Genomic DNA, 144,179 nt, shown 5'->3' with positions numbered 1-144,179 from the left:
AGTCCACCTCCGGTTATCCGGTTACTTTTGCGGGGAGCGAGTTTCTTGGCAATCTAAGTTGCAAAAGTGTGTTGCCCTCCACACTGTAAGTTTGAGTATATTGCAGCATCGAAAGTGTTGCAAAGAGATGCTATGGATGAAGAGGTTTCTTCGACAAACTAGGGCTAAAGCGAAATAATTTGTAGTTCTATGTGATGTCGAGGGCATCCACTTGAAAGCAAGAATCCGAAGTTTTCATTCTAGATCCAAGCACATACACGCGTCGTTATCATTGATTAGAGAAGTACTCGAGACAAGCATTTGTGTATCGAGAAGATCCATACCGATAAGAACGGGTCGGATATGATGACCAAAGTCTTACCGAAAGGTAAGTTTGATATTTGTTGTCTTACCGCCGAATAGTAGCGCACTCCTCCGCCGATTTGAAATTGCATGGAAGTATCCCCCCAACCGCTCGGAGGGAGATTGTCGAGTTATCCCTCACATGAGGAGAGAAAAACAGAGTCGAGAGAAACGGAGTCGATTCGACGTTGGATATGTCGAGCTACCGCCTTCGTAGGGCGACTGGCGCTTCCGTGACTCCGAAGTGTTCGAGAGCGACGACCAGCCAAAGAAGGCGCCGCATTCAAACTCCAGTGTGTTGGGCGCGACCCGCGCTCAGATGAGACGCACCTGCGCTCATGGCTCCAGTGTTTTGGGCGCGACCCGCACTCACATGGGGCGCACCTGCGCCCAGGTCTAATTTTCGTGGGCTTCGCTACAGTAACCGCGAAATTTGTTTTTTGGTATAAAACCAAGGTTTTGGAAAACCTAACTAAGTCAGAAGACTAAGAACTAGACAAAAAAACAAAGAGAGAAACCCAATCTTGAAAGCTATCAAGATTGAGAGATAACATTTATAGAGATACAACCCTGTAAAGAGATAAGAGTGATCTAGTAAGGTGAGAGACTGAAAGGAGAGATTGTAATCTTCATTCCCACTTTATAAAGAACTAGCTCTTGTGGAAGTAGGCATCATTGGCCGAACCACGGTAAATCTTTGTGTTGTGATTTGTCTTTACTGCTTTACATTATTATTTGTTGTTGATAGTTGTTTAGCGAGTTGGGCATGTTAGTATATGTAGTTTGTGATATTTAGAATTCATCTGGAGTTGAAGTGTGTTCATACAAGTTATCTGTGTAGTGGGGGAATCGATTGGTATTGGTATAAAACCCCAATACTTTTTGGGTAAAGGCTAACTAGAGTACTCACTACAAGTTCAACCGTCGAACTTGTAACCAACAACTTCCTAATTCCTACAAAACACATTATCAGATGCATCATGCTAAGCTACATATCCAATATGTTGAGTTGAAAGCAAAGATTTCATCCGCTCATCGCAATAGATTCAAAATGATCATCAAAGAACTAGATCAACGGCATAATTGATAATTTACTCAATAGTCCAGAGTTTTCATCGATCAAACATCAAACCACCCACAAAAATGAAATCTCCCTATTATAAGAGAACATGTTTGAATTGTAGCCAATAACCTCCTACTCCGATGAAAAACAGTATCAGATGCACCGTGCTAATAAATATACTCACTCCATTTTGGTAAGGCTATATATATGTGGTAAAATAAGAATGTTAGTGGGCGCCCAAGAATTATAGATATAGTCCGATTCAACTCATAGCTAGGAAACTCACGACCCTTACATCTTACCATTATTTTCTTTCAAAGTATTCTAGTGTTACTATCTAGCATTTTAATTTCGTTTACTTGAGCAGGAGTTAGAACATAAAATGGTGATGCCTATACAGAATCCGAAGGCGCTCGAAAAGTTAGAAACCTGAATGACATGGGCATTCCCTAATCCATATCATGAGCAGTCACATAGCTCCTTAGCATACACCATGCTGGCATGCTTGGACTACTTGGTTCTATCTAGTACTGTTATTGTCCAATATCTTTCCACTAGTTAGCAGGCAGCCCTATAAGCTTGAATTCAGTAAGAAAATAAAAGTTCTGCCCATTAAACAATCATCTTTTTGGGTTGAAAATTTTAGAAATTTACAAAGAGGACATGGATAATTTTGTGTTCTTCACAAAGAAAAAAATCAAATTCAAAGTTCGAAAAGGATATCGTATATCATACTAGTAAATGCATCATGCAAGGGGTACAAAGATATTGGTTGGCCATTTTTACTTGTTTGCACAATTAAATCAATTCATGTGCAAAACAAACAATGCCCTTAGAGCATCTCTAGGTGGTAGTATAATATGTATTTTTCTTCATATTGGAAGAAAAAATTCGGAATTTCTCGGAATTCCATCTCTAGGTGGCCTCATTCATGGTCGCATAACCTGTCTGTTCGCAAATTTGGCAATTTGGATGCGGAGCGACAATAATAATGTCGTGCGCCAGTACTAATGTCGCCCCATTTTTTTGACTTTGACCACAACTACGGCGCGCCACTACCACTGTCGCGCGCCACTCCTACTGTCACGTGCTCCAATGGGAAAAAAACGGGCAAAAAACAACCGGATTTCTACCAACTATATCTACACTCATTTCCTTCTTCATTTTACATACACTCTCAACTCAAACATTTTTATCAAACAACTTAACCATTTCACATCAATCCTTAACAAACAACACACACACACACACATTGCCAAAAAATGGATCATGAAGTGTATGAGATGTTTCCCCTTCAATCTTCATCTTCATCTTCATCGTCGTCTTCTTCTTCATCTTCTCCAGCGGAAGACTCGGTAGATAGTCTTGATGAAGAATTTGTTAACGCCATTCCCCTTATGAAGCACCATTTGGCTGTACTTGCACAAGCACAACTACATCCTCCGAAGGCACCACATGGTGGTTCAAAAAAGTCGAAAAGTGAAACATAGAAACTATGCTCTGACTTTGGAAATCTTGAAAACCAACTACTTCGTTGATCGTCCTGTCTTTCCGAAATAGGATTTCAAACGGCGCTTTCATATGAAAAAATATTTATTTCTTCACATCTTCAATGATATTCAGACTCATTTTAAGTACTTTCAGCTTAAATTTAACAATGTTGGTAAACCTGGTATAGATCCTCTGATCAAGGTGGTTGCAGCTTTGCGTATTCTTGGTTATGGTACGGTGGCTAATCAATTGGACGATCAATTATACATTTCCGAGGATACTTGCAACTAGGCGTTAAAGCATTTCTGTGATGCAATTATCAAATTGTACGGTTCAGTCTACTTGCGAAGGCCAAATATTGCGATCTGAACGGCTTGCTTGCACATTCCTCGTCATAATGTGGATGGCCGGGTATGTTGGGAAGCATTGATTGTATGCATTAGGAATGACATAATTGTCCAACTGGATGGCAATGTGCTTACAGTGGTCGTTCTGGAAAACCATTTGTTATTCTCAAAGCTGTTGCAACCGAAGACCCGTGGATATGGCATTCTTTCTTTGGGATGTCAGGGTCACACAATGACATCAACGTGTTGGACAACTCGCCGGTATTTGAGCACGTGATCAATGGTACTTCTCCACCTGTTTATTTTGATGTAAATCAGCATAGCTATAATATAGGTTATTATTTAGCTGATGGTATCTATCCTGACTATGTGGCAGTTATACAAACAATTTCAAACCCTAATGCTCTAAAGACGAAGTGGTTCGCAACGATACAAGAAGCTGCAATGAAAGATATTGAAAGAGCTTTTGGGGTTTTGCAATCTAAATTTGGGATTTTGGCAAAAGCTTGCAAATTATGGCATGTGGAGACAATGAGTAGTGTTATGAGAGCATGTATCATATTGCACAATATGATAATCGGAGCTAAGAATAAAAATTATGAAATGAGGAGGTACATTATTCCTGATCCAGAAAGGCAACCACAGATCCCACCTACTCGGGAACACTACACTGAGGGGACTCTACGAGTTCAATCAAAGACTATGCATGATAGACTTAAAAGCGACCTTGTCGAGCATCTATGGAGCATTAGGGGTGACCGACATTGATTGTTATAATTTAATTTCGTACATGCATATTTTCTTTTTAATCATCAATAAACAATGTTAATCAATTTCTATTTTATTATATATATATATATATATATATATATATATATATATATATATATATATATATATATATATATATATATATTTTTTAATTTAAAATAATATATATTTATATAAAATTAAAGTTTATTCATATTAAAAAAAAGTTACATAGTCATAGAAAATAAAATGATTAATATTAATCACTCACATTACAACACTCTAACTACTCTTAACCTTTTCCATTACAGCACCTAACCACTCATATTTTCCACACACTAAACACTTCAATAGATCAAGACCTTTTTCTTCAAGGTTCGCAAACTTTTTCAGCTCTCTAACACCATCACAACCATTTGGGCATGATATCTGTGCATATGGACAATATCTATACCAATGATCATCCTCGCCACAACACGTGCATATCAACAAGCTAGTTTCTCCATATATATATGTCCTGGTTATATTCCATACCAGGACATATATCATTTGGACATTTCAAAAATTTGACTTCTTCACCATCTTCGTTGAAACTTCTATGTATGAACATATAACCTTGACAATGTGGTGCTTTAGGACACCTTTTGTTCAGATACTTGCATGATAATGCAAGGTGTTTTTTTGAGGTGCAAATTTGGCACCTCTCTTGATCAAGTGTATCAAAATTACAAGATTGTTGAGTTGATTCGGCAACGTCGGTATGTTGGCTAGTTTTTTGTAATGATGAAGAAGAAGCCATAGTTTTGGAGATAGTTTTGGAGTGTTGGGGGTGAGAATGAAGCAATTTCGTAAAAGTTTGAACTTTGTATTTGATAGCACACGCCAGTATCAATGTCGCGCGCCATTGGTACTGTCGCGCAGGGTGGGCCCGTCAAGTGAATTTGCTGGCGAAATTTGCGACCACCTAGAGTTGGTCGAAATTTGCGACCAACTTCTTTAAATTTTTTCTTCAAATATGAAGAGTATGCTACCACCACCTAGAGATGCTCTTATACCCAACATACACTATTACACCCACATGAAATTCAAAAACTTTATCTACTACAGAATCGAAATTAAATTAAAGAACTCAAGAATGAACAATTAAATTAAAATCAAAGAGAAGGCACTCTTAGACTTCAAAATCCAATCCGATCCCTTCACTTGAAAGTTATGTTCAATCTCACAATCATTATTTTTGGTTTTTCAATTTTACAAAAAAATAAATATTGAAGCCCATGTAAAGAAAAAAAAGAAAAAAAAAATTGTATAAAACTATAAATGGTAGGGAAAGTGCTAAAACAGAACTATAAATGTTGCATTTTTGTTAACAGTAAATTAAACTTTTGCAATCAAATTCTTTTGTACAATGAAACGGTCCTAATGAAATTAAGCATTACTATTCGCATTCAGAAACAAATTGTTATACTCAAGATAATGTAAAAAAGATACAAAATATAAAAAAGATGAAATTGATAAGAACCAAAACTTAAAGCCCCCAAATATTACCAATGCACACATTAGACCTTGCTTAAAACTTTAATGGAAGAGGGAGAAAACATTAACCAAAAAAATTATGAAAATCTGAAAGTAGTTGGATGTTTCAATCAAAAGTCATGTGGTATAACAATAATCGTATATCATAATCTTACCAAATAAAGAAAAAGGCTTCGCACTTTTAGTACATATAATCATCAATCCTCTCACTTTGAGTTAGGAGTGCGGATTGATGACTCACCATTAGAAGAAAGAAACCTCCCATTGCATGAAGCTTTAGATATTTCGACTTGAAAACAATTTTTATGAAAAGGAAAAAGAAAATAATCATTGGATGATTAATTTGATTACTAAGGCGCCCGAACAATTATAAAAGTGAGTGCTTCTGAAAAGAGAAGAATCAAATCACATAAAACTAAACAAATTCACACTGTCAAGGAAATTAAAATTAAATCATATAAAACCCAAAAGGAGTATGTGGAAGAAAGAGTTTATGACCTGACTAACTGAGTAAAACCACGCTTCATACGTTTCTGCAACGACTGCATGCAAACAAGAGCAAAAATCCGGAAAGTGCGATAGAGAGATGGTAGTAGATATGACTTTCTCACATCCGTTATATTTCGTTGAGATGGCTTCTTCAATGACCTTAGGAGCAATTATCAGTGGCGTGACTAATTAATCATAACCCCCATATTAATTGTGTGTTTCCTTTTTTGTTTTGGGCCAAAGCAGGTTGGGCGTACCCTTTGATGGCCAGTTGGTCATAATATGGGAGTGAACTTTAAATTGTCATAATGTGGACACCTCAATGGTTGTTGATGCCTAAGATATGCCAAAGAAATTTATTACGCTGAAAGAAATTGATGATGTTTAATGGCCAATTGGTCATAGTATGGGAGTGGGCTTTAAATTGTCATAATGTGGGCACCTCAATGGTTGTTGATGCCTAAGAAATTTATTATGTTGAAAGAAATTGATGATATTTGAGGTGTAGTAACCTATACTTAATAGTCTTTGTTGTTGATGCCTAAGAAATTTATTACGCTGAAAGAAATTGATGATGTTTGAGGTGTATTAACCTATATTTAATAGTCTTTAATTTGTGAAATCAATAATTTAGTTGGTATTGAGAAGACCCTTCAAGGGTGTTCAACTCCATCTCTACTGTACATCACGTGTTAATAAATTGGGATCTTGATTGCTTTTAATTAGGCTCCTAAATTAGTACTTCAGTTGTTATTTTGGCGGTATTTAAACTGGCCTGGATATTATTAATCGGTATTGATTGGGTTGCTGATATATGTAGGATAGAATACATATGTTATAGATGATTCTAGCTAGATAGAATACTATTATTAGTAGTTAAATTATTTTGTTTAATTTGTGTCAAATTAGAATTAGTATTAGTTTATATTTTGTATTACTTAGAGTCTAATAAATCATATCTATAAATATGGATTCTCTAGTATTTTGTGAACCAACCCATTATGATTATTATAATTTGATTATTATTCAAGAATCTCTCAATTGAGTTATCTTTGTTATTATCTATCTTTCTACTCTAAATCTTCATCTTTTTCTTACTTATTGTTTTAATTCGTCTATTTTTCTTATCTTTCTTCTCCACTTCTCTACTAATTGAGATTTTTGTATCTCTTTCTTCTAAAATCTCTTAATTGTTCTACATTAATATATTGGTATTCAGAGCCACACTTTCTCGATTACAATCTAGAAAGCGATCAATCACCACTTTATTTTTATTTGCCCACCATCTCATCACCATCAATTTTTTATTCATTATCAAATCGCTTCCAACCACTTTCACTTTCAACTCACAAAAAAAAAAATCGTCCTCCACCCCTTCACCCAAAAAAAAAAAACGTTGTCTTTGAAAAAGTCTCCAGATTGGAATACTTTGAATTAGATTTCGAGCCATATATCAATATGAAGCTTGTTGAATCTAGTTTCCAAAAATAAAGCGGATACGCGTTTCGATATCGGAGTAAAAAGATATATCAATTTTCGTGTAAAGTGTCAGATTTAGACAGTTTGGAAAGAAAAACAAATACAGATGAGTTCTTCTACCCACTCCTTATTATCACACCTTGATTTATGGTACACTAAGAGTAACATCATGATTTTTAATGCTCTTGTCACTCAATCTCGTCTCCATATAGATCTTGTTCGTGATCATGCAAAATTCAAGGAAAATCAATGCAATGGTCTTTAATTAGCTATGCACAATATAACTATGTTGCTTAATAAACTTTGTTGGTATCAGGTTCAAGACCTCATATTGCACCAACATGAAGGGGCATCACAACTTCCACTGTTGTGCTATTCAACATAGTTAACAAGTTTATGAATAATGAGTTGCCAATGCGGTCATGCAATCTGTTCGTACAATTGCTATCATTGATCTAGAGGAATCAACAAACTATGGAATGTGGAATCAGCAAAAGGAATACAAATGGTGTAAACCATGAAGAAATTTAAACATAATAACTTTGTGGACATGCTACTATTTGCTGTCCACAAGACAATAAGTGTTGATTGATGGAGTTGGTGCCCGAGAATATTGTTTATTCTGCTCGAAAAAAACTATTTATGTGCCCGAAAATGGTTTGGACCAATAAGAAACTCCTGTTTATAATATCACTTTATAATATTACTGTTGTGAATATAACACTGCGGAAACAACGTTAACCACTACAATAGATCAATTCTACACAAGGATCAATCCTTCTTACTAGACAAGACTTCAACACCCTCCAAGCAATATAGCAACACTTCTCAATATCAAATAACAAACATATAAAGTAAAACAATTAATGTAAAAGAAGAACAAACCATAAGACGAGATATATTGTGGTTCGACAATTTGCCTACTTTCACACTGCGAGTTCCAAGCTTTACTAGATGTCCGGAATAACAGATTACAAGTCTCTTAATCCACTCACAAAGAATGAACACTAAACTTAAACTCACAAAGAATTGCTCTCTTATAATCTCTTTCTTTCTTGGTTTTGGAAAAGTTAGGTTTCTACAGAAAAACCTATATTTATACTATTTCTAGAAAACTTCCGAAAAAGGGCAAATTCGTCTTTGAAATAGGGTGGAAGCGGGTATCTCTAGTAAAAAAGTTAAGCTGGTCGCGACCAAGAGCCTCAGAAGTCACGAAAGGTATGAGCGTGGGTCGCACCTTGCCCAAGTGTAAATGGAGCGTAGGTCGCGCCCTTCACACCAGAATGAGAAAACATCTTTTTTCTTTACAATTACTTTATAATGGTAACTACCTGGGAAATAAGGTAAAGAAAGAAAGTGATGGAGTGTTGTTAGTTTTTTTTATCAGTTGGGTTTTATTCTTTTTTCTGCCATTAGAGAAGCTTGAAGGATCGAAATGTTTTTTCTCCCGAAATTTTCACTGGTTTGCTATAGCGATATCTGCCGAATAATCGATATATGTCAGAGCATTCCGCTGGCCACTTTTACATAGCCACATAAGAAAATAATTAGAAAAAAAGAAAAAAAAAATGTGCCACGTATGAATGAAAAAAAGAAAAAAAAAAAAAAAAAAAAAAAAGAAAAAAAAGGACGGAAGTGAAACATAAGCCAAAGTTGGTTAACTTTGTTATTTGCTCAAAAAAAAAAAAAGTTTACACCCCAGTTGTTTGATTTCATGTATAGTTTCTTACCAATTTATGTATTTTTTTCTTTAAACACAAAATTGATAGTACAGTAGCTCTAGTTGGTAGTTCAGACTTCAGAGTTGGGAGTTGGAACGGTAACAAAAAGTAATCACACGTGAAGACGTCAGTTGCTGAAAAGTAAAAACACCACGTCACCATCTCTGACTCTCGACGGTTTTTGCCAATTTTGAGGAACCACGGTTTGATTTAGCACAGAGCGCGGTTTGAGAGCGAGAGCGACAACCATTACACACGACATTTGAAGATATTAATGGAGGTCTTGAAGGAAATATTAATGGAGATGCAACGGCAATATTAATGGAGATCTTGACAGGCAATGCTCCTATATATTACTACACCACACACCTTATATTCTACAGTTCGCAAAGATGATTTCAAAGCAAGCATTTACATTACTTAACTTTTACTTGATCTTCCTACTCTTTAACCACTTGATGTCCCAAACAAAACCTTCGTATGGCCACCTCAGGAAATGAGACTGATCTTCACTCTCTAATCGCCATTAGAGATGGAATTCAAGGCGGCTTAAGCTCCTGGAACCAATCTTTTCATTTCTGTCAGTGGCAAGGCATTACATGCGGCAAGCGTCATCAAAGAGTCATAAGTTTGGATCTTTCCAACCAGAGTTTGGTTGGATCGATATCGCCTCATATTGGAAACCTCACTTTCCTGAGGGTCATCCGCCTTAAGAACAATCAACTCTCCGGTGCGATCCCACAAGAAACTGGTCGGTTGTTTCGTCTTCAAAGACTCAATCTATTCAATAACACTTTCGAAGGAGAAATTCCAGTCAATCTAACCCAATGTACTGAACTCAGGGGCATTAATTTAGGTTGGAACAAATTTATAGGGAATATTCCGGCAGAGTTCGGCTCATTGTCAAAGCTTGAACTCTTGAGTATTGAAAGAACCAATCTGGCAGGAGTGCTACCACCTTCTTTAGGTAATCTTTCGTCGCTTCAAACCTTCTTTATACGAGAAAATGAATTGGTTGGAAGTATTCCAGCCAGCTTTGGTAGACTGTTAAACTTAACATACTTCGGTGTTGGAGAGAATAGACTGTCTGGTGAGGTCCCTTTAACAATTTTCAACATCTCATCCCTGAATGAGTTAGGAATTACCGGTAACCAATTTAGTGGTAGTCTTCCACCAGACATGGGCATCACTCTTCCTAATCTCGTCGGTTTCTATGGTGGTGGAAATCAACTTTCTGGACTACTCCCAGTTTCATTAGCTAATGCTTCTAAACTCCAAGATTTTGATATTCCAAACAACAATTTTGAAGGACAAGTTCCTAAGGATTTTCAATTCCCTCAGACTATTGAACGGCTAAATCTTGCACATAATCATCTAGGGACAGGAGAAGCTCATGATTTGAGTTTTATCTCTTATTTGACCAACTCCAGTAATCTAATGGAATTGGTCTTGGGCCGAAACAATTTCGGAGGTGTTTTACCGAACTCTATTACCAATCTCTCCAACCAAATGAAGGAGTTGTATCTAGGAGGCAATCCAATATCTGGAATTATCCCAGAAGGGATTGGGAACCTGGTCAATTTGTTTTTATTAGGTCTCGGGTTTAATAACTTTTCCGGCAGTATTCCATCTTCTATTGGAAAACTTCATAGTTTACAGGGGTTAGATCTGCAAGCAAACAAATTATCTGGACCAATCCCATCTTCTCTAGCAAACAATACTACATTGAGTCGATTGTTTTTAGGAAGAAACAGACTGGAAGGAAACATTCCTTCAGGTCTTGGTGCTCTTAGCCAATTGCAATTTCTGGGTCTGGAACAAAACAACCTAAATGGTACCCTACCTAACGAGATCTTTAACCTTTCCTCTCTGCTTTATCTTAACTTCTCTATGAACTTCTTAACTGGTTCTCTACCTTTAGAAGTACGAAAGCTAAAAAATCTTGGTACAATGGATGCGTCTGGAAATAAGTTATTTGGTTTATTGCCTAGTACTCTTGGTGAGTGTTTGAGTTTGGAATATCTTAACTTGCGCGAAAATTTGTTTGAAGGAATAGTTCCTCAGTCTTTGAGTTCTTTAAGGAATGTCCAAGGGTTGGATCTATCAAGGAACAACTTGTCTGGTGGAATTCCAAAATATTTGGACGACTTTCCATATCTCCAGCGGTTGAATCTATCCTTCAATAAACTTGAAGGCGAGGTACCAGTGAACGGAATCTTTAGAACTCCAAGCAATTTTTCAGTAGCTGGGAATTTTGATCTTTGTGGGGGTATACGTGAACTGCAATTGCCGCCATGCCGAATTAAGAAATCTGAAAAGCAAGGAAGGTTCGATTTTTCCAAAATAACAATTAGCATCAGTGTGGCCGTGTTCATTCTTTTGGCATTATGTTCTCTACTATTTTATTGGAGAAGAAAAAATAAACTTCAAATGGCTTCTTTACAATCATTCAGTGATCAGCATCTTAAGGTCTCTTATAAAGATCTTTCTCAAGCGACTGGTGGATTTTCTCCAACTAATTTTGTTAGATCAGGTGGTTTTGGCAGTGTGTATAAGGGAATACTCAACCAATATGAAACCGTTGTTGCTGTTAAGGTGTTCAAACTTCAATTGAAAGGAGCTTCAAAGAGTTTCATGGCAGAGTGCAAATCATTGCGTAATATCCGCCATCGAAATCTTGTTAAGATTCTAACTTCTTGCTCTGGTGTGGATTATGAAGGAAATAAATTCAAAGCACTAGTCTTTGAGTTCATGCTAAATGGAAGTTTAGAGAAGTGGCTACATCAAGAGATTAGTGAACAAGATGAAGAGTCGAATTTGAACCTACTTCAAAGACTAAATGTCGCCATTGATGTTGCTTCTGCACTTAGCTATCTTCATCACGAGTGTCACGTTTTGGTTATTCATCGTGATCTAAAGCCAAGCAATGTGCTTCTTGATAATGATATGGTAGCTCATGTCAGTGATTTTGGTTTAGCAAAGCTTCTTTCAAGATCGATAAAGAACTTGCATGACAATCAAAGTACCTCAACAGGAGTAAAGGGATCTATTGGCTATGCCGCTCCAGGTAGGAATTTAAAGATCGACATAAGTTATTTCAGTCCTTTTTCCAATTCATAAATACATGAAATCAATATTTGGTATACTGCATTAGTTATAATATTTATGTGCTGCCATATTTTAGTGACACTCAAATGCTTTTATTTGCAATTTTTTCCCCATGTTAAGTTAGACACCATTAACAACCCAGTTACACGAGCTGATATAGGTACAGGAGGGCCTTGGATAGTTGGATGTTTTCAGCTCCGGAGCTTATAGCATAGTTATTTAGATATCTTAAAAGAGGAAAAAGGAATGTTAAGTTAGTGCAACTAAAGAGCTGTTAGAGATAATAAAACGATTTAGTTGATCTAATTTCTTTTCAATCTATGTTAGTGGAGTTAAAATTCAAAAGATTCAGGATGAAAGAGCTGTGGCTGTGGTGGTAATTAACCTAGTTTGTTTACTTCTATCAGTATCTTAACTGACGATAGTGAGGAGCTTTTCAATCTTTATGTAGTATATTAATAGATATACGTAAAGCATTACGGTATTACTATTATATTCTTTCTTTTTTTTCATTTTCTTTTTGCTGGCCAATGACACTTAATATATATATTTTTGTTACGCTTAAATGGTTTTATGGAAACTAGTGATTGATGTATATATTGCAGAATATGGTATGGGAGCTGATGCATCCACACAAGGTGATGTGTACAGTTATGGAATTTTGGTGTTGGAAATGTCCACGGAAGGAGACCAACCGATGAGATGTTTACAAACGGTTTAAACCTCCATAACTATGCTAGCAATGGTTTGCAAGATCAACTTATAAAGATTGTAGATCCAATACTTCTATTTGAAGGAGATGACACTTTAGGAGATACTAATGCCATGAGAATCAGCAGTCACAGAAGAACAAAACTGCTAGAGTGCATGATTGCAATAATCAGAATTGGGGTTGCATGTTCTGTGGAATCACCGTCAGAGAGAATGGATATTAGAGATGTCAGTAAAGAATTGCAGGCTATCAGAGACACATTTCTTGGTACAAGGGTTCACAGAGAACATAACTGACTCCAACGACGGTTTAATTGAAAGGTAAAATCACATCTTTTACTAATAAATGAATATGAAAGAGAAAGAGAGAACAGAAGAAATCATTGTTTTGCTCTGTAATTTTTCATTCATTTATGTTCTTCTGAGATATTTACAATATAATGCTTGACTTTCGATTTGTAATGAATGGTTTATGAGTTTCAACGTCTGACGGTTATGGTTTTAAAATGACTGAAATTTAGGTTCTTTTTTTCCATCTTTTCATTTCAGAATGGGCACGTTCAGTATATGTTGTCGTGGTATGATGCGGAACTTTGCTATGATTGCTTCACAGACACCTTTCAAGCAAGGTATCAAAGTTTATCCTACATTTTCGTTTTCACAACAGATGATCTCATGTTGTCATTATTCTAATTCAACATCAATTTTAAAGCCTCAAAACATCTAATTGTTTAAAGCTATAAAATGATGGATAGAAAATGACCAAAATGCTAGTACTTGCACTATTGACACTTTTCAGTGTATCCTTAGCTCATTTGAGTGGGTGTACGTACCTTCTGGAACTTATTTTGTTCATTGGATGTTTGCTCTGTTTTCAGGTATCCATCTCATTATTCACGGACACCAGTGATAGAGCAATGCGTGCACTGGGATAGGATAAGAGCACCACCAGTAGACATTCCCCCTCATAATGTTCATGCCTTGGATTGTTTAGACAAATTACATCCGGGGACCATGTTGAGATTCAGTGGAGAGGAAACAAAGAACTTCCTTATGGTGTGTTCACTACGTCTGAATTCTACGCTTTCTTGAAATTTATTGATTCGAAGCTGTACAAGACTACATTAAGTTTCCAATATTTAATCTACTTTCTCGAATTTTCTACCTCAATATTCTATACCAAGTTTATCCTTAAAACTAGAATAAAACAAATTTATTGAGTTAGTTGTTTGTGTTGTAGTAATTGTATGCTTCACAGGGTGGTGGTATGGTGTTGTTGGTCACCTGGAGACTTGCGATGAGATTGGAAGTCTCTGCTGTTGTCATAAGAGCGGTAAGAGAACTTATTTTTCTGATTCGATAAACTGAATTCAATTTCCCCATATGTTAGTGATAAGTTTCCTCTTCAAATGTTACGTGCACATATTTGCTTCTACTGTCTTGCAGTAAGAGTAATATGCCACCCTATAGCTTTTATTGTCTCGTGTGTTCATTTTGAGAACAGTTTCTCAACCAGGGAGGAGAAACCAGAATTCTCCTCCTTAATAATACACAAGGTCACGAGGCACCACTGGTTATAGTGTGTTGCTCATCATCAATAAATTAGGATGCCCAGTTGGGAGGGAACATGGTTGTAATTTTGGGAAAGAATGAGAAGTAAAACTTTTCCATCTCATTTCTCTTGTTTTTTAGTTGTTAGTATAGTTCTTGTTTTACCGAAGGCTTAATTGATTAATTGTTACGTCTCATGCAAAATTATTTCAGTAGATACTTTCATAGTGGTATTCAACCAATATAGCCCTGGTTCACGGTGGAGACAAACAACCCTAAGCAGGAAAGACCACCAGGAAGTGGGCAGTGAAGCAGAGGGATTTTATGGTGGAATCAGGAAACTTCACAAGAAGGAAGAAATCTCTGCCTGAAAGCATCTCTGACAACACCAGGTGCTGGTCTTACTGTTCTAATTGTGATATTAATCATGTGAAGAATCAAATGGTACATAAGAGCTGAGGAAAGCCCTGCGCTTATATGGGATTAAATACTGTATCATATACTTGTAATTGAGTCGTATACAGTATCAAGATTAAATACAGTATCTCTTTTTGAAAAAAAAATAAAAAAAATCTCTCCCCTATTTCTCCTCTCTGAGTTTTCAAACAAGAAGAAGAGATGAACGGCGGACTGTCTGGTTTCCGTACACCCTTCTTAACAAACACCCTTTTCTTTTATTTATTTATTTATTAATTGCTTCTACAATTTTGTTTTAATGGTTCAAATTTTTGTCAGATAATGCTCCAGTTACGAGAGCGTTTGTTATTGCATCTGCTCTTCTTATGATTTTAATTGGAGTTCGAGGTTCTTCTTCCAAACTCGGTTTATAATATCAGGTACTCTATTTGTGTTTAGAGATTTGGGTATTGATTAGATTGGAAATATATATTTTGATTCTTGGTTGTTGTTTATACTGAGTTGTGCATTGTTGTTTACTTAATTTCATGTCGTTTTGCTCCATGTGGCAGTCTGTTTGTGTTTTTGTAAAATAAAACTACACTTAAAGATCTCTTTACCTATGGTCTGATTTTTTGTTTTTTTTTGTTGACAGGACATCTTCGTCTATGGAGGTTATTTGCGTCTGTGTTCGCCTTTTCATCGACACCGGAATGGATGTTTGGACTGTATTTACTCTACTACTTCAGGGTATTTGAGAGGCAAATTGGGTCTAATAAATACTCGGTGAGTTATCTACCCCCACACGGTCCTTTGTTTGTCTCGATTTTTGTGCATGTTCACTTTGTTGAAAATTCATAGAGCCTTTACGCAAATAATGGGTCCCTTGCTGGTCTATATGGTGCCTTTCAGGTTTTTTCTACTGTTGAAATATTAATGATAGAGATTCATATTGATGAGAAGTTTTAGTTTGTTGGACCATAGTGTGTGAAGAGTTCACCAGTCCTTTTTCTGAGCACTTAATTTTTTGATGGATTTCTTTATTAAAAGGATTGTAAAGCAATAAATTAGGGTGAAGTTTTATTTCTTTGATTTTGCAGATCCTTCCTTGAACATGCTGGCATCTGGACCTTATGGTCTTATATTTTCTTCATTTGTACCATTCTACTTTGACATCCCAGTTTCGACTCGACACGGTTTCGCATTTTTGGAATTAACTTCTCTGACAAGTCGTTTGTATATTTGGCAGGTCTTCAGGTAAGTTGGTTCTATAACTACTTCATGGTTTTTCCTTTTTATCTATTTCTAGGTTGGCTCGACGTCAAATAGTTTTGTTCTCAACTAAATTCTAAATGTACTTTTACTTTCACCTCACAGCACCTTTTCTCATCGTGGAAAAGATCTATGCTGCCAGGAATATGTGGTGTTCTTGCCGGTCTTCTCTATAGTTGCAATATTTTCGGCATACGCCGCATCAAGGTTAGTTTATAGTTTTCCAATTGTTCTTAACCTTGTTTAGATAATTTAGCTGGGCAAATTCTGATATGGCAGTAGAAAGATTACTTAGATTTCACTAGTAGGCTAGTCGCTAGCTTACTAGTCATTCAAACTATTTCATACAGAAGATCTATCGGGTATTGTAATTTTTCTAGTTACAACCATAAAAAAAAAAAAAAAAAAAAAAAAAATTCTAGTTATCAGGAATGAAGAACACATGACTCCAGAAAAAAGGTATTATAGATGGTTATAGGTCATCTTATGGAGCTTCTTTTTCTTTTTCTAAATGAGCGATTTTATGTTATACCATAGGTTTTTTGTCGAGTTGCTCTTTTATATTGGGCACACAGATCTCAATAAAATCTTTAGATTGTGAACTGCACCGACTGTCTGATATGAAATTGGAACAACTGTATTTGTAATAGCTAATTGATTATCTGGTTCTTATTGCAAAATCGGTTCCTTTTTCATTTCATTTGAACAAGTAATTCCCAATGACCAAATGTCATACAGCTCCTAGGGTGCCATATGCATGCTATTTGCCATACTTGGAGCAGTGTTGTGGCTTTCTTTGTTACTGCAATATGTGCATGACCTAAACCTTTTACATCATCCTTGACAATGAAATTTGTTTATGGATTGACTTTTGCAGTTCCCAAAGTTTGTCAGTTATTATTTTCACGACTGTCTTGGCCCACTTTGGGAGGTTCATCACCTTCAGCATCAAGCGGGAATGTTATTGGAAATGTACCATCTTATACCGACGTGAAATGGAGGCAAGTACTGCTAGTAAATGATTTTTTTTTGCTGTTTGTCACTTGTGGAGAACTTATGGATTAGCTTTGTTTTATTGCACAGAACTATACTCTTGCATTGTGTATGTTAATATTATTACCATGGGAAGTCCTTATTCAAATTTATGTCTGACATTGGCTCCTCTGTAAATGTTGAAGAATCTTAATTTATCTTTAGGCTCTTGCAGATCTTCATTTGCTGCATTGATGTTTAAATTTTGGTGCTTATATTACTGACTTATAATGAGCTGATGGGAGAAATGTTGCTTTTGTCTTCTGTCTTCTGTTTTTTCTTTCCTTTGTAACTTGTACTATAGGCTCATCCTATTTCTTTATGCTCTGGATATATATATATATATATAAGATAAAAGCAACTATCTGCTTTATATATAAGATAAAACTATACTTTACCAATCAAAAAACACACACACACACACATCACATCTAATGCTCCATCATCCTGCCACAAGAATTTCATTTTCATATGTTCCACTTGCATTTTGATATGGTTCAAATTCCTGGGACACTATGATATTGTGGCCGTCAAGCGTTTTGTTTTGCTTTGTTGGATGTTCCCCACTTTCTTGGACTCTATTTTGCTTGGTCTTGTGCCGTGTTTGTGTTGACCCAAATGATTCTTTTGGGCTTTGTCAATGGCTTTCCGCGGTATAGCTTTATGGACAAGTATTACTAGACTTATAATAAATGGCGGGCACAGTAGTTTTCACTGTTGGATTACCTAAATTATGTAATGGATCCTTGTTTGGTATAATAATAACATTACTAAGAATAGCAATAACAATAACAATGAACACAATAATTGGTTATCGCAATGGTTCCATTCCTTTTGTACTTCCTCATCTCTTATTATGTCCTTCTGACTCACTAACCTATTTTCTTGGTTCAGGGAAATTATCCTTCTGCTGCTCCTCTTGCTTCTACCGTGGAGCCATCTGACAATTGCATCGCAACACTGGTTTCAATGGGCTTTGACAGAAACTCAGCAAGACAGGCACTTGTACAGTTGTACAGGCCAGAAATGACATCAATGAGGCTACAAACATTCTTCTTGAAGCACAATCTCACTAATGCAAACCCTGGTCAGTAGGGGGATAAAAAAGAGAAATGGGTTCTCAAATTCGCAATGCTAACCGAATCCTGTTTGCTGGGATAAGAACCATCAAACAAGCATAGTCATCCACTTTTGAACCACATTGGTCGACTCAGTAACTGTCCAGGGGCTTATGGTATATTGGTATCCTTTTGGTTTGGCTGTTTTGCTGCATATATGCATGGTGCGAGATCATCATTTCACATACACTAATGATTTACAGAGCTTAGGGAGAAACTATGTAATCAGTTTGGTACTTTGGTGGAGTCATTTCTTCATCTGGAAGAGATTTGATTTTGTATAGAGATTTGAACGATGTGGTTCTTTATTGCCATTGTCAATTGGTATTAATTCAATTCATGAACTCCTAATAATATTATATGAGGGAATATTTGTTTATCAGTCTAGATGCTTTCATTTATCATTCTGCCATAACATCCAAATTCGTTTAGCTTACATGAGTAACAGCTTTTGCCACTCGGCAGTGTTGATGCTCTACTTCGAATCCGTAGAAAAGCGTGGTCACAATGTATGCTCCTGTACAACGCCCCAGGACTGCTTCTTGAGATTCAGATTATTATTATTTTGTAATGTTCAAAAATGGAAGTGGAATAGATTCAATAGAAGCAAATGCATTATAAAGAAGAACAATGTAGTATCATTTGTATGTTGTATTTCTGAATGCAAATAAAGTCAGGCGTATTGTACATCCCAATTATCAATTTGTAGTTGCATCATTTTCGTTCTATATGTGTTTATCAGAAAGATGTTCCATTGTTCTTCACGATTCACACAAAATCTCATTCAGCGATTCATAAGTAGTACTAGTAGTTACCTTACCCAGCACTCTTTAGGAAAGCGTGAAATAATTGTATCTCATTATTTTTATTAGTTTTTGATTGTTTTGTGTTGGTAATTAGTTAAATAGATTAATTATCAGGGTCATTGGAATTGGTATAGGTCTTAGACATGGTGGGCACTAACAGAGAAGAATAGAGAGAATGGGTAGGAAGAAGAAAGGGAGTTTTAAGCCCTTTTTGCCCGCTCCCAAGTCGATTAAACTCGCTCTGCTTGTAGATGCTGGATTCATACTAATAGAGTCTAGAGATTAATTGATTACTTTGTGTTGATATAGATGAATTATTGGGGTAATTGGAATTTGGTGTAGGACTTAGGGATCAAGGATAGCATTTTCTAGATTACTGCGACACAGTGGGCACGAGAGTGTGTATGGGGAGAGAGAAGGGAAGAGTTTTTTAGGGGTGGGAAAATATGGGATTTTTTATATGTATCCCCAATTAGAAAAACTTGCTCTACTTGTGGATTATATGGAAAATACTGATTTCCCACTGCTCGAGTCTGGAGGTTTGTGCGAAGGAGTATAAAGGTTTAGCAGTGTGCCAGTGCCACATTTAAAGGATTGGATGCTCACTGGAAATATTCTTGTAGGTTATTAGTTCTTGTTATGTGGAGAGTAATCAGAGTCTAATAGACGTATATTCGTCAGTTATTGTGCCGCTTATATGTCTTTTTTGTTTTTCCCTTAACTGGTTTTAAAATCCAGGGGGGGAGGGATCTGGTTTGGGTGTTCTTCACGAGATGTGTCAAGTTTGCGTATTCTCAATGTTTTTCTTGCTGCGAACAGATCTGGTTGACCATCTTGGTGATCGTTTGAATGTTCTTGACAATTTAGTTTGAAGTTTGAGTGTTCTTTGTTCTGCAAGTTTGATGTTCAATTGTTCGTTTTGCTGTTTGAGCCTTCATGCTTTACTTCCTAGAAAGCTTTGAGTGAAATGGAGAAAGCTTTGAGTGAAATGGAGCGGAAGAAAGAAAGAAGTGTAGTTGAATTTAGTGTAACGTCTTATTTATCATTTAAAGAACTATAACCCTCTTCAGGTGGTAATGTCCATCAGATAAGTGATTATCCTGGCGCTCTGTTGAAGTACAATTATTGCTTGATTTAGCGTTCTCATAGAGTTTTGATGAAACTTGGTAAAGTTAATAATCATCTCTCCAGGACCAGGTTAGCTTATACCATATTGGCATATTGTTACCAACTGAGTAATTAGAAGACTTTAGCTGCTGTAACCAAAGTAGTTAGTGTAAATATTAATTAATTCTTGTTTACTGCTTCGTGGCATTCCAAATTTACAGGCAAACGTTCTCCAATGAGTATCGAAAGCCTGAACATTTTTTATTTTTACAGGCAAACGTTCTCAGAATCAAACCAGCAGATACCAGAGGTAAGAATATATATGTACCAGCAGCTTCAGTGATCAATCTTATGATGTGGGTATTTGATTTTTATGGTTTTAATTGAGAAAATGGATGAACTTGTGTAGGTTTGTGATGTTTATGGAGATTTTGAGTGTGGGGCTTCTTCGTCGTCTAAGTTGTTGATTAAAGGAGGGACTGTTGTGAATGCTCATCGTCAAGAACTTGCTGATGTTTATGTTGAGAATGGAATTATAGTCACTGTGACACTGTACAACCTAACATCAAGGTAATAAGGTTATTTTAGTTAGTGCCCTTTTGACAATGCGTTTAATTTGTTAGATATATCCTTGCATTTGGTAACTTTAGTAATCCTTTGTTGCTTAACTGAAATTGATACGGAAAATACTATGAAGTGAGTACGCGTAGTATGAATTTATGAGACTCTTTAACATGGATCTAAATTAGTTGCAATTTACAGGTTGGTGACGATGTAACTATTCTCGACGCAACTGGGAAGTATGTCATGCCAGGTGAATCTTTTGTCTTTTTGAATATTGAGGTATAGGGGAACCAGTTGATTATTATTAACTTTTATAGCAGAAATTTATGTCTTATTGTTCTGGTTAGAACTTTGCTACAACTATATGCATTATGTATTATGAATAACGGATTTGTCCTCCTCCCTGTGTCTCATGGACGTGAGGTGTCCTAGGAATAATTCCTTACCAGAGAATTGATGTTGTCGTCTTTGCTACACATGGTCCTTCTTATACTTTATACATGTAAGCCAATGTCTTGTACTTTATATATATTATTAAAATGGTTTTAAGTCTCCTTATGGGTCAGCACAATCGATCTACTAATTATGTACTTCAGAATTAAATTTTAACACGATAAAGTTTGGAAATATTTGTTTCTGATGAGACCAGGAGGTATCGACCTGCACACGCACCTGGGGATGGAGTTCATGGGTACCGAGACTATTGATGATTTCTTCAGTGGTCAGGCTGCTGCGTTAGCTGGGGGAACAACAATGCACATCGACTTTGTCATACCAGTAAATGGAAGTTTATCTGCGGGTTTCAAAGCTTATACAAAAAAAGCACAAACATCATGCATGGATTATGGTTTCCATATGGCCATCACAAAGTGGGATGAAGTAGTTGCAAGTGACATGGAGATCATGGTCAGGGAAAAAGGTTAGCATGGTTTGCTGTTAGGTGTATTTTTGACTTTTCCATTTTGTCACCGTTTTTATGTTGAAGTTCTGGTGGTGGATAATCTAGCACTCTTTCTCATGATCACACTTTCTAAAGGTTCTTCTGACTCGTAGGTATCAATTCTTTTATGTTCTTTCTCGCCTACAAAGGGTCCCTTACGATCAGCGATGAACTTCTGCAGCAAGGCTTCAAAAAGTGCAAGATTCTTGGTGCCTTGGCCTTGGTTCATGCAGAGAATGGAGATGCTGTTGCTGAAGGGCAGAGAAGGATGATAGATCTTGGCATCACAGGTCCAGAGGGACATGCACTCTCTAGGCCAACTGTGGTAATCTTTTAGTTTTTTTGTTGCTCTCATAAGCAATCTTGCATGGATCCATGTGACTATTTGCAAGCTGACCCACATAAAATATGTGCCTTACCTAATTAATTCTATGCAAATCAGCTGGAAGGAGAGGCCACATCTAGAGCTATCGTTTGGCAGCTTTTGTTAATACATCTTTATGTAGTCCATGTTATGAGTATTGATGCAATGGAAGAGATAGCCAAGGCTCAAAAGTCTGGTGGGAGTCTCTTTTGTCTTGGATTTTCTGAGTTTGTCTTTTTAATTTGTATTGGTTGTGACTTTGTCGTATTGAGTTAGATGTGAATTATGCACATGTTAACAAATATTAGACCTGAACCGTGGTTTTACAAATAGAAGCATGTTATATCACTTGGAAACGAGTTGAAGGCTAAGCTTTGTAATGTTCTACAGAATGGTGAATATATGGCTTGTAATTATAACTGTAGTCAAGATTTTCACCTTAAACCATTCCCATTTTGCAGAAGTTTTTTAGAGTTGCTTTATCTATTCTGAGAATGTTCTCCCTGAGAAAAATTCGTTCTCGAGAAAAATTCTTCTACTCCGAAATTAATAACAACTCCAGATGGGCTTTATTGATACAAGTTTGGAAGTCGTGTGTGTTCCAAAACTTGGTTGTCTTAGGCGTGCCTTTGGCACTTGTTTATATGCAAATCACTTTACAGACAACTCCATGACTTTGATGTAAGAAATCACTAATATTCTTTAACTTCAAACTGCAGGACAAAGAGTTGTTGGTGAACCAGTAGTGTCTGGACAGGTTCTGGATGATTCTTGGCCTTGGGACAATGATTTCACCACGGCAGCAAACAGCAAAGCAAGAACTCGCATACCTTTCAGTTCATTTTTGTTTCTTAATCAGTATTTGATGCATTGCCAAGTAACCCGTGTTTTTCATTGCTCCAGGTATGTCATTAGTCCTCCAATAAGTAAACTCGGACACGGTAAAGCACTTCAAGCTGCCCTTACAACTGGAACATTGCAGGTTACTTTTTCTTTGGCTGATATTTTTAGATTAAGCGCAGTTGCCTCATATAACTTTTTGTCTTCAAAAGTATCTAGTTTGGGAAAAGGTATTAAGTCTATTATCTCAAGGTGAAAGATATCCCACAAATATTTGATCGCGACAAAACCAAAAATAGAAAATATGTACCCTCCATGAATATTCCGTACTTATAATATGATATCTAGTGTCAATCTGTGTTGTCTGTGAAATTCCATGGGCTGTGAGAAGGAATAGTCTACAGTGTCTAGTTCTCAGATGAGATTGTTCCGCTTTAAAAATAGTAACTGCTTTCCCTGGTATTGTTCTCTACTTCTCTTAGTATGGGTCTATCATGCATTGGACTCTATCAGTTGAAATCGGTACTAGGTTTACCAACACAAATTTGGTGTTATTATTATTATTATTATTATTTTCTTTTGCGTTGAGCTTGTCTTATGATTCATGCAGTATTGCATTTAATATGTAAGCATGTTGCACAAGCTAGGAATTTTTTTATTAGTTTGTCGTTTTCTTTTGTGCAGCTTGTAGGAACTGATCATTGTACATTCAATTCAACACAAAATGCTCTTGGAATAGATGATTTTCGAAAAATTCCTAATGGTGTCAATGGTAATATCCAATTTTTGTCACCTAAAGAGTAACTTGAAAGTTAATTAGGCTGTACAGGGGAACATAAAGAACAACTTTTCTGGACCATCTGGAATTGATAATTGAACTTGACCTTTGGTTATTCAACTTCTTAATTCAATGGACCATCTGGAATTTTCAGAAATTGTTGATTTATTTTTATATAAGATTTTAAGATTGTATGTTGAACTTTATGGTTTATGAGTTAATGGCATGAATGACTTGTTGTTTTAGTTGCTTTGTTTTATTAGTTTTGGATTATTTGTGTTGGCAATTTATGATATAGATGAATTGTTAGGGTCATTGGAATTGGTGTAGGACTTAGGAATCAACGATAGCATTTTCTAGATTACTGCGACACAGTGGGCACGGGAGTGTGTATGTGGAGGGAGAAGGGGGTAGTTTTTGAGGGGTGGGATAAACTTGCCCCACTTGTGGATTATATGGAAAATACTGATTTCCCACTACTAGAGTCTAGAGGTTTGTGCTAAAGGAGTATAAAGGTTTAGCAGTGTGCTAGTGCCACATTTAAATGATCGGATGTTCACTGGAAGTATTCTTGTAGGTTATTAGTTCTTGTTCTGTAGAGAGTATAATAGAGGTATATTCGGCCGTTATTGTGTAGCTTAGGGAGTTGGTGAGAGGAATTGAGATTTATTTGATTACTACGGAACTAAGTAATGGGCAAGGGAGGCTTTTCTTTGTGAGTGGAAATGCTTGCCTTACTCAAGTATTCAAAGTAATTAATGCTTTTGTTGGGATGGTAGATTTTTCTGTTTCTTAACGGTAGCTGTTTAATATCTTAGGTTTATTTGAAACTGAATCACACAGTAACAAATCTTAAGTTTTTTTTTTTTGTTTTTTTGGGAGATGATGTTTAATGGTTTATGTAAATCTGTATTTGTTTTTTTCGATAGTGCGTATTGGGACCGCATAGAATACAGGAACACATCTTTATGTTCGATGTGGGGGTGGGATCTGTGAGATGTGATTGTTGAGGGTATGGTGGGATATTTGGGTGTTGAGGGTATGGAGTTCTAGCTATTATTATCACCCTTTATGGTTTCGTTGTTTCTAGGACAAGATGAAATTGATGCAAAGCTCTTACAAACTTATTAGCATGATTAAGCTGTGAAGTTTAATAGAATTTTGCCATCATTACATTGGTACTGTGGTAGTAGATGTCACGAAACAAACAGACTCTCTGCCATTGACTGTAAAACATTTTTGGGTTAGTTAGTGTTACCCCCACTAGATGAGCCAATTAGGATTTCCCTAATCTTAATTGGCTTATCTAGTGGGGGGTAATACTAGTTAACCCAACATTTTTACACAGGAAATAATTTTCATGAAATATATGCAAGGCAAACTTCCGCATAACAAAATTCTGAACTAAAAGTGGAGTGTGGTTGTCTTGGACTCTTGCCTCTTGGTACCAGAATCTCTTAAAAGAACAAACGAAGAGGCAGCCATACCACGTTGAAAGTTGAAACCATGTGGCTCTACCTGGCATTGCTGGAGTTTGTAAGGCTGAGTTTACGTTTAAAACATTACTTACCCTATTTAACAAAGTTGAACAGTGTCTGCAACTTCATTCAGCCACGCAAAGAAATCAAAGCTCTAGTCACTAGCTTTCAATCTGCGGGAAGATGCATGTATTGTTTTTATGTTATGAACAAAGCAGAAGATGTGGCAGCTTTTCTAATGTCACCCACAACTGGAAGTAATCACAAAAGAGTGCGGAGTTGTTAGAGCTTGCCCTGATGATATATTGATATTAACATGATGAGTATCATCTCAAAGACAATAGTTGACTTTTGTCCGAAAAAAACAATAGTATTTTTGTATGCACAGATGTCGGTGCATATCACTTTTTGGTATACAAAGTATGCACCGACATCTATACATACCAAGCATCACAAAGAAAATGGTATGCAAGTGTCAGTGCAGACCGCCTGCAGATGCACCGACGTTTGTGCATACCAAACACATAAGGGTAAAATTGAAAAAAGTAAAAAAAATAAAAAAGTCAAGTCTGTCTTTATTAATAATTAAAACGTGAAATCTGATTTTTCTAGTAGTTATAAGCCAAAAAATGTCCTTATCAATGGTTTCAAAACCCAACTGTCTTAGACTATGATTAAAATTGGAAATTGGGCCTTTTGACTTATTTCTTGTTTCTTTTTATTGCTCGGTAAGAAAGAATATATTAATGATGAAAATAAAAAGAGAAAAGTAAAATACAATAGCTCTGGACCTCTAAACTCTAGTTGCCTATCCAACTACGAAGACACGTTTGGCTCCGTGGAGACGTAGAAGTTCACTTGATTCTAAAGTTAGTACTATACTGCATGTGGTAGTCCTCCACCCTATAAAGTAGTGGAAAAAATGTCTTGCTTATATATGCACTTATTCGAAGACCTCCTATGTCCCGTCTCTACATTGATAAATAAACCATGCATGAGGATCCAAGATATTCAAAGTAAAAAGAACGTTGATTATGATGATTTCCTCCACAATTCCACAACTATAAGCCAACTGAAAGTCTTTTGAGATTTATTTATTTTGGGGGGCTGTGTAAAGGAAGAGTGGCAAACATTTTGACATTTTGCTCATAGAAACATCGTATGGTTTGAAGATTTTTTAAGTTACCAACTGATAAGAGCTCAAAACTATAGTTTTAACCCCTTAATAGTATTACATTTAGACCAATTATGTTTATAATAAATAAGAGTTAATACTGTTTAGGTGTTTTTGTGTATTTCAGGTCTTGAAATCAATTATGTAAAGAAATACATCACTTTTGCAAGAGAAAAGAGTCAAATTGCTTGCTAGAGAAGTTCTATAGTTAAAACCCAAGTTTCAAGTAAAAAAAGTTTTTTAAAGCTTAGTCAAAACTGGAAAGTCAAAGTCAACTTGGGTAGAAAAAGAATAGAAAAATCAATAGAACTTTCAAAGGCCATATTTTTATACTTAGACCTCGGAATTGGGCCTATTATATGTCAAACTGATCGGCTTGAAAAGAGTTTTCTAATGGTTTAGGCCGTGCCTCAATCAGAGTAGTAAAAGTGGACAAAAAAAATATTACAATAAATTCCAACAAAGAAACCCTTTTTGGACTTAAGTAATTAGGTTTTGGGGTTGATTTAGTGGTGCAAAACACAGCTCTAAATCCCATGCACGAAATTGTAAACTTGATTTTCTCTTGTAAAAAGAGGACTAAGACAAAACTCTAGAATTCGCTCTCCTACCTCCTCCCCATAGTTTAGAATAATTTAGGTTTTATGTTTTCTAGCCTTAAACACCATTAAAACACTTCAAGTTCTTAGTTTAATAGAATTTCTTATTATTACTTTGTCTTCTTCTCATTCTTATTTATATGATACTCTAATGAATCATAGCTAAACCTCGGGGTTTGATTGAAGCTTTGATGAAGACTTGATATATTAGTGTAGAGTAGTTGCTAAAAGAGCTTTAAGCGTAGGTTTATCTATTTACACATAAGTAGAATTAACCTAGGCTAGAAGATAGTTAATCCGCCATGAGAATGAGTTTAAACTTCCACTCATACTAATTATTATATGACTAGAGATACCATAAGTAATTAGGGATCATTAAAGGTCTAATTTTTATGTTTGAATATTGTGTTTGAATATAAAGATTAAGGTTTGCAATAAACTCTATACTAATATGTTAGGTATAAATCAAGGTGGATTCAAATATCTCTAATTCCTTCTTCCTATTCACAAGTTCATATTTAATTGTCTTAGTTTAATTTAGAAAAGATTCAATTTAGTTTTCTCCATATTAATTATATTTAGAAATAATTACTCTCATGCTGTTTAATTGTTTACCATTAGTTGAATTAGTTAAATATCTAAGCAATTAGTAGTTGAACGAATTTTTTACTCTAGTTACATTACATAATTAATTGAGAGTAGAACTTTGATCATAATCAAGAGAATTAGCTTAGTTTACTTCTATCCAGTGTTATTTAGCATTAAGTAGGAATAAACTAACGTTATCTCGATTATCACCAACTTCCAATGATATTGACCCGCTCAATGTAAATAAACGTGAGGATAGAGCAAAATCTTGTTCTGAAATGGTACCTGTAAAATTGTTATCTGAAATGTTCAAAATCTGCAAAATTTGATTTACCTAGCCTAGCTAGAAGCAATGCGTCCAGACTTTAATAAGTAGCATGAGAATCTCGGGTGAACAAGCTCCATGAGTCAGAAAAGTTTCATACACGACAAGACCTTAATAAGTAATCATGCATGAGAATCCAAGACAATCAATTCCACAATTGTAAGACAACAAAGTGACATTCTTGACTCTTAAACTCAATCGAAAGTATTTGAGATTTTTATTTTTTTATTAATAAGTAAAAATTTTATTGATAACGAGTTTTACAAATAATTAGGACAAGCGTGCACAAGCTGCGCCACAAGTCCTTTCTTAATAGCAAATCCTATAATTCTAAATACAAACTCGTTAGAACCAGCTGTCATTACGTTACTGTCTATAATTTTCTGAAGTCTCTTAAGGAGTTCATGTTGGAATCTCCAAGTGTATTTCAAAACACTTGTGTGTTGTTTAGTCCCACATTGGTGAACCACCACTAGGAAGTGAGGTATTTGAGGTGAACCTCTAACATAAGGGCGTGCCCTTAGGGTACAAAAGCTTTTGTGTTAGGAGGGAGGACTCACCCAAAGCCACACACACGCCTACCAAGACCGAAATGAAGTCGCGGTCGTATCGGGTGGTAGTCTAGTGGATTACCAATTGCCTAAACTTGTTTTTCTTTTTTGAACAAGTTTAGGCAATTGTCACGCCTTCCACACCAAATAAAACGTAACTCGTGGATACTCCCTTCTCTCCACCCTACACCTAAAACGATAAGTCTTTAATTGCTTCAATCTTCTTCTTCTCTTTCTCTTGTCACCGCCGAGAGAGTTATATTGTCGTTCTAGAGGGTAGTCCGTTTCTAAAGTGCAAAGTCGATCACTGTTAACCATTGAATCCCCGTGGAGGAAGACGCCACCGCCAGCTTTCGCACGACATTGGAAGGGCTTAAATCTTTCCTGGGACGACCTTAATCCGCCTTGGTTATTACCTGCTATTTTGTCCTTGTCTTCATCGTTTTCTTTTATCCGCATACAACAATCTTAAGGAAAGAATAAGATGTCTACACCGCTGACACCACCACGATCAAAGAAACTAATTCGAGTCATGGAAGTAACTTCGCCTATGAGAGATGCCGCGACCTCACCAATGCTCGCGAATTTACCTAATGTGTCAAAGATTGAATCCTTCAACGGTTCACACTTCAAGAGATGGAGAGAAAGGTCGTTCACAGCCCTAGATGTACTCAACTATGCAAAGTATCTCATCGATACAAAGACCCGGAGGTTCTAATGATTTCGAAAGAAATCAAGCCGCTTGGCTCAACGGGAATAAGGTATGTCGCCATGCTATTTTGAGTACCTTGTCCAATGAGATTTTGATATTTATTGTTCAAATAAGAATGCACATGATATATGAGAGAGTTTGAACAAGAAATACATAATAGAGGATGCCGGGTACTTTTAAATATGCTATCGAATTTTCTTAAGTTCCATATGAGAGAGGATAGAGATGTAACGCCTCAAATCCATGATTTTCATGTGCCGATTAATGATTTGAAAACCGAGGGTATTAATTTACCCAATCCTTTGTTGCCGGATGTTTGATTGAGAAACTCCCCGAAGTCTTGGAAACACTATAAAAATAGTATGAAGCATAAGCAGTAGCGCATTTGACTCTTGAGGATGTGATCATTCACATTCACATGTAGGAAAAGAACAAGACTTCGATGAGGTGTTGTCTAAGGAATTTCATTCTAAAGCCAATATCATCAAGGTAATCCCAAAGAAATCTAACAAAACCTCTAAGAAGGTAAGTCCAACAAAAATAAGAATTTCAAGGTCAAAGGCACTTCTTTTAAAAGAGTGGTACCGCAATGGAAATTGTTATGTTTGTGGTAAACCCGACATAGGGCTTTTCGCGCATACAAGAAAGACACACCGATGATCCTCCCAATGCTAATCTAGTTGAGGGAGATGATATTGTTGGCCGTTGTGTCACAAAGTGTTCATAGCCACCGGGAAGAGGAACTGGGTACTAGATTCCGGTGCCACCCGCCACATCCGGTGGTGATGTTGAAGCCTTCTCGACTACATACCAGTGAAAGATGAAAAGGTCTATATGGGTGACTCTAGGTCCGTTCTCGCTGAGGAACAGTAAAGGTTCTTTCCGGTTAACTTCGGGAAAACTCTTTCACTTAGTAATGTTCTTCATGTTCCCGAGATTCGTCAATCTGATTTCGTCCCTACTTGGGAAAAGCCGGCCAAAGGTGACTTTTGAGAGTGACAAGTTTGTTCCGGACAAAGAATGGGGTTTTGTTGGTAAAGGTTATTGTAATAACAGTGGTCTTTTTCATGTTGAATGTACTTGACAACATTATTATTAATAAGAATGAATCCGCTTCAACTTTACTTGCTTGACTCTTTTAATATATGGCATGGTAGACTAGGACATGTGAATGTTCAAGATATGAAAAGGATGAAAGCATGTGGTTTATTGTCTAATATTTCTGATTTTTCTAATGATAAATGTGAGATATGTAATGAGACTAAAGCCACGAAGAAACCCCCATAGAACCGCGGTCTCGAGATAAAACCGATTACTAACTCTTATTCATAATGGATTTGGGTGAATTCGTATACCATGTCTAGAGGGGGGAAGTTTTATTATATTACATTCATAGATGACTTCTCTAGGTACACCATGGTATATTTACTTAGACACAAGCATGAGGCGGTGGATGTTTTCAAGTACAAAGTCGGGTTGAAAACCAAAATTAACTAGAAGATTAAGAGACTTCGGTCCGATAGGGGGAGAATATGAGTCTAACCCCTTCCAGACTTTTGTGACAAGAGTGGCATTATTCATGAGACTACTCCACCATACTCTCCCCGAAGTCCAATGGAGTAGCCGAACGGAAAAACGTAACACTAAAAGAGATGATGAATGCTATGCTTGTAAGTTCTCGAGCTTCCCTCGAACTTGTGGGGAAGCAATCCTATCCGCTTGCCATATACGTAATAGGATACCCAACAAGAAAACAGGAATAAGACACCATACGAGTTATGGAAAGGTCATGTACCTACCCCGACATACTTGAAAATGTGGGGTGTCTTGCTAAGGTTCTTGTGAACGAACCTAAAAAGAGAAAATCGGGACCTAGAACTGTTGATTGTATGTTCATTGGTTATGCTCATAATAAGGTTTTTGATAGATTTTTAGTAGTAAAATCTGATAATAACCTTGTCGATGCTAACACTATTATAGAGAGTAAAAATGCTTGATTTCTTTGAGAATTTATTTCCTTTGAAAATTGGCATCGGAGGTTGGTAGCTCCTAGTGAACAACAAGCAACATCCCTAATTTTCAACAAGAAATTCGGAAGAGTAAAAAGAGACGTAAAAATCCACCAATTTTGGTGATGACTTTACACATTTCTTCTTGATGATGATCCCGTGGACGATAATGAGGCAATCGGGCTTCCGAGATGCACCTTTCTCGGAAGGATGCTATACACTCGAGCTAGATTCGATTATAGCTAATCACACATGGGAGATAGTTGATCTACCTCCGGGCTAAACCTATAATGCTACAAGTGGATCTTCAAAAAGAAATTGAAACTAGATGGTTCCATTGAGAAATACAAGGCTAGACTTGTAGTCAAGGGATTCTCCCGGAAAAAGGCATTGACTATTTTAATACTTATGCCCTGTGAATCAGGATTTCTTCTATAAGAGTTCTATGGCTCTAGCTGCTATTCATAATTTATTTATTCATCAAATGGATGTAAAAACTACATTTTTGAATGGTGATCTTGATGAAGAAATATATATGATGCGTTCGAGGGTACGATAGTACGGGAATGAGCATAAGGTATGCAAGTTAGTTAAGTCTTTATATGGGGTTGAAACAAGCCAAAACAATGGCATGAAAAGTTTGACAGTGTCATGATGTCTAATGGATATCACATAAATGATGCCGATAAATGTATTTACTTCAAATCTTTTGATGTGAATTCATATGTGATTATCCGCCTATATGTGGATGACATGTTAATCATGAGTCCTAGCCGATGTTGTGAGAAACACCAAGATGTTTTATCCTCCCAATTTGAAATGAAGGATTTGGGAGAAGCCGATGTGATTCTTGGAATCAAAATCATCGAAACCGTGATGGCTATATGCCACAAAGAGCATTATGTTGAGAAGTTTTTGAAGAAGTTTAACTTTTATGATAGTAAGCCCGCGGTCGACACCTTATGAGGCAAATAGTGAACTTCAGAAAAAATGCTCAACATGGTGTACTTCAAATCTAGATATGCCCAAATTATTGGTAGTCTCATGTACTTTGATGAATTGCACTAGACCCGACATTGCTTTATGCAGTTAGCGTGCTAAGCAGATACACTCATTGTCCCAGCCGTGAACATTGGAGTGCCTTTAGAGACTAGCCAAGTACTTGAGAGGAACAATGACTTACGGCATAAGGTTTAGACAAACTCCACCGCGATAGAGGGTTATTGTGATGCAACCGATATCCTGATTCTCATGATATCAAGTCCACTAGTGGTTATATTTTCACCCTAGCGGAGGTGCGCCGCTTGGAAATCTCCTAAGCAGACCTTGATAGCTCGCTCAACCATGGAGTCCGAGCTTATTGCTTTAGATAAAGCAAGTGCCGAGGCCGAGTGGCTTAGAAACCTCTTGGCGATCTTCCTATTGGTACAAAACCGCTTCCAAATTGCATTCTATGCATCAAGGATCACCGCCGCAATAGCAAAGGCAAAGAGCAAATTGTATAATGGGAAAAGCATATTCTTCTTCGAGACTACAATCTATAAAGCAAATCTTGAATCTGAGTCAGGCTCTAGATTATGTGAGGTCGAGTTAAATTTGGCCGATCCTCCGACAAAACCACTTAACAGAGACAAGTGGTTGATACGTCGAGGGGGATGGGACTTTTGCCTTAGATAGAGGGCGACACTGACGGCAACCCCACCTATGCGATTGGAGATCCCATGAAGTAGGTTCAAAGGGAAAAACAAGTCACCTCGTCGCCCGGGTATGCTATTGTCTTTCTTTGAGACGCCCCACCCTATGACTAGATAGCATTTTTGTATACTTTGTATAACTTGAATAGCAAATGAGAAAAAGGATGAGTTATTTTACTTTTAATGGAATCCATAGTCCATTATTTTTGAGATAGTGTATTTTAACCGCTATGTACACTTGATGGATATCCACCTACGGAATGTAGAACTGGGTCGGTTCTTATGGGTATTCAGCAAATACTCTGTGAGCATTCACATAACACACTGTAGCCGCAGGCCAAAAAAGCAAATAATCGCTGAATCGGCATATAATGAAGGAGCAATGTGGGTGCATGTCCTCTATTTTACTACAAGGGAATGTTGGTTCAAAGATTTTTAATCCACCACTTTCAATGCATTATAAGACATGTTACCCTATGACCGGTTCAAGCCCGAAAGCACCAAAGATCTTATGCATTGTTTTTCGATTCTCTCCGCATTTCGTTAACCCATTTCTTTTGTAATATCCTATTCCAAAATAGTGGGGACTATTAGTATTTTGAAATAAATGGGATTGTTGAATCTCCATGTATTTTAAAACACTTGTGTGTTGTTTAGTCCCACATTGGTGAACCACCACTAGGTAGTGAGGTATTTGAGGTGAACCTCTAACATAAGGGCGTGCCCTTAGGGTACAAAAGCTTTGTGTTAGAGGGAGGACTCACCCAAAGCCACACATCGCCCAGACCGCACGACCGACCGGTCGTGGTCGCGGTCGTACTGGCTTGGGCTTGTTGTCTAGGGTAGTGGTTTACCATTCCCTAAACTTGTTTTTTAGTTTTTAACAAGGGTTTGGCTTTTCTACTCCAAGTCATTTTGTGAAACCGTTTGGAGGTTTTCTCCCCCATCCTGGTAACCGACCACACCTCTATAGTCATTCTCCGTGTTTGGTATACCGATTCTCCACCTCTATATAAACACGCAGAGATAGAACTCCAAGAGGTACCGACATCGATCGTAAGATAGAAGTCGCGGTCGGCCGCCGCCGCCCACCGCCAACACAAACAGAAAAAAATGTACTCGTGGATACCCCTCCTCCACTCCCCCTACCTAAAACGATAAGTCTTTAATTGCTTCAATCTTCTTTCTCTTCTCTTCTTCCCGCCACCGAGAGAGTTATATTGTTGTTCTAGAGGGTAGTCTATTCTAGTGCAAAGTCGATCACTGTTAACCATTGAATCCTCGTGGAGGAAGACGCCATCGCCGCCTTTCTCGCACCATTGAAGGGGCTTAAATCTTTCCTTAAGAACAGCTTAATCCGCTACTTGGTTATTACCCGCTATTCTCGTCCTTGTATTCTATTGTTTTTTTATCCGCATACAACAATCTTAAGGAAAGATCAAGATGTCTACACCGCTGACACCACCGATCAAAGAAACTAATTCGAGTCATGGAAGTAACTTCGCCTACGAGAGATGCCGCGACCTATTCCGAAATGCTCGCATTTACCTAATGTGTCTAAGATTGAATCCTTCAACGGTTCACACTTCAAGAGATGGAGAGAAAGGGTGTTCACAGCCCTAGATGTACTCAACTATGCAAAGTATCTCATCGATACAAAGACCCATGGAGGGTTCTAATGATTTCAAAGAAATCAAGTCGCTTTGGCTCAATGGGAATAAGGTATGTCGCCATGCTATTTTGAGTACCTTGTCCAATGAGATTTTGATATTTATTGTTCAAATAAGAATGCACATGATATATGGGAGAGTTTGAACAAGAAATACATAATAGAGGATGCCGGTACTTAAATATGCTATCGAATTTTCTTAAGTTCCATATGAGAGGATAGAGATGTAACGCCTCAAATCCATGATTTTCATGTGTCGATTAATGATTTGAAAACCGAGGGTATTAATTTACCCAATCCTTTGTTGCCGGATGTTTGATTGAGAAACTCCCGAAGTCTTGGAAACACTATAAAAAATAGTATGAAGCATAAGCGCAGCAGATGACTCTTGAGGATGTGATCATTCACATTCACATGAGGAAAAGAACAAGACTTCGGGATGAGGTGTTGTCTAAGGAATTTCATTCTAAAGCCAATATCATTGAAGGTAATCCCAAAGAAATCTAACAAAACCTCTAAGAAGCGTAAGTCCAACAAAAATAAAATTTCAAGGTCAAAGGCACTTTTTTAAAAGGAGTGGTAATCGCAATGGAAATTGTTATGTTTGTGGTAAACCCGACATAGGGCTTTTCAGTGCGCATAACAAGAAAGACACCGATGATCCTCCCAATGCTAATCTAGTTGAGGGAGATGATATTGTTGTTGCTGTCGCCGCGTCACAAGTGTTCATAGCCACCGGAAGAGGAACTCGGGTACTAGATTCGGTGCCACCCGCCACATCCTCGGGTGATGTTGAAGCCTTCTCGATTACATATATACTAGTGAAAGATGAAAAGGTCTATATGGGTGACTCTAGGTCTGTTCCTCAGTGAGGGAACAGGCAAGGTTCTTCCGGTTAACTTCGTGGAAAACCCTTTCACTTAGTTATGTTCTTCATGTTCCCGGATTCGCCAATCTGATTTCGGTCCCTACCGGGAAAAGTCGGGCCAAGGTGACTTTTGAGAGTGACAAGTTTGTTCCTCGACAAAGAATGAGGTTTTGTTGGTAAAGGTTATTGTAATAACAAAGGGTCTTTTCATGTTGAATGTACTTGACAACATTATTATTAATAAGAATGAATCGCTTACGCTTATTTGCTTTGACTCTTTTAATATATGGCATGGTAGACTAGGACATGTGAATGTTCAAGATATGAAAAGGATGAAAGCATGTGGTTTATTGTCTAATATTTCTGATTTTTCTAATGATAAATGTGAGATATGTGCCGAGACTAAAGCCACGGAAGAAACCCTATAGAACCGCGGTCTAGAGATAAAACCGATTACTAACTCTTATTCATACGGATTTGGGTGAATTCATAAGTACCATGTCTGAGGGGGGAGTTTTATTATATTACATTCATAGATGACTTCTAGGTACACCATGGTATATTTACTTAGACACAAGCATGAGGCAGTGAGATGTTTCTCAAGTACAAAGTCAAGTTGAAAACCAAATTAACCAGTAAGATTAAGAGACTTCGGCCCGATAGGGTGGAGAATATGAGTCTAACCCTTCCAGACTTTTGTGACAAGAATGGCATTATTCATGAGACTACTCCACCATAATCTCCCCGAAGTCTAATGGAGTAGCCGAACGGAAAACGTAACACTAAAAAAGAGATGATGAATGCTATGCTTGTAAGTTCGAGCTTCCCCAACTTGTGGGGAAGCAATCCTATCCGCTTGCCATATACGTAATAGGATACCCAACAAGAAAACAGGAATAAGACACCATATGAAGTTATGGAAAGGTCATGTACCTACCCCGACATACTTGAAAATGTGGGGGTGTCTTGCTAAGGTTCTTGTGAACTAACCTAAAAAGAGAAAAATCGGGACCTAGAACCGCTGATTGTATGTTCATTGGTTATGCTCATAATAGTGCCGCATATAGATTTTAGTAGTAAAATATGATAATAACCTTGTCGATGCTAACACTATTATAGAGAGTAAAAATGCCGATTTCTTTGAGAATTTGTTTCCTTTGAAAATTGGCATTGAGAGGTTGGTAGCTCCTAGTGAACAACAATCAACGATCCCTGAATTTTCAACAAGAAATTCGGAAGAGTAAAAGAGACAGAAAATCCACCAATTTTGGTGATGACTTTTACACATTTCTTCTTGATGATGATCCCGCGGACGATAATGAGGCAATCGGGCCTCTCGAGATGCACCTTTCTCGAAGGATGCTATACACTCGAACTAGATTCGATTATAGCTAATCACACATGGGAGATAGTTGATTCTCCTCCGGGCTTAAACCTATAATGCTACAAGTGGATCTTCAAAAAGAAATTGAAACTAGATGGTTCCATTGAGAAATACAAGGCTAGACTTGTAGTCAAGGGATTCTCCCGTAAAAAGGCATTGACTATTTTGATACTTATGCCCCCGTAACTCAGGATTTCTTCTATAAGAGTTCTATCGGCTCTAGTCGCTATTCATAATTTATTTATTCATCAAATGGATGTAAAACTGCATTTTGAATGGTGATCTTGATGAAGAAATATATATGATGCACCGGTGGGTACGATAGTACCGGGAATGAGCATAAGGTATGCAAGTTAGTTAAGTCTTTATATGGTTGAAACAAGCCCAAAACAATGGCATGAAAAGTTTGACATGTTGTCATGATGTCTAATGGATATCACATAAATGATGCCGATAAATGTATTTACTTTAAATCTTTTGATGTGAATACATATGTGATTATCCGTCTATATGTGGATGACATGTTAATCATGAGTCCTAGCCTTGATGTTGTGAGAAACACCAAGATGTTTTTATCCTCCCAATTTGAAATGAAGGATTTGGGAGAAGCCGATGTGATTCTTGGAATCAAAATCATCGTAAAATGATGATGGCTATATCACCACAAAGAGCATTATGTTGAGAAGTTTTGAAGAAGTTTAACTTTTATGATAGTAAGCCCGTATCGACACCTTATGAGGCAAATAGTGAACTTCAGAAAAATGCTCAACATGGTGTACTTCAGCCTAGATATGCCCAAATTATTGGTAGTCCTCATGTACTTGATGAATTGCACTAGACCTAACATTGCTTATGCAGCTAGCAGTTAAGCAGATACACTCATTGTCCCTAGTCGAACATTGGAGTGCCTTAGAGAGATTAGCCAAGTACTTTGAGAGGAACAATGAATTACGCATAAGGTTTAGACAAACTCCACCGCGATAGAGGTTATTGTGATGCAAACCGGATATCCGATTCTCATGATATCAAGTCCACTAGTGGTTATATTTTCACCCTAGGTGGAGGTGCGCCGCTGGAAATCTTCTAAGCAGACCTTGATAGCTCGCTCAACCATGGAGTCCGAGCTTATTGCTTTAGATAAAGCAAGTCGAGGTCGAGCGCTTAGAAACCTCTTGGCGATCTTCCTATTGGTACAAAACCGCTTCCAAATTGCATCTACGATCATTGATCGCCAGCCGCAATAGCAAAGGCAAAGAGCAAATTGTATAATGGGAAAAGCAGCATATTCGCCCGAGACTACAAATTATAAAGCAAAATTCCCGAACTGAGTTGTGGCTCTAGATTATGTGAGGTCGAGTTAAATTTGGCCGATCCTCCGACAAAACCACTTAACAGAGACAAGTGGGTTGATACGCCGAGGGGATGGGACTTTGCCTTAGATAGAGGGCTTACAATCGACGGCAACCCCACCTATGTGATTGAGATCCCATGAAGTAGGTTCAAAGGGAAAACAAGTCACCTAGTCGCCTCGGGTATGCTATTGTTTTTATTTGAGACGCCCCACCCTATGACTAGATAGCATTTTTGTATACTTTGTATAACTTGAATAGCAATGAGAAAAAGGATGAGTTATTTTACTCTTTAATGGAATCCATAGTCCATTATTTTTTTATGAGATAGTGTATTTTAACCGCTATGTACACTTGATGGATATCCACCTACGCGAATGTAGAACTGGTCGGTTCTTATGAGTATTCGTGCAAATACTCTAGAGCATTCACTTAACACGTAACAAGCAGGGCCAAAAAGCAACACCGCTATAATAGCATATAATGAAGGAGCAATGTGGGTGCATGTCCTCTATTTTACTACAAGGGAATGTTGGTTCAAAGATTTTTAATCCACCACTTTCAACGCATTATAAGACATGTTACCCTATGACCGGGTTCAAGCCCGGTGCAGCACCAAGATCTTATGCATTGTTTTTCGATTCTCTCCTCGCATTTCGTTAACCCATTTCTTTGTAATATCCTATTCCAAAATAGTGGGGACTATTAGTATTTTGAAATAGTGGGGATTGTTGAATCTTCAAGTGTATTTCAAATACTTGTGTGTTGTTTAGTCCCACATTGGTGAACCACCACTAGGAAGTGAGGTATTTGAGGTGAACCTCTAACATAAGGGCGCAGTTCCTTAGGGTACAAAAAAGCTTGTGTTAGGAGGAGGACTCACCCAAAGCCACATCGCTGCTGCTCACCGCGCCTAACCGAACCGAACCGAGTCGTGTCGGTGGGCTTGGGCTTGGTCGGTAGTCTAGTGGGTAGTGGTTTACCAATTCCCTAAACTTGTTTTTTTAAAGTTGAACAAGTTTTTCTTTTTAAACAAGTTTTGGTTTGAGTCGAGTTCTACTCCAAGTCATAGGTTTTGTGAAACCGAATTTGAGGAGTCATTCTCCCATTTGGTAACCGGATCACCATTCTCTATATAAACAAACAAAGCAGTGTGTCTATATAGGGAAGGACCGAACGCAGAGAGAGAGAGAGGACGAAGAGATAGAACTCGTGCCGTCGCCGCTATATCGACTCGATAGAAGTCGTCCGCTTCCACACCAAATAAACAAAACGTAACTCGTGGGATACATCCTTCATTCACCCCTACACGGTAAACGATAAGTCTTTATTGCTTCAATCTTCTTCTTTCTTCCCCGCAACCGCCAAGAGAGTTATATTGCCGTTCTAGAGGGGGTAGTCTATTCTAGTGCAAAGTTAGATCACTGTTAACCATTGAATCCTCGCGGAGGAAGACGCCATCGTCTGCCTTTCTCTCACACCATTGAAGGGGCTTAAATCTTTCCTTAAGGACAGCCTTAATCCGCGCCTTTGGTTATTACCGCTATTATTCGTCCTTTCTTGTATTCTATTGTTTTCTTTTATCCGCGATACAAAAATCTTAAGGAAAGATCAAGATGTCTACACCTCGCCGACACCACGCATCAAAGAAACTAATTCGAGTCATGGAAGTAACTTCGCCTATGAGAGATGCCGCGACTCTCTACCTAATGCTCGCGAATTTACCTAATGTGTCTAAGATTGAATCCTTCAACGGTTCACACTTCAAGAGATGGAGAGAAAGGGTGTTCACAGCCCTCTAGATGTACTCAACTATGCAAAGTATCTCATCGATACAAAGACCCATGGAGGGTTCTAATGATTTCGAAGAAATCAAGCCGCTTGGCTCAATGGAATAAGGTATGTCATCATGCTATTTTGAAAGTACCTTGTCCAATGAGATTTTTGATATTTATTGTTCAAATAAGAATGCACATGATATATGGGAGAGTTTGAACAAGAAATACATAATAGAGGATGCCGGTACTTAAAATATGCTATCGAATTTTCTTAAGTTCCATATGAGAGGGATAGAGATGTAACGCCTCAAATCCATGATTTTCATGTGCCGATTAATGATTTGAAAACCGAGGGTATTAATTTACCCAATCCTTTGTTACCGGATGTTTGATTGAGAAACTCCCCGAAGTCTTGGAAACACTATAAAAATAGTATGAAGATAAGCGAAGCGATGACTCTTCGAGGATGGATCATTCACATTCACATAGAGGAAAAGAACAAGACTCTGATGAGGTGTTGTCTAAGGAATTTCATTCTAAAGCCAATATCATCAAGGTAATCCCAAAGAAATCTAACAAAACCTCTAAGAAGCGTAAGTCCAACAAAAATAAGAATTTCAAGGTCAAAGGCACTTTTTTTAAAAGGAGTGGTACCGCAATGGAAATTGTTATGTTTGTGGGTAAACCCGACATGGGCTTTTCAAAGCGCATAATAAAGAAAGACACCGATGATCCTCCCAATGCTAATCTAGTCGAGGGAGATGATATTGTTGCTGCTATGTGTCACAAGTGTTCATAGCCACCGGGAAGAGGAACCGGGTACTAGATTCGTGCCACCCGCCACATCCGTGGGTGATGTTGAAGCCTTCTCGCATTACATACCAGTGAAAGATGAAAAGGTCTATATGGGTGACTCTAGGTCTGTTCCTCGCTGAGGGAACAGCAAGGTTCTTTTCCGTTAACTTCGTGGAAAACCCTTTCACTTAGTAATGTTCTTCATGTTCCCCGATTCGCCGTAATCTGATTTCTCGTGGTCCCTACCGGGAAAAGTCAAGGCCAAGGTGACTTTTGAGAGTGACAAGTTTGTTCCGACAAAGAATGAGGGTTTTGTTGGTAAAGGTTATTGTAATAACAAAGGGTCTTTTCATGTTGAATGTACTTGACAACATTATTATTAATAAGAATGAATCGCCGCTTATTTGCTTGACTCTTTTAATATATGGCATGGTAGACTAGGACATGTGAATGTTCAGTATATGAAAAGGATGAAAGCATGTGGTTTATTGTCTAATATTTCTGATTTTTCTAATGATAAATGTGAGATATGTGCTGAGACTAAAGCCACGAAGAAACCCCCGTAGAACTCGCGGTCTAGAGATAAAACCGATTACTAACTCTTATTCATACGGATTTGGGTGAATTCAGAAGTACCATGTCTAGAGGGGGGAAGTTTTATTATATTACATTCATAGATGACTTCTCTAGGTACACCATGGTATATTTACTTAGACACAAGCATGAGGCAGGTGAGATGTTTCTCAAGTACAAAGTCGGTTGAAAACCAAATTTTAATCAGAAGATTAAGAGACTTCGGTCTGATAGGGGTGGAGAATATGAGTCTAACCCCTTCCAGGACTTTTGTGACAAGAATGGCATTATTCATGAGACTACTCCACCATACTCTCCTGAGTCTAATGGAGTAGCCGAACGGAAAAACAGAACACTAAAAGAGATGATGAATGCTATGCTTGTAAGTTCTGGAGCTTCCCTGAACTTGTGGGGGGAAGCAATCCTATCCGCCCATATACGTATTAGGATACCCAACAAGAAAAACAGGGAATAAGACACCATACGAAGTTATGGAAAGGTCATGTACCTACCCCGACATACTTAAAATGTGGGGTATCTTGCTAAGGTTCTTGTGAACTAACCTAAAAAGAGAAAAAATCGGGACCTAGAACCGTTGATTGTATGTTCATTGTTATGCTCATAATAGTGCCGCATATAGATTTTAGTAGTAAAATCTGATAATAACCTTGTCGATGCTAACACTATTATAGAGAGTAAAAAATGCTGATTTCTTTTGAGAATTTGTTTCCTTTGAAAATTGGCATTGAGAGGTTGGTAGCTCCTAGTGAACAACAATCAACGATCCCGAAATTTCTCGAACAAGAAATTCGGAAGAGTAAAAGAGACAGAAATCCACCAATTTTGGTGATGACTTTTACACATTTCTTCTTGATGATGATCCCGCGGACGATAATGAGGCAATCGGCCTCGAGATGCACCTTTCCTCGAAGGATGCTATACACTCGAGCTAGATTCGATTATAGCTAATCACACATGGGAGATAGTTGATCTACCTCCGGGCTAAAACCTATAATGCTACAAGTGGATCTTCAAAAAGAAATTGAAACTAGATGGTTCCATTGAGAAATACAAGGCTAGACTTGTAGTCAAGGGATTCTCCCGTAAAAAGGCATCGACTATTTTGATACTTATGCCCCCGTGAATCAGGATTTCTTCTATAAGAGTTCTATCGGCTCTAGCTGCTATTCATAATTTATTTATTCATCAAATGGATGTAAAACTGCATTTTGAATGGTGATCTTGATGAAGAAATATATATGATGCACCCGAGGGTACGATAGTACCGGGAATGAGCATAAGGTATGCAAGTTAGTTAAGTCTTTATATGGGTTGAAACAAGCCAAAACAATGGCATGAAAAGTTTGACAGTTGTCATGATGTCTAATGGATATCACATAAATGATGCCGATAAATGTATTTACTTTAAATCTTTTGATGTGAATACATATGTGATTATCCGCCTATATGTGGATGACATGTTAATCATGAGTCCTAGCCTTGATGTTGTGAGAAACACCAAGATGTTTTTATCCTCCCAATTTGAAATGAAGGATTTGGGAGAAGCCGATGTGGATTCTTGGAATCAAAATCATCGTAAAACAAATGATGGCTATACGCCACACAAGAGCATTATGTTGAGAAGTTTTGAAGAAGTTTAACTTTTATGATAGTAAGCCCGGGTCGACACCTTTATGAGGCAAATAGTGAACTTCGAAAAATGCTCAACATGGTGTACTTCACCTAGATATGCCCAAATTATTGGTAGTCTCATGTACTTGATGAATTGCACTAGACCGACATTGCTTATGCAGTTAGCGTGCTAAGCAGATACACTCATTGTCCTAGCCGAAACATTGAGTGCCTTAGAGAGATTAGCCAAGCACTTTGAGAGGAACAATGAATTACGCATAAGGTTTAGACAAACTCCACCGCGGATGAGGGTTATTGTGGATGCAAACCGGATATCCGATTCTCATGATATCAAGTCCACTAGTGGTTATATTTTCACCCTAGTGGAGGTGCAAATGCTTGGAAATCTTCTAAGCAGACCTTGATAGCTCGCTCAACCATGGAGTCCGAGCTTATTGCTTTTAGATAAAGCAAGTTACCGAGGTCGAGTGGCTTAGAAACCTCTTGGCAGATCTTCCTATTGGTACAAAACCGCCTTCCAAATTGTATCTATGCATTGCGGATCGCAGCCGCAGCAAGCAAAGGCAAAGAGCAAATTGTATAATGGGAAAAGGTGCATATTCGCCCGAGACTACAAATATAAAGCAAAAGCTTTGAATCTGAGTCAGGGCTCTAGATTATGTGAGGTCGAGTTAAATTTGGCCGATCCTCCGACAAAACCACTTAACAGAGACAAGTGGTTAATACGCCGAGGGGATGGGACTTTTGCCTTTAGATAGAGGGCTTACACCGGACGGCAACCCCACCTATGTGATTGAGATCCCATGAAGTAGGTTCAAAGGGAAAACAAGTCACCTAGTCGCCTCGTATGCTATTGTTTTATTTGAGACGCCCCACCCTATGACTAGATAGCATTTTTGTATACTTTGTATAACTTGAATAGCAATGAGAAAAAAGGATGAGTTATTTTACTTTTAATGGAATCCATAGTCCATTATTTTTATGAGATAGTGTATTTTAACCGCTATGTACACTTGATGGATATCCACCCACGGAATGTAGAACCGGTCGGTTCTTATGAGTATTCGTGCAAATACTCTAGAGCATTCACATAACACAAAAAGCATAAGGGCCAAAAAGCAACAATCGCAGTAATAGGCATATAATGAAGGAGCAATGTGGGTGCATGTCCTCTATTTTACTACAAGGGAATGTTGGTTCAAAGATTTTTAATCCACCACTTTCACGCATTATAAGACATGTTACCCTATGATCGGTTCAAGCCCGAAAAGCACCAAAAGATCTTATGCATTGTTTTTTCGATTCTCTCCGCATTTCGTTAACCCATTTCTTTTGTAATATCCTATTCCAAAATAGTGGGGACTATTAGTATTTTGAAATAGTGGGGATTGTTGGAATCTCCAAGTGTATTTCAAAACACTTGTGTGTTGTTTAGTCCCACATTGGTGAACCACCACTAGGAAGTGAGGTATTTGAGGTGAACTCTAACATAAGGGCGTGCCCTTGTGGTACAAAAAGCTTTTGTGTTAGGAGGGAGGACTCACCCAAAGCCACATCGCTGCTACCGCTCCGCGACCAAACCGAACCGAAATGTCATGTCGTCGTCGGTCGGGGCTTGGGCTTGGCTAGTTTGGTTTATCTAGTGGGTAGTGGTTTTTGCCTAAACTTGTTTTTCTTTTTGAACAAGTTTTTTCTTTTTGAACAAGTTTTGTGAAACCGAATTAAAAAGTTGAGGTCGCCTCATAGCCGCTTTTGGGAGACCATACCTCTATAGGAACACATTCTCATGTTTGGATACCGATTCTCCACCTCTATATAAACACACGCAGAGATCTATAGGGAAGTACCGATTACGCCAGAGTAAGACACGGAAGTTGAAGTCGCGTCGTTGCCGCCACCCTCCATAATCCACACAAATAAACAAACGTAACTCGTGGATACTCCCTTCTCTCCACCCTACACGAAAACAGATAAGTCTTTTCATTGCTTCAATCTTCTCTTCTTCCCCGTCCAACCGCCAGAGAGTTATATTGTCGTTCTAGAGGGTAGTCTATTCTAGTGCAAAGTCGATCATTGTTAACCATTGAATCCTCGCGGAGGAAGACGCCATCGCCGCCTTTCGCACCATTGAAAGGGGCTTAAATCTTTCCTTAAGACAACCTAATCCGCTTTTGGTTATTACCTCGCTATTCTCGTCCTTGTATTCTATTGTTTTCTTTTATCCGCATACAAAAATCTTAAGGAAAGATCAAGATTTCTACACCCGCTGACACCACCGATCAAAGAAACTAATTCGAGTCATGGAAGTAACTTCGCCTACGGTGAGATGCCGCACTCTACCAATGCTCGAATTTACCTAATGTGTCTAAGATTGAATCCTTCAACGGTTCACACTTCAAGAGATGGAGAGAAAGGGTGTTCACAGCCCTAGATGTACTCAACTATGCAAAGTATCTCATCGATACAAAGACCCATGGAGGGTTCTAATGATTTCGAAAGAAATCAAGTCGCTTTGGCTCAATGGGAATAAGGTATGTCATCATGCTATTTTGAGTACCTTGTCCAATGAGATTTTGATATTTATTGTTCAAATAAGAATGCACATGATATATGGGAGAGTTTGAACAAGAAATACATAATAGAGGATGCCGGGTAATTTCGTAAATATGCTATCGGGAATTTTCTTAAGTTCCATATGAGAGGATAGAGATGTAACGCCTCAAATCCATGATTTTCATGTGCTGATTAATGATTTGAAAACCGAGGGTATTAATTTACCCAATCCTTTGTTGCCGGATGTTTGATTGAGAAACTCCCCGAAGTCTTGGAAACACTATAAAAATAGTATGAAGCATAAGCGAAGCGATGACTCTTGAGGATGTGATCATTCACATTCACATAGAGGAAAAGAACAAGACTCGGATGAGGTGTTGTCTAAGGAATTTCATTCTAAAGCCAATATCATCAAGGGTAATCCCAAAGAAATCTAACAAAACCTCTAAGAAGCAGAAGTCCAACAAAAATAAGAATTTCAAGGTCAAAGGCACTTCTTTTAAAAGGAGTGGTACTGGCAATGGAAATTGTTATGTTTGTGGTAAACCTGGACATAGGGCTTTTCAGTGCAGACACAAGAAAGACACTGATGATCCTCCCAATGCTAATCTAGTTGAGGGAGATGATATTGTTGCTACTGTTGTGTCACAAGTGTTCATAGCCACTGGGAAGAGGAACTGGGTACTAGATTCTGGTGCCACCCGCCACATCTGTGGTGATGTTGAAGCCTTCTCAGACTACATACTAGTGAAAGATGAAAAGGTCTATATGGGTGACTCTAGGTCTGTTCCTCGCTGAGGGAACAGTAAGGTTCTTCCGGTTAACTTCGTGGAAAACCCTTTCACTTAGTTATGTTCTTCATGTTCCCCGAGATTCGCCGAATCTGATTTCGTCCCTACTGAAAAGTCAAGGCCAAGGTGACTTTTGAAAGTGACAAGTTTGTTCCGACAAAGAATGAGGGTTTTGTTGGTAAAGGTTATTGTAATAACAGTGGTCTTTTCATGTTGAATGCACTTGACAACATTATTATTAATAAGAATGAATCTGCTTCTGCTTACTTCCTTGACTCTTTTAATATATGGCATGGTAGACTAGGACGTGTGAATGTTCAGTATATGAAAAGGATGAAAGCATGTGGTTTATTGTCTAATATTTCTGATTTTTCTAATGATAAATGTGAGATATGTGCTGAGACTAAAGCCACGAAGAAACCCTATAGAACTGTGTCTAGAGATAAAACTGGATTACTAACTCTTATTCATACAGATTTGGGTGAATTCAGAAGTACCATGTCTAGAGGGGGGAAATTTTATTATATTACATTCATAGATGACTTCTCTAGGTACACCATGGTATATTTACTTAGACACAAGCATGAGGCAGGTGAGATGTTTCTCAAGCACAAAGTCGGGTTGAAAACCAAATTTTAACTCAGAAGATTAAGAGACTTCGGTCCGATAGGGGTGGAGAATATGAGTCTAACCCCTTCCGTGACTTTTGTGACAAGAGTGGCATTATTCATGAGACTACTCCACCATACTCTCCTCGAAGTCTAATGGAGTAGCCGAACGGAAAAACGTAACACTAAAAGAGATGATGAATGCTATGCTTGTAAGTTCGAGCTTCCCTAACTTGTGGGGAAGCAATCCTATCCGCTTGCCATATACGTAATAGGATACCCAACAAGAAAACAGGGGAATAAGACACCATACGAAGTTATGGAAAGGTCATGTACCTACCCCGACATACTTGAAAAATGTGGGGTGTCTTGCTAAGGTTCTTGTGAACGAACCTAAAAAGAAAAAATGGGACCTAGAACCGCTGATTGTATGTTCATTGGTTATGCTCATAATAGTGTCGCATATAGATTTTTAGTAGTAAAATCTGATAATAACCTTGTCGATGCTAACACTATTATAGAGAGTAAAAAATGCTGATTTCTTTGGGAATTTATTTCCTTTGAAAATTGGCATTGAGAGGTTGGTAGCTCCTAGTGAACAACAATCAACGATCCCTAATTTTCTCGAACAAGAAATTCGGAAGAGTAAAAGAGACGTAAAAAATCCACCAATTTTGGTGATGACTTTTACACATTTCTTCTTGATGATGATCCCGTGGACGATAATGAGGCAATCAGTTCTCGAGATGCACCTTTCTCGAAGGATGTTATACACTCGTGAGCTAGATTCGATTATAGCTAATCACACATGGGAGATAGTTGATCTACCTTTGGGCTAAACCTATAATGCTACAAGTGGATCTTCAAAAAGAAATTGAAACTAGATGGTTCCATTGAGAAATACAAGGCTAGACTTGTAGTCAAGGGATTCTCCCGTAAAAAGGCATTGACTATTTTGATACTTATGCCCTCGTGAATCTAGGATTTCTTCTATAAGAGTTCTATCGGCTCTAGCTGCTATTCATAATTTATTTATTCATCAAATGGATGTAAAACCGCATTTTTTGAATGGTGATCTTGATGAAGAAATATATATGATGCACTCGAGGGTACGATAGTACCGGAATGAGCATAAGGTATGCAAGTTAGTTAAGTCTTTATATGGGTTGAAACAAGCCAAAACAATGGAATGAAAAGTTTGACAAAATGTCATGATGTCTAATGGATATCACATAAATGATGCTGATAAATGTATTTACTTTAAATCTTTTGATGTGAATACATATGTGATTATCTGTCTATATGTGGATGACATGTTAATCATGAGTCCTAGCCTTGATGTTGTGAGAAACACCAAGATGTTTTTATCCTCCCAATTTGAAATGAAGGATTTGGGAGAAGCTGATGTGATTCTTGGAATCAAAATCATCAGAAACAGTGATGGCTATACGCTTTCACAAGAGCATTATGTTGAGGAGTTTTTGAAGAAGTTTAACTTTTATGATAGTAAGCCTGTGTCGACACCTTATGAGGCAAATAGTGAACTTCAGAAAAATGCTCAACATGGTGTACTTCAGTCTAGATATGCCCAAATTATTGGTAGTCTCATGTACTTGATGAATTGCACTAGACCTGACATTGCTTATGCAGTTAGCAGGCTCAGCAGATACACTCATTGTCCTAGCCAGGAACATTGGAGTGCCTTAGAGAGACTAGCCAAGTACTTGAGAGGAACAATGAATTACAAAGCATAAGGTTTAGACAAACTCCACCTGCGGAGAGGGTTATTGTGATGCAAACCGGATATCCGATTCTCATGATATCAAGTCCACTAGTGGTTATATTTTCACCCTGTGTGGAGGTGCGCGCTTGGAAATCTTCTAAGCAGACCTTGATAGCTCGCTCAACCATGGAGTCCGAGCTTATTGCTTTAGATAAAGCAAGTCGAGGGCCGAAAGTGGCTTAGAAACCTCTTGGCGATCTTCTTTTTGGTACAAAACCGCTTCCAAATTGCATCTACGATGCATTGTCGGATCGCCGCCGCAATAGCAAAGGCAAAGAGCAAATTGTATAATGGGAAAAGCAGCATATTCGCCCCGAGACTACGCCTATAAAGCAGCTTCTTGGAATGAGTTGTGGCTCTAGATTATGTGAGGTCGAGTTAAATTTGGTCGATCCTCCGACAAAACCACTTAACAGAGACAAGTGGTTAATACGCCGAGGGGATGGGACTTTTGCCTTAGATAGAGGGCTTACATCGACGGACAACCCCACCTATGTGATTGGAGATCCCATGAAGTAGGTTCAAAGGGAAAAACAAGTCACCTCGTCGCTCTGGTATGCTATTATCTTTCTTTGAGACGTCCCACCCTATGACTAGATAGCATTTTTGTATACTTTGTATAACTTGAATAGCAATGAGAAAAAAGATGAGTTATTTTACTCTTAATGGAATCCATAGTCCATTATTTTTATGAGATAGTGTATTTTACTGCTATGTACACTTGATGGATATCCACCTACGTGAATGTAGAACTGGTCGGTTCTTATGAGTATTCGTGCAAATACTCTAGAGCATTCACATAACACAGCAGTAAACAAGAAGCCAAAAAGCAACACCGCTAACAGGGCATATAATGAAGGAGCAATGTGGGTGCATGTCCTCTATTTTACTACAAGGGAATGTTGGTTCAAAGATTTTTAATCCACCACTTTCACGTATTATAAGACATGTTACCCCTATGACCGGTTCAAGCCCGCAAAGCACCAAAGATCTTATGCATTGTTTTTTTCGATTCTCTCTAGCATTTCGTTAACCCATTTCTTTTTAATATCCTATTCCAAAATAGTGGGGACTATTAGTATTTTGAAATAGTGGGGATTGTTGGAATCTCCAAGTGTATTTCAAAACACTTGTGTGTTGTTTAGTCCCACATTGGTGAACCACCACTAGGAAGTGAGGTATTTGAGGTGAACCTCTAACATAAGGGCGTGCCCTTAGGGTACAAAAGCTTTTGTGTTAGGAGGGAGGACTCACCCAAAGCCATTATCGCCCTTCCGCCCCGCCCACCCGAACCGGTGCCGTCGGTCGTGGGCTTGGGCTTGGGCTGGTAGTCTAGTGGGTTACCAATTGCCTAAACTTGTTTTTCTTTTTTGAACAAGTTTTGGCTGGAGTCGCAGTGCGAGTTGGACTCTGTCTCATAGCTGTTTTGGGAGACCGAATTTGAGGAGTCATTCTCATGTTTGGATACCGATTCTCCACCTCTATATAAACACAGCAGTGTGTGTCTATAGGGAAGTACCGACAGAAAAGTAAGAGATGGTTGAAGTCGTCTTCGCCGCTTTAGCTTCTTCCACCACACCAAATAAACAAACTCGTGGATACTCCCTTCTCTCCACCCTACACGAAACAGATAAGTCTTTAATTGCTTCAATCTTCTTCTCTTCTCTTCTTCCACCGCCAGAGAGAGTTATATTGCTGTTCTAGAGGGTAGTCTGTTCTAGTGCAAAGTCGATCATTGTTAACCATTGAATCCTCGTGAGGAAGACGCCATCGCCTTTCTGCACCATTGAAAGGGGCGAAATCTTTCCTTAAGGACAGCCTAATCCGCGCCTTGGTTATTACCTGTTATTCTGTCCTTGTATTCTATTGTTTTCTTTTATCTGCATACAACACTTGTCAGTACAGTGTTAACCATCATGGTTTTCTGATGAAGTGATGCATTCTTTGAGAAATGTACATGCGCCATATGTGGAGTTCATATTTTGGGGAAAAAGATAATTGAATTCTTAAAATTGAGAAGGATAGGTAAATGACATCAAATGCCAAGTTTCATCAGTATTGTCGAACACTTTCCATAATCTGTACTAACATTTACAATAAACGTGTGTGTACAAACTTGATCAGTGCTTCAATAGAAATAATTTTCAAGCCGTGTTTTTTCGCAAATTCAAGAAGTTTGGGTAGTCGGCCATGGAACCATCATCGCCAACAATCTCACAAATGACCGCCACAAGATCCAATCCCGCCAATAGTGCAAGATCAATCAAGCTTTAGTGTATCCGTGTCTTGTAAGTACAACTCCTTCCCTATACATCAAGGGAAATATATGACCTTGCCGGTTGAAATCCTCAACCTTTGAATCCTTGGATGCTAGAGCCAAAATTGTAGTTGTTCTCGTCTTGTGTTGAAACTCCAAAGAGTTGTACCATGTTTGGCATCCCGTTAAAGCCGATTGTAAGTAAGAAGAGATCGCATACGTAGGATGTGACAATTCAAATGCACCAAACAATAGGTTTAGCTTTTTATGGGGGTTATAAAATACTCACAAAACCCATTCTGCTCAAAAGACGTTTAGTGGTTTCTGCTATGCTCGGCCTAGTTTTACAGACAAGTCTGTGATTCTTGTTGATCGTCGAGCAAACTACTTACCACACATGGCCAGGTCGGGATCTACCTAACCAAACTCCTCCTTCAGATCAGCATAAAGTGACCTAGGCCCCTACTCCTCAGCCATCGTCTCCACTGAAGAAGACGATGAAGCCCCAACTCCACTACGAACTCTAACCTCATCATCCCCATCACTTACTGTTCTCTCTCTCCACTGATCTACCTCAATTCCCCCATTCAAACTATTACTGGTCATAGACATTATGAAATAAAAAAGAAACAAAGATCAAGTTTTTCAAAGAAACGCACCTGGAAAACAAAAGGACGAGAAAGGTTGGTTTGTTTTCTTTTTCTTTTTGCTTTTTATTCGTGTGAATTGGTAGAGTGAAGAGATGAAAGGCCTTTCCCACTCGAAAACCCTTTGGCTACGCAAACTTGGAGAAAAAACAAACCATTTCATATTCCCACAAATGCAATGATAGCTCGCCCACAAACCGCCGCAATTTCGGGCCTACGAATCCAGCCTAACAGTTCTTGTACATTTTTCAAACACCAATTAAACCAACCAGCTGTCCTACACATGTTTTAAAGCTTTATTTTACACTTCTTTTTTCACACCACAGCTGTCCAAAGAACAAATAAAATTAAGGGGCTTGTGTAAGTACCCTTCGTTCTACACTACACTACTACATCACACATGTCCACACACCAGGTCATATCTCCATCAATTGCACTACCCACCAAGACGTCAGTCGTAAGGACCCGGACTCGGATCGTCCCAAATCTCGCCATCTGACCATATATGGAAGCAAATCATCTAGCGCAATCCTAGAGCTCAATCAACGCATCAATCAAGGAGACATTAACTTTGTAACATCAGGAGTAATGGTGAATCATCAAGATAGCACGCAATGTGGATCTATACCTGATAACGGCCTGGAGCAAATATGAAAGGTCAACTCAAACATCTATAAGTAGAGAGAGATGAACTACGTGAGGCTTGATTCAAGTTTACCCCAAGAAACTTGATACGTAGGCAACTCTTAACCCAAAAAGAGTGCAGTCATTCCCTATCAAACAGAACATCAGGTCGTTGTCCCCTAAACACCAAACCTCTACAGAAAGCATGGAACATTCAAAGAGTTATATGAACAAATGGAGCAACTATTTGTGAATAAGGTGTCTCTCTTTCTGACTGAACTCCCAAATGTGGCACTAGAGTATATTCTCCAGAGCCCTACCAGGAAACAAGAAAAGAGAATGAGAATTGCTTTACAGTAAAGTTAATAAGTCCTACCATCCTGCAAAACAAAATTAGATTTTCCAAACGTAATCATTTATAGTATATATTTATTTCACTCTCACTGCAACCATCATGTGTCTATATAATCTGGCATAATATATTGCCAATATTAACATTCATGTCACACCACCATATCCACATCATAATATATCCCCAATATTAACTAACCTTCAAATCACACCACCATATCCATCATATTATATCACGCTAACCATATTCACATTCCTTCGTAAGAAATTATATGCATCATATCATAATATATCACCAATCATATCCAACAACTCGCTCATACTTAATTAAAGCCAATATTTTTCTTAAAAACCACTCGTCTACTTATGAGAATGAGGAAATATATCACAACTAGGGAGTACATTCATCCCTCGTGAGTATTAACTCACACAAACCACGTATACATTTCCCATAAGAAATCATGTACATCATAATACATAAATATTCATAGGCAATAACTCAGTCACACGTAAAATCAATATTTTACTTTGCTTATTAATTATCTTGTTGACTCATTTATTAAAAGACACAGCCCAACTTTTAGTTCCTACTCCACGATTTGCACTACACACATTTGTCAAATCACACATATCCGTATGCCTCACTCACACCGAGTACCACTATAAGACATGTCCCAAGCGCGGATATCGCCTCCAGGAAACATATTTTCATCTTGTAAACTCGTAACTTGTGAGTCACAACCATCTCTGGGCTTCTCATACACACAATCACAAAGCCTCTTTTGGACATAACAAAATATCAGGTCATTCATGACACATTCAATGAATACCTGGGGTTATTCCCGCCACATTCAAGGAATACCCATCATAACACTAACAGATCATTCATGGCACATTCAATGAATACCTTAGGTCATTCCCGCCACATTCAAGGAATACACATCATAACACTAACAGGTCATTCATGGCACATTCAATAAATATCTTAGGTCATTCCCGCCACATTTAAGGAATACCCATCATAATACTAACAGGTCATTCATGGCACATTCAATGAATACTTGGGTCATTCCCGCCACATTCAAGGAATACCCACCTACATTCTTGTACATTCAAGGAATACAGCCAACCCGCAAAGCGAATGCCTTAGTTCCTCTCAAAGGCGGCTTTTCACATGACATCATTAGTCATAAACATTTTTTTTCATCAAAAAGACATGGAGAGATCTAAAGATATGGGCGACACATTAAATTTTCACCGGACACTTTTATACCGGATTTTAACACTCAAGAGTTCTCAATTATTATAATATTTTCATTACAAAACAAATATCGTGTCAAACAATAATTCATTACTAAAGATTCCAAACACAATAACTAATCAACTCACCTCATTATCAATTATATAAATCATAGATAACAAAATGTTCAATCAGGAATAACACATTAGTTAAATGTCTCGTGAATATATTTTAAACAACCACAGTCACGTACACAATTAAGTACTAACATTGTTCACATATAGTTATCGCAATAACTAATAACTAATATATAATATAGTGGCTGCACTTTTGCTCAAAGTTGTCTGTGTATCCAAATCTTTCAAGATTGGAATCAAGCCTTCGTAGTTCTTATCAGCCACATAGTCAAAGTCAAAGAACAATAAGAATTCATGTTTTAAGGTTGCACACTTCATTTCTCTTTCATTCCTCAATTATATATATATTAAACACAAACTTTAATATAACATGTCACGTGATATAACATAAATCTATACTAACATTTAGTATATATGTAACAATTGTACTTGGAATATAATACAAATATGAAATTAATCAATCAAGATTCAAGACACTCGTAGGTCTAAGTAAAATCATGTATCTCATTACAATAAGAAAAGTTAACTAGAGCTCCCTAAAAAGAAAACATGGTAGGTTATCTAGGTAACTTGCCAAAATAATAACGTTTCCTATACCCATCCAAATGATACCCCACTTTATTATTTGAAGACTAGGATAGGTATACTTATTTTTTCATGTAGAACTCGAAGTCCCAATGTCATTCTATCTCGGCATAAAAATTGTTCAAAGTTGGTAAAAATCCTAATTTTCAGCAAACTAGATTTCTAACGGACTATCTTCTTAATAACACAACGCTTTCCACAGGTGTCCAAATGCATCGAGGCTTTTTGCATTGAAAAGCTAACACACAGAACTCACTTTCTTATGTTTTACAAAAAAACTCAATCTCTTTCTAAATGTTCGAAAACTAAGCTCGAACACAGTGCGCAGAAACTGATTTCTGACTCATTGTTTTCTGCCAGTCAAACTTTCAGACACCATAATTAATTCCACAGGCCTTGGAATGCGATAAGGCCAGTTGGAATAGAAAGCAGACTTTCAAATCTTACTTTTTCATGTTTTCATAAAAATCTAGTTCAAACTCTAACTAAATTAAAACTGGACTTGAACACAGTGCGCAGAAACTGATTTCTGACGTACTGTTTTCTGTCAACCAAACTTCCATACATCATATCTACTACCACAGACCTCGGAATGCGACGAGGCCAATTGGGTTGGAAAGAAGACACAGAAAACTCACTTTTTCATGTTTTGGCGAGAGTTTGAATCTAACCCTAACTAAGTGAAAACGCAATTCCAAACCAGACACCGATTCGGGCCAAAAACAAACTCTAACCCAAAGCCCATCTAAATCAATAGAATCTGGTCCACTTAAACTAAAAAAGACCCAACCCACAAAAAACTTAAAACCGGCCCAAAGAAACAAAAGACTTTTACTCAGGCCCAAGCCCAAAAGTCTAAACAAACTTAAGCCCACAAGTTCTATTTCTTTTCTTTTTTCAGCCCAAACCCAACAAAAGGAAAAAAACAGAATCACCACCTCCTTCATCTTCCTCACCAACTGGTCTCCTCCACCGAATCAACCACCACCCATCTCACTCACCACCACACCAAAACCATTCGGTTTTGGTCCCCCTCAAAAACCCAACTTTCGGCCATCTTCAAAACCCAATTCCATCACTTCAAAAAAAATGACCTCGACCCATTAACAACCCTTAGGAGCTTTAACAGTACCTCCACACACCACCAAACACCACTGAAACAGTTCGGGTTTGGTTACTAACAAAAACCCCACACTCTGATATTATCAAAAACTTGCTTCCCCTCACTTTCCCAAAATCGAGTTCGATGCTTTCAAATCTTCAACATCCACTTAACACAAAACACTCAACGCCTTACACTCAACACAATCTAATCCAATAAAATCAATCAATCCAATAAAAATCAACTGATTCAAACTTTTAAACCCCCCAATCAACAGTAATCAACCGTATGTATATACACAATTTGAGTCTATTAATATTCAAATTCTTTTTATTTTCATAATTAAATATTTGTTTCAACTGTTACTCAAGAATAAAAACATAACCTCATGATTTCTACAAAAATTGTAAATTATACATAAACTTATGGTTTGGACAGAATACGCAAATTTAATTTTAAATAGACTATCATATGTGTCGATAATTTCAGTGAAAGATATAGTATCTACTCACCCGTGATATGCTCCGGCACCTATCTATCAGTAGATTTCCAATAAGAATTCTCCCTTCTCCTTTATGTGAAAAAACTCCATTTTTATTTTCTTCTCTGTATGTCAATTAAACTCTACGTGTGAACTCCTATGTAAACACCCTTTTTGTTTAGAAACCCCTTAAAAATAGGGAATGAGGTTTATCCTCTTTACTCTATCTCTTTCTAATCTTTATCCTTTTTATTTTTATCTATTATTATTATTATTATTTAACTTTATATATATATAATTAAAAAGGATAATAAAAATAGGGGTGTTATAGAAAGCTTCATTGATGATTTTGTAGCAAAAAATGTGAGAAGGGAAATATTTCGATGATCCATTTTGCGTTGATGGAAACATAGTACAAAATATCAGGATATGGGTATTTATCGATATTCAATTTATGGATATGTATCGTGGATATATCCCCCTCTTTGGGGATATTTGACATTGTTTCACATGCAAATATCGTGGATATATCCAAAATATCAACAAATATCGTGGATATTGTGGATATTTCTTGATATATCATGATATATTATTTATATTTATTTGAAATATAATGATAAATATTAAATAAAATTGTTATATATACAAAATATCGCCAAATATCTCCAAATATCCCCAAAATCATAAATATTATAAATATCGTCGAAATATCACCGATATTTGCAGTCGTATATATTTCTGAATATATCGAACATATCGTGATATTTATATATCTTTTTCTGAAATCTGGATAGATATCCCAAATATCGCGATATATCGGGATATTTTGTACTATGGATGGAAGAGTACTAGAAGATGACCACATTTCGCTGTTTGCACAGGGCCATTGAAAACTCAGGGACGGCCCTGATGTGGCGTGCCTGGAAATTGGGTGGAGTGGTGGTGTACTTAAGTTAATAAACGAGCATCAGTATTTAGCTTCTACTTACTACTGTTATTAGTGATGGAACTTGAATATATGGTTGCCCTGTGATGGAACCAGGGGGTGTGTCCTTGTGGTGAGTGACGGTCTCACCCCAAAGATTTGGCAAATAACACGCTGCTATTGTCGTTCCTTTTACACTGTACATGTCAGTACACGTGTTCGTGTAACTGATATTCTTGATTCTAGACATAGCCTCTTGCAATATTTAAAATACATAGCTATTGTAAAAAAGTCATAGTCGTTAGTTGGTTCGGTCATTTATTTAATTCAACGCTCTTCAAACTCTTCAAACATCTTGTATTAAATCATCATAATAGAGATGCTAAATGCATTTTTACACCCATTGAACCAAAACCGCAATTCAATGCAGGTGATCTCCCCCACACCATTTTTCTTTGTGCAATATTCATGCAAATTTGACATGGGGATGGTAGAAATTGTGTCGTCTGTCAAAATGTCTGTCAATTTCTTTGCGTTCGGACAAATATTATTTCGTTCATATGACTTGATAGAAGGCAAAATAATGTGCCGTCCACGACTTATTTAGAAGCTAAAAAAACACATGTTGCATTGCAACGAAGCTTACTTGATAAGCCTAAAATGGCTTCAACCAACATGCCTTCTAAAAGCCAGTCCTACTTGGCATGCTGATATAACTCATTACATTGGACTTGCTAAGAGATAACAAAACGCTATTGGACATATTCATATATATAAATGTCACTCATTTTTAATTCTGCTTATAAAAATAATAATAATAACATTTTGTGGAGGTGTTTGCATACTTGACTTTAGAAAGATTGGGCAATGAAAAATGGGTTAACTAGTATTATCCCCCACTAGATGAGCTTATTAGGATTTCCCCATACTAGATGGAGAAATTAGGGTCTTCTCCCTAAATACACACACAAAATTTGGATTGACCATGTTTCTTTTTGTGGGTATTGGGAAGAGACCCAAAAAAAAAGTCAACTTGAGTTGACTTTTGTGTGTGTGTGTGTGTATTTGCAAGCAAATAACCAAGCTAACCAAGCTAGTCAAGTTTCTGACTTTAACATGACTTTTTCTACAATTGGGATTGTTGAACAGTTAAATTTCTAGCTCTATTTCTTCTTTATAGGCAAGTTGTAATTGGGTGGTTTTACACTTTTACTTGTCGTGCATGACGTGTCTACGGTGGATTCGGCTTCATTTGTATGAAATGCAAATCCAAGTATTTTTTGCTCTTCGAACAATATTTTGGTAGGGAAAAAATTGTAATAGGTCCGCCCATCTTTTTCTTACAAAGTCAAATAATCTGTTTTTCTCTGGTTAACATACTTTTAGTGAAAAATCTTCATGACATCTTGGAAGCATACGAAAGATTTTTCACATTAAATTTTGATAAAAAGACCTTGTAAATTGCAAACTCTTTTTTTTTTAACTGTCTGGAAGACTGAGGTTATGGGAAAAGTACCCGTGCACTAAAAGTCTACCACGCTGAAATTAGCATAGAAGACTCTTTTTTGAGAGTGGAAAATGTATACCGGTGTCAACATTCTCAAGTCAGATAAGCTAATTAGCAGCTTAAATACCAAAGGAAACTGAAGAAGAGGCTTGGGTTGAACGCACATAAGGCTAATGGAGAAACAGCAGTGTCTAGGGGGGGTAGTAGATACCAAGTATGCTGCTCCGATGCCAGTTATAGGTTTATACATCTCAACAGCCACTTTGGTATTATTACTGTTAATGATCTGTGATGTGTTTCATGGATATCGTCGAAAAAAACCATGGTTGCCTTGTGAATTTTTTTCACTCAATTCTTTGACACTGTCTCTTCTTGCAATATCAACAAAACTCCCATTTGATCTCACTACCCCAATGCCTAGTCCTCAGGATCAGCTATCTAAACTTTGTGGTACTACTTTTATATGCATATCAATGGGATTTTTCTTGCCTTCCGTCTTAGATATGGAAGGTTCTGAATTGTTTGTTAATATGGCCTCCTTGACTATTCTTGTACTTACTGTTATTGTTAATACTTGCATACAAATGGCTACGGGCTTGATCTTTTCTGTTTTCTTCATAGAACATATCATCATTTTAATTTTAATGTGTCTAATACTCATCATAATGTGGTATTTTACCCTCTACTCTAGTTTTTTAGCCAACTCAATCAGACTCAGAGGAAATTGGGGAAAAGGATATGATGAAGGACTGAGTTATAGAGGACGACTTGAGCTAATCTATGAAAATGTTGCCACGTATAACTATCAAGTAAGAGTCTGCTCGATTGCCCACTGTCCTGCTGTAGGCTTGCTTTGCACAATTTCCCCGCTGGTTTTCCTAGAAGTTGCTTTTCGGATATTTTTTCTTAAGCACTTGAGGTTTTGCGAAGGAGTTTCAGATTATAAATGGTCAGTTTTGATTGTCGTGGTGTCACAAATTATCACCCTAGTGTTGGGTACATTGGCCATCACTTTTAGGTGGTTTTTCGTCGCAAGCCAAATGAACCACTACAAACCTGAACCTGAAGAAAATATATCATGGAACAAATGGAGTTGCAACCAATTTAAGGCCTTCGAGGTGTTTTCCAAATTGCTATTAAATTGGAAAATGTACTCTGGTATCATGAAAAAATGCCTAGTAGAAGATACTGTCATTCGAGTATTGTTTGCAACAGCAATAGGTCTCACCTGGACGAATAAAGTAGTTATATTTTTAACTTGGGCAATGGGGAAACTTATTTCCAAAAGAAATGGCACTGATTATCTTGGTGAGAATGCTACTGCAGATTTGACTAGTTGGAGCAAAAAATGCCGGGAGGATGAACCACGTCGCCTCATCCATCTCCTATCCAGAAGTCATCCATCTCAAGAATCACGTTCTATCGAAGGAACTAACAATTGTCTCTTACTTGTAATTCTTGTAAGACTGTCAGATATTTTGTTACCATTGGAATTTAGCAGACCCTTAGTCGAAGCTTTAGATGAAGCTTTTAGTATCATTTATTTTGTCGACAAGAGATTGGATTCCATGGGTTGTTCTAATATGTTCAAAAGAAGACTAGCAAAGAATTTGTGGATGACTAGGGACATCAGTAATCATTGGTTTCAAAAGACAGTAGTCAACCCTGTGCAATTGAAGTATCCCCAAGTTAAGAATATTTCTTTCAATACTGCGGAGTCTCATTCGCAATTTGTCCCAAATCATCCACTACAGGTTATTAAAGAGATCGGACAGTTATTGAATTGTCCTCTTTTTTTCGATTCAGATGAACGTCTAATCATAAAAGATTTTATTGAAGATGGAAGGCATGGAACATTCAAAGAGTTGTATGAACGAATGGAGCAACTATTTGTGGACAAGGTGTCTCTCTTTCTGACTGAACTCCCAAGTGTGGCACTAGAGTATGTTTTCCAAAGCCCTGCCAGGAAACTAGACAAGAGAATGAGAATTGCCTTACAGTTCATGTACAAATTTGAGCAGTTACAGTTACAAGTCCAGTGGTTATCAGTTGGAAGTAATAATGTCGCAGGCAAGAGATCAGCGGATGGAATTGAACCCATGGATGGCAACAATGCTGCCGTTTGCGCTCCTTCTGGCACTGCAGATGTCAATACACATGTTCTTCATGTAGCTATTGGTGATGAAATTATTGAAGTTCATGAATAAACAAAAAACATTCCTAAAATGATAAAATGCGTCTTTATCGTCTTATCTCATTCTATGGTCTCTTCTTTGGTGCCAAAGATGTGTCGCTATACACAAAATGCTAATGTCAAATTTTCCTTCAGTTTGATTGAACCTCTCTGTGTGGAAAATAATCATGATGAGGATCAAACGGCATGTTTAATATTCTCTTTGCCATAAAGCTATGAGCATCTAATGACTATATTTATGAAAAGAGAAGATGTTGATCTTGACGAAGTTCAAAGTGCACTTCTTTCTTATGAGTTGATGAAGAAGACACGTGTAGATAATAACATTGATGCAGGACAGGGGCTAGTGGCAAGAGGAAGGTCGCATAAAAATGCTTCTACAAGCAATGAGAAGTTTAGGTCCAAGTCAAAGAAGCCTTTGACATATGTGAAGTGCTACAATTGCGATGAAAATGGACATTACGCTATAGATGGGCAATGGGCCGGGTCGGGTGATAACCCGTAAAAATAGTAGAACACTAATATATTAATGTTAACAACACTAATACGTAATCCTACCGTTCTTACGTTTAAATCAATTCTTCTTACTCTCAAAACATAATCATGCAATATAATGAGTAAGGATTAAAAAAAATCTTAACTCTCTGTGACTTAAATCGAATTCAACTAATCAAACTCAAAAGGAACAATGGTGAGAGTAATGATTTGATGTGAAATTTCTATACTACCATTGCCAACACAAGAACAATAATAACAATAAGACATAATTAAATTAAACTGAAATTAAAACTAATTTAGAACTAAGATTGTGAATAACTAATTATGAATTTAAGACAACTAAATCTAAATAAGAATTTAAGCAATAATCTAAATTGAAATGAAGAACTAATACTTTATTCTAAAAACTAAAATATGATTCTAAACTAACTAATTGAATGAATGTAAAAAAACAGATCTAGATCTAAAAACTAATCTAGATCTATCTTTTTCTAACCCTAAACTCCATTAACATTAGCTTCCTAACCTAACTACCATTAACAAAGAGTCAAGCTTTTGTTTTTATACTTTCAGATTCAAAAATCGTGCATGGGATTGGAGCCATGTTTTGGGTCGAAAAATCGGCCCAAAACCCAATTTCTTTAGTCCAAAATGGGCTCTTCAAATTGCAGTTGGCTTCGATAGATGTTTCGTCCACTTTTGCTCCTCTGATTGGGCCAAGACTTAGACCATTGGAAAGCTTTTTCCAAGCCGGTCGTTTTGACATAAGATACTCCCAATTCGGAGTCCGAGTCCAAAGATACTGACTTCGAAGTTCTCGGCTAACTTGTGCACTATTTACGCCCATGTTGACTTTTCAACTTTTGACCGGCTTTACAAAGGCTTTGTCTCCTTGAATCTTGGCCTTTATTCACATAACTCCTTAGCAACCCGACCTTTACTCCTTTATCTCGCTAAAGTGGCACATTTCTCGCACATAATAGACTTTGAAGCCCGAAAATGCATAAAAACACGTGTCGATATTAACTCTTAATTATTACTCACATAATTGGTCTAAAAGTATGATTGTTAAGGGGTTAAAACTACAGTTTTGGGCTCTTATCATCGGGCTAGCCCGGTGCTAAATATTTAAAAGCCCTTTAGATATTAAGGTTGGGTCGGGCCGGGCCGGGCCAGGTCACAAGTCTAAATCTCAAGCCCTGACCCTACCCTAATCCCTCTTTAATGGCTTTAGGGCGGGGTTTTAGGGCCGGGCCTATATATTTTCTTCGTTTTACAAATGCCATTTTTCAGTTTTGTTTTTTGGTTTTACGTATTTACAAATGTCTGCTCTGTATTTCGCTTTAATGGTATGGACGGAAACCTTTAGTTCTAGACTTGGCTTGGATGTGAATAAAAATATAATTTATAAGAAGTAAGTGGGAAAATAAATTGAGAATAATAAGTTCTAGACTTTGATTTGATGATCAAAGGAATAAAGTCTTATTTTTTTATTAGGCTAGTGCTCATTGTTCTTCATGGCTGCTAGATAAGTTGACAAGTTTTTGTTATATAAGACAAGTTATTGGAAGTACCCTTGGGTGTAAGTGATAAATTACAAATGACAATGTTATTTTAATTTAAAATTAACAAAGAGTTGGACAATTATGGTACGTGTATTTATAATGAAAATGTGAAACTATAACTAGGGCTTGGTTAGGGCTGAATTAGGATAAGGCCTATGTTTCAGAACCTTAGCCCTAGCCCTGCCCTAAACTCTGTGAGGGCTTTAGTCGTGAGGGCTTTATGTATAGGGCTTAGGGTCGGGTCGGTCAGGGTCGGATTAGGGTTGTTAGGGCCAAATTCCCACCCCTACATTACGCAAGTAATTGTCCTCACCCGAAGAAAGAGAACAAGAGATATGGTAAGAAGAAAGATAAGGCAAAAATTGAAGCAAGTTATGCTTCAGGCTCTGAAGGGGACGAGTTGAGTCTCTGTGTGTCCATACAAGACTATATGACCGAAAGGTAGATTCTTGATTTTGGATGTTCTTACCATATGTGCCCGAATAGAAAGTGGTTTACTTCTTATGAGAGTATTAATGCAAATCTTATATTTAATATTTAGTGCTAGGGCGTCGCGAAAGATCATGCATAGGTAGTAAAAAAAATATAGACGTGAAAAATGACAACATAACACATGTATTGTAGTAATAAAAACGTCAACTAAAGGCTAGTGAAGGTTTATAAATCCAACGACATCAAGGCAACCCACAAATTCGTCATAAAGAATTCTAAAGGGAGAAAGAAAAAGCATTCATAATAAATAAAGTTAAACACCTAATATTTACAAATTAAATAACACCAAAAATGAAAGTTTGCAGTTGGCTTGGCATAGTGGTAGACCAAAGTAAGCCATGGTTGTATAAGAGTTTAAAATGAGATCCTCGTATGCCTAAGGCATTGAGGTCTAGTCGTATGCCAAAGGCAATGAGGTTTGGTTGTATTTGAAAAAATACTCGTAATTAATTAGTAGAAATAACTACAAGTATAAATAAGCTAAACCAATGAATGAGTTTTACTTCCCGTCCGTTGGAAATGGAAACATTTCAGTTAGTAGCTACGCAACGTTTCTTATTATGATTGCTTGAAATATAAAACAATAACATTAGTAAAAAAAACATCTTACAGCAATGAAGAAAACATAGAGCAATACCACTTGAGTTGATTATTATAATTTCAATATGAGTATATACAATAAGATAATCATAACACATATGACAAATAATGTGATCACTAATAACTTCAGAAAAATAAAATTGTAATTAGAAGTATTTCAAGAAGAAATAAGCTTATTAGCCAATGATTGAGTCCATCCATTGGGCTTTAAATAATATATAAGGTAATAGCTCAACTAAACAATGTTTCTAACTATGGTTACTACATTCAGAAGCAGAATAATATCACATTGATTTTGTTCCTTGCATGATGTCATAGCAAAACCAATTGTTAACCACTTATAATGAGAGTACTTCACCTGACTACCGCCATTTACGTAAGTTTGCAATTGCCTCCTATTTGTTGACAAGATAGATGTTACGAGATCTGCCACCACCACCTTCCAACCGGGTCGCATAATAAGCATGTGTATGTAAGATTGAACAAGGTGTGACTTACGCTTAATGACTAAAATGGCATAATTAAAACTCACAATACCTTAGAAGTAGATCTTGAATGAACAGCTCTAGAATAAGGAGTTGGACGGAAACTTTGAACCCCAACTCTGCCTCTATCTGTTAGTGTTAAATAAGAATTACTTTGTTGAACCGTAGCATTAGGCAAACATAATGACGACTTTGGGGTAAGTTCCAGAATAGATGTCTTCGATAGAAAAGCAAGTAGGGGAGTTGATTTCTCTTTACTCTAGGAAGCAACGCCTACCTCTGATGTTCAAGTACCCATGTAAGCTCTTGCAATATCTATTGGTGAAGCACAAACTAGATCTAGTGGCTACAAAATCAGGAAAAACAAAATAATGAGAACTCGTGCTTCTAAGTATCAGGTCTGACATGTATGAACAGACAGGGCAAGTGGGCATGCACAAAAAGCGCCTAGGTATAGAATAGTGTACCAAGAGTGATGTATTAGTTACAGTTGGTTGAGGAAAAAGCATTGGAATTTCTCCTGTAACTCTATTTAAGTAGACTACTTTCTTTTCATCATCAAGTATATTTATATTTTTCTGGCTCAATGAAGCATCAATAGCTTCTGCACCTCTGGTCGTCTCCGAGTTTCTAATCGCACATTCATCGGCATCAGACTGAACAACAATCCTTGACTTTAATATCTCAGTCAAGCGTTTAAGGTCATCTGAGTATGAAATCTTAAGAACGTCATAGACAGAAGTGTTTAATAAAAAAGAAACACATAATGACGCAGTAATACTTGCCTAGAGAGTGATTGCCTTTCAACATTTGCTGGATTTCAAAAATCCCAGTAGCATCAGTTGGCCTGTGTAAGGTGTTTCCAGCAAGCACATCAATATCCAAAGATATTTCATAAACCATCGATAAATTTTAGTTCTAAATTTGTGCTGCAACGATTCATCAAAGACCTTAACCCATAATAAAATCCCCATTACTGCAACATTTTATCAAACACTTTATAGATCGACGATAAACCGAAAAGACAGAGATTAGTTGCTACTTGGTCATTGCTACCTGCTTCAAGAAAGCACCATCCAACCAACACACTCGTTCAATCAAACAGTTTAAGGCAAGCAACTTAGAGAACATAAAATCAAATTTGCAGATCGGTACAACTAAAATAAATCACTAGAAAACAACAAAGAAGAACAGAGAGAAACCCCATTCTAAGTGTCCAACCCTAGTTAATTTAATTGCCAAGAAGCCTCATGAGGTTTCCTCCAAAGAGCAAATAAGCGTTAATTTTGAAGTAAAATTCATAAATTTAAGAGCGAGATAGACTTATAATCACAATTAAAAAAAAACAAAACAAATAAGAATTTGGAAACAAGAAATGCTTACCAGATGAAGTGAATTAAAACACCTAACGAGAAGCTCACAAATTGAACAAGCTCACATGGTCGTCAATATTGTTAGGGTTCTAAAAAGAAGGGTAGAAGTTGGAGAGCAAATAACGCGACACAGTTTTGAGTGAGTTCGTGGAGTCCTTTTTCTTGAGAGAGTGTGGGTTTTTGGAGTAAAATTTCAAAGGCCACAGTACTACGGTAGATAAGATTTTTTCACCCCAAAATAAAAAGGTTATAAACCAATCGTTTGAGGGAAACAAATGGGTAATCAGAGGGTTAAAAACATGAATAATTGGAACCGTGGCATATGGCAAACTAGATCCCACGGTTTACATGAAACTGTGGCATACACTAATAAACAAATAACTATATAAATTTCTACCGTGGTATAAACATTGTCGCCACTGTTTTTGGTAGAACAGTGGTATAAAACTTCTCCCCTACCGTGGCAAATGTGCCATTCTGTAGTAGTGATGGTGGTTCCGTTTTGATGAGTAATGACGTTGCTTATAAGACGATAGGAATTGGAACTATACGGGTCAAGATGCATGATGGTGTAGTGAGGACTTTAACCAATGTGAGCATGTTCCTGAACTAAATTAAAGAAAAACCTTATTTCTCTTGGTACCTTGGATTCCAAAGGCCACAAGTTTGTGGGGGAAGGTGGAGTCCTAAAGATTGTCAATGACTCTTTAATTAGTTGTTATGAAGGGTCAAAGACATGGAACCTTGTATATTTTGATAGGTAGTACGGTGATAGGCGATGTAGCAGTGGTTGCATGTAGTGATGATTCTGAGTGCACTAAGATGTGGCATATGCGACTAGGGCATATGAGTGAAAAGGGTTTGTCTGAGTTGTGTGTTTGTGGTTCTTGAAGGACTTGAAGAAGCCAAGTATGGGGTTCTGTGAGCATTGCGTATATAGGAAGCAATGCAGAGTCAAATTCAAGTCAAGCAAGCACATGACAACATGCATCCTTGACTATGTGCATACGGATGTTTTGGGACCCTCCAGAGTGGCTTCTAAAGGAGGTAACCGCTATTATGTCTCATTCATTGATGATCATACTCACTATGTATGGGTGTATATGATGAAAACGAAAGATGAAGTATTTGAGACATTTAAGAAGTGGAAGGCAAGGGTTGAGAATCGCACAGATAGGAAGGTCAAGACACTAAGGTCTGACAATGGTACTAAGTATATATATACCTATGGGCATTTCCAAGAGTTTTGTGCGCAACAGGGAATTATCAGACACTGGACAGTCAGGGGCACGCCTCAGCAGAATGGAATGGCAGAGAGGATGAATAGAACTTTGCTTGAAAGAGCAAGATGTTTGCCAGTCTAAGCAAAGAGTATTGGGAAGATACAGTGTCCATGGCGTGTTACCTGTATAATAGGTCACCAGTTCCGGTTAGTTAAGAATATTTAGTAGTCTCTAAAAAAAATTAGGATTTAATACTTCAATTTGACCAAAATAGGAAACTGACACATGTTCACCCAATTTTACAAGAAGTAGACGAAAATATCCTCATATTGCAAACAACCAAAACCAACTAGCTACTCAAAATGTAGTGGTTCTACATAACTAAAAAGGAAACCTTTTGAGATAAGAACAGTTGCTAAATTTAAACAACTAAATTCTCAAACTAAAATTAAGCTTGTAAAGGAATCAAAAATGAGAAAAATGAGGAAGACGTCAATTCCGAAACGTGATCAAAGGTATGTAATAAATTTCTTTTTAGTGTTAACAAAGATTAATATTATTAGATATAGAAATTCATTAACTATTGAATTCAACGCCCTTAGAATAGCATCTTGCTTCCATTTAACTCTCTTTTATTTCCACAATCATTATTCAACATTTTAAAATGTGAAATCCCTAAGCTTGTATTGGCTATACTCCAAATTTAGAAATACAAATTCATTTGTTGTTATACATTTTAAAATGCAATTCATTTCTTATTTCATTTTAGCAGTGACTCTGATTTTGAAGATGATCCAAAGTTCAAAAGAAGATTCAAATACCAGTTGAAGAAGATGCAGAAAGTAGCTCATTTGGGGAATATGGATGCACCCTCAAGGGACTGTATGACCTAATCAATGAAGTTCGGAAGAAAACAATAAGCACCACCTGAGCTTATTTTGAGATACATGCACCTTTTGGGAGTTTCTTCATACTATTCTACGAAATGAAAACCCATACCCCCCGACAGTAGTCCCTAATCATTGAACCCGTAACTCCTTGAAACTATACCGTAAACCCCTAGACACTACACCCTAATCCTTAATCATATCCTTGAACCCCTTGACACTGAACCTTAAACCCAAATACACTAAATCTGAAACCCCTAAACCGTAAACCATCAACTCATCTAGTGATTGAAAGTCGAACATAAAGGTCGAGATGTAATATTGCTTTCTTATTCTTGTCATATAATATGAATACATATAGTTGTCAATTTAAAAATCTAAATTATATTCAAATGCCAAATTCACTCTTCTTGTGAATCAAAGCAACAATAGTATACATACTGTGTGGTTGGCTGGTTGCCAAGTCCTTGGAAATTCTAATATCATCTGGTAATATATGTAGATTTTAGTTGTAAATTACCAGTGTTTCTATCGTATTTAGTAACCCCTCTTAAAAACATGGAAAATGAACCAAATCGTGAGGCTGTAAACCCAAATACTCCAATCAGAGAGCTTGAAGATGATGAATGTGAAAAAATTGAGAGTGAACTGGTAAGGAAGTATGGAATTGGATCACTCGAGAAGTTGGTCCAAAGGAGAATGGTGCGGATACATCAAGACCTTTTAGCTGAGAGAGAGGAACAAGACTCTCTCCCCACGAAAGAGACTAATGCTCAAACTGAAGGAATAAAACTGACACTGAACAACAAAGAATATGTGGTGGCTGCTACTCTAGGTGAAGTGTCGGGCAACGAGGAAAGCCTAGAACCAAATACAAATCGAGCCCAAATCAAAGAACCAAGAGCTGAACCAGAGAAGCAAAACGACAACCACAACAACCCGAGTACTGGAAAGGACAACCCGAGCACATGGGCATCCCTGATCGGGAAAACGTCTGTTGGTCAGGAAGAACTGGAATACATACCACCAACTTTGGTGAATGGTAAGTCAGTGGTACATGTAAAAACTGCTGACTTTGTTCAAGTTCACAAGAAATACGAGAATCTAGTTGTTGGCTGCTTTGTTGGGAAAAGACTTGGCTACAACTATGTGAAAGACATTGTGTCTAGAACATGGAAAAACATGAGCTTTACCATGAAAACCTATGGGGAAAATATGTTTACCTTTCAGTTTAACAAAGAAGAAGACAGAGCGGCTGTTCTGGACATTGGGTCATTTCACATAGCAAGTCAGTTGTTTGTGGTGAGACCATGGAAACTCTTTGTTGAAGAAGAAACAAGGGAACTGAGAACGATCCCTATATGGATTATACTAAAGAAATTCCCCATGGAAATGTGGAACAAGAAGGGCTTCAGTCAAGTGGCGAGTGCAGTGGGCAAGCCCTTATTCACTGACAAGTTAACTGAAACAATGTCAAGAACATCTTTTGCAAGGGTCTGTGTAGAGATTGACGCAAAATGTACTTACCCAAAAGAGGTCACTGTGGTGCTTGATCAGAAGAGGGCATTCAATATTCCAGTTGAGTACAATTGGAAGCCTATAAGGTGTGGTACCTGTGCAGTGTTTGGACACTCGGAGCAAAAATGCCCTAAGTGCATAAGGGAGGCAAATGATAAGGAAAAAAATAAGCAGGGACTCTGGTTACAGAAAGCAGCGGAAGGAACAGAAAAGAACACAGATACAGAGGTACAAGAAGGCCAGGCTGTGGCTAGAGAGGAGAGGTGGGAATCACCTAAAAAGAAACATACATTCAGGCAGAGAGGCGCAAGCTCAGCAGAAGCGACCAAGGTGACTGGTAAAGAGACAGGCAGTGAACAAGGTGGGACTACAACTGGGAATACAACTGGTACAGGGGATGACACACAGAGAAAAAGTACTGGGGAAGTAAGCTTGCCAACGGAAACCAACAACAAGAAGCAAACCACTATGGTTTCACAGAATACACCAAAACAAGATGACCAGAACAATGGAACCAGTCAGCAGCATGGACAACAAGTTCAACATGGGAAGAGTTCTGGAACACGCAATACAACCAAAAAAGGCAAAGAAGTGGCTAGAACTAGCCACCAAAAACCAAACCCAAAGACTTAAATGATTAATACAAACTTGTTGAATGTGAGGGCTTTAATAAAGCCTTTAAGCAAGTTGAAGTGAAAGAACTGGTTAGGAAGTATGATATTAGCTTAATGGGTATTGTTGAAACTAGAGTAAAGGAAAGTAACATACGTGCCAAGTAATCGCGGTAAGTTGTTGCACAGGGTGGAAGATGGTGAGCAATTATGAATACAGTGATTTGGGCAAAATTTGGATCTGCTGGGATCCAAATGTATGTGATGTGATTGTACTCAAGACAGAGTTACAAGTTATAACAGTAGAGGTTAGTACAAATGGGGGAGAGAACTTCATCATGTCATGTATATATGGTAGTACTGATTACTTAGAGAGGAAAAACCTATGGCACAGTTTAGTGGACCTGTCATGCACCATACAGAAGCCATGGATCACTCTGGGGGACTTTAATTCTTTCATGAGTACTCAAGAAAAGGTGGGAGGGCGACCAGTAAGACATCAACAGCTTGTGGACCTAGCTAACTGTGTATCGATGGCAGGGCTTGTTGATATGAGATACAAGGGGAATTATCTCACATGGAGCAATAAGCAGGAAAACAGGATAAGTTGTAAGCTCGATAGAGTCATGATAAACTCAGACTAGATTGGACAGTTTATGGATTATGAAGTGGAGTTTTTGAATGCAGGTGCAATCTCAGACCATACACCTATGGTGATCTACTCCTCAACACAGAGAAATCAATCCAGAAAAGCTTTTAGGTTTTTTAACTTTTGGGCAAGAGAACAAGGGTTCTTTGATATTGTAGAGGAGGCATGGAAGAGCCAAGTTGTTGGAAACCCTATGTATATGTTTATGAAGAAATTGAAAATCACAAAAGCAGCTCTAATTCAGTGGAACAAACAGAGGATTGGAAATGTGAATGTAAGAGTGCATGAGAAGAGGAAGGCAATGGATACAGTACAAACAAACCTCCAGATAGACCCATTGAATGCAGAACTGATTGTACAAGAAAGAGCAGCCATCCGAGAGTTTGTACAGGCCTCAGTGGCAGAAGAAGAACTGGTGAGGCAAAAATCTAGAGACCAGGAAATTACTCAAGGCGACAAGAATAATCGAAGTATTTCTTCAAATCTGTCCAGGCTAGAAGAATAATGAACAAAATCACTTGTTTGACAGATGACAATGGAAATACAATCCAAGATATAAGTGAGATTGGTGCTGAGTGTGTGGAATACTACAAGCAGCTATACAGTCCAAATCTGATGCAAGATATAGACTTTGGTTTATTTGATTGCATGGCCCCAAAGCAAAGGATCTCTGAAGATATGGCAAATGAGATGCAAGGGGAGGTCACAAGAAATGAAATAATAGAAGCTCTATCAAACATAGGCAGTGACAAGGCACCTGGAAGTGATGGGTTCTCCTCTTTATTTTTCAAAGTCACTTGGAGAATAATTGGAGATGATCTCATTAAAGCAATAAGAAACTTTTTCAATTCAAGCTGCATGCTCAGGGAGGTAAACACTACATGTATCACTCTAGTACCTAAACTGCTCAGTCCTACATCGTTAGGAGACTATAGACCAATTGCATGCTGTGGAGTGGTATACAAAGTGATATCGAAGATTCTTACAAGTCGATTGAAGAAAGTGGTGCCTATGGCAGTTGCAAATAACCAGTCGGCCTTTATTGAGGGAAGAAGCATCCAAGATAACATAGTATTGTCACAGGAGCTGCTACATAACTACCATAGAGATGTGGGGCCTCCGAGAAGTGCAGTAAAAATTGACCTAAAGAAGGCCTACTGACTGCGCGGCGGTGGGAATCACCGTGTTTGTTCCGGAGAGACCGGTGTGCCCGAAGTTCATTAACTGGGTTAGAAAGTGTGTAGAGACACCTACATATTCCATTATGTTGAATGGGACACCCCATGGTTTCTTTCAAGGAAGAAGAGGGATTAGGCAAGGCGATCCCATATCCCCGTATCTGTTTGTGATGGTGATGGACCTCTTTGCTGAATTAATGCGTCATAGTGTTAATACTGGACAATACAAACTCCACCAAAAGTGCAGTAACCCTGTTATCACCCACCTATCCTTTGCTGACGACTTGATTGCTTTTATGGGAGGGGATGTTGGAACAGCAAAAACTTTGAAGAACAACCTAAGCTCTTTTACAGGATGTACTGGGTTAGAAGCCAACCTAAACAAGAGTACCATCTTCTTCTCTGGTGTTGATCAAGGTACATGTGGTGACATTGCTAGGGTGTTGGGTTTTCGATAGAGAGAGTCACCAAAAATATCTCGGATTACCACTCATCACAACAAGACTTAAGGCTTCTGATTGTATGCCTCTAATTACCAAGGTTACAAACCGAGTACAAAATTGGAAGGGGAGACTGCTTACATATGGTGGGAGGTTACAGTTAGTGAGAGATGTACTCAATCAATTAAGTATGTACTGGTTTGCTGTGTTTATAATTCCTACAAGTACTATAAAAGAAATTAATAGGATATGTAGGAATTTCCTCTGGGGTGGGCCTGACTGTGACCAATCTCATGCACTTATAAGTTGGGATGCAGTATGCACTTCTTATAGTGAAGGAGGCTTGGGCTTGAGAGAACTGGATAAAGTTAACACAGCTGCTATCATGAGGCAAATATGGAAGCTGTTGAACAAGAAAGATACCTTATGGGTAGAGTGGGTCCACAAGCATCTGATTAAAGAGAAGAACTTCTGGCAACTGAAAGTACCACATGATTGCTCCTGGAACTGGAGGAATTTACTGAACACAAGGAAAGAAGCCTCAGACATTGTCATGCACCAAATCGGGAATGGGAAAAATACTAGTTTTTGGCTCGATCCATGGCATCCTGCAGGAATATTGAAACGGTATTTCCCTCAAGCACTCATACATGACTCGACATGCCGAATGAACTCCACCCGGTCGGTTCGATTCAAGATGGCAAGTGGAACATCCCCCATCGATTAGAAGACATCTACCGATATCGCATCGCATATGGAGGAAATAGTGGATATAGTGGGAGGAGAAGATGAACGGTATGGACCGCTTCAAGAAAGGGAGACTACAAATGAAGGACACATATGAGAATATAAAAAGCTCGAAACAAAAGATAAACCGGTACCACCGGTGTGGTTTACTAACAAGATACCAAGACATGCCTTCATCACTTGGTTAGCATTAAAGGGTGGTCTAAAACAACGAAAGCAAACCGGGAGGGCAGAAAAATAGTAACCACGATCTCTCGTGGTGCTATCTTTGAGGGCACAAGGAAACAGAGGATCACCTGTTTTTGAATGTAACTTTGCGCTAAAGACATATGGGCTAAATCTGTTAAGGTATGCACGCTATAACGCATAAATCCATATAGCAACCGCAACCGGAAATAGCATGGGTAGTACAAAAAGTGGCGCGTGAAAGGGTGGGAAACAGGATGCTATCAAACTCTGGCTTGAATGGGTTTGTGTATTGGGTGTGGTTGGAGAGAAATTCAAGAATTTTTTAAGAACAAACACAACAACGCGACTACATTATTCAACGAAGTACTACAAGATGTAAAGACAAAGCTTCACTCTCGAGCACGAAGATGGAACAAGGAGCGAAACTACAAGACTTTGTGTCAAGATGGAATGTCAATGTTGAGGTGATAATAAGAGAAACTAAGATATGTAAGTGGGAAATAAAGGGGAAGAGGGGTGTTCATTCTAAACACCGATGGAACACTTCAAGGGGGAGGAAGGAGGATGGGTGGTCACGCCATAAGGGATGACAAATTAAGGCGATAATAGCGGCGGCACATGGAAAGTCTCACTACCACAGTATTGCTATGATCGAACTGCAGGCAGGAACAAGGTATGAAACTAGCACAGAAACATAATGTGACACGGCTAGCAGCACAAACAGACTCCAGCAATGTGGTATCCTTCATGCAGAGTGGAGGGAAGCACCCATGGGTAGCAAACAAGACCATGAGAAGCATTGAAGGAATGAAGGGACAAATGGAGTATTTTACTATATGCCACATTTTTAGAGAAGCTAATAGGTTAGCAGATTTGTTAGCTTCACATATTCCAAATGTAAACTGGTTAGAACTAGAGCCTAGTTCTTTTTCTGAGGAACTCAAGAGGATTGTAATTGATGATGCATTAGGGAAGGAGTATGTGAGAGTGTAACAAGCTTAGTTCCTTTATATTCAATAAAAAGGGGTAGGGGACCTCTATAAAAACCTCGCTTACCCACCAAAAAAAAAAAAAAAAAAGCAACAATAGTGCATTTCAAAGTGCATGTTACAGATTTGAAACTAATGACTCTTTGATTGCTCTTTTAACACTAAAGATTCGACCTGCAGAGTGTACGTAAAGCAAGTTGATTCTCATCTCCAACTGAATCCATCTCAATAAAAAGCTTGGTTACAACTTAACCCATCTCAATAATAAAAGAGTCCTATTAGTGATGGACTCCATATTGTGTTGGGCAGACCCAAAAAAAACAATTATTACAAGTGTGCCATTGGTCCCAAAAAGTCCAAAAAAACAATTATTACAAGTGTGTCATTGGTCCCAAAAAATTGAATTCGAAAACCCCAAGCTTAAACGACCCGACTAGGTTGTTCATTGTGCAAACCCAACGATATGGCCACACCGTTTGGACTTAGTCCCAACGACTTTTGCTAATACACCGCTTAAGGACTTAGTCCAAACGATGCCCCACACCGTCAAGAGAGGGTTTAAAAACATAACTTTATTTATTTTTTTCAAAGTTCAAATCCCAAATCCGGTGTGACCGCTTGGACTAAGTCCCTAACGATATGGCCACACCGTTTGGACTAAGTCCCCAACGATATGGCCACACCGCTTAGATTTGAACTTTGAAAAATATAAAGTTCCGCTTATAACCCCAACCCTTCTCAATAAAAAACTTGGTTACAAAATCCCCATCGCCATTTTTCATATATGTGCATTTAACTTCGCTAACCATAGAATCCTACGCAATGTAAACTTAAAGTGTATCCATAATGTGTGAAACCACTGACAGCCTGATTTTCACATTAAACTGCAGTACCAAAAAAAAAATGGATATATAAAATTGTTGTGTAATGTAAATTGAACCAAATATAAACATGTTAGTTATCTGGTCATTGTCACAAATTTAATGCCGAAATAATTAATAATAATAAATAATAATAAAAATAATAAAAGCTATACTAAATAAAAAAAGAAAAAAAAATATTGGAGCCATTCATCAATCCTTACAAAAATCTCCGTAACACAACTATATTTTAAAAGGAATAAAATTATGTTGACATAGAAAAGAGTTTATTAATTAAAACTAGTAAAACTTAAATATCAAAGAAGAAACAACTAATTGAGAGCGATAAGCATCTTTAATAGGAAAAGACACTAACAAATTTAAACAATACAACACCTAATAAAATTTTAACAAAAGAATGAAAGTAGAAACACATACTCTATAGCAAAAAATTAATCTAACATTTTCTTAGTCAATCTCCAACAATAAAATTTAGAAATGATTAAAAGAATGATGATTACGCCCATAAAAACAATACAGGGGTATTAAAACCCAAAAACATTATTGGTCAAACATTATTGGTCGGACTTTTTCTTGATTAATTAATATAGGGGCTGCTCAATCAAGAGAGGTGTCTAAATTTTACCGATCAAATACCAATTTTACCCTCTTATCACATATTTTATTACATACCTCCTTTTTAACTATAAGTGTAATAATTGGAACTACACAGGGTATAATGGGAAACGGCTAATGTTCATCGAACCGTCCTCTTTTTTTGTAGTAAGATGCTCTACTGATACTTGTAAAAAAAGAAATAGATCGAGACTCATGGAGTCATATGTATGGATGTAAACAACCAAACCAAGTTGCATTCTCAGATCGATTATCAAAAGTTGGATGAAAATCTTGAACGTGTGAACTGCTCATCCAGGTAGCCAGGTTCTTGAACGTGTGAACGACTCGTGGAAAAGCATTCATGCCATTCCTTAATTATTATCTTTGGATCAGGAGAAATTCTTAATTGTGCATGCATTTCACTGGTCAGAGATTCACTTGACATTCAACAAAGACTGTATCCTAGCTTTTCATATGGGTGATGAAAAGTTCGAGGATCAACATTCCTATTATTTGAATATCACAACATTAGATGGCTACATTTGTGTGGTCAGTAGACATAAGAATCATTTTGATGCATGGGTGACAATGTTTTAAAAAGCGTTTGAGGCCTCAAGGCGTACCTAAAGGCTAAAACGCCCTAGAAGCGTTGAGTCATGCGTATATGCATAGGAAGCGTACGCTAGCTTCAGTGTGTGAGGCGTTCCAGAGGCATTGAAGCGTTCCTAAGGTGTACGCCTCAGTTGTGAGGCGTACGTAGCCATACTAATGGGTGATGAAAGAGTATGGCGTGAGAAAATCTTGGACAAGGCAGTTTAATGTGGAACATTAGTTAGGTTATTATAAACGTCCCTTGGTGCCCTTACTTCCTACAAAGGAAGCTCCAAAGTCTCCAATCATAAGGTGCGGCAGGGGATATAGTTTTGTATGACCCTAAATACAGAAGTTCCAAGCTAGAATCTCGTGAAGATACATAATTCAGATATGTTGAAGCGAAAACATATAAAGAGATCGAGCCTTGTCCGACTTGGTTTTAGCAACGGAACATCAGGATTCAGGAAGAACCGACACTTGGCCTGTTGGCCAAAGGGATATCATTGAACTCGGTATCGGCCTATGATTTAATATCAACAATAATTATCGATGCTAGATGATTATAAGGTGTTTTTGGGATGCATACTGTTCACGTATGACTAAGTCCTTTCAACTTAAACTAACTAGTTTTGTTTACATGATTATGGATCGAGATAATAAAACATGAATTTTCTCACTGATCTCTGCTGATCTATTTCTCTTTTTCTCCCCTGGAGCACCCAGCCTCACTCCAAAGAGCTTAGGACTTTCATCTTGTTCCATGTTAGTGTAAACTGCCACCAAATCAATAAGTTCCTTGCACTTGTTCTTCATACTTGTTAGCTCAGACAATAAGACTCCATTCTCTTTTTTGAGTCTCTTATTTTCACCCAAGAGACTGTTATATCCAGATGATGAAGATGAGGACGATGTAGACTGCGATGATTTTTGCTCATTGTCAACTTCTTTTGGCGCAGTTAATATGATTGGTTTATCGGAGGAAACAAGACCCTTCCGTTCCCATGCTTTTCTTCTACGGATATTACATAGCAAATCCTGCTGCCCCCTTTGAAACATGTCGTTGTAGAACTCCCACCTAGTTGTTACAACTTTTCGAAACCCCTACAGACCATACAAACCACACAAATAAGTATGTAGGTGATTTGTTAGCTATAGTAACTAGTTGATTAAGGACAACCAGTCAACCATTGACAATGGTCATATATCTTCATACATGTATTTAGCACCGATTGTTCATATAACAATATAATTCACGTATTCAGAAATTACAATATACAAATTCATCAATGAACACGTTGTATGTGGTGTACTAAATTCCAACATATATATGCTACTACTTACATAAGTATTGAGCTGCCTAACAAAGCTTGAGAAGTTGCTATGCTTGAAAAGGGTTGGAAGAAGATCACTTGAAAACTCAGCAGTATGCCAAACAACGAAGGCAGTTCCATCTTTGTTCCATGAGATTACATCATCGGTAGATGGATCTTCAACAAGCATGTAAGTTTTCAATAGAAATGGTGGTGGTGATGGTTTCTTGACATGCTCTAGGAGTTCCTTGTCACATTGATCATGATCCATAGTCATTGCCTGAGGCATAGTTTTGTAGCTTGTTATTTTGTTTGTTAGTTCTAACAAACAAATGACTAATTAACAGCAAAAATAAGGAAGATGGAGACTAAACTAAGAAGAAATAATAAAGAATAGAAGAAGGGCAGTTAAGAACTCCCAACCCCAGCAATAGAATCCCAACACGGGTCCAAAGTTCATGAGAATTGCAAGAGCGTGCAAATGGAGTGAATGAGTAGAAGCTAGAAACGTACTTCTTATGTCCTATCTCTTCTTATATATGTACTTGAGAAACAATGAAACACAATTTTCTTTATTTAGTAAGACAAATCACGTACACGGTACACCATGGTGCTGGGATTGAAACAAAACATACTTTTGTAAATGGACCTAAATGCGAGGTCTAATCGATTTTGACAACAGTACTAATACAACCCAACAGCATGGATGACTCGATCTTTAAAAAAAAATGAAGTCACATTCATGATTCATCCGAGTACTATTATGCTAGCATGCTAGCAAGTAGTAGCAGCAAACAAACCTTGTGAGTTACATGCACATTCTGGCCAACACTTGCGAATACTTTTGTCTTAGAGTTAGAAAATGCTTATATGGTTAGCCGTAGATGAGCTTCAATGTCTCACACCATGAAATTCTAAAACTTTCCCAGTTTGATAGACAATTATACAAAGTAATGCCCTTAATAATCAATCTGATCGTCGACTAAAGTAAATCTAATACCTAAATTGGGTAAAGACGTGGCTTAATTTTCATCTAAATGTATGCTAGATGCGAAAAAACATGTACATTTTCGTCAAATGGCAGGGGCCAAGTTATAGAAGTACTACACTCAATGAACACGTGGACTTATGCCTCGTCAAAAATATATCAAGTTTATTGTTGATGCCATGACGACATACGTGAAGAAAATGCACATTCTCCACACGAATAAAAAGATGTGATGCGTTGAACATTATTTCAACATTTTGTGCATAAAATAGCTTACAGAAATTCTAATGAGTTAAGCAACTGGTTGTCTTACTTATCAAGTTTACTGATCACACGTATTGCTATGAAATCAATTTGGGCCCAAATTCCGTCTTGCGTGTGTAATGCAATTTAACACATAATCATTCTAATATTATGACATGCTAAGCTGTCATTAGTACTCGACGCCAAGATCATGAAATTTTTCTTGGTGTTCTTGCTTACATTGTTTACAGTATTTTTCAGTGTTCACGTCATAGTGTCATACATATGTTTCTTTTTGGGAAGATAATTCGAGTAGCTGGGTTTTGAATTGACTCAATTGAGTCATGGAAGAACAAAGGAGAAGGCCCGCTATTTTGAGCCCAAGATAGAACTAACAATTTAAGTGCAAATCATTCGATCATCCGTCAATGAGTGAAGTATTGTTTTTTTTTTTTTGCTGGAACGAGTGAAGTATTGTGCTCAGCTACTGTACTGTACTACTGGTACGTTTTGACTGTGTGGGAATAACGTGGGAAATCTATCTTCCTGGCTGGACTACAGGTAGAAAAGTAGAGCGTCCAATGCTCCTGGGAGGTGGACAAAGCAAGTATACTGCAAGAGAAAGAAATAATACATCGAAATGCATATTTTCTGGTCCTATGTCTCAAATTCCTTTCGCCGTGAAGTTTGACAAAACAATTCTGATACAAAACTTTTCTGAGATAACTAAAGGTGTTTAGCGGCCCAATGGTCAAGCCAAGGTGGCTTGAGTCCTTGAAAAAATTCCCACCGTTGAAATTAGGAAAGTAGGAATCACAATGTTAAAGAACCACATGTTACTCTGAGGCTCTGAGCAACAGATTTGGACTTCAAAGAGGAAGAAAAGAAGGTCCCAACTCCCAAGTCAAGAACGACAAGTTCATAGTACGTGGACGGTTTGGAAGGTTCTGATTTCCTTGAAGAAGTGGGTAGCTGAGCTTTCTGGACTGGTTGATTGTTATCTTATTCCAATGTCTGCACCAACCAAACTTTCCTTTCCCATTGCGCGACATGTAAAGGAAGGTTAACCTTTGTTCCAAATGACGTCGGAACAATACAGTCATTCGAACACATCCTTGACGCACACACCAACAATAAAAATATGAATGATGTTCCCAGACATGCAACCTACACATGGCCATGGAATTTTATTTAAGAAACAAAGAATTGACCGAGTCCAGGAACGTGAATGCATCCAGGGACGGTTGCTAGGTAAAACATGCAGTGTTATAACATCTCCAATTGAAATAATTACGGTGCAAAAGCGCGAGGCTGTCTAAACCTGCACCCTACTTCAAATGAAAATTTCCCTTGCCTTCAGTTCTTTTATTAAAAAAATGCACAATATATTTGCGGCTGGAAAGAGGAATGTGTCCATTCTAAGATACAATCAGACAATACGCTTATTTAAGACCCTCCCAAAAAAAGGTCTCTTGACCAGCAGGTCGTATTTCAAATACCAAGGGGAGCGGGGAGATTCAAATGGTCGATGGCAAGTTGATCAAACAGCAGAACTACAATGTGCCATGTTTTACAGCTGAATTAGCCGAACTGAAAACTTGGGTCGTAATTACAAAATCATTTCACCCCACTTATGCATCAATGCAAGAGGATGTATAAAGGCTCATCATAGTAGTACAACAAAACAAAATGGCATTATTTCACTTGCCTGTTTGGATGAACAAAATCGAATAAGAAATTGAATCATAGTCACAAAGCTGTCGAGATAATAGATCTCATTTGTTTGCCTCAATAAAGTCTCTATACTCTTTCTTCATTTTAACACCTGATACGGACCTGCACATTCATCACGAAATTATAAGCTTCTTTTTTTTTATCAAGTCCTCAATGTTTAACTCATGAGTGTACAACGGCTGATTTGAATCAAAAGCACAAAAGGAATGCCATTTAACTTACTTGATCATCTCCTTATTTTTGAAAAATTGAACACACGGGCGTGCCCATGATATCTGCTGCCTCCGCAATTTCTGGATCTTCTTCGATGTCAATTTCAACAAAATGTACATTCTCGTCGTATTCATCTATTACCTGTTCATCACAGATATTACAAGTTGTTGATTGTTACATACTAGCATATGTAAGCATATTAAAACTACATTAAGCACCTAAAATGTCTTTATGCTCAAGTTTCAAAATAGATAGACATAGAGACTAGTCGATGCTTGAGTTCAGTGAAAAGTGACGTCTACATCAAGGAGATCGACATCAAAATTAGCTCATTCCCAATTTCTAGCCAAGCCGAAAAGGGATTGTTTTTATATTTGAAACTTCTGAAATGTCCTTTTTTTATTATTGGGGGATTCTTCAAAATATATACTGTGTAGAGGGCAAATCCGTGTTGACAAGTGTGTGCTTAAATGCAGACATAAATAAATGTGGAGTCATATCTACACCACTAATTTACCAAGGACTGCCCACAACCAACTGAAAACAAACAGGCCCCGATAAGTGATAAGGGCTGCCCACTTTTTCTACCCAAACTAATTTTACCAAGGTCTCTCAATGCATGTGCAGGCTTTACTTAGTTGAAGTAAGACATGAATCGATGTTCATTGATGGATCTGGATCTGGATCTGGGTTTCGAGTAGTCTTTGATAGATCACTTTGCCTATTGAGTAATTATATAGATAATGCTTGGTTTAATGGTATTACAACCTCGATTGCCAAAATGAATTGGGTGAAGACTTTTGGGGGAAAAAAAAGCATTTTGCAATGAAAAATTGGCAGCCCTTAATTAGGGTTTGTTTGTCTTCGTGTTGGGTGTGGGCAGCCCTTCACAAACTTAGTGGTGTACATATGACAACTCCCAATTGAATGAATGATATAATACATGTATTTCTTATACATAGGATAGTTTGCTCAAATGGGTTAGGTTTGGGCAAGAGCTTGTCCTACATTTGAGGGGTTAACTATCTAGATGTTGTGTAATTGGGACGCACTTGTATTTTGTGATTTTATGTATGTTGTGAGGAGCTTGAGCAGTGTCAAGTGAATCTATGTAACCATTGTTATGGTAATCAAAGATAATTAAGTTTACAGATTTAAAAAATAAATAAATAAAAATAGACAAAAAAAAAAGATACCTTGCTTAATATGGGTTTCAGGGTCCGACATGGACCACATGTTGGTGATGTATATAGCACACATATAATCCTTGGACTCTCATGGTACAACTTCCTTAGAGCATACTGCAAAAACCAAGTCAAGCTTAGAATGGAAGATAAAGTGAGTACACTATCTACTCTACATGAACGAATGGATTTGTAAGATACACACAATAAAAAATTTCAAATGTTGAACTGCATAAACAGGCATACCTGACCCTTATGCTTGGTAAGTGTGATATCGAAACCCTGTTGGACATCTCTGTCTGATGGTTCTTTCTTGACCTCTTCGGTTTTGGGCTGTTGGCAAGTTCAAAATGTGCACACAACAGACAATAAGTTTTGGACTTTTGGTCAATTACTAATGACAGTAATATGAGGTACACAATAATAGTGTTACTAAAATTTATAATCATGCAAATGGGCCAATGGCCACTTCAGCAAATTACATTATAAAATGCAGCACAGATTTCGACCATCTTAAGTTCATAACTCAAGTTTGAAGGTATTGCCTCCCTTATCTTTCTCCAACCATCTCAATTTAGGGAGATATGAAATCATTGCAGAATAAATTAGCTCGAGATTGAATGTGTTGATGCAAAATACTATTTCATTATCTTGAAAAGGCGTTTGTTAAGCTTACAGTCTTATCAGGTGAAGCTTACTTGGAGCACCTGGGAATTTGGGAACATCTATAAATGGAGAGGATAAACTGAAAAATGTATACATGCAGCGAATTTGAAGATAGTGAACAAATGCTCACAAGCTTCTGTGAAACAAGCTGAATTCACGTTAGGGAGACCAATTCTAATGTATGTAATGTTCATGCATTTTCACAAAGGAAGATATTGTTATCACAGTCAGCACCTATGGCATTTCTATCACATGCCACAATATAGGATCTGATTGCAACTCTTAAGCTACTCAAGCCAAGATGGCTTCAGATTGACATAGTGAAAAAGATCGACTCTTCAGTTTGTTACTTGTTGTAAGATCAACTTTTAAGGTATCTTGGTAGACAGCTGAAAACAGAGGTTAATTACCTGGTGAAACTCAACAAGGAGATTATTGCTCGTAAGATATCTCTCAACAGATAAAGCAGCTAAACATCCTGAACCAGCAGCAGTCACAGCTTGCCTCCATTCATGATCCTATACAGAAAACCAAAAAGATACATGAACATACTACAGAGTACAGATTGTAAATTTTAATATTTCCAACTAAACACGGTTCAAATTTCATAAGAAAAATTAGCAAATAGAAGGAAATAACAAATAAAGAAGATGGCAGATGCCAACTAGCAAAGTTGGTAAAACCTTTGGGTGATGATACCAGAGGTCTGGTTCGAACCCCACTGCATCAATGAGTTACTGATCTTGTTTAAAAACAGGCTTGCCATAAAATAAAAGATAAAGAAGAGTGACTTTTTGGTGTAGTTTAACTCACTGGAAACAAAAACCTAATCAAAATGATATGAAAATTATAATGTAAGGGGCCTCTTGGCTTGCCTAGGATTTACATTCAACGTGTTTATTGATTGCACAGGGTCCACTTGGTAAAAGTAGTGATACCGAACAAAAATATAAAACATTAACGGCTCAGATGGCTAAACAAAATACTGAGTCATTAGTCAGTGCAGTTTTCATGCCTTGGTGTATGGACTTAATGGGAAATCCTATGGATCATATCTACCCCAAGATGGACATCAACCAACCTATTTTAAAATATATAATTTAAAACTAAATGCCAATTGTCAAACCAAAGCAGGAGATTGAGTAAAATTGAGAGCATTACCTGCACATCTCCAGCTGCAAATACCCCATCAGTAGAAGTTTCAGCAGTCCCTTCTTTGACTAAGATATACCCCGCAGTATCAAGTTCAATTTGTCCTTCCAACAACTGGCTGTTTGGAGTATGACCTATGCCATAGAATAAGCCCTTCACCTCAAGTACTGATTGCTCCCTGTATCCAAGTTTTTATCAAGATGCCAGACATCTGCCCTTTGCTATTGCTCACAACATCCACAGTCTCGCATTGAAGTGCACGGTGATATTTGGATTGTTGATAATTCTGAAACATGCGCCATAATAACCTGTTAAAAGACATTCAAGGTGTTGAAAACTTACCATACACATAATCCATTAGTGCTGAATTTAACTTGATGGCTTTCTAGAGAAAACTAAGTTACACTTCAAGACAACTGTATCATCATTTAGCATGGTTGCAACAAGGGCTATCAACGGGTTTCAATAACCCAATAACCGACCCGAACCAAACTGATAAAAAGTGGTTTGGGTTTTGGTAATTCGGTTTCGGTTCGGTAATGGGTTCAATTTTGAGTTCCGATAAGATATTGGTTTGGTTTCGGTTTTGCCCTCCACTGAACCGATATGAACCCGAACCAATAAGATGGCATTTTAGTAATATTTATGATTAATTTTGTATACATTTTATCAATTGTGTGGCTGAAATTAATCGATTTAATTTAGGATTTAATTGATTAATCGGTTTCGGTTTGCAATATATCTTATCGGTTCGGCTCGGTTTCGGATGAAATATAATATTATCTTATCGGTTCGGGTTCGAATTTTCTAGAATCCATTGACAGCCCTAGTTGCAACTCCTTCTCCACCTTAGATACACAACTTAAAAAGAAAATTTGCCCAAGGAACTTTGTTTTGGCTAGGACTCCTAGGAGAACTTTGGGAAAAACTCAATACTACAGGGAACTTTATAGAACTTATACCAAACATAGGGAATATGAATTTAACATTACACGAGAATCTGCCCTAACCCAAATTATTATTATTGTTTAAAAAAACAAAAATAAAATAACACATTACAATATTACATGAGAAGATGAGAAGATGAGAAGATGGTAAAAAATTATGAGTTTAGTCACAAATAACACTTTTCATAAAGAAATAAGACTCGTGACATATGTATATATATGTAGATTCGGGCTCAGGAAACTCAATCTCTTAAATATTAATATACAAGTACTCATAATGAATTGACCTATAAACTAAATGTGCTCTATCAGGGTTTGTTTGTAAAACTACGCTGCTTGTATATCGAGACAAATTAATTAAGTCAAAGAATCCCCATTTGCTAGCAGTTATAATTTATAAACCATTATTTTATTTAATCATTACAAACATTTGTTTTCTCATCAGTTGAATCGATACGTACATATGATAAAAAATGTAAGGTGTGGTGTTGAACCCAAAAAGAAGACATCTTTACTCACCTATCTTGCATTGCTTTGGACGCCCTTAGCTGCCTGCGCACAAAGTAGATGTACATGACGAGCATATTTGGTAAGATAGAGGGCTTCCTCTGTAGCCAGTATCACCTCCTCCAACAACAGCAAGAACTTGCCCTTTAAAAAGTGGTGATGCCCCATCACAAATTGCGCAAGCACTAATTCCCCTACTCCAAAATTCATCTTCGCGAGGTAACCGAAGCCTTTTTGCTGTAGCTCCTGTGGCCACAATAACAGCGTGGCACTTCATCTGGTAAGTAAAACCAAATGTGTTAATAAAATGGTATAACTCATGGAGCTACATGAGCTCTGACAGAAGCTCTGAAATAAAAACAAACGAGCATACCTTTTTTATCCCACATTGGACAAATTTACACTAAACACGCAGAGTTTCAATAGAACAACGTGAAACGAATAACGGGCTATAATATAGAATTCTATTACAACATTGGACTATCGGTTGAAGGCAAATTGTTAACCTTCAGAGCCAAATCCATTTTACTTGAAAGAATATAAGACCAGACCAACTGGTGTATGACTGTAAACCATATTCTAGTTGAAACTTGGTTTTGTCATTCGGTGAAATCGCTGCAATTTTACTCTCTTTTACCTTCTTTTTTTTCCTGGTGATCCATATAACATATTTTGGTGATAATAAAGTTCCTCCTTGGCGAGGCAGTGGGTCACAGAGAGGAATGTACGTGGATACAAATATCTCATCACAGCTTAAAAAAGGGTACGCCAAGATTATCTCGCCTGACAAAAGATCCTCAAGTCCACTTCAAAACTTATTTGTTGTTCCAATTAGTTTCTTCATCCCCCTGATTGAAAGATCCATAGATGTCTCTACGGATGTTTCTTATTTCAAATGGACATTGTTTCTATTATGCTTTCGACTAGTATCTACCATTGTCTGTGATATGTCTGTGGGCATTTTATTCCTATTTAATTAATTTACAAATGAAGAAGTGAAATCAGTCTGAATGTCAATTTCATGCCAAGAATCTACACACTGCTATCCTATGTTATGTTATCTACATACTCAGAATTTTTGTAAGTGCATTTTATATATCATGTCATTAGTGCCTAAAAGCCTTTTGGTGTTATAACTCTCTGTATCAGCTTAACGACATATTTGTTTGTCCATGATGCTCAGCAGGCGTGGTCATTCAACAAGTAAGTTCAGTAATAGTAGGCAGTAAAGGAATAACTCAGGATGATCCACATGCAACCCCTTGATCTCGTGATAACACCGTAATGACCTTTATAGAGATATAGTAAATATTTCTTTCCTAAGTGTAGCTTCTCCATGTTGAGGAGAAAAAAGTCCTGCCAGGTCGGTGAGTGATTTCAACTAAAAAGGTGTTACTATATATAGGATATCTCTTTAGAGCTTTAACTCACCAATATATAATACCTGGTCAGATTTTTTATATGGGACAAATATTAAGATATAAAAGGCAAATGAGATCGGTTCATTTGATCCAGGATGCCAAAGTCCTACTTTTGGTCCTCCTTGTCAAAACACTGGTCAGCCAGGGTTCCCCACTTGTGAGATGATGGGATGTATGCTCTCAAGAAGACGAAAAAAGTACACCAATCTGTTCATCACTAAGTGACTGTTGCCCTTTCCAACTGCAACCTCACTTATTCGAGCTAGCATCTTCCACTCTAGAAATAGTTTTTATATGCCATAAGTCATAACACAACGGTGGATGTCAAATAAATGACCAGAACTTTACTCAGACGCGACATCAACTCTTGTGCAACAGTTCTAACTTTCTCTTTACTAAAATCAGGAGTCTGGACATTCTTCAACTTTTATCATACACTTTCATTTTATTCTTCAAATTGAGAAATTCTTTGGTATACATTAATTTATTTCCTACCTTCCATTTATTAACCTCGCTATCACTATGTTACGACTTGATATTATACTCTTGGTCCTCCACTTCTCCCACAAGAGATTTTGTTTATATCCTACTTGTAAAATTCATGCGTGGAATTATATTTAAAAACTTGATAATACAAAAAGGTTTTGTGACCCAGGCAGTTAATCTGCTACAGTACATGATTAGTAATAGTGTTTCACTTTCCATACGCAGTTACTTAGGGTGTTAATGGGTAAAATGAGGTGAGTGTCATTTGTTAAACACAATATACATTTTTGTTTCTTTTCTTTAACAATAAGTACAAATCTCAACCACATTTGCACATACTGTAACAAGTTATCAATCAAGACTCAAAACCAAAACACAGATACTTCAAAAACTATAAACAACCCCAAAACGTGGGGGCACCATTGGAAAACTTAAAACTTACAATACTACATTACCTCTCATGCGTCGGTACTCCTTATAGTAAAAGGACTATTATTAACATCAATAAACTCCACATCTTCTTGATAAAGCTCAGCACCCCATCGTTCCGCTTGTCGACGCATCCTAAACATAAACAAAACTTATTAATACTAATAATCCAAAACAAACAAAGATTAAATATTTGATATTATATACCTATCCATTAAATCAGGACCAGTAATCCCATCAGGAAAGCCAGGGAAATTTTCAACCTCAGTAGTTGTCATTAATTGTCCACCAGGTACACCCCCAACTTGATACCCTTCAAATACAACCGGCTTCAAATTCGCTCTCGCCGCATATATCGCTGCTGTATATCCAGCTGGCCCCGAACCAATAATTACCAAATTCTCCACTCCCTTGTATCCAGCTACAATAAAAAGAACATATAATCACATTCAGCAAAGGGTAAACTTGGAAAGTATATATATTTATATATATATATATATAGTGTTACCTGAAGAAGAAGAAGAAGTGGGAGTTGTTTCTGGTTTGAGTTGGAGAGAAGAGTGAGTGACATGTTTGTGAGTAGTTTTAAGTGAGTTGAAACGAGATAAGTAAACAATTGGAGTTGAAGTAGTGGGTGAATGAGTCATTAAGGATCGTTGGTGAGTCAGTGTTGCTGCTCCACCGATTCCTCCTATCCGTGCAGACATTTTTCAGACCATACCATAAAATATTTTCGTTTTTCCTCGTTTTCTCTAAATATTTCGTTTTTCCTCGTTTTATATCTAATAAGACTTTGAACCGGGCTGACGCTATTTATATGCTTTCGAGATTTGATTTAGTAAAACCGGGTTCAACCCATACCCATTAATTAAGTCGGTTCCGTGAAATCAACTTACAGCCATCTTGGGGGCTACTGTACTTATCTCGATTTATATGTATGATATTTTAAATCATACTATACATATCATATATAATCTCAGTGGTAGATGACCTGGTTTTGGACGAGTTGAATTATATGTATCCATAAATTTGTTGGAACTTCAATGCAAAACAACTCGAGAATTAAAATAAGAAGGTTTATTAACAAGATTGAAATGATGTAATTTACAAAGAGAAAAACTAAATTAAAGTAGAATAACTAACTCACTTTTTTCAGTCGTTGTTATTTTATTTACCATAATTTTAATAAAATCTTAAACCATATAAACTACCAAATATAAGACTAATGTTTGGGTTTTGAAATTGTTTTAATTTTATCTTTTTAGTATGTAAATCAAACTATGAAAAAATTTTATTTTTATTTTTGTTTTTATATTTTGATTCTCTTGTTAACAATAACAATCTAACATGCAATATCAACTTGGGGAGTACATGGAATCGTAATAGACAAATAAACATGAAGATTTGAACACCAGCAAATAGCACAACAATTTGTTTCTCAACGACAAATGTGTGAATGAATTCAAGTCTTCATGAGAACTATAAAAGTTTGAGGCTCTAAATGTATAGTGTAAAACAAGACTCGGTTTTGTTTGCACACAAATAAAGTGAACAACTCACGCCTATTCTATAACTCAATGTCAATCAACATTATAATCATGACATTTGAACATCATTTGAAATTGGAAACATATGGGCGGAAAAATTGTATTTTATTTTTGGTTTGTCACTCTCTTGATCAAAATCCAATCTAACATGCATACTCTTTATGCTTAGGAAGAAATATCCACTATTTAGTTATGGGGTTAGAACACCAGCAAATAACACAACAATTTTGTTCATATAAAATGGTGAATGAAATAATGCCATTGCTAAAAGCATATACCTTGAGAATATCAAGAGAGTATAACAGTCATTGCACACAAAAAGTGAACACACTCACACTTATTCTATAACTCAATGAAGAGATGAGTCACTGCCAATATAATTTAGCGATGGAGTACCGATCGAGTATTTGTCACCTGTGGTGGAGAATAAGCTTAATTTTTTATTCCCTTTTTCATACATCGATCTATTGATATTAACTTGTTCCAATCTTGACAAACCACCTTGAACCTCATTAAACTTTTAAGAGGTACCCTATGTAGGATATTGTATTTAATTATCTCTTCAAGAAGAACACATTCTGCAAATTTAATCTTTTTCCTCGCCATCTCGATCTTAGAAGAAATATTTTTTGTTTACCTTCGTCGTACGTACTTCTATATAGCACCATGGTGTTGGTTTTTCACTTATATAGCAAAAAAAAAAAAAAAAAAAACAAACAAAAATTTCAACCCCCACCCTATCCCACCAATATTCGTATGGTTAATAAATAAATAGGGGTATGCCAAACCCCGACCTCCCCACTGAAAGTTTTGTTAAAAAGAAAAAAACAAAACAAAACAAAAATTTCGATTCTAAAATCCACTATAATCATTGTGTTTTCATGTTTTGTTCACGTAAGTTAAACTCACTATAGTCAATCATAATATCTAATTTATTTACTATAATATTTGTATTTGACAGTGAATTTACTCTAACATTACTTGAAAGGTGTAACGTTAAGTCAAGAAGATAGACAATTTTTTAAACGTGGGTAATTTAGTTGATGTTTTGTATAGGGGTTTTAGGCTTTTAGTTGAACAAGTTTTGTGCTTGTTTGTTTGTTTTAAACAATATATTGGTAGAAATAAACAAATAATAGAATAAGACTTTCCTAAATGGCTAATTAGCTGAGGATAGATAATTTTTCTAAGACAAATTGTTATTATTTATTTTGGTTAAGTGAGGAATTCTTAATTTTGAGAAGGAATAAGATGGACCTTGTGGAACAAAATTTTGAAACTCACATTTCACAATATTTATTTAAAGTAAGGGCATCTAATCTCTGCCTATGATACCCGGGTCTGGAGGAGGCATATTTCTCAACCGTATTTTTAATCTATCTGTTTTAAGATTTTAGAACCATCTCCCTTAATTATTCTAATCAACTATCTCATTTTTAAACAAATTACAAAAAACCTCCTCACTTTACTGAAATTAGAATCAGTTTCATATTATTTAGAAAACCCCATTCGCATTACTGAAATTATATTCAACCCCTCTTAATATTTTTATATTATTTTTTAGATTAGAATTAGAATTCAAAAAATCATACTATCCAAGAGACGTTATAGCAGATTTAAAGACTTGAAAAAACACCGATGCGTACCACGGTTCGCATACTTATATATATATATATATTTGTTTATTCGGGAAAAACAAAACTCTAAAGGTGAATGTATGAATTTCCCCTTTTTCTCTAAGTTTTTCAAAGAGATTTCGATGATTATATTAGTAGGTGAAAAAAAATTACTTAAGATCTTTTCGACAAAATAAACCATGATCAAGCTCAAATATCAAGCATTACAATTACGTAGCAAAGTCAAATATAATTGTCATAAATGTCCACACTTTCTAAAATAAAACATTTAAATTGTATGGGCAAATTGGTAACACAGTGTTCACAATTTCAACAGATACCACTCCGATATTTCAAACCATTCAAAAGAAACTTCCACCACTTTCCCTCCATTTACTTTTAGGGTCCATCTCATTTTCTCACTCTCGGTTCCAAAAAATTAAATGGCCAAAGGTTGCATCTTTGTATGTTAGATTTCGATCCCTTTTAAATTCTCTCACATTGTATTGTGCGTATCAATGACACGGGTAGGAAATGTGTTCGTGTTGGATTCATTCCCTTCATGTTAAATTTTCACTTCGATTTTAAGATTTTTTTTTTATCTAATTGATGAACTTAGTTGTATGTTGATTCTTATCTCGTTGGCTTTCGAATTATGTAAAAACGCTTTGGTCTTGATTTATGCCCAGTTTGTTTGCTTTCAATTCATACTGTTGCCATTTTAGTGGGATGTCAAATTTCAAATTCTTCTCCTACTTGCAACCCCTCCTCTCTCCTTCTTCTCCTATGTTTATTTCTCCTGCGTAAACAACAAACCAAAGACTTATTTAAAAATTGTTAGTTTGTGGATGCCCAATATTTATTTAGAACACATATCAATAGAATATCTTGCAGGAGTGAAGAAGTTAAGGCATTTGCAGGAACCAATGGAAAAACAGAGGTGCATATCACATAAATATTTGGTCTTATTGTTGTGTCTATTATTGAACCGTTTGTTTGTGGAGTTTGCAATTGTTTTTATAGTTCAATGTTTGGTAGGTATTGAAACAGTGGTGAAGTGAAAAGAGCATCTCAAGGGATCTTATGGGCTAGCTAAGTACATTGATATTGATGTGTCTCTGGGGTCACTTGACTTATATAGTTTTTAAAAAAAGTCACATAGACATGGGTACGCGTGTGCGACATGGATATAGAGTGTCGGACACGTAGACCTATAAGACGTAGGACACGAGGACACAACTAATAAAAAATAAGACAATCACTTTTCTTGGGTTCAAGACCTTAAAAAGCTGCTCCTTACAAATAAGTTATCTATGAAAGTGGCATATCTTGGAGTTGTAACTATGTTAATAATTTATGTTCTTAGTCTTTTAGGTTTTTAAAGATATCCTAATTTAAAATCGTATGCGTAACATGTTTGTGTGTGTCCGACAAGTGCCTGTCAGACACGGATTTTTTAAGAATATGAAATGTCCTTGTTACATAGGGAAAAAAATACATATATATTTTTTTTTTAATGTACATTGCTTCTTATCTATTAATGTACACCTATATAACAAGCCGAATTGAGTCAGCCGATCTAGTAACGGAAATGGAGTCAAGCTTCGTATCAGAGAGAATAGAACTTGCCAAACTTTGTAGCTCTCGTAATTGGTCCAAAGCAATTCGTGTCCTCGATACTCTTCTATCTCGTTCTTCTGTTACTCAAGACATCTGGTTCACAGCTTTGAGTTGCATGGAACTCTTTACGGTTGTTAGATTCATGAGAACCAAACAAGTATGATGACAGGTCCTCACTTTTTCATGGATCTTATACTATGGACTATATGAACGATGAAGGAGTCCATGCTTTGTGTCATCCACATGTAGACATCCAAGTGTCATTATATTTATTCTATGATCAATTCTTTATTTAAACGTCTTCTATGAACTTTGATTTTCAAACATTTAAGTGTTTGAGTAGTAAATGTTACCTCTACTTTTGTGAATAGCGGAATATTCACGACAATTACCAAACAGTTTTGACCAATATGCACAAAAGTTTAGTAAACGTCCACTGCACTGAACACCGGGAAAATAGAAAAATTCTATACTGGCATCTTAAAACTTGTGTAGTCTAGACGTATGTATCCACTTGTTGATTTGGACTTAGTTTGATCAATAATTAGGTTAAGTGGTTTCTAAGAAAGAGAAATTGCAATCTGATAGTATGAACTATGAATTAGGATCACCAATATTGCAATTTGTGATGGTAGCTTTTGTTTTTCAATTGTAAAACCTTCACTGATATTGTTTTGTCTCGGACGCGTTCTGTCATGAGTTCTTCTTTTGTTGCTAATGTATTAGTATTGGAAAGTTATTCATTCTATTAGTGATTCTATTAGTGGGTAGTGGTTCGTATGGCTATTGAAGTATTGGTTAATGTTCCTATGCACATTTTTTAAAATCCTTGTGTAGATTAATATTCATTTTCCATAAGAGTAAATACTAACATTCAAATTTTCCTCTGAGTAGATTACAGCAGTTGGTTGCTCATTAGCTAAACATCGAAAATCAACGACATTGGAAGCAAAGGACATACTTCTACGCTTAGGTTAGCTTTTTTAGAAATACTTCTACGCTTAGGTTAGCTTTTTTAGAAATGGAGAACCTGATTGTGTTATGTGAAATCACTTTATTGATGTTGATTGATTTATCTTTTGATGCAGAGAGAAATTGGCATATGACTCTACCTGGGTTTGGTGCAGATGAGATCAAAGGCTATATTCCTATAAGAAGCAGGTAATTAAGAGTTTTTCGTTAATTTAGTTGCATAAACTAGTACTAGTAGGAAAGGCAGGTTCCTACTTGAGGAGCATAGTTCTCTGTCGGATGCTTTTTCTCTTTCTCCGGATTAAACTTTTTTCTCCCTCGTTACTTATTTTGTTGATTGGTTTGGACAAATGGTGCAGCATACTAATGACATTCACAAGGAGCGTCTTGCAGTGGTATGCTTCAATTATCTATATTCTCCTTATTATAATTATTTGTTTTGGAAAAGGAAAAGCCAGAAAGTAAATGTGAGATCATTTTTTGCCTCCTTATGTATTTTATTTGAGAACATGTATTGAACAAGTTTATTGGAAATTTGTGTGGTATTTGTCGAAAGGTTTTAGACTATTATACCTTCTCATAGCTTCACTTCTATATTTCCTAGGTGGTTTTAGACTAGTAGAAGTTTAGTCTATGAATTTGGGATGTGCAACTGGACCTAAAAATCATATTGATGCCTACTGCATGTGACACCTTTTCAAGCCTTATTTTTTTTGACGAGTGGCCCATCATATCTGGGTCAAAACAGTGAATTTTGCTCTACTTATTTTTTAAAGAGAAACGTCAAGTCAGCTACTGGTTAGATTAGGCACAAATGGTTGTGATAGGGAAGTGGCATTTTTCCTGATTTTTGTTATTGTTGTGATTAGGTCTTTTAAAATTAGTGCATGGGTAGAATGGTAAGGACCAATTTGACAGGACTGACATATGGTTTTGGGTCATCTTTTATGTTTTGTACGTTGGCAGTGTTGTAATGCCTAATACGATTTGAAGTTCAACTCCAACAAAGAAAATCGAAGTAGTAGTCTCGTGAGCCTTGTCCTCTATTGATATGGTGTCAGGACTTTCACATATGCATATGAATCTTCACATTTAAAATCTATCTATTCTTGATCATCTTAGACATCAAGGTTGGCAACATAAATTTTGTTAGTCTTTGTGGAGGGTTTCACACTCTTCTACAATGGCTGTCATCTTGGTACTACCCTTCATTATCCAGGCTGAACACAGGAATTTATTTTCTTTCAATTTCAATGTTGTTGTTCTATTTCTTTATATTTTTATTTCTTTTTTATTTTTGTATCGAGTCATTGGTGCTTTGAATTAATGTTGATGCATTATTCTTCTGTTTTACATGGCAGATCAAAAAGTCAATGGTATCATCCGACACAGTAAATATGAAGAACTCTGCTGGACAAGCTGCTGGAAATTTCAAGGGTCATGCAGCAAAGGCACCTACCACAGGTTCTCTAAAGGCCCATGAAGTTTTATCAGCTAATTAGTGTAGCTTTTGAAAAGCGCATTGAGAGTGTTTTGTGACTTGAGGTTTGTGTGAAAGCAACATACAGTTCCTTAGACACAAATGTGTTGTGAGAATGAATGCACACATACATACGTTTCTTTTCTACGTTTGAGTGCGCTATTACGGAAGAACTCAATGTTCTGTGCGTCGGGTGGGGGATAGTGGAAGAGTTGTTAGGATTCTATGTTAGGCTATTTAGTGACTTGAAGGAATTTCAAGTCCAGAAGCCAATCAGACTGTGTGGAACTGTGGATGGCATATACCCTGTGTGAAAGTGGGAGTCCATGTTTCCTCGTCATAGTTACACCAGTGGCATATTTTTTTGTTTGTTTTTTTTTGCCTCTTACCAATTCTATAAATACCAAAATTAGATCTATTTTAATTCTATAAGTCTTATAATTTGGAAAATGACTCAAACACCTCCGTCTATATACCCCTAGCTCTATTTTTCTATTCTTCCATTTTCACTATCTTCTTTTCTAAATAACTCCATTGCTCTAACCACCATCACCACTGCTACCACTACCACCACCACAGTACTATTAAGACCACCACTACTACCACTACCACTACCACCACAAAGACTATTAAAACCACAACCACCACCACCATCGTTATTAAGACCACTATCACTACCACCAACTACCACCGCCATCACCTTTAGCTATTAAGGTAATTTTCTAAAATCAATATTATAATTATCAAAATTGATTTAAAACCGAAAATCAAATTATATACGCTTGTTTCAAATTAATATATTCAAGTTAAATGTGAAGTAAAAGCAAGATTATATTTGTCAAATAACCATCTATAGTATGTTGTGTATTTGTGTGTTTGTTTTTTTTTTTTACAAATGCTTATAAAAGGAACTTAAAATGAAAAACAAACCACTTTATAAAACCATCTTATAAGACTATGTCTTATAACTCAACCCAAAAAAACAAATAGCTCGTTAAATTACTGTTTGTCAAGATAAAATCGCGCACCAAATAAGGTGTTTTGATCTAGTAGTATCCTTCCTTCTTTAGTTATATATTATTAGTAAAACTACACGGTTCATAAATCAAAAAATATCACTATGGTATAAGAATTCCCTTTTAGTGTGTTGTATACACTTATGGTATTTGTGTTTTCCTTTCTTTCTTTTTTAAAACAATTTTAAGCATGATATATGTCCTCTTGGGTACCTTGGGGCATAGTACAAAATATCAGGATATGGGTATTTATCGATATTCAATTTCTCGATATGTATTGTGGATATATTCATATATCTCCTCTTTGGGGATATTTGACATTGTTTTATGCAAATATCGTAGATATATATCTAAAATATCGATAAATATCATAGATATTAATGGATATTTCTTGATATATCATGATATATTATTTATATTTATTTAAAATATAATGGTAAATATTAAATAAAATTGTTATATACACAAAATATCCCCCAAATATCTCCAAATATCACAAATATCGTAAATATCATTGAAATATTGCCAATATTTGCAGTCGTATATATCTATGAACATATCATGATATTTATATATCTTTTCTAAAATAGATATCCCCAAATATCGCGATATTTTGTACTATGCCTTGGGTACCTTGGAAAAGGACTTCTTTGGACACATGGTGGGGTATGATTAAGGACATGCCCCAAAAGAATTGGAAAGTCTTGTGATACCTCAAACCGCATATTGTTGGTCCCTTAATATCGGATTTGTGTCGTGGCTTCTTCTTTTGATCCAAGTATTAATGGGTGGGGGCGACTACTACCCAGAGAAGTGAGGTTACCTCTATACTTCAGGAACACTTGCATTTGCAGCCAATATATGGATATTGTATCCCAATCACAGTGAAACCCTACTTTTGTTTTACCACGCACCTTCAGTTCTATATAAGGTATTATGCATTCTCTTTTATTTATTTTTTTGGTGGGTAAGCGAGGTTTTTATAGAGGTCCCCTACCCCTTTTTATTGAATTTAAAAGAACTAAGCTTGTTACACTCTCACATACTCTTTCCCTAATGCATCATCAGTTACAATCCTCCTGAGTTCCTTAGAAAAAGAACTAGGCTCTATTTTCAACCAGTTTACATTTGGAATATGTGAAGCTAACAAATCCGCTGACCTATTAGCTTTTCTAAAAATATGGCATATAGTAAAATACTACATTTGTCCCTTCATTCCTTCAATGCTTCTCATGGTCTTGTTTGCTACCCATGGGTGCTTTCCTCCACTGCATGAAGGATACCACATTCTTTGAGTCCGTTTGTGTTTGCTAGCGTGTCACATTATGCTTATGTGCGGTTTCATACCTTGTTCCACTGCATGCGGATTCGATCATAACAATCTTGTGATAGTGAGACTTTCCATGTGCCGCCGCTATTATATTCTTCCAATTGTCATCTCTTATGGCAGCAGCCCATCCTCCTTCCTCCCCTTGAAGTGTTCATTCCATCAGTGTTTAGAATGAACACCCCTCTTCCTACTGTTTCCCATTTGCATATCTTAGTTTCTCTTGTTATCACCTTAACATTGACATTCCATCTTGACACAAAGTCTTGTAGTTCTGCTCCTTGTTCCATCTTCAGGCTCAGAGAGTGATGCTTTGTCTTTACATCTTGTAGTACTCGTTGAATAATGTAGTCTGCGCTGTTGTGTTTGTTCTTAAAAATTCTTGCATTTCTCTCCAACCACACCCAATACACAAACCCATTCAGCAGTAGTTTGATAGCATCCTGTTTTCCACCCTTTCATGCACTTAGCTGTACCACCCATGCTATTTCCAGTTGCCAGTTGCTATGCCGTTGTCTGTTATAGCCAGCGTACCTTAACAGTTTAGCCCATATATACTGTGCAAAGTTACATTCAAAGAACAGGTGATCCTCTGTTTCCTTGTGTCTCCAGCATAGTGCACAGAGATTTGTGGTGACTATTTTCTGTTCCTTCAGTTTGCTTGTTGTTTTTAGACCACCCTTTAATGCTAACCAAGTGATGAAGGCATGTCTTGGTATCTTGTTAGTAAACCACACCAGCTAGTACCAATTTATCTTTTGTTTCGAGTTTCTTATATTCTCATATATGTCCTTCAAACTGTAGTCTCCCTTTACTAAAACAGTCCATACCAGTTCATCTTCTCCTCCCACTATATCCACTATTTCCTCCATATGCATTACGATATCAGGTAGATGTCTTCTAACACGATGGGGGATGTTCCGCTTGCCATCTTGAATCAGTGAGCTGACTGTGGAGTTCATTCGGCATGTCGAGTCATGTATGAGTACTTGAGGGAAATACCGTTTCAATATTCCTGCAGGATGCCATGGATCGAGCCAAAAACTAGTATTTTTCCCGTTCCCGATTTGGTGCATGACAATGTCTAAGGCTTCTTTCCTTGTGTTCAGTAAATTCCTCCAGTTCCAGGAGCAGTCATGTGGTACTTTCAGTTGCCAGAAGTTATTCTCTTTAATCAAATGCTTATGGACCCACTCTACCCATAGGGTATCTTTCTTGTTCAGCAGCTTCCATATTTGCCTCATGATAGCAGCTGTGTTAACTTTATCCAGTTCTCTCAAGCCCAAGCCTCCTTCACTGTAAGAAGTGCATACTGCATCCCAACTTATAAGTGCATGAGATTGGTCGCAGTCAGGCCCACCCCAGAGGGAATTCCTGCATATCCTATTAATTTCTTTCATAGTACTTGTAGGAATTATAAACACAGCAAACCAGTACATACTTAATTGATTGAGTACATCTCTAACTAACTGTAACCTCCCACCATATGTAAGCAGTCTCCCCTTCCAATTTGGTACTCGATTTGTAACCTTGGTAATCAGAGGCATACAATCAGAAGCCTTAAGTCTTGTTGTGATGAGTGGTAATCCGAGATATTTGACATGCAGCTCTCCTATATGAAAACCCAACACCCTAGCAATGTCACCACATATACCTTGATCAACACCAGAGAAGAAGATGGTACTCTTGTTTAGGTTGGCTTCTAACCCAGTACATCCTGTAAAGGAGCTTAGGTTATTCTTCAAAGTTTTTGCTGTTCCAACATCCCCTCCCATAAAAGCAATCAAGTCGCCAATAGGATAGGTGAGTGATAACAGGTGATCACTTTTTTTGGTGGAGTTTGTATTGTCCAAAGATAACACTATGAAGCATTAATTCAAAGAAAGAGGTCCATCACCATCACAAACAGATATGGGGATATGGGATGCCTCCCGCCTAATCCCTCTTCTTCCTTGAAAGAAACCATGGGTGTCCCATTCAACATAATGGAATATGTAGGTGTCTCTACACACTTTCTAACCCGTTAATGAACTTCCTAGGCACACCCAGTCTCTCCAGAACAAACACCACTGATTCCCACCGCACAAAGTCGTAGGCCTTCTTTAGGTCAATTTTTACTGCACTTCTCGGAGGCCCCACATCTCTATGGTAGTTATGTAGCAGCCCCTGTGACAACACTATGTTATCTTGGATGCTTCTTCCCTCAATAAAAGTTGACTGGTTATTTGCAACTGCCATAGGCACCACTTTCTTCAATCGACTTGTAAGAATCTTCGATATCCCTTTGTATACCACTCCACAGCATGCAATTGGTCTATAGTCTCTTAACGATGTAAGACTGAGCAGTTTAGGTACTAGAGTGATACATGTACTGTTTACCTCCCTGAGCATGCAACTTGAATTGAAGAAGTTTCTTATTGCTTTAATGAGATCATCTCCAATTATTCTCCAAGTGACTTTGAAAAATAATGAGGAGAACCCATCACTTCCAGGTGCCTTGTCACTGCCTATGTTTGATAGAGCTTCAATTATTTCATTTCTTGTGACCTCCCCTTGCATCTCATTTGCCATATCTTCAGAGATCCTTTGCTTTGGGGCCATGCAATCAAATAAACCAAAGTCTATATCTTGCATCAGATCTGGACTGTATAGTTGCTTGTAGTATTCCACACACTCAGCACCAATCTCACTTATATCTTGGATGGTATTTCCATTGTCATCTGTCAAACAAGTGATTTTGTTCATTATTCTTCTAGCCTGGACAGATTTGAAGAAATACGCAGTTACCGCCGCCGCCTTGAGTAATTTCCTGGTCTCTAGATTTTTGCCTCACCAGTTCTTCTTACGCCAATTGAAGCTCTCTACAAACTCTCGGATGATTGCTCTTTCTTGTACAATCAGTTCTGCATTCAATGGGTCTATCTAGAGGTTTGTTTGTACTGTATCCATTGCCTCTCATGCACTCTTATATTCACATTTCCAATCCTCTGTTTGTTCCACTGAATTAGAGCTGCTTTTGTGATTTTCAATTTCTTCATAAACATATACATAAGGTTTCCAACAACTTGGCTCTTCCATGCCTCCTCTATAATATCAAAGAACCCTTGTTCTCTTGCCCAAAAGTTGAAAAACCTAAAAGCTTTTCTTGATTGATTTCTCTGTGCTGAGGAGTAGATCACCATAGGTGTGTGGTCTGAGATTGCACCTGCATTCAAGAACTCCACTTCATAATCCATAAACTTTCCAATCCAGTCTGAGTTTATCATGACTCTATCGAAGCTTACAACTTATCCCTGTTTTCCTCGCTTATTGCTCCATGTGAGATAATTCCCCTGTATCTCATATCAACAAGTCTCGCCATCGATACACGCTAGCTAGGTCCACAAATCGGTTGATGTCTTACCGTTGCCCTCCCACTTTTTCTTGAGCACTCATGAAAGAATTAAAGTCCCCCGCCAGATCCACGGCTTCGTATGGTGCATGACAGTCCACTAAACTCGCGCCATAGGTTTTCCTCTCTAAATAATCAAGACTACCATATATACATGACATGATGAATTTATCTCCCTATTTGTACTAACCTCTACTGTTATAACTTGTAACTTTGTCTTGAGTACAGTCACATCACATACATTTGGATCCCAGCAGATCCAAATTTTGCCCAAATCACTGTATTCATAATTGCTCACCATCTTCCACCCTGTGCAACACTTACACAGTACTTGTTGTATGTTACTTTCCTTTACTCTAGTTTCAACAATACCCATTAAGCTAATATCATACTTCCTAATCAGTTCTTTCACTTCAACCTGCTTAAAGGCTTTATTAAAGCCCCTCACATTCCAGCAAGTTGTATTAATCATTTAAGTCTTTGGGTTTGGTTTTTGGTGGCTAGTTCTAGCCACTTCTTTGCCTTTTTTGGTTGTATTGCGTGTTCCAGAACTTTTCCCATGTTGAACTTGTTGTCCATGCTACTGACTGGTTCCATTGTTCTGGTCATCTTGTTTTGGTGTATTCTGTGAAACCATAGTGGTTTGCTTCTTGTTGTTGGTTGCCGCTGGCAAGCTTACTTCCCCAATTACTTTTTCTCTGTGTGTCATCCCCTATACCAGTTGTAGTCCCACCTTGTTCACTGCTTATCTTTGTACCAGTCACCTCGGTCGCTTCTGCTGAGCTTGCACCTCTCTGCCTGAATGTATGTTTCTTTTTAGGTGATTCCCACCTCTCCTCTCTAGCCACAGCCTGACCTTCTTGTACCTCAGAGATCTCAGATTCTTTTCTGTTCCTTCCACTGCTTTCTAAACCAAAGTCCCTGCTTATTTTTTTCCTTATCATTTGCCTCCCTTATGCACTTAGGGCATTTTTGCTCCGAGTGTCCAAACACTGCACAGGTACCACACCTTATAGGCTTCCAATTGTACTCAACCTGAATATTGAATGCCCTCTTTCTAATCAAGCACCACAGTTGACCTCTTTTTGGGTAAAGTACATTTTCGTCAATCTCTACACGCACACTTGCAAAAGATGTTCTTGACATTGTTTCATTAACTTGTCGCTGAATAAGGGCTTGCCCAATCGCACTTCGCCACTTGGACGAAACCCTTCTTGTTCAACATTTCCATGGGGATTTCTTTAGTATAATCCATATAGGAATTGTTCTCCATATTCTCTTTTAATGCCTTTAAATTAGTTGATTCTCTATATTTCCGCTATTGGTATGTATGCCGTATGGGTAACATTAGTAACATACTATTTATATGCCATATGGGTAGCATTAGTAACTTACTAGTTACTAGTAGTATAGTGTGGTTGAACCTATAATCCTATATTAGTGGTTTCGTGTAGTACTTTGCTGCACTCATGATAGTGTATTCTCAAGCCTTTTGAGTTGAATTGTCGTTAGCACTATTTTTTCCCACTGCCTTACACTTATACTTCCACTTAAAACCTACTTGTTTAGGTGTATGATCGTAGTGCATATATTGCACCAGATGACCAAAGAAATATGTGTATGTTCTTTGCTGAACTAAGGTTTTGTTGCCTCCTTATATATTTTTTTCTATGAAAAAAAAAAAACTTAGATCAAGTACTAGGCATTAAAGTTTACATACGGTGAGAGGCATTGCTATTCTTTCGCTAATTATTTTACTTCAAAATGAACCTTTCTAATCATGTAATGAAAATAAATATTCGTTGGGCAGGATTTAGTTTTTTTTTCTCCCTTGGTCATGAATATTAAGAACATGAGCAGCCTTCACTGATTATAAATTAAATTATAATCATACATACACTGGGAATTAGAGAGTGCCAACGTCTCATTGAAAAGATTCATAATCTGAAGGAAAGATTCCCATCACTTGCTGGCAGGATCTACTTTAAAAAGTCAATCCTTGGTTTTTTTCCATGAGTATTTGGTCCTACACTGTATCAAATAAAATTACAAGCTTACGCTCCAAAATTCTTTGGTGGCTTCTAGTCACCCTTTCAAATTCTTATTCATTTTTCACCCCTGCTTATTCTTCACACATTTCAAATCTTAATGCATTACAAATAAACTCTTTCTTGTGGTGCAGGTGTGGTGACCCATTTTGGAACAATTCAGTCACTTGTACAGATTAAGTGTTAACATGTGCTAAGTCGGTGGTTGACATCATGATTATGCTGAAAATGAAGATCTGATTAGAAAGAAAACAAATTACAAAACTGACAATTACAATTGGAATACGCACCCTGTTTCAGACGTAATTTGCTATTGTACAGATTAAAGTAATTTGCTGTAATGCTATATTTTCTCAAAGTCACAAAAAACTTTCACCAATTTCTGTTTATATGATTATTACCTGTTGGCATAAGTTTGCTTGTCAGGGTATTATCTTGTGCCGAGTTTTTAATTCCTTCTAAATTTTTATGTTCACATACGGTCTTTATTATGTAAGTAGGTTCTACGCAATGGTTGAGGATAGGATAAACAGGCTAGAGGTAGTGCATAAAAGAAGATAACTAAAGGGAACTATTTCATTTTTAGGTGCAATAAGAATGTGAATTTCCCTTATTTTTTAATTTCCTTAATTTAAGTACCAAACTCAATGCAAAAAGCAACTACTAATTACCTAGTCTCTTCAAGTCACTTGTTGAGTTAAGGTCGGTGGACACCGTGTTGCGGTATACTAGTGTACTTCAAGTTTCATCACTGAAGAATTCAAAAAGAGCGATTGCATGTTTATACTTTCTTGATACTGGAGGAGGTTCATACCCGGAAGTTATGTCAATTCAGATTTAAGGTAATGAAACCAATGCACATTCTTCTCCCTCCCTTCCTTCTGTGTACAATGTGTATGCTACTTCTCTTTAATAACTTGAAGTAATTATTAGGGTGCCTGAAATGGCACATACCAAGTAACTGGAGAAAGTTGCTACTCAGCAAGCTGAAAATGGGACGATGGAAGTTCTTATAAATAGATCATCTGTAAAGCTTAGTATTAAGCAGCCGGCCTATTACTATTTGTCAGATCAGGCTGATCAGTTTTAAGTTTTAACGTTAAATTTTTTTTAAAGTCTTAAGTTTGTTTTTTCATAAAATTTCTCTCTCAGTAGTGACAATTACAAAGCACAATCAAACACTAAATGCCACAAAATATTGCTATACGTATATATGAAGAATCTCTATATGACACCTCAACTACTGGGGAATGGGTAGGACCATAAATTTTAAGAAGACTTGTTCAAGACTTCAAGCCCAAGCCAGTAAGCTGCACAGAGTTCTTGAGGCTTGTGCTGTGTGCCTGTGTGAGGCAATCTAAGGAGTTTCAAGCAGTGTTATCAGACCCGGCCTGGTGGTTTGACCCGGTGAACCAGTGACCAGGTCTCCAAACTAGGTTGGGTCATTAAGTAGATTGTTTCAGCAATTAACCCAGTCCTAATCCAGTAAAACCGGTTAAATTGGGGAGGTTTTAACCGAACTGGTTCATGAGTTCATGAGAAATTTGTAACTTTGAAAAATAAATTCAAGAGGGAGGACTCGAACCATGGGTCAATAAGTCATCAATGTACAGGCTTGCCAATGTGCATTCGAACCGAGGACCTCTAAAATCACTAATAGACAACATTCCACTAGGCTACAATATCAACTTTTGCTATAAAAATTTTAAAAATACATTGTATATATATTTATGGCGGACCAAGCAATAACCCACTGGTCCCACCAGTGACCCACTGATTACTAACCCAATGACCCAGTCTCTTCACCGAGTTAACCTCCGAGCTTGGTCTGATAACATTGGTTTCGAGTCGGTCAAATTTTTCGAGTAGGTGGCGTATGAGTCTATGACTCCGCACACCACTACATAAGATCAACGTGTTCGATCAATTGGGAGCAAGCTAAGCATTCATATATCGACACACACCAAGTTTCCTTCCACAGGTAAATACTATTATTTTCTTATTATGACGCATGATTGTCTTGGTTGTTCTTGTGAATATGAGGTATAATTATTTGTAGTAATTATTAAGAAGTATTAGGAATTATTCGTTGTTATTAGGCATGATTGTGTTCTTTCTTCGTTGTTATTAGGAATTATTCCTGCAAAGGATCTTAAACTTAATTGATACTTTAACACTATTGTCTTGTAGCCACCCCCAATCTTTCATTTATTTGTATGCTTGGTATGAGACTAGGGTGTAAAATGGTCGTCCAGTTAGCCAGCCCCTCAAATCATAAAGCCCATATGATTTGAGGGTCGGGCCAAAAATTCTTTGCATGCATGAGGGTCGGCCCTGGAGGGCCAACACTTGAATTATCTGACCCTTGCCCCTCACCTCACCCCTTTTAAAACTATGGGCGGGCCTGAGGGCGGTCTATGCCCATACGGCCAGTCTAACTTGTCAATTATTCAAAACTCTTGAATACAACTTGTTTAGACTTCATTAACATATTTGGTTTTTATCAGATTTCATTAACTGATTAACATATTCATTACAAAAATTCTTGAAAACCTATCAAACTTCATTAACATATACAATAGAATATATGAATATATTCTATAGGATAGAGATATATCCATATAATACAGCTGTATCCTATAGAATATATTCACATATTCTAACAATATATTCATTACAAGAGAGAGAACCTTCATTACAAGACTTCATTATATCAAGTACTATACTTGAAATTTACATTTCTACCCTATTTTTTTTTTTTTTTTGCTGGGTAAGTTAAAATGTATTAAAAGAAAAGTAACAAAATACAAAAGGTATTTAGAGATGCAACATGTTGCATTCTCTAATGTTCATGCCAACTCAAGCAGTCGACTATTACCATTTATAAGAATAGTAATAGTTTACATTCACCAAAATCTATAGAAGGTCCGGTATGGGCCTTCCCATTTATGTGAAGCCACCGGTTTTCCTTCACACACATCCGTTCATTAGCGACAACAAAGCTCCAAATTTGGCTAACCTATCTCGCAGATATAGTTAGCTTCTAAAGATGCTTTGTGATCTTAATATCCGAACCGCAAGCGCATAATTGTTCCATCTTGCTTGCAATGTCCATGGTACATTTCCACTCCTAAAAGCTTGTCAGTACCGCTTGAATCGGTTTCGATCCATAGCTTGTACCATCCCTTAGACATTGCAATCTCCACCCCTCAAGAATGGCCATACACTCGCCTAAAAATTGGTACCTACACCAATATACTTTCCACACCGTAAGCTTGAAGCCACCCATATTGTCCCTTTATATTTAAATCCCGATACCAACAGTCCCGTTACCTAGAGAAGCCCCATCGGTGTTCAACTTCAATATATTTGGAGCCGGTGGAATCCAAATACACCGCTTAACAGTTGGTGCATTCTTAATCTTCGATGCCACATCCTGAATTTGATCACACCTGCTTTGAACCGTGATCCGGTTGTGTTGTTTGGCCAGTGTCCCGAGTTTTTCACCGAAGTTCGAATGTAATACTTACACAATGAATGTTTCCCTCGCTCTTCCTTCAAAATGTACCAAATTTCTCTGCTTCCATATACTTGTCTAGCCACTATACAAGCATGCCATAATCGTTTGGTAGGGCTCCATTGGTTATTCACCTTCAAAGCATCATCCAAACACACTATACGATTTGGTATTAAAAGCTTTCGCTATCCATTGCCACAACTTTTGGAGAGAAGCAACACAACCAAAAGAGGTGACCATGTGTTTCGGGCATTGCCGACAAAGTCCGCAACAAGAAGCCATGTGTACTCCCAATTTTTGTACCCTCATCAAGAGGCAACACCTTTTGTAAAATCTTCCATGCTATTGCCAAGCAGTGCCTCGGTGTATGTAACTATTCCAAATACATTTACTCCGGGTAATAACTTGTTTCTTAGTTCTCGATTTCTTCATATGTCGACCTTGTAGAAAATTTCCTTTCATGTCGACACCACACCACATAATCACCAACTTTGAATCACACTTTTGCAATTGAACCGAGTCCTACATTCACACTAGCCATTACCTCTTGTAAGATGTCGGGAATGCACCATTGATCATCCTTTTAATAAGTCACAAACTCTGCTACACCCTTTCAATTCTTCTCATACTTGTTAAGCAACTTTTGTAGAGATTTTGTCCCTAACCAATTACTTCTCCACAGATCAACATTCTCACCATCCGCTACCACCCATTGACTTCTTGGGATTACTTCACTAATGCCTCCTTAATACCAAATTCATATAGAAGTAGGTCCGTGAAAGGTGATTATTTCCCCCATCTTTACAGAAATACTTAGCTCTCAAGAATACATCCAGATCATTATCACCAAAGAAGGACACCCCATGCCAATTTCATTTACATTGTCAGATTCATGCTTTTGAGTCTTCGTGATACCCAAACCTCCTTCATCAATCAAGGCTTGCACACTCTATCCCAAAATTTAATGGTTACCCTTTGCTAATGGTAGGATCACCGCACGAAGGAAATTCTTCATCAAAGTTTCGCTTCCCTAATTATAGACATTGGCCATTTGAAAATTGCCATGTTATAAATTGGGATACTACACAACACTGAGACTTAATCAAGGTAACTCTCCCTTGAAATGATAGTCTCTTGCCAATCCAAATGCAGCTAGTAAGCTTTTTCTTTACCTTATCAAGAACAGGGGCAACACATGCCCTAGTGATTCTTCCTTTATGTAACGGAATGCCAAGATATTTTTCAGGTAAGCCCCTTCCACCATACTCTGGTTCTCAAATTTACCGTTTCCTTTCATCATTCATGAAACTACCAAAGAAAACTTTGCTCTTTGCTTTGTTGATTTGGTCGACAAAATGCCTCCCCGATACCTCTCCAAAACGTGCTTTAGTTTTCTAATGCCCCTAATACCTCCATTTGCAAAGATGATGATGTCATCCGCAAAAGCAAATGACTAGGTGCATCCACCGCTGATAGTGGTCAAAGGCATCAAATGCTTCATGCTCCTCGATAATGCAATGCTCTACTCAAGGTGTGTTCCAAGTCCAGAGCAAAGAGAAGAGGAGATAAAGGGTCTCCCTCGCTTTAAACCCTCCTCATAGCAAAATAATTCGACCGGGTCCACCATTTAATAAGATAGAGTCAGTTGAGTTCACAATTTTTGTAATCCACTTGATCCAAGTTTCCTAAAAATCCTAACCTTTGCATGACTTGGAATAGAAAATCCCAATTCATAGTATCATAGGCTTGAGATATATCTAGCTTTAGAACCACGTAACCACCATACTTCTTATTTTTCATTTCATTCATCGGGCGTGAGGCCAACCCAATGCTAGCTTGAGAGCTTCTACCGAACAAAACCTTTTTTTATTCCTTAGTGATGATTCTCCGTCGCCATAGTGTTTAGCCTTATTTGTAGCAAACTTTGTGATTATCTTGAAGAGAAAATTCCCCATGCAGATGGGCCTATATTGGCTGAGTTTCTTTTGCATCTTTGTCCTTAGGTATCAATGCAAATGAAGTTAGCATTTAACCCATTAGGTAAACATCCTTGAATGAAGAATGATTGAAATTGGCATCACATCTTGCTTGATGATTGCCCAACACTTGAAGTAGAAATGCCCTTGAAATCCATCCGCCCCCGAGAACTATCTCGCTTTCATAGAAAAAAAAGTTTCTGAATTTCGCCATAGTTGGGAATCTTTGAGAAAGTAATTGTCATCCCTCATCAAGAACTTTGGGAATGATGTTCGATAGCTCCAAGGTCTTGCCGACTTCCCTTTCCTGGTATTTAGCTTCATAGAAACTCCATCACATGTTGCTTTATTTGCTCTTGTTCAATCAAAAAGAGTGCCATCTTCTTGCATAATTTCTGTTATCATCGAGGCACCTAATCTGATCTTTTACACATATTGTGAAAGTATGCACTCCCTCCCCCTTCTTCCTCAAATTTGGTTCTACTTTTTGTCTCAAGAGATGCTCTATTATCCTTAGCGCATCCAACTCTACTTCTTTCCGAATCATTTCAAACGTATTCCATCTTCATTGTCACTTTGATCTCGCTAGCATTTGCAATCGAAGCAATTCAAATTTTGACCTTTCCCGATATTTGCATCCACCAATCCAAAACCTCTCGTTGTTCCACTTCTTGATTTCCCCTTTCAGTTGTTTTTTTTATGACCTTGATAATAGGTGGAAGAAAGCCTTCAAAATTCTGGTCCCAAATTTGGCTTTAACCATATTAAGGAATGTAGGTGTGTACACCACATTTTATTAAACCTCGAATGGTATATTTATTGGTTTTAGGACATATGGATGTGATCCAAGAAGTGAGAGTGGTCGGATGCATATCCGCTCCAAAGATCAGATTTCCATCCGCAAACTTAAGATTCCATGCTTCATTATACAGACTCTATCCAATCTGCTCAAAACCCTTCTAGTGCCCCACCTCGATTGTTACACCAAGTGTACTTAATGCCTCCCCAATTGCTTTCCATCAACTCGGTTTCATTCATAAAGTTATTAAACTCCTGCATAGCTACTCAGTTAGGTAGTCTTACTCCTTTTTTCTTTTCATTTCAAGAGACTACATTAAAGTCACCAATGACAGCCCATGGTAGGTAGTATTAATACCCTTAAGTTCCCTCCAGAGTTCCCTTCTTAAAAGTAAGTGGAGCGCTTGCGTGTACCAATCGATTGAAAATGCAGCCATTAACAAGGACTCAAATATGTTGTTCACCGTGAACACCACCCTCATGCTTATACCAATCTTAGTAAAAATCCAAATGTTCCCAGTCACTTTGAGGAGTCATTATGAACAATATTACTTTCAAAATAGTTCATTCTAAAATCATTCGTAACTAGTTTCGGGCTTCACTAAAGGTTCATTAAGCAAACTATGTCCTGGTTAGGAGAAGAAATCATTTCCCTCCGGTCTCTCTCTAGCATTAATTTTCACTACCCCCTAATATTCCAAAAAAAATAATCCTCATTTGGAAATTTGGTGGGAAGAACTACCTTGACCTTATCCGATACTTTCACACCCAGGATTGAGCGAGTTTGATCCCTATGTAATAATAAGTAAAACTTAAAACCCTAAGGGTATTATATAATGTAATTTTGTTTAGAAAATCTAAATATCAATGAGGCCTTAATAATGGCTTTGTGAGGGCTTTTAGAGGGCTCCGGGCCGGGTCAGCCTCATGTTTCCATATCTAGGCCCTTACCCTCCCTCAAAACATGAGAGTCGGGTTGGCGCCCCCGCCTCAAATTGCATGCGGGCTTAAATTTGAGGGCTTTTTTTGTCTATGGGCCGGGTCGGGTCGGGCGGGCCGAGGGCTTGAGGGCCGTTTTTACACCCCTAAATTGAGACTAATCTTTGGTACTTTGATCAAAGGCTTGAATGGTGAAATATAGTGTACTGGGCCTTGTAACAAAGCCCATAACCCAAATCCACAAATCTCCCATTACTCGAATTCCTACAAGAACGTAGTTTATACCCAGCTGGCCAAATCCTAAAATCCAATTACTTAACAAAACTAATATGGTTGATTACACTATGGACATTGACAAATCTCTCTATAAAACTGAAGATGTCTCTCAAGGTTTGATCTTTTGTTTTAATTTCTTGTTTTAGGAATGGGCCTTTGTTTAATTGTTGTTTTGTTTAAGATATGATTGATAGGAGAGTTGAGGTTGTGGCATTCTCTTTGCGTACTTACAAATACGCTAATCTCGTTCTAGAATCTGCTCAAGTACAAACTGCTGTATGAGGTGATGCCCGATGAAACATGAAAGGGCAAAAAACGTGCAACACAGTAGGTAGCCATTGAGTTATGTATGTCTCTCATGTCAAGGATTCATGCCATTAAGCCCAAAAGAACTTGAAAGTTCTGTTTATCAAACGTCACCAAACGAACTAGTAACTGCAATTTTGGTGGCAGTATAAAACTGTTGTAAATGGCATCTACCATAGAAAATTTGAGGATAACAAAAGCATATAAAGAGGTTAAAAATACTGTTTTCATGTTTAACAATTACCACCAAACCCTAGATTTTCTCTGTTGTTTACTCCTTTCTAAACTGACTCCCTTTCTTCTTCTTCTTTTTTTTCTTTAAAAAAAACTTGCCGCTGCCTTCTTCTCTGTTCTGAATTTCAAGTACAAACGGATCATAGAAAGCACCAAGGCCCTCTCTAAATATCGTTCTAGAATCTGCTCAAGTACAAACTGCTGTATAAGGCAGTAAGGCACCGTGTTTGAAATTCGAATGTGTTCAAGCTTGGAAGGGCTACAACGTGCACTACAGTAGGTATAGGTAACCAATGAGTTAACGTCAGCAAACGAATTAGTAACAGCAATTTTGGGTTTAAGTAATTATAAGCTGTAAAGTAAAAATGGTGACAGTATATAGTGATAAAGGAAGCAATGGGAGGATAATTGGGCAAGATAAAATATGACCGATAATCAGTTGTGCGTATAAAAGAGTGCCATGCGACAGTGAGCACATTAGCCTGACTATCACACTTTTGCAAAATTTAGAAACACGAGTTAGGAGTTGTAGGTGAGGTATGAGTCTATGACTCGAGTTAGGAGTTGTAGGTGAGGTATGAGTCTATGACTCTTTACATAAGATCCTTTTTTTTCCCTAATAAGATCAAACTGTTCAATCCATTGAGAAGAAGAATTGCATATATCGACACATCACATCAAGTTTTATTTCCTTCCACAGGTAAATACTATTATGTTCTTATCATGACGCATGATTGTCTTCATTGTTCTTGTAAATATGAAGTATAATTGTTTGTAGGAATTATTAGGAAGTATAATCATATCGTTCTTCTTCGCTGTTATTAGAGATTATTCCTGCAAAGGATCTTAAACTTGATACTTTAACACTATTGCCTTGTACAAATTGATACTGTAACTTTCACAGCTAATACTATGTGCCTATGTAATATGTCACAGGTGTGAATTCCCAATGGTTAATTATTTCTCTCAGGATATAATCTTTCAGATATTGCTAAAAGTTCCTGCAAAGGATCTCGTAAGAGCTAAGGTTGTATGCAAGCTATGGCACTCAATTATCTCTGATCCTAATTTTGTGAACTCCCAGCTTGCTCATTCTCGTTCCCGACCAGAGATAATCTTAAAAATATACTCGATGGAACGCGATAATGATTATTTAGAGATGTTTGCAATCACTAAGCAAAAACATGGTATTATGCAAGTGGAAACAATTTGTAATATGAAGTTCCCCCCTCTTCAGGTTCCTTGCAAGAAATCAACCGTGAAAGCTTCCTGTAATGGATTGTTGTTGATCTCCCACGGAAAACACCCATTTGAGGTGCTCTATGTCTATAATCCTGTCACCCGTCAATGTGTGGTTCTTCCTTCTATGGCTAAACAACGGATTATAGTGTGCAATCCACCTAGGTGTTATAACTCATGGACTTTGTTTTACAACGACTCTGTTGGAAAATATGTTGTGTTTGGAAGCTTTCATTCGAGGTGTGTTGTGCTTACTGTTGGTGACAAGGAGTGGAGCGGATACGAAAATCCCTATCCACACGAGCGTGCAACATCCCAATTGATATACGTAGAAAAGAAAGTGCACTGGCTGAAAAGTGGAACTGAAAATGGACAAGCAGTTTGGCGTAATAATCCTCGCAAATGTTTCCACGTCTCTGTAAATATTGGTGTAACAATGGAATTTACTTTAATACAGTTATCCCAGAACATTCATGCAATCGAAATGAATTCCATACCTTATTTGAGGTGAAAGGATCTCTATGCTTTGCAAGTGAGAATGGAGGAGTGTTACAAATATTTGCTTTGAGAAAAGAGAAGGTAATACTAGCTGGACCAAATGTTATAGCACTAATGTTGATCCTTGTCAAATTTACCTCAACCTATCAGAAGGTTGGACAGCTACAAATTTGTTGGCACAACAGGAGATATTGATAGCAGTACTACTGACTACTCAGACGTTGTGAAGATTGTAATGCGATATGAAGATAAGTTGTTCTATTATGATTTGAAGAGTCATCAGTACAAGAATATTGCTCACTTAAACAACAAGGGAAGGCTTTGTATTGAAATAAACAACAGGGTAAGGTTTGGTGTTTCTTATTTTTTTTATGCAAGTAGTCTTGTCAAGCCGGGGCAAATTAAAACATTGTAATAGCTTAGTATATGTTCGTATAATGTTAATTTGATGGATGTGATCAAGAGAGTATATCATATTGTACTCACAAAGTCGATCACAAGATTTCTGTATCGGATGTTTTGTTCTAGTGCGGGTTACGGCAAAATATGTGGTATACATATTGATTTTATATATTGTGTTCGAACTGCAGTTGTATATCCCTACTTCCATCAATCATATTTCACCTAATCGAGTTAAAATTCTCAGTCACTAGCATATATGGCCCTTTCACATCCAAAACAATGTCAGACTTGTCGACAACATTTTTCATCAAAGTTCCACTCCAAGAACCAGCTGCAATAACAACAGCCTTCTTACAATACAAACTATACTCCTCAGTCCTATTATATACGTTCATCTTCTCCGCTTCCACTTGCCCTCAAAACATCATCAATAACAGGATCATTGAAAAACTCTACATACCTTGATTCATAACTCATATTTTTCTTATATAGAAACGTGACCGTCCTCAACGCGTGTACGAGACAATCAACTAAGGCTCTTTCCTAATTAACCAACTCACTTCTCGACAAAACTCAGCTATTATTATCCATGGGTTGCAGCCACGGGTTGGAAGCTTATTAAGTTGCTAGGGCTCAACAAAAGGGTGTTATTAGGTTGGCTTCGAGGTGTGGCTTGTGTCAAGAACAGTGAGCATTTGTGTTGAGACGTTTAGCCCAACATGGCACTACTACATAAATTAAAATAGAGCGCACAAGAATAATTGGGATCACACTTTATTTGGAATGGTGATCTATCATGGTGATCTATCTGATAAATATATTTTGCTAGCCCTGAACTTATATATTGAAATTTAGCATTTAAACCATACCACACCACTTTTGTAAGTGTGTTCATTCAACAATAAACCACACCATTCTTTTAAAATGTAGTCCATTATATTAAGCAAATCTAAACGCAAAATTAGAAAAAAGAATAGATCACTAATTTCCAGCCTTTTTGTTAAAAATGTGGTTCATTAAATTAATATAAAAATGTGTTATGTAGATTCAGCCATAGCTAGTAAATTCGTGTTTAATACCCGTTTTATATATTTTTACGTATAATATGAATAATAAGGCAAACGTTTCAAACCTAGGGATTAATACATGAATTCTATGATCCAGGCTTATAATTGCCGAATAATAAGGTCCGTATTTTTTAAATGAAAAAAACGTACTATAAAAGGTATGATGCAACTTCAAAATGGAAGGTTTTGAAAATCCATTTAAGTTAGAACTTTTCATACCTAAAGAATATCGAAGAACTAAAGTATTAGCAAATAAATATAAATTAAAAATTGAGTTATGTATGTGTAGTTAATGAGTAATTCTAACAAATTATTACATTCTAAACTTGTAATAATGCAACAAAGTGTATCCGAGTTTTTTCATATTATACGTGTATAAAAAGACGAATTGTATGTTTGACATTTTTTTCGCTTTTTTGGCCGAATTTTTAAACGTATTATTATTCAAATTTTCAAATTTTTAATAAATCATTTCCGTATCGAATTTTTACCGTCCACGAATTTTAAGCTTCAATTTGAACTTCTGATATAATATATGATAGGGTTTTCTAACCTTATTCAACATTTCAACCTGTATTGCAACAGCTAATTCAAAGAGACGACGAATGGTAGTGTGGCTCATTTGCTTAGACATTGGTAATTTTTTAGCAACTTCTTAACTTTTCGGACTAATTGCTTTCAATATGTAACCAGTTTTTGGATGAATGTGATATCTGCTAGTTCACATATGTTGTAGTCACACTATATAGTGACATCGAACACTCCTTATAGCGCAAGACATTACAATACAAGCTCCAATATATGATCAGAGAATGATCTGTACTAGAAATATACTTTATATTCTCCTTTGAAAGAGTGGATGAAATAATAGTGTTTCTAAATAATTCAACACGAATTGGGCTATATGTCTATGTTTAACAAATGTCGTGCGACGTGGACAAATATTTGGAGTTACTCACCCAATATCTAAATCGGCTCACTAGTTTTGAATGTATATCAGTTTTGCATGAATGTGCCATCCACGACATGCGAAGGTGGTTATATAATTATATATATGTTACTCACTAATTCGCGTGTGTTGAAGTTAGCTGTGGTTTTTTTATCCTAGCTAATTTGATTATTTGATTCTTAGTGGACTATATATGATACAAATTTTATGCTTTGAGTTTGATACAAAATGAAAATAATGCCAATTAGTTCAATATGGTTTGAGTATACACTTGGGCATGGTGATGCTAACTTTGAGATGGTATCATAGTATTCTGTGCTGGATTATAGCTTGTTGATGCAGAATCAGTAAATTAGCCAACATATTTAACTTAGCTAGTGGTAATTCCACTAGCTAAACATATTTAACTATCTAGTGGTAATACTATATTTATAATAGTTTTCACTTACATTCCACTAGAACAGATTTGAGATAAGTTAAACCATAGTCAACTAATAATAAGAGATGAGGCAGTGCAAGCCTATCCATCAATTAGATCTGTAGTTGTAGTTCTCGAGACCTTTCTTTGCTAATTACTTGGCCATTTTTTAACGTTTGAGCATTTTTTTAATATTTATGCTAGCTGATTTGAATATGCTCTGTTTTGCAGGAATTTTGAATGTACTATCAACAATTATTGCAGTCTAAAAGTCTCATTAGAAGAAGCAGTTGAAAGTAAATTTCTTTAGATAATTATAAGAGTGAAACTTACATGCGTGAACTATGTAAAGATTCATTACTTGGAAATAGATATTAGGATTGTCAAATGATATTCCATTGTTACTATCTAAAATTTTATGGATTTGCATAAAGTAGGGATTACTTGGCTTTTCACTGCGGTGTTTATATAAGCTAAATTTCTTGCTTGTTCACATGCTTCTTAATTTCAGCAACAGATGCCAGAAACCAGTGCATTCTGGTTTGGACATGTAAGTAACTCTACAGTTTCTAGGCACTTAATTGATGTATAGTGTATGGAATTATTAGTGTATAAAGGGTTTATAAAAACACTAATATGCTTATAAACACTAATGGCTCCTCAATTCATTACTTTGTGCTAGCTACTACCAATTTTTGTTTAGACTGCTAGGTGTGTACCCCGCTGATTGATAAATTGTTTTTGCAGTTCCAGCACCAAAGGACTTGCAATAACCTATAATTCATTTCTAGGAACAAATTCCTTGTGTTCAAAACTGGCACTTGGTGAGAATTTCTATCTGTTGGAGTAATTTTTTGTCTATTATTATATTTTTAATTAATTATAGGATTCTGTTGTTGTTTATTATGTTGGACAATGTCTTCAATTGGCCACAATTCCTTCTAATTAAAGAGGCTTTTGTTTTGGCTGGGTGAAGATAAGGAGCAGGACTTTACACAGATGGCAGATGACATTGTTTTGGATTTATAGTGCATAGATGGTCTCATTTTGTTCCGTTTCTTTTCCCAATATGTAAACTCGTTTAGACTGTTAGTTGACAACCCAACATGTAATTTCTTTTTAATAAGTTAAAAAAAAAAAAAAACCTTGTATTGCAATTTGGATGATGTTCAGAAATTTTTAAGCATGTTTCATTCGATTTTTAAATAGGAAAAGCTAGTATTAATAATAATAATAATAATAATATCTTGGGCCGGCTACTTTGACATACTATTCTAACATACTATCTTGACATACCTACCCAATCGTTAGATTTTACATAATTTAATGTCCAGATATGCGTGTATGGAAACCAAACAAATAAAAAAGTGGGGTGGGACAAAAGTGACATTTCCATTTTTTCTCAAAAAGAAATTCGATCTTTTTCTATCTTTTTCTTCTTCATTCATGTTTCTTTCTTTACGAGATCTTTGTCAAAGCCGCCGCAAAGTTCTCTTCTCAACTTCGTGTTGTTTGCTTTGAAGTTTGAACGAAAGGCAGCTATGGGTACGGAGAATATATCCATATAAGCATTGTTGTTATTGGTTCCCTTTGGGAAGTCAAGAACCACTAGACATCTTGACAAGCTTAATGTTTGAAGTGAACGTGGTATCACCATTGACGTTATTGCCTTGTGGAAGTTGAATTCATTTTGTTTATTACCAAAAAATATACCCATCAAAAACAGTCACAAGTGTTTATATAGTTACACTGGCATTTTTTAATCTTAGAAAAATGAGAAAGCCGGTTATAAGAAACAGTTTAAACATCAAGCAAGCTAACAATACACAAATGATGAGCTACTGGTGATTATACAATGTATGGATTATAACGTGATTGCAACTAGCAGGTACTTGAAATTGTTTTAATTTTATCTTTTTAGTATGTAGTGCAAGTTATGAATTTTTTTATTTTTTTTATTTTTGTGATATTTTGATTATCTTGTTAGCAGTAACAATCTAACATGCAATATCAAGTTAGGGAGTACATGGAATCGTAATAGACAAATAAACATGAAGATTTGAACACCAACAAATAGACACAACAATTTGTTTCTCAACGACAAATGTGTGAATGAATTCAAGTCTTCATGAGAACTATAAAAGTTTGAGGCTCTAAATGTATAGTATAATACTCAGTTTTGTTTGCACACATAAAGTGAATACACTCACACCTACTCTATAACTCAATGTCAATCAACATTATAATCATGACATTTGAGCATCATCACGTTTGGAAACATATGGGCAGGCTATTGTATATTGTGGTTTGTCACTCGAAGGATCAAAATCCAATCCAACAGATACATACTCTTAAGTCTTAGGAAGAAATATCCCCTCTTTAGTTATGGGGTTAGTCAGGTAAAAGAAGTTGCGCCCAAAGTTCATATAAAGGCCGCAAAGAATGCCATTGCTAGAAGCATATACCTCGTGAATATCAAGAGACGAGTCACTGCCAGGAGCTACAATATAATTTAGCGATGGAGTACTGATTGAGTACTTGTCACCTGTGGTGGAGAATAAGCTTAATTTTTTATTTCATTTTTCATACATCATTGCCAATGGAACTTCTAAGCTTCTTTGGTATTGAGAAGCTTTGAAGACGATATCTGATGATATTAACTTGTTCCAATCTTGACAAACCACCTTGAACCTCATTAAACTTTTAAGAGGTACTCTAGTTAGGATCTCGTATTTAATTGTCTCTTCAAGAAGAACAAATTATGCAAATTTAATCTTTTTTCTCGCTATCTCGATGTTAGAAGGAATATTTTTTGTTTACCTTCGTTGTTACTTCTATATAGCATCAGTGCTGGTGTTGGTTTTTCACTTACATAGCAAGTAAACGTGTTTTTTGTTAGGAAACACATATTTGAATTAGGAAACTGACTCTTTAGTTTTACATGGGTACTTAATATGGTCAATTACTTCATTTGAATTATTCAAAGTTCATGATAATTCAAATCAATGATAATTCTTACATATGTTAGTAATGTACTTGGGAGGCATAACGAGTGTCTTGAAAGTCCTGACCCCACCGTAAATAGAGAACAAAGGGTGATTAATTTTATGTTAATTCATTTGCATCAGCATTTTAACCCAAACCTCCCCACCGAAAGCTTTGTTAAAAGAAATAAACAAAACAAAACAAAACAAAAATTTCAATTCTCGCTCACTAGAATCATTGTTTTGCATGTTTTGTTAACGTAAAATCGCTCACTATCGTCAATCATAATCTCTAATTTATTTACTCTAACATTTGTTTTTGACAGTGAATTTACTCTAACATTACTTGAAAGGTGTAACGTTAAGTCATAACGACAGACAATTTTTAAACGTGAGTAATTTAGTTGATGTTTTGTATAGGGGTTTTAGGCTTTTAGTTGAACAAGTTTTGTGCTTGTTTGTTTGTTTTAAACAATATATTGGTAGAAATAAACAAATAATAAAAGAAGACTTTCCTAGATTGCTAATTAGTTGAGGATAAATAATTTTTCTAAGACAATTTGTTCTTATTTATTTTGGTTAAGTGAGGAGTTCTTAATTTTGAGAAGGAATAAGATGGACCTTGCTTTTGAAACTCACATTTCACAATATTTATTTAAGGTAGGGGCATCTAATCTCTGCAATATATGACTAATGATACCCAGTCTCTAGGAGGCATACTTCGTAACTGAACAATGTAATTTTAATTTTTCTATTTTAAGATTTTAGAACCATCTCCCTTAATTATTCTAAATTATTTAAAATAATTTAGAAATCTTCATTAACGTTACTGAAATTATATTCAACCCCTTATAATATTTTTATATTATTTTTTAGATTAAAATTAGAATTCAGAAAATCATGCTATTAGAGAGACGTTAGAGCAACAGGTTTAAAGACTTGAAAAAACACCGATGCCTAGCACGGTTCCATACTTGTTTATATATATAGGTTTGTTTATTGGGGAAAAACAAAACTCTCGATGTGAATGTCTGAATTTCCTCATTTTCTCTAAGTTTTTCAAAGAGATTTTGATGATTAAAAATTACTTAAGATCTGTTCGACAAAATAAACCATGATCAAGTTCAAATATCAAGCATTACAATTACTTAGCAAAGTCAAACATAATTGTCATAAATGTCCACACTTTCTAAAATAAAACATTTAAATTGTATGGGCAAATTGGTAACACAGTGTTCACAATTTCAACAAATACCGATATTTCGAACCATTAAAAAGAAACTTCCACTACTTTCCCTCCATTTATTTTTAGGGTTCATCTCATTTTCTCACTCTCGGTTCCAAAAAATGGCGAACGAAGCAGAAATGAGTAGCTGGACTGATTTACTTCACTCAACAAACAAACTTCTAGAAAAAGCTTCTCCTTATCCTCAATTTCCACCTTTACAGGTCTCTCACTTCATTTCCACAACTTTTTTTTTTTGTCTTTTGGTTGAAATTTGATTAATGTTTGTTATTGTGTTTCGCAGAGGAATTTAGATCAGTTAGAATATTTATCAAAGAAACTTAAAGCGAAAACTTTGAGAAGTGAGACTCCTTCTAAATCTATTGCTGCTACAAGGTACTGGAAAAAGTAGTTAGGGTTTTATTGTAAATAATGTGTGTTGTAGGGTTTAATTTTGATGGTTTTGTTTTGTTAGATTACTTGCGAGGGAAGGTATAAATGCGGAACAGCTTGCCAGAGATCTAAAGTCGTTTGAAATTAAGGTGAATTTATTTGCCAGAGATCTAAAGGGGCATTAGTTGTAGATTGAACTAAGTTTGGAGAGGAATGATTGCTAGAGTTTTATTTAATGGTTACGTGTTCAGATAAGTAGATTATTTTGTGAAAGTGTAGAAGAAAGTTCTTGTGAAAAGAGTATGATTAACATGAAAAATTGATAGATTGCTTATAAAGAAGTTGCTGAGTTAGAATATAGAGTGTGCTTTCCTTTTAATGACAATATGATATCTGATAGCGGCAACATTGTATTGTAGATCCCATTTGATGTTAACTGAATAATGAGTTTTTACTCAAAAGACTGTATAGGCATGCTATTGTATCATGACATTTTATCTGTTCAATTATTGTTTTGCTGTTATCCTTTTTTATGCTTTTAAACATTTAGTTTAGTGATATTTGCTACTATTATGTTTCTTATTTGTCTCCCATTGCACATTCTACTTTGTTGTTCATTAATTCTGTTTATGTCTCACCTATTGATCATCTCTTGTATATTTTGAAGGCGACATTTGAGGATGTGTTCCTGCCAAGCCACAAAGCGTTGAAGAATATCTTCAGCAGGTAATTTTAAACTTCAATATTTAAAGCAAAAGTTTAACTTTGAAATTTTCTATTTTTCGATCACAACTTGAGACCTCGTTGAATATTTTAGTGACTATCTCGTTTAGTACAGAGCAAGTTGCACAGTCTCATAGTGATATTATCCAGTGACAAAGGTTGTCTGATGTATTACCAATTTTATGTTTCCCTTGATATCCTAAATTTCTAAAATCTTACAATATGTGCAATTGATATAGCGCTCTGCTGCCATAGAAATAAAATAAAAATGGTTCTGATTTCTATGTGCTAAATCATTTTGTTGTATAGTTCTATGTTGAATGTCTTTGAAATTATTGCCTCCAATGTACTAATTGACGGATTCTAACCTCTTTGATCTATAAATTAACATCTGTGATCAGGTTCATGAGATGGCCATGGTCTCAGCTATCCAGGAGGCTCAGAAGGACAATCTTAGATGTTTTAATGATCACATGTTGCATGTTATGGAGGTTAGTACACTATATATAGTTGGATTTTGAAAGCTTACACCTGCAATAATCTAGTCACGACTCATTTCTGGTGGCTTTTGTACATTGGTGGCTTGGTGCAAATTACCCTAAGTTTCTCGTATAATATTTATTTCCCTATTTTTTCACCTTTCTGATGGTTTTTCTTTAAAAATTATGGACATTGGTTTAAGATCTTAACGAGTTATTGATGTGGGAAAAGGCAGTAGCGTGGAAGTTTTAATGCTGAGGTGATAGAAATCGACTAGGTTCTCCCTTCTAAGTTGATGTTAGCTATATCTATTCAGGAAAGGTGGATCTGCAATTTAGATTTGATCCAAGGCTAGGGATTGACTATGGGGGTGGTTAGAAGAGAAGGTAGCAGAAATAGGTGATTACCTGAATTTGTAATAAGCTATTAAGCTGTTGTGCTGGGTTTGAACTTTAAATATGGTTTTGGAGGTAGGTTAAGGTAGTTTCAAATGGGTTTAAGAACAGTATTTCAAAGTTGAGGTTGATCCTTGTTTAGATGCATTTTATAGTTTAATGAATGGATTTAAGCTAAGTTACATTGACACGGACACGTGTGTCCATATCCGACACGGATACGGAGTGTCTGACACGGCGAAATATCAAAAACTAAGGTATCACACACAATATGTGTCCGTGTGTGTCCGATATGGACACGTGGATACATATCCGACATAGATTATTTTTGAAATATGGTGTGTCCATGTAACATAGGATTTAAGCAGTGGAAACAAGCTGTGTTTTTTTATTTTCAATATAATTCTCAATTATAATTAGTATTATTATTGATAGAAGAAATTGTATTCATTGATATAACCAAAAAGCAAAAAGATCACATCAACCGGAAGACATTAGCAACAGACTACCCATGGCCCCATAAAGGTGGGGTGCACTTTATGCGTATCAGTGTAAGTGAATGGAATAAGGTCTGATGGGTGTTTAGAGCTCAACTTTAGTTTCTATTAGTAAGGATTTCAAATTCCCTGTATCCTTTTGAGGAAATAGGAATAGTAAATTTCGTTTTTTGTTGATCAATGTACATTTGAGGACTATATATAGATTACAATGTCGGATGTTTGCTTCTAGAAGAATCTCCTAACTCAATTAGTTAGTTACAATACAACGCAGTTAGTTAGAGTTGTTGATGCAGCCAACTGTGATGTCACAATCTGCTGGTACTGGATGCTTGATCAATATCCTCCTGATCGCATAGTAGATTCTGACTGGATTAATATACTCCTAGGGGTTAGGTCTTTGTAATTGTATATAGCTACCTGTTGGGTATCCATGGTATTGCTATGATATTTTTATAGGCTTATATTATTCGTTATCTTCCTCGTGCTTCCATTGGAGAGAGTGATAGACCTTTCCTTTTCATCAGCTGTTTCTTTGTTTTAATTCTAAATAAAGTTCTAGCTTATGGTTTAGATGTTTCCAACAGAGTGGCCATGTAATTGTTTGATTGAAAATGATTCAAGTTAAATTGACAAAAATGTAGAGCTTAAAATATTGATATTGGATTATAGGTTAGTTCTTTCAGTATATATTCGTGCTTTGTTTCTATTTTCATTTGTTGAAATACTGAACCATCAAGTTTCAATAAGGTTTAGCATATAAAAACTCTTTTCTGTATGGCTCTGCTCCTGCAGAACTTCGACTCTTATAGGTTGAATATTTAACAGGAGGATTGGCAAAAGGAAAAGTTGGACTTTCTGCAAAGCTTGAGCCGGTTTTCAATGTTACCCCGGACAAACAGCAGTAGTGTTGTTAGCACTACTCGCCCAGGTCAAATGGCGTCTATGGTATCTAGCCCTCAGGTTTCTGCTGGTCCAGCTGGTATGGATCTTGTGCCTCTGGGTAACAAGTCTGTCCTTGATCAGAAGGCTTCAGTCTATGCTGGCGTTGTGAGGAATCTCAACAATGCAAGAGAGCGTGCCTTACCTTTTAAGGTAGCCTTTTTTGCTTTGGTGAACATTTGAGTTTCTGTTTCACTTTGTTGAAGATTCATCTTTTAACATGAGACTTCTCTGACTCAATAGCATACTTACTTCATTGTATTTGGTTTTACTAGCCTGCCACAGCTTTCAAGACTGCTTATGAAGGTTTAGGCCTTAGCAGTACTGGTGGCAAATCAGTTAGCATGCAAAAAATCTGGCACCTAATTCAGGTACACTTCCAGACAGATGCAATGGCATGGAAAGCTTATCATCTTTTTTGCCCTTGTTTAAGTTTTCCTCTAGTAGTAGTTATACTGTTTCATATCTTTGACTTTTGACAATACATTCTTTGCAGACATTAGTGGCTGAAAACTCTGTTAATCCGAGGAATATCTCAAGGAAAATGTCATTAATAATCGGTGCTAGGCGACACCTTGAATGGGGACATGAGAAGCATATCCTTGACACAATCCAAAGTCATCCTGTTCAGGTAACAATTTTGTTCTAGTACTGTAGGTACTTATTTCGTGAAAGAATTGGTGATTGCCAACGTGAATCCATTCTGAGCTGAACAATGATTGGAATGCATGTAATTTACAAGAACAGTTAAAATTGTTTGATTTGGTGAAGTAGTATCATGCATCTGCATCCGCATCTTGCTTCTTCATATTCCTACAACTATGTGCACACATAAAATACCTGGACATCTTTTCTGATGTCCAGAAAAGAGAATGACAAGATGGATGACAGGAGTGAATTAGTATAAATAGGGTTCCTATTGAAACTGTGAGGTGGAATATGGGGACTGGTGCCTATCTATTAGGAAATTAGAGTAAGTTTGCTTAGATGTTATGGGCATGTTCAATGAAGATATAGTGATGCACCTGTAAGCAGAGGAAGAGACAAAGAGGGCGATAACTTGGCGTGGAGTTATTAGAAATGATTTTAAGAAGCTAAACATTGAAATAAAATTAAAAAGATTGGGAAAAAAAAAGAATTTTTAGGTCAACCTCATTCACATGGGATTAAGATAAGTATTATGATGGTGGCAATTTGTTATGTTAGGCAATTACAATAAAATCATTAGATGAATATGGATGGTACTTTCTTATAGTCAAGAGAGAATTTACTTTTTGTGCTGTTCAGGGTGAGCTGATTTATGTCCGTTGTTTATATATGTCTTGTGATTTATCAATCAGAAGCAACTAAGCAATTAATGAAATGCTCATCTTATGTATCCTGTTAGGCCGCTCTTGGTGGAGCTGTTGGGAACTTGCAGAGAGTTCGTGCATTTCTTCGGGTTTGTGGCCATGTTTTTGAATTTACTAGTGGTGACCAAATGTAGCTGTTTTGACAGTTTATCATTTTATTTAATATCAGCTATACATCAATTTACGTAATCAGATTTCTATTGGCTATATTTGCTGCAGATTCGTTTGAGGGATTATGGGGTGCTAGATTTTGATGCAAGTGATGCTCGTAGGCAGCCTCCTCTAGATACAACTTGGCAGCAGGTGGTCGAATTAAAAATAATTTTATCAATTTTCACTATCAGTTCTTACTTTGAAGAAACATCTAGAAGTGCACTTTAGTTTGTAACCTTTTGTCCTTTGGTGAACCACTGGTTTTTTCGAATGGAAATTATCCTCGACAAACACTTGAGCTGTTCTGACATTGTACTTTTATATGAATCACTTATGGATGAGTAATTCACTGGTCTCTTCCACTAGGCTTCCAGAATTCCATAAATGGTTAACAGAGTACACAACCCACCAATCGGATGTATTTACTATTAGTATGACTGATAGAGACATCTTTCTGGAGAATCACCTTATCACTGTTTGTGCATCTTCTTTTCCTGTTGTATTTTCGAACTTAGGATGGAAGTATATGTCTAAATACCAGATAACTCAACAGAGTTGCGTATGAATATTTTATTGGAGTTTGAGTACATAGCAATGATAGCAGAAATGCACCATAGATTTTCTTAACAATTAATCACCTTCTATCACTTTGCTACCTATTTGTTAATTCTCTATCCGGGCTTGATTAAAAGCATGCTACTAAATTACCTCATTTAACTTATTTACAGATTTATTTTTGCTTGAGAACTGGCTATTACGACGAAGCAAGGAATGTTGCTCTGTCATCTCGTGTTTCACAACAATTTGCTCCTCAGGTACTATTTGTTTATTCCGTTTACCTGAATGCCTTTGAATTCGTATATTGAGTGGTACCCTCTTTTGCAGCTTTCCGAGTGGATTACATCTGGAGGTATGGTGTCAGCAGAGACTGCAGCTGCTGCTTCAGAAGAGTGTGAAAAGATGTTAAGGATGAGTGATCGAGTGGGTCGATCTGGGTATGACAAGAAAAAGTTGCTACTTTATACTATAATATCTGGTTCTCGTAGACAGATTGATCGACTACTTGGGGATATACCAACACTTTTCAATACCATAGAGGATTTCCTGTGGTTCAAATTGGCAACAGTATGACAGTCAAGGTGGAGGATCCTTTTGTCCTGGACGAGGGCATGGTACCATATACTTTAGATGACCTGCAGGTTTACTTAAATAAGTTTGAGCCTTCATATTACACCTAAAATGGCAAGGACCCTTTGGTGTACCCATATGTCATGCTACTGAGCATCCAATTGCTGCCAGCAATCCTGTACTTATCGAAGGAAACCAGAGATGAAGGATTTGATATTGATGCCGTTCACATTTCAATCGCCCTAGCAGATTATGGAGTACTTATGGAAGGTGCGGGTCTGGCCCCAAGTTAGGAGTGATGGATGCTTTTGCAGAAGTTGCGAGCTTAATAATGCGGCAGTATGGTGCAGCATACTTACGCTTTCTGGTAATCTTGCAATGGCATTGGAATATTATGCACAGGCTGCTGCTGCCATGGGTGGTGGTCAGTTATCATGGACCGGACAAACCAACAAACATCAGCAAAGACAGAAATTATCGATGCTTAAACAACTCCTTACTGAGTTGTTGTTAATGAAAAGGCGGTGTTTCTTTGTTACTTGGTTTGAGAGGTGCTGGAGAAGAAGGTGAACTCAGAAGATTTTTGACCGATAGGAAAGATCAACAGCAATTTTTGCTTTTTGAAGCGGCTCGCCAATGTCAGGAGGCTGGTCTTTCTGAAAAGGTATTGTCTCTAGTTCTTGCATATATTCGGGTTTTCATGTAAGGGTCTTTTAACATTCCCCACCCCCTCCCCTGGCATGTCAAATTTCCATTTAGTGTCTGTGTGCTGGGTGGGTTAGGTACAGACCTAGGTAGCTCCTTATGCAACCTTACACTCTGCGATCATGCACATGGAGCTTGTGTTTGGAAAGCAAGATGCTTTTCTTCTTCTTTTACTTCCTGCTAGACCTCTTTAAGCAAAGGCCATCTAGCATAACAACTATGGGAATATTAAGATGATTTTTTGAAAAGTTATCTCTCACAACCTAGAACCCTTGCTACTTCCACAACCCTCAATCGCTAGCTTAGTTCAAATAAATGGTTATTGTTCCATTGTTATGGGTTCCATGTGATTATATTGCTTTTAGTCATCTATTCTCTTCGATTTATTATGATAAGCTGAACTTCTGTTCTTAAAACTCTTCTTTTTCAGTCTGTAGAACTTCACAAGAGAATCGGCGCATTTTCAATGGCATTGGAAACAATTAATAAGTACCTATCAGAAGCTATTTGTGCTCTTGCACGTGGTAGATTGGATGGTGAAAGTCAGACTGCTGCCCTCATTCATTCTGGGAATGATATATTGGAAACATACAAATATTCTGGTGAAGCCAGGTCATCTAGATCCCTTCAATTTTCTGCCTTTTAAATTTCTATATTTGATCATTATGATCAATATTTTTGGAGAAATATGTTAGAGCTTTAGTATCTGATGCCTGGGCATGTCTCACATAGGTTCTTAGGGAAAAAAGGGTCCACTCTATGTAATTGGTAGAAGTGGTTTATACGGTGAATCCAAATTGTTTGGTAGAAAAGTTATAGATTGTATCATATCCTTATACGGCGGATTTTTCCAAAAGTTTGTTGTCAGATTATGGGGGAAAAATGGTCGATTTGTGTGTGTGTGTGTGTGTGTGTGTGTGTGTGTGTGTGTGTGTGTGTGTGTGTGTGTGTGTGTGTGTGTGTTCTCTTTATAGGTGAGGATATACGTATTCTGTTTTATTTTCTGAGTTTCTGAGTTAAAGGATCTGCTTTGCATTACACACTCGGTAGTTGGTGCTTGAATTTGGAGTTGATACCAGGCTATCCTTATTTTTAGAAAGCCATTCATATATAAATGTCATGATTTGTACTTCAAATTACTGTTGTTGTAACCATTTGCATATAAATCTGCAGTGTTCAAGAAAGAGAGCAAATTTTGGAGTATCAGACTGTGTTGAGGCAACTTGAAGCTTTATATTATCTATTCACAAGTTGGCCCGAGCAGGTCAATGTACAGATGCTTTGAAGGAGGTCACCAAACTCTCATTCCTTCCATTAGATCCACGAGGTCCCGACATAATGACTTCTGAATTCCAACGTTTATCTCCTTATGTCCAAGCTTGTGTGCCAGATCTTCTGAAGGTTGCTCTGAGTTGTCTAGACAACATGACCGATTCTGATGGTGTCCTTCGTGCCTTGCGAACTAAGGTAGTTATATGAATTGGTGTCATTTTAATGTATATTTAAGTACCCAAGTTGATTTCCTAGTCTCTATGCGCCAGTTTGGTTATAGGTACCCCTTACTTTTGGTGTTCCTGAGGGTAAAGAGAGTAGTGAAGCTTATCATAGATATTATGAGCCAACTTTCGTAAAAAGTTTTAAAAGACTTGTTGAGATGTTTAGGTCCCACATGGGATATGTTAAGCCGTACTCCCTTTTCTTTATGTTTTCTCTCTAAACTTTCTTCTTCATTAACATTAATATAATTTTACTTGGTATCAGAGCCGGGCTATTGTATGTATGTCCACGCAGTTAGGCTCTAGTGATGCCACACATGAGGGGAGTGTTGAGATGCTTAGTCACACATGGGATATGTTAAGCCGTCACTCCTTTCTTTTTCTCTCTAAACTTTCATCTTGGCAATAATATAATTTTACTAGACTCCTGTCAAGGTTATGGCAGGAGGCCAACTATGATCTGCCAAATAGAGAAAGTAGTATAGAATTGTGTGTAAACTCTACTAAAGCCAAGCATGCAGTTTTGTTTTAGAGGGATTAGTACTGAATTTTTCCAATACACTTCTATGGTAATTTTATTGATGTTATGGAACAGGGTTTAATTACCACTTCTGCTCATTACCACTGATCAGTTCTCTAATCTTTCAAAAAAGAAAGAAGTACTAGTAGCCAATAATTGGCTTAAAAGTTTTGTTGTATTTCTAGAAAACTTTTTGCTTCCCCGCCACTTGTTGTCACTTCTCACTTTCTCAGTGCTTATGGTTTATGAAATAATGCATGAACTATTTCTGACCATGTGCAGATTGGAAATTTGGTGGCAAACAATATGACTAACAACTGGCCTCGATTTATATGAAAAGGTTGCTTTCGAAGTCTTTGAAGGAAGCGATGATTACGGTTTCTGATGCTATCAAGAAGCATCTATATCTTATAGAGGAGGTATTGACCTCTACTGTAAAAGCTACTGTTTCATGTATGTTTTTTGTTTGTACTGGGTGAATATCTATTTTGGAAAGCTTTCATGTGTGTGATTGGCATAAAGTTTGACTATCAGTTTTGGAGAGTTTTCATGTATTTGATTGGCATCAAATTTGATGCTTGGATCGTGTTTTTGTTCTATTTTTAGGATAAAAAGTCTGACAGAATTTTTTTTTGACTAGTAGTTTCATTAAGGTTCCCTGTTGGATTGGAAAAAGGGTTGGTTAATCCAGCTTGGTTTTATATTTTGATGGATTATAAAAAATGCTCCTGGTGTAGGAATCCCTACATAACTGGGTAATTGCTAATCCAAAATCACGCTGTATTCTTTTTCTGATGGAGATTATTTTGTAGTTGTCTCTTATTGAGATCTGTCTTACTGCCACTGGTCATCCAAGAAAGATGATGTCAAATGACTCCTAAAGTTTTGACATTGGTGAAATAAGAAAAATCATGAGATCATTGAAAATTAGGAATGAGATTCTACACAAGGAGTCATGGCTATTTGAGTTAGAGCAGCATGGTGATGCAAGATTTTGATGTTATGTCAGTTCAGATTAGTGTTTTATTACTCTTTTCAAGAAGCATATTAGGTTATCTGCAAATTCACGGAAATGTTTAATCCCCTAAAAATCTGAAGTTTGTTGGACTTTTCTGTATAATCATGCATCCATTTATTTGTGATAGTTATTTCACAATGTCAACAGGAGTTGTCTCAAGGATGACATGGTATTCACCGGAGATGATGACTAGGAATCTTCTTCAAATTCAGACATGGGCAATTGAAGATCATGAAAGTGTGTTGTATAGAGCATTCAAGTTTCAAGTGCTCGTTGCATTTTACAAGCGGTTGCATATAATTTTTTCTGTTGACGTTTTTTGACAAGACATCTTCTGTCGTGTGCTGTGAATTTATAATCTAGAAATTTTGGTCTAAATCTTTAGTGTACATCTCAGTGACCGTTCACTGTTGGGATAAGTAATGAAGGAGTACTCTAGTTTTGAGAATGAATATAGTAACTGTGTTAGGATATAACGTTGTGCCAGGGGTGCACATGAATATTACTTGGTGTTCAGGCGTTGTGAAGGTACTTAGTTTTGGATTAGCGTGTTAATAACTCTATGAGGTTAGATCAATGCATTTTGCATCCAGTTCTATTTCAATTTAATTATCATTTGAGTTTAATTAGTTCAATGCATTTGCATCAAGTTTCGATTTCCCATTAATATTCTTTGACGTTGGCTAGTTCAATGCATTTGCATCCAATTTTTCGATTTTGCATTAATAACTCTTTGAGATTAGTTCGATGCATTTACATCCGAGTCTCCTATTTCCAATTACCCTTTAATTATTCTTTGAGGTTAGTTCATTACAATGTTTGCATCCAAGATTATCGATTTCTGTTAATTATTCTTTGAGGTTAGTTCGATGCACTCACATCCATTTTCCGATTACCCATTAATTTTTTTTGAGGTTTGTTCAATGGTGTTGAATCCATTTGCCTATTTCCCATTAATTATTTTGAGTTAGTTTAATGCGGTGTTGCATCCATTTTCCGATTTAATTATTATTTTGAGGTTAGTTCAATGTTGTTGCATCCAACTTGTGATTTCTCATTATTATCCTATTTCCCGTTAATTATTCTTTGGGGTTGGTTCAATGCATTTGTGTCAAGTTTCTGATTTACTGATAATTATCAAAGTTGGTGTGTAATACCAACTTCTATTTATCCTTATGTACAGTCCTCAAAGCAGATAATAAGAATGTTCATCGTTTGCTAATTCATGTAAGCACGTAAAGAGCGTGAGCACTGATATGTTTATTGATTCAATGACCCTTTTTCCAAAAAATCTCGGGTACTCCTCTTCATGGTTTAATATTTTAAAACCATCAGAGACAAATGTGGAATGTCGTCCGTGATAGAAGGCAAATAAATACTTAATTTACTAATAGTGCAATTAAAAAAAAATCACTCTAAAAAACATGAAAATTTCAAAACAAACTGTGATAAAATTTCAATTTTGTTCTGAAAAGAAATCTATTAATTAGGAACTCCATCACAAATTAAAGTGAAGTAAAGCATAAGAAAGAGTCTAATTAACACTGAATTACAACATCACTCTATATTAGAAACTAATTCAAACTGCAACACTAACAAAAACAAAAGTTGGATAAGTTGCCTTTAAATATATATCGGTACACTTTCCTATAGAGTCCGTCATCAATAACTTCGGGCATAGTCAAGCAAGATTTCAATGATAGCAATGAATTTCCGTAGATCTAAATGAGTCGTCCAACCTTCAGGACTGAGTCATGACTTGGAGAACCAAGACCTTCAAATTCATACCCAAAATGTGATGCTTTTTAGATTCTTTTGCCTTCGATTTGTTGCAAAAGAAACCAAGTGCTAAGAAATCCTTCATTTTGTAATTGTAAGTGGGACGAAAGTACTAATGAAGTAGCTTAAGGCTAACAAAATATAGTAAAAACAGCATGTGAAAGAAAATCAGCATTATATTAGATTAATAGCACACCTGAATCTAAGAACATACAAAGCAATCAGGTTACCCAATTTGGGTTGAAAACGATGCTAGCAAGATTCACAACTTTAAGATACATTAAACATTAACTTGTGAACTGAAAAATCTGGGGAACCGACTCCCACAAAATTTAAGAAATATCAAATATGAATTATGTTGTGTGCCTGAATTTCAATTTTAAGAAAATAAATCCATATGAGCATATTACTCAACTATTATGGTACATGATCATGAAACCTTTTGGTTTCCCTCAAGTATGTATATTATCATGTAAGGTTTACATCATTTTACTTTAAGTATACATTTGAAGAATGGTAGATGCGAACAGCACAAATGTTCCAACATAGACATATGTACACAATAAAATTAGTGCGAAAAAAAAATTTAGAAGTCAGAGTTTCAAGTTTTGAATATATAGTCCAACAACTTCACAAAACACAACCTAACTCGGTTATATCAGATTAGATTTGCAAGGTTTACAATAATATATATATATATATATATATATATATATATATATATATATATATATATATATATATAAGAAAATAAGAAAATTTTATTTAGTCTACTAACTCACCTACGTGTTGAAGAATCTCCTATTTGTGTTTCCATGTAAGAATATCCTATTCTGGTAGCGCCACTGATACTCCATGAGAAATTTATCTACTCCAAAATACCGTTGGCATGCAAACTACTAACACACAAACCTTAAACATGTACAAAATAATTCATTCCCACTTGAGTACACTACTAACCCCAAGAACCCCATTCAAAATTTAAACAACAACAATGAATTTATCAGATTATGCAAATTTAACCAAATAATAATCATGAAAGTAAGTTTGAATTACTTCAACTTCTAAAGATATTATGGATAGAATCATTGATGTCTACCCATGCACGAATTGGTTTAGAAATGCTCTTAGGAAATTAAGAGTGAAGAATAAAAATAACAACCACATATTATTACAAATAAAACAATATAGAATATGGGAAAAAACACTTGGTTATCAAATCCATCAATAAAGTAACTACATTTTACATCTTTAGGATACACTGAAATCTTATTATTATGTCAAAAGAAATTTATCCGTTAGCATGGATAGGATATGCTAATAACTATAGAAAAAGAAAATATAAGTCTTAAACACATTATATAAAATACAGCTAGTAGATAAGGATTAGGTGAGTGAAAATAGTTACTTGAAAAAAATTATTGATCAAGAATTGCTCACATGAAAGAGAAGTTCAAAGCTCCGAAACTATACATGTAAGGTTTAAAGCTTTAGATCCACTTACTAACGTTCTTATAGAACATACTAAAATATGTGAATAGTATATAGATAATGACGACTAAAATAAATAATTTAACCTCTCCCTAGATGAGGAAGTAGACTGAGTTGATAAACAGTTAGGGTTGGTATATATATGTTAAATGTATGGTTTGTCAATCTCGGAAGTCACAATCAAACGCACTAATGTTAGACAAACGTATTAATGTTAGACCTCCATTACCTTCTCCCTTAACACTCCAAACTTTATGGTAAACACAAATCAAAATAAAGAAGACTTTTGAAATCAACACATACTGGGGAGGTAGAGAAAGAAGACATGTAGAAAAAAGACTTTTGAAATCAGCACAATAGTTGTAAATTGAAGAACTCGAGAATATGGAATACTTAGAAATTCAAGAGTTGGGACTTTTAGTTCCTATTTAGTTTTTATTTGTTTCTCTAGCTTTTTATCAACAATTTTTTCTCCTTTGAATAGTCTCTCATGTAATTTTTATTATTCTTTGTTTGGATGTATATAGATTAGAAACAGAAAACATAATTAATTAGGACTCTTGAAGAAGAGAGTCTCTCATGTAATCTTATTATTCTTTGTTTGGATGTGTATAGATTAGAAAACCGGGAACATAATTAGGACTTTTGAAAAGAGATTTAGTATATAAAGAAAACATAAATAATTGGGACTCATACTTTTTTTTTCTCCTATTTTTTCTTAATCTCCCTGCTTACGTGGACAGCCCTAATGACCCCAAAAAGAGACTGCTATTATATATATATAAAGATGACTTTCTAGTCAAGTCAAAAGGATAAACTACATACAATTTATTCAAGTTTATGTGGTACCCAAGTAACCCTTTTGAAGGCAGGCATTTTGACAAATCTCAGACTTAAACTTTCCTGCAATTTTCATAGTTTTACTGTTTTCAAGTCAATCTTGTATACAGTATACTAACATTTGAGATACGTGGAATTTCTCGGACTTTCATGTATTTTTTTCACTCAAGATATCAACATCTAAGCTCACTTTCACAAATTGAATAAATTTTAACAACATATCTTGGTCAATTCCATATTCATCCAAGCATTTGACGTCCATGCGTAACACATTCGTCCAATTAAAAACTTGTATGTATTGTCTCATGCTGAAGAAAAATTCTCCCATAATAAATGAAATTCAAGCCATGCATCATACGCCAATATAATTATTTATTATTAGATAATTTTTAGTAGAAAACTTGCAGGGTAAGACACGCTTAGCTACCAGAACACAAATCTTACATAAGCAATGGCGATCTCATCATTTTATTTGGTTTAACTACAATTAACCAGTAGATTAGGCTTACTGAATCTCGCAAGAAATGAAACAAGTCCAACTTATATAGAAAAGAAATGACTAAAAGTCATGCTAATTTTATTATATGACCAAGTCATGCTTGAGTCATATCTGAGCGTCTTGCTCGTCGCGTCAGTGGTCACAACTCTTTGATCCAAGTAATACGATTAATCAAGAAATGATCAACGCCGTGGGATTTTATTTTTTATTTATTAATATATACGTTTATTTTATGGGGATTGGCTGTGTAACTGTGTTCAAAACAGGTAGTTTAAACTCGAAAGCATTTTCGTATTTTACTTAGTAATGCTGACCAATTTACTGCTGCGGCCTAAGAATTGAGCATTTGAACAAGGAATATGTGCTGATTTCTTGCTTGAAATCCATCTCCAAGGAAATCAGTTGGTCCACAACCTTACTGAAGACTAATCCTTCTGCAGAATGGACCAATCTATCTATTGAATGGAATATAGAATGATGATTGTATTCAAAACAAGTGACTAAAATTTCTGATCATTTCAATTTTCAAGCATCAAATTTGTCAAACTTAATGAAATTTTCTGCTTTCTATAGGTACATTTGAAGTTTTCGGTACATACTTCTTGCTTAAAGTAGTCTGTCCAAATAATAATTCAGTTCAATAAAATATATACAAACTTCTACACTACATTATTATAGACGATGTTTAGGTCCCTTAATCTTTATTGCATCAATTATAAGTTAATCTCATTGTTACTAGATAAACAAAACTAACGGACCCATGATTGATATACATATACATTATCTCTTTGAAAAGGTTCTTGGGGCCATTCCCTGATCTGTAGAAAGTAGTTCTTGTCTCATGTATCAAACAACTCGTCACCTAAACCCGCACCCACCACAGAATCAATGAAACAAAACCTACACTGAATAAACACAATTCTTCTTTTATGATTCTGACAGCAAACACATACATACAGAAATATCAGCTGTTACTTTGGAGTTTGGATACATATCTACATTAGCAAAAGTTAATTTAGGTAAAAAAAGAAAAACAGAGAGTGGCATTAACTGAATGTGTGTTAAAAACCTACAATGTCAAAGGACTATTGAGAGTCAAGAGTGTGAAACGGAACAAAAAGTTTTCATTAGTCAAACCACGTGGTTGGAGAGACTGGCAATCTGTTGTCCATGTCCATGCCATTTGTGTATAAATATATAATAAAACGAGACCAGATCAGCTAAGCAGACCCAACCAAGTTTTATTTAGGGGCTTTGAAAAACACTCTGTTTTGTAGGAGGGAAAAAGAAAATAAAAACAAAGGAAGCCACTCTGTATTCCCAACACCTCTAAATACAAACCAACCTTCCTTCTTCCGTTAACTTTGGGTTCTCTCACATTCTCCTTTAGAACCAATCCCAGTTTCTCCACTTGCCATTTTTTAGCTACACCATCTTTGGTGATTCTTGAAAAGCCCATTTCAAGGTATGTTTTTTTAGTGCTTGTTGTTCTGTTTATAGCAATGGGTATCTGCCTTTTTATTGGTTTAATGCTTTATTTGCGATGTTTACGTTAATATGGAGTTCTGTGTTTTTTGCACTTGAAAAGTTGAAATGAAACTTTGCCTAGAGGTAAATATGGAATGTCAACATGGTCTTTGTAGATTGTTGATGTTATGGATTATGGATAGGGTGGTATGTTGCCATGTTGGTGTTATATTATTCTTCTGAGAAAATGGTCTATGTTGAGTTTTACAAGGTTTCTCTTTTATTAAGAAATGAAGGTGTCTTGGCATTTTACTTAAATTGTATTTAAATGGTGATGGGTATTGTTAAATGTTGTTTCTTTTAGGTATATTTGGATATATTTGGTTGTGGGGATTCAGTTTGTTGGTTTGTTTGCAGCATTTGGATCAATTCTTAAGTTGTGGTATGATTATAGTAATGATGTTCTTCATACAAATCATAAGCTTCATATATGATTTGTATTGATATTTGTACCGTTTGATAGGTATTAGGCATGCTAACTTTTTGATTTTTTGAGAATTATTCTTATGTTTATTTTTTTGTCTTATCAGGGCTTATTGGCAGAGATCATAGCCCTCTGTAAGATATATTGCAAAATATTGTTCTTCTTAAGTGAATGGGGATAACTTACTCCTGTCATGGTGCTGCTTATGATGCTTTAGAAGAAAGTTTTGAATCTTTAATTGTGAGATCATTTAGTTTTGATGATGATGGTGTGAAGGCAGACTTGCGATCTGTCAGTTTCAATGGCCGAGATTCAGAACCAACTATCCTCAAATCACTTGGTTCAGGAAAAATGCTCATTGAAGGATCTGTTAGCTTTAAAAGGAGGGAAATGGACACCATGGTCTCCGTAAAGGCTCCTTCACAAATGGAGAACAAATTGTTTGTTAGATCAGTTAGTTTCAAGAATAAGGACATCAGCAGTCGATTTTCAAAGTCAGATAGCTTAACCGAGATCCCAATATCGCCCATTGTGGATTCAAGCGCTCCTAAACATGAAGCTGCACTTAAGTTGCAGAAAGTTTACAAAAGCTTCAGAACCAGAAGGAAGCTTGCGGACTGTGCAGTTCTGGTGGAGCAACGTTGGTGTGTATTCTCTCCACATCTGTAGTTTTATGTACATTTTACTTTCTATGTTCATGGAAATCCTAACGAGTAGTTTTTTCGTTTCTAGGTGGAAGTTGTTAGACTTTGCTGAGCTCAAAAGGAGTTCTATATCTTTCTTTGAAATTGAGAAACCTGAAACTGCTGTTTCTCGTTGGTCAAGGGCAAGAACCAGGGCGGCAAAGGTAAACCTCTAAGAAAATTATATAGGATTCTGCTAATATACATCTCTATTTTATCATTTCCAAGATTCTGAACTGTTCCTCTTTTGCAGGTTGGTAAAGGTTTATCCAAGGATGACAAAGCTCAAAAACTTGCTTTACAACATTGGCTTGAGGCTGTAAGTTTCAGATTCATGGATAGGCATTCCCTATTGATTTAGTTTTGTTGCTGTGACGTCGTGTATTTATTTTGGTGTTCGTTCTGTCTGTTAACAGATTGATCCACGGCATCGTTATGGACATAATCTTCAATACTACTATGTTACATGGCTACGGTGTGAGAGTCAGCAGCCCTTTTTCTATTGGTAAGTGGCAGAAACCTTTTCATTTTAGTGCCAGAAAAAAGAAATTGCAATCTCTAAGGTGGGTTGTATTAATATTTGAAGAGTAATAAATGCAGGCTAGATATAGGAGATGGAAAGGAAGTCAATTTTGTCGACAAATGTCCTCGATCAAAGCTTCAACACCAATGCATTAAGTATCTCGGTCCGGTGAGCCTCATTTACTTCCATAATCATTCTCCTGTTTCTCATATAATTAACAACTGCCTACTCACTGATGATTTTGGTTCACCGTACAGATAGAAAGGGAAGCTTATGAAGTTATAGTTGAAAATGGAAAATTAATGTACAAGCAAAGCGGACAACTACTTCACACCAGTGGAGGACCTGAGGATGCCAAATGGATATTTGTTCTCAGCACATCCCGCACATTGTATGTTGGGCAGAAGAACAAAGGCAGATTTCAACATTCAAGTTTTTTGGCTGGAGGAGCCACGTCTGCAGCTGGGAGATTGGTTGTTGATAATGGTATCCTAAAGGTAGAAAATACAATTCAGCATGTTTTAGTTCAGTTCCTTGTTATGGTGTGATGGTTGGTTTGTTTTTAGTATGCACATTGTAGATTGTCTAATACACAGCTTTTTACTGATTTTTAAACAGGCGGTGTGGCCTCACAGTGGACATTATCGCCCAACAGAACAAAATTTTCAAGAATTCATTGCATTCTTGAAGGAACACAATGTAGATCTTACTGATGTCAAGGTAAAGAAATGTTGATTTGCATACTAGTTTGGACTTCAGAGATATTTTGAAATTGTAATTATCGAAATATATAGATGTAATGTGACAAGTGCTGATGCAAATGTTCTTTTTTGTGCTGTTCAGAAAAATCCGATTGACGAGGATCAAGAATCGAGCAAACATGAGGGTGCTATTGGCATTAGGAGCAACTCGTCTACTTCAGACTTAACTACAGAGGAGGCAGCTATGGAAGCAGAGAGCATTAGTGCCGATAATGAAAAGACTAAATTGGCTAGTGAAAACGCCAATGCTGAGCTTGAACAACCCAACTCTAGGCCATCTCTCAGTTTCAGACAAAAATTAACTAATCTTGAAGTACCCAGAAGGATTGAATTGTACAAAGGATTAGACAATAGTGGTCTATCTATAAGAGCTTGCAACAAACCATACCCAGAGGAATTGCAAACTGATGGTTATGAAACTGCAGAGGATGCATTTGATACAGAGGAAGACGAGGATTACCTGGTTTCTAAAAGAAACTTGTTTGAGGGGGAGCAGGAGGAGGAAGAAGAAAGTAGCATTCCTCAAGAATTAATTCTTCGTAGAATCAATTCAAAGAAAGGTATGAAATCATATCAACTAGGAAAGCAGTTGTCCTGCAAATGGACAACAGGAGCAGGTCCCCGAATTAGCTGTGTGAGGGATTACCCATCAGAGCTCCAACATAGAGGCTTAGAGCAAGTAAGTTTGTCTCCGAGAAGTGCTGGTCATTCTAGAATTCACTCTTCTCCTTCGGTTTCATTATGGCCGAGCCCAAAAGTACAAAGTCTGACTCCCCTATGGAGAGAAGCATCAGCAACAACAAGAACTTGCATCAGATAGTGTCGATTTATTTTGTATTCATCTATTCTTTTGTGAGTTTAGAAGAGAGAGAAATTCTTTTGTATTAACCTTTTTGTAACTTCGATTCTTTGTAGATCCTTTAGTCAGTAAGGGATGAAATTTGTAGAGTTCTGTTGGGTGAAAATGCCCTTTGAATAGAGAACAAATTCTTTTTATTATTCTTTTCCAAGTGAATATCGAACCACAGTGCAAACAGAGGGATTCTCGGATAAACGAAATGGTAGCTTTTTAATTCGACTTGGAGTTGAATAAGCTTAAGCTTTGCTTAGACTATAACACATTAACGGCACACATTAGGTTTATTTACACTAAGGTTTTTCTGCGCAATATGTTGACGGAGGAAGCTAAATTTATCGAGTTTTTTCAGCATTATAGAGAGTTAGAGACTTCACCCCTAATGGTTCTCAAGACACTTTCTCACTTTCATTCAGAACTTTGTGAACACTACTGAGAAATGTTTGGGACTGCACGGTGAGAACTGCTTGGCAGCTTTATTAAAGCCTAAATGATTGAAACCTAATGCTTTTACTCTGACAGTAATCTGCCACTAGTAAAGAACTAAAGATGGCCTAAACCCCCCTTTCCCAGGTAAATTCACAATATATTCATCAAGTCAATCCTATTCGTTGTCCCAATGAGCACTGAGCCAATTTCAGCATGACACATGAATCAAGATTCAAAGAAAGTGCACGCTTCTAGGCCCATATGACAGTTGTTAAGTATGACATTTCAGCTGTTTGTCAGCTTAGTGTAAGGGTGAAAACCCAAATGTCAACCATAGGAATATTGTTAAAATATGCTAAAAATGCTTACTTGTGAGTTGTGACTAGAAAAGATTTGAGTAAAGAAGCAACAAGTGCATAAACCGTGTGACGAGTTAGTTATAATTTCCACTAAAACCGTGTGATGCATTTGATGTTGTTTACTTGCATTTAGTTAGTTCTCAATTTGATGTTATTTTGTTTTTGAAGGGTTGTTATCGGTCTATTCTTTGATTACTTGGTGGATAAGCTATGGCAAGCTAAGAATAAGTCTATGTGGATAAGGGCTGGATAAGCAGCAACGCTCTAAACCTATGATTTCAATAAACAAGGATGTCTCACTTTTATTTATTTCTATTGCCTTTTTATTTGCTTGTTTTTTTTATTTGGTTAAATTACCAAATTCTGAGACCAAGTTCAAAGGAGAAAGAAATTTGACAATGTTTTTATACTACCTACTACAACCTAACTTCACTTTAGAGGATTGATTACTTTAAGCTCTACATTTCTGCCGTGTTAGTACACCTCGCATGTTCAGCTAGCTCAATTTACTACTAACCAAGTTGATGTTAATGGACTAGTCCATAATAAATTTTGAAGGTTTTCAGACTTATCCTGTACTACCTTTGCCACAATAACTTCCACCCCTCAATTATTTGTTTTTTAAGACTCCCCCCTAGACTCACAGCAGGACCAACTGAACTAGGGTTGAGTGTGATCCTTCCAAGTAACGTGTTTCGTTTGAGGTAATGAGACCAGCCAAAAAGAGTCAAGCAATGGTAAAGTTGGACACTCAATCTATTGTCACATTTTTTTTCGCACACAAATAATAAGAAATTTTATTGTAAAGAAAAGTTGTGAGAGACATTACATTACATCATGCATTACTTAAACATATAGTATGTCCTATAAGGACTTTCTAAATGTGTAACAAAGTCTGGTCTATTCATACTCCATATTGTGGAACCAAGAGGTATTGAGAAGTCCTTTCTGGCAGCAGAGTCCTACACACTGTTGTTTTTATGAGCCTCTGAATGCTGGATGCTAAATGACTCATCTTCTGAATGCTGAATGTTGAACTCTGAAAAACATGTTTGTTTTATGTTAGAATAACCTGCTTTGAGTGCTGAATATAAATCATTCAGACAATTTTACCCATACTATCTATTTTAAACGCTAACTTAATTTCTTGTAAAACAAAATATATATTAGATTTGAGGAGGGGAAATTGATTATCGAATAAAAGAAATTATAAATAAACTTATTTTAAAATATGTTTTCACAAATATATTTTAACGGTTTATTTTCATATTTTGTTTACTTTCAAAAAAAAAAAAAAAAAAAAAATATATATATATATATATATATATATATATATATATATATATAATTCTATTTTTAACAAAGTAGATATCATTTACCCTAAAAAATAAAAAATGATGGTCCTTGTGTACCCACTAGTCCACTACATCTTTTGTTATTTCGGCAAGGGAAGATTATGCCCCTAATGCTGGAAACAATTATCTGGTGGAATCTTCCAATGAATTGTTGCTTGTATTAAGGATATTCAATCCCTTTGAGGACAAAAGATATCGTTTCACTAAAAAATTCACCGTCGTCAAGCTAGATTTTAGTGGTCTCAATTAGGTGGAGGTTAAAGATCTGGTTCATTTACTTTGTTGATGACGACATGGATTGCTTCTTCACTGGCCATGATAAAGGTATTTTCGATTTAGAGGCATGTAATATTGAGAAAATTTGCCCAATTGACTCCCAATGTATTTGTCCACGTCCTTTATGGTAATCAACAAATACCTAATAATAGGTTTAGGGACTTGGTGTATTGTTATTTTCAGCTATCTCTGTACATTGGTACGGTCAAATGTGAACGATAATTTTATTTTGTTTTCGGTGATGTATTTGTATCATGGTTGTTCTTTTATGATCTTTGTACCATTTTATTTTGACCTGGAGACATTGTGAGATTGTGTTCAAGTAGATTGTCTCATGATCGATGCATAGTGGGTCAATGTATCAGGGGGATGCCAGTTGAAGGATTTCCTCTTCCCGTTTCTCACTTGAAATTGGGCCAACTTGGGCTGGGGGATGCCCAAGACAATTTGGGGGTGTCAATAGCAGGAACCTAAATAAAATGGTTAGTCAAACGCTACCAAAACATATAAATGTAAGTATAATCCTTAATTTTGAGTCCGGACTTGCTTAAACTTGTATCAGAAAACCAAAATAGTTTTGTTTACCCCTTCACTATGTCCAAGTCGATGGAGATTTCAAAGAATAATTGTGGTGGCTGGAGTGAATTGCTTGATGATCTCACATACGAGATCCAAAAACGTCTAACCCTCGTTGATTTAATCCGAAATAGTTCAGTATGCTCGTCTTGGAATTCTATTTCGGACTCCTTTCTCCGACACAGAGGTCGTCTACCATGGCTAATTGTTCCCTTTTATGTGGATCCCAATGTAGAAAGAGACGCGAATTATTGTAGTGATGACATCCTTGGGTTTTTCAGTATATTGGATGACTCGACATATAAACTTGAGATACCGGAGTTAGTAGGACGTCGTATATGTGGAACTGCTTTTGGTTGGTTTATTACAGTTCACGGGAATTCAGCTATTGCATCCGTTCACTAGAAAGGTAGTCGAACTCCCTGCTCTTACTGAGTTTCCTTTCGCTATAGGTACCCGATTCTCGGAGGAAAAAGGCTTCCTTTATCAGCTGCAGGGGAGTCTCGATGACACTGAGAATATATCTGAGGTTAACTCAGACTACATGCGTGATTTTCACATATACAAAAGATTATTTCATATATGCGTGATTGGTGAAGTTACTGAAGTCATGTTACACAATTTTAGGGAACATGAACTTGTTGGGTTACGTATAGCAATTATACACTTGCAACTTTGCATGTCACATATACTGCAGTAAACTGAGAAGAACCCTTTTAGTGCATAATCTAGAATATTCAGTTCCTAATCATGAGTTTTAACGTCAGGGCTAACCAGTGGCAACACATGATTTTTCGCCTGAGGGTGCAATGGCAAAGTAAGTATGAGTACGATGCAATCGGTTTTACGCACGCTCATTACATACTGTCAGTTTTACGCACGCTTCATTACTATTCTACAATTGAATTCAGGTTTCCTAGAAGCACTATACTCAAAAGTATGACTCATGGGAGCCGATAGAGAACCTTGGGTTTGCTACACTTTAGGGCATCTCTAGGTGGTGGTAGCATACTTTTCAAATTTGAAGAATGCAACCACAGAATCTGGTAGCAAATTTCGACCAACTCTAGGTGGTCGCAAAATTCATTGGAGATGACCTCGCTGGCGACATTATAATCGGGCGCCGCTAACATTACCCAATCGCCCCCAAGTTCAAAAAAAAACTCACGCGACATTCCCACTGTCACACCAAATTGAAAAAGTAAAAAAAATAACTTGTGCGACATTAGTAGTAGCAAGGCCAAGATTACATCATCTTGGCGTGGTCCGGTCAAAGTCAAAAAAAAAAAACTTGGGGCGACATTACTATTGTCACTCTGCATCCGCATCCAAACTTCCAAATTTGCGAACAAGAATGCGAACAGACAGGTTATGCGACCATGAATGAGGCCACCTAGAGATGAAATTCCGAGAAATTCCGAATTTTTTCTTCAAATATAAAGAATTTGACAGGCTATACTACCACCTAGAGATGCTCTTATATATTTAATTTTTTTTTTGTAATTCTTATACATGTGTATGTACTTACAGCTGTTCATACTTTTGCTCTAGAAACTCTGAGGGAAAATTATGAGAGTTTGTAACTACTCAAGCATCTTGCCTTTACCAGTAGGTTATCTTTTCATTTTCTTTTTTTTTAAGAGAATAGTTTATATCATTTCTGTTCCTTAAATGGTGGTGTAACACATTTATTCTTCAGCTGTATTTTGTAAGCTGTTTATTTATTTATTTTTAAATTTTATCTTTTAAAGGGTAAAGTTCATGTCATATGTGGTGGCCCTCCCTGCCAAGGTATTAGTGGATTCAACCGTTTCCGCAACAAGGATAACCCTTTAGAGGATTTGAAGAACAACCAACTTGTTGTTTTCATGAACATCATCTAGTACTTGAAGCCAAAATATGTGCTCATGGAGAATGTCATAGATATCGTAAAGTTTTCTAGTGGTTCCTTGGTCGCTTGGAGCTAGACCGTTTGGTTGCCATGAATTATCAGGCGCGACTGGGACTACGTACTAGTTGTCGGATGTTATGGGCTGCCACAGTTTCGCATGCGTGCATTTTTTTGGGGGGCTTGTTCTATTGAGGTAAATCCATAAGAAATCAATAAATAAAACCAGTTTATCATGTAAAGGTCGTTTATTGACCATTGTTTTCCTTTTCATAATCTTCCGCAGTTCCCATTACCAACCCATGAGGTGGATGTTCGTGGTCAAGTCCCTAAAGAGTTTAAGGTATTACTTCTATTTGCTATCAATGTATTACTGCTATTTGCTATCAATGTCTTGGAAATATTACATCTTAAGTTATGACTACTATTTTCTATCAATTTCTTGAAAACATTACAATAAATCGTTTTTCACAACTATAGCGTAATGTTGTTGCCTATGGTGAAAATGACCCTTGTATACTAGGAAGAGCTAACACATATACTTGTCTGATTTCCTAGGGCTAGCTATATTATCCGCTACAAACAAAAACATGGCTGTAAAATGGGGAGACCCAATCTTGCATGAATGTTTGCTCAACCCAAAGAAGGTGAGTAGTTGTATGCATTTTATCATTTGTATAA

At 36.8% G+C, this 144,179-nt stretch overlaps 7 protein-coding genes, 2 long non-coding RNA genes and 2 pseudogenes across 16 annotated transcripts; 8 read left to right on the top strand and 3 right to left on the bottom strand.

Moving 5' to 3' along the window:
- Nucleotides 1-9,698: 9,698 nt before the first annotated feature.
- LOC147484712 (uncharacterized) lies at nt 9,699-19,108 on the top strand. Its single transcript, XM_086579800.1, is given in 15 exon segments — nt 9,699-9,822; nt 9,933-9,969; nt 10,061-12,285; nt 12,932-13,000; nt 13,003-13,358; nt 13,587-13,666; nt 13,916-14,093; nt 14,278-14,370; nt 14,802-14,980; nt 15,324-15,424; nt 15,640-15,770; nt 16,085-16,241; nt 16,362-16,463; nt 17,134-17,257; nt 18,183-19,108. Coding segments are annotated over 5 exon segments (2,787 nt in total). The 3' UTR covers nt 13,335-13,358; nt 13,587-13,666; nt 13,916-14,093; nt 14,278-14,370; nt 14,802-14,980; nt 15,324-15,424; nt 15,640-15,770; nt 16,085-16,241; nt 16,362-16,463; nt 17,134-17,257; nt 18,183-19,108.
- Nucleotides 19,109-20,278: 1,170 nt separating this feature from the next.
- On the top strand, nt 20,279-24,050 carry LOC147484711 (dihydropyrimidinase-like; annotated as a pseudogene). The gene is made up of 10 exons (XR_015203832.1): nt 20,279-20,409; nt 20,593-20,629; nt 20,729-20,889; nt 21,082-21,133; nt 21,533-21,802; nt 21,937-22,148; nt 22,266-22,383; nt 22,907-23,001; nt 23,091-23,169; nt 23,712-24,050. The product of XR_015203832.1 is annotated as a dihydropyrimidinase-like (transcript).
- A 34,471-nt stretch (nt 24,051-58,521) lies between these two features.
- LOC147484710 (uncharacterized) lies at nt 58,522-60,829 on the top strand. 3 transcript variants are annotated; one of them, XR_015206841.1, is made up of 2 exons: nt 58,522-60,055; nt 60,402-60,829. XR_015206841.1 is itself a non-coding variant. In XM_086581334.1 (2 exons), the coding sequence occupies exons 1-2, from the start codon at nt 58,769-58,771 to the stop codon at nt 60,800-60,802; spliced, it is 678 nt and encodes a 225-aa protein (XP_086437460.1). In that variant the 5' UTR covers nt 58,575-58,768; the 3' UTR covers nt 60,803-60,829. The 3 variants fall into 3 exon arrangements, 2 of the variants coding, with proteins under 2 accessions (XP_086437460.1, XP_086437461.1); XM_086581334.1 differs by having other exon boundaries at nt 58,575-59,045; XM_086581335.1 differs by having other exon boundaries at nt 58,577-58,835.
- Nucleotides 60,830-70,238: 9,409 nt separating this feature from the next.
- On the top strand, nt 70,239-71,195 carry LOC147484709 (uncharacterized). Its single transcript, XM_086579799.1, has 2 exons — nt 70,239-70,650; nt 70,729-71,195. Exons 1-2 carry the CDS (start codon nt 70,239-70,241, stop codon nt 71,193-71,195), a joined length of 879 nt encoding a protein of 292 aa, XP_086435925.1.
- A 5,569-nt stretch (nt 71,196-76,764) lies between these two features.
- LOC147484708 (heat stress transcription factor B-3-like) lies at nt 76,765-78,684 on the bottom strand. Of its 4 annotated transcripts, none has more exons than XM_086577379.1 (3): nt 78,416-78,684; nt 77,647-77,895; nt 76,765-77,406 (listed from the first exon to the last, which is right to left on the bottom strand). In XM_086577379.1, exons 2-3 carry the CDS (start codon nt 77,890-77,892, stop codon nt 76,939-76,941), a joined length of 714 nt encoding a protein of 237 aa, XP_086433505.1. In that variant the 5' UTR covers nt 77,893-77,895; nt 78,416-78,684; the 3' UTR covers nt 76,765-76,938. The 4 variants fall into 4 exon arrangements, with proteins under 4 accessions (XP_086433505.1, XP_086433507.1, XP_086433506.1 ...); XM_086577381.1 differs by lacking the exon at nt 78,416-78,684 and adding an exon at nt 78,129-78,377; XM_086577380.1 differs by lacking the exon at nt 78,416-78,684 and adding an exon at nt 78,039-78,376.
- Nucleotides 78,685-80,382: 1,698 nt separating this feature from the next.
- Nucleotides 80,383-84,021, bottom strand: LOC147484707 (thioredoxin reductase NTRC-like). The gene is given in 8 exon segments (XM_086579870.1): nt 80,383-80,682; nt 80,803-80,840; nt 80,842-80,934; nt 81,990-82,094; nt 82,224-82,310; nt 83,054-83,161; nt 83,805-83,988; nt 83,990-84,021. Coding segments are annotated over 8 exon segments (693 nt in total). The 5' UTR covers nt 84,007-84,021; the 3' UTR covers nt 80,383-80,621.
- Nucleotides 84,022-87,614: 3,593 nt separating this feature from the next.
- Nucleotides 87,615-88,326, bottom strand: LOC147484706 (thioredoxin reductase NTRC-like). Its single transcript, XM_086579798.1, has 3 exons — nt 88,094-88,326; nt 87,793-88,006; nt 87,615-87,720 (listed from the first exon to the last, which is right to left on the bottom strand). The coding sequence occupies exons 1-3, from the start codon at nt 88,290-88,292 to the stop codon at nt 87,615-87,617; spliced, it is 519 nt and encodes a 172-aa protein (XP_086435924.1). The 5' UTR covers nt 88,293-88,326.
- A 4,715-nt stretch (nt 88,327-93,041) lies between these two features.
- On the top strand, nt 93,042-95,419 carry LOC147484705 (uncharacterized). The gene is made up of 4 exons (XR_015205582.1): nt 93,042-93,341; nt 93,457-93,529; nt 93,700-93,735; nt 94,702-95,419. It is a non-coding gene; the product is annotated as an uncharacterized LOC147484705 (long non-coding RNA).
- A 9,002-nt stretch (nt 95,420-104,421) lies between these two features.
- LOC147484704 (uncharacterized) lies at nt 104,422-112,841 on the top strand. The gene is made up of 2 exons (XR_015205053.1): nt 104,422-104,583; nt 111,585-112,841. It is a non-coding gene; the product is annotated as an uncharacterized LOC147484704 (long non-coding RNA).
- Nucleotides 112,842-119,493: 6,652 nt separating this feature from the next.
- On the top strand, nt 119,494-129,610 carry LOC147484703 (nuclear pore complex protein NUP93A-like; annotated as a pseudogene). The gene is made up of 16 exons (XR_015205688.1): nt 119,494-119,654; nt 119,735-119,826; nt 119,906-119,972; nt 120,491-120,549; nt 120,948-121,037; nt 122,747-123,013; nt 123,136-123,231; nt 123,357-123,491; nt 124,248-124,301; nt 124,432-124,515; nt 125,094-125,180; nt 125,251-126,157; nt 126,629-126,810; nt 127,372-127,665; nt 128,497-128,633; nt 129,380-129,610. The product of XR_015205688.1 is annotated as a nuclear pore complex protein NUP93A-like (transcript).
- A 5,453-nt stretch (nt 129,611-135,063) lies between these two features.
- On the top strand, nt 135,064-138,758 carry LOC147484702 (IQ domain-containing protein IQM2-like). The gene is made up of 9 exons (XM_086577983.1): nt 135,064-135,306; nt 135,899-136,436; nt 136,525-136,639; nt 136,729-136,794; nt 136,892-136,980; nt 137,076-137,166; nt 137,256-137,495; nt 137,617-137,718; nt 137,842-138,758. Exons 2-9 carry the CDS (start codon nt 135,964-135,966, stop codon nt 138,577-138,579), a joined length of 1,914 nt encoding a protein of 637 aa, XP_086434109.1. The 5' UTR covers nt 135,064-135,306; nt 135,899-135,963; the 3' UTR covers nt 138,580-138,758.
- The last annotated feature ends 5,421 nt before the right edge of the window (nt 138,759-144,179 follow it).

The sequence above is a fragment of the Coptis chinensis genome, chromosome 8 (assembly GCF_015680905.1).
Source record: "Coptis chinensis isolate HL-2020 chromosome 8, ASM1568090v1, whole genome shotgun sequence".
Classification (NCBI taxonomy): Eukaryota; Viridiplantae; Streptophyta; class Magnoliopsida; order Ranunculales; family Ranunculaceae; genus Coptis; species Coptis chinensis.
The sequence above is the reverse complement of the archived record's forward strand: the minus strand, read 5'-3'. Positions and strand labels throughout refer to the sequence as shown.

Coding starts and splice junctions, on each gene's coding strand:
- LOC147484710 (XM_086581334.1), top strand. CDS start 58,769: ATGGAGAAACAGCAGTGTCTAGGGGGGGTAGTAGATACCAAGTATGCT. Junction 59,046..60,401: donor TCAGCTATCTAAACTTTGTG/GTACTACTTTTA, acceptor TTTTCGATTCAG/ATGAACGTCTAATCATAAAA.
- LOC147484709 (XM_086579799.1), top strand. CDS start 70,239: ATGGTGAGCAATTATGAATACAGTGATTTGGGCAAAATTTGGATCTGC. Junction 70,651..70,728: donor GCAGGAAAACAGGATAAGTT/GTAAGCTCGATA, acceptor TTTTGAATGCAG/GTGCAATCTCAGACCATACA.
- LOC147484708 (XM_086577378.1), bottom strand. CDS start 77,904: ATGCCTCAGGCAATGACTATGGATCATGATCAATGTGACAAGGAACTC. Junction 77,407..77,646: donor TTAGGCAGCTCAATACTTAT/GTAAGTAGTAGC, acceptor TATGGTCTGTAG/GGGTTTCGAAAAGTTGTAAC.
- LOC147484706 (XM_086579798.1), bottom strand. CDS start 88,292: ATGTCTGCACGGATAGGAGGAATCGGTGGAGCAGCAACACTGACTCAC. Junction 88,007..88,093: donor CACTTCTTCTTCTTCTTCAG/GTAACACTATAT, acceptor TTTTTATTGTAG/CTGGATACAAGGGAGTGGAG. Junction 87,721..87,792: donor GGTCCTGATTTAATGGATAG/GTATATAATATC, acceptor GTTTATGTTTAG/GATGCGTCGACAAGCGGAAC.
- LOC147484702 (XM_086577983.1), top strand. CDS start 135,964: ATGGGGATAACTTACTCCTGTCATGGTGCTGCTTATGATGCTTTAGAA. Junction 136,437..136,524: donor GTTCTGGTGGAGCAACGTTG/GTGTGTATTCTC, acceptor TTTCGTTTCTAG/GTGGAAGTTGTTAGACTTTG. Junction 137,496..137,616: donor TTGATAATGGTATCCTAAAG/GTAGAAAATACA, acceptor ATTTTTAAACAG/GCGGTGTGGCCTCACAGTGG.